This window comes from Engraulis encrasicolus, chromosome 19 (genome assembly GCF_034702125.1).
Source record: "Engraulis encrasicolus isolate BLACKSEA-1 chromosome 19, IST_EnEncr_1.0, whole genome shotgun sequence".
NCBI classification, from domain to species: domain Eukaryota; kingdom Metazoa; phylum Chordata; class Actinopteri; order Clupeiformes; family Engraulidae; genus Engraulis; species Engraulis encrasicolus.
In genome coordinates this window covers 47,165,616-47,307,269 of record NC_085875.1, presented here as the reverse complement: position 1 = coordinate 47,307,269, position 141,654 = coordinate 47,165,616, and the positions used below count along the sequence as shown (strand labels likewise).

At 42.5% G+C, this 141,654-nt stretch overlaps 6 protein-coding genes across 6 annotated transcripts in view; 1 reads left to right on the top strand and 5 right to left on the bottom strand.

Annotated features, from left to right (window-relative positions):
• The window catches only part of LOC134435551 (protein PALS1-like), a 29,693-nt gene extending 26,599 nt beyond the window's left edge, over nt 1–3,094 (bottom strand). The window contains exon 1 of the mRNA XM_063184604.1: nt 2,945–3,094. The gene's annotated coding sequence lies outside the window, so the exon portion shown is untranslated. The remainder of the gene's footprint in view (nt 1–2,944) is intronic.
• A 16,925-nt stretch (nt 3,095–20,019) lies between these two features.
• On the bottom strand, nt 20,020–55,664 carry ttbk2a (tau tubulin kinase 2a). The gene is made up of 19 exons (XM_063223932.1): nt 55,293–55,664; nt 47,925–48,058; nt 42,670–42,817; nt 39,123–39,196; nt 37,113–37,253; nt 36,471–36,575; nt 36,226–36,291; nt 35,891–35,983; nt 34,657–34,782; nt 31,259–31,416; nt 29,603–29,852; nt 28,889–29,097; nt 27,545–28,118; nt 25,351–25,842; nt 23,979–24,168; nt 23,660–23,946; nt 23,137–23,397; nt 22,520–22,758; nt 20,020–21,523 (listed from the first exon to the last, which is right to left on the bottom strand). Exons 2-19 carry the CDS (start codon nt 47,991–47,993, stop codon nt 20,965–20,967), a joined length of 4,041 nt encoding a protein of 1,346 aa, XP_063080002.1. The 5' UTR covers nt 47,994–48,058; nt 55,293–55,664; the 3' UTR covers nt 20,020–20,964.
• A 2,265-nt stretch (nt 55,665–57,929) lies between these two features.
• On the top strand, nt 57,930–75,461 carry tmem62 (transmembrane protein 62). The gene is made up of 14 exons (XM_063184603.1): nt 57,930–58,329; nt 58,823–58,934; nt 59,056–59,193; nt 59,394–59,439; nt 59,723–59,864; nt 60,740–60,864; nt 61,466–61,588; nt 61,854–62,009; nt 63,039–63,198; nt 63,622–63,735; nt 64,039–64,123; nt 64,738–64,833; nt 65,371–65,489; nt 71,645–75,461. The coding sequence occupies exons 1-14, from the start codon at nt 58,135–58,137 to the stop codon at nt 71,981–71,983; spliced, it is 1,950 nt and encodes a 649-aa protein (XP_063040673.1). The 5' UTR covers nt 57,930–58,134; the 3' UTR covers nt 71,984–75,461.
• Nucleotides 75,462–79,923: 4,462 nt separating this feature from the next.
• LOC134469905 (C-type lectin domain family 4 member E-like) lies at nt 79,924–82,793 on the bottom strand. The gene is made up of 3 exons (XM_063223931.1): nt 82,643–82,793; nt 80,892–81,141; nt 79,924–80,164 (listed from the first exon to the last, which is right to left on the bottom strand). Exons 1-3 carry the CDS (start codon nt 82,791–82,793, stop codon nt 80,020–80,022), a joined length of 546 nt encoding a protein of 181 aa, XP_063080001.1. The 3' UTR covers nt 79,924–80,019.
• A 6,916-nt stretch (nt 82,794–89,709) lies between these two features.
• On the bottom strand, nt 89,710–91,593 carry LOC134469904 (CD209 antigen-like protein C). Its single transcript, XM_063223929.1, has 5 exons — nt 91,458–91,593; nt 90,938–91,044; nt 90,742–90,904; nt 89,964–90,198; nt 89,710–89,845 (listed from the first exon to the last, which is right to left on the bottom strand). The coding sequence occupies exons 1-5, from the start codon at nt 91,591–91,593 to the stop codon at nt 89,710–89,712; spliced, it is 777 nt and encodes a 258-aa protein (XP_063079999.1).
• Nucleotides 91,594–97,189: 5,596 nt separating this feature from the next.
• LOC134469903 (CD209 antigen-like protein C) lies at nt 97,190–108,690 on the bottom strand. The gene is made up of 4 exons (XM_063223928.1): nt 108,555–108,690; nt 102,217–102,489; nt 97,431–97,683; nt 97,190–97,325 (listed from the first exon to the last, which is right to left on the bottom strand). Exons 1-4 carry the CDS (start codon nt 108,688–108,690, stop codon nt 97,190–97,192), a joined length of 798 nt encoding a protein of 265 aa, XP_063079998.1.
• Nucleotides 108,691–141,654: the final 32,964 nt, after the last annotated feature.

The window sequence follows — 141,654 nt, the reverse complement described above, 5'->3', positions numbered from 1 at the left end:
CATTGGCGCCTGAGCCAGTTTTTAGAAAAGGTCCCCAATGCCTGAGGGCTTTTTGAGGTAAGAAAAATTGGTTGAAAACTCCTATGAAAAATTCAATATCTCAGCCTCTGGAATGCATAGGGACATGGGACAAATTGCATTTAAAAGGTAAAATCCTCTGCTTTCACGGGATTATGCTCATTCAGCATTAACACTAACACATATTCCTTTAAAAAATCATATCTCATAATCAAATGATAGAAAAAAGTTTCATGTGCTTTCAGGATAGTGCTTGATGCTGCTATTTATTATAGGCTATTATTAGGCTGCTATTGCTACTGTTACAATCAATAACCGACTATAACTAAATCATAATAATCATTATTAGGCCTATTATAATTATTAGGCAGTCATTTCTGCCATAAATCGGGGGACATTTGTCTGATACAGCCACTTGCTCTCCCACCAGCGAGTATGGCCGTTTTATTCCTCCAAACGTTATGCAAAGACCGATGAGCAATTTCATATCCTATTTTGAGACGGGGCTCCACTTTGAGCTGGATGTGTGGCCGCACGTCTATAATTCGCATGTCTACCGTTGTCTGCCTCACCAATAGGTTATCACCATATCCGAAAGTTCCTCAGTGAAAATATTCTGAAATATATCTAAAGGACGTGCTTCCTCAGATATTAGCACCTTCGCAAATTGCCCCGAGTATCGGAGTGAAGTTTTGGTAACGTCGGAATCTAGCTGGATTTGGATTTGGAAGCCACTCGCCCACCTCTTCATGCGGCCGCGGCAAATCACACTCCTGCTCTCTATCTAAAGGGTCTTCAATCATATTTCATTTCCTCGATTAAAATCTCTTCATTACCTTTCAACTGAACATCACGTTCGCTGTAACAGCGTGTCTTGGTATTTTTTTTACCTGTGCGAAATGGCTAAACAACCCACGTCTGCAGAAGTAAGCATGGTTGATTGCGTTTGACATTTTTGTCGACGAATCAAACTTTTTTTTTGCTACATGATCTTTCAAAAAATCGAGAACACCCACCTCTTGTGTATTTGAACAAAACATTGTGCATTGCATCTCTCATGCGTCTTGAAAATATTGACAAATCAATAATGTTGCGTTTTGCAACAACCGGCGTCAGGGCCAATGTTGCGTAACGCAACAACCGGCGTCAATGGGTTAAAGAGAGAGCAAGAATTAGAGAGAGAGCATGCGAGAGAGAGAGAAAGAGAGAGATCAGTCCTAGCCAACATGCTCCACCAGCAGCAGCAGCAGCAGCATGGCTAGTCATTAACCTGGAGAGCAGTCGGCCTGCACAGCACAGCAAGTGTCCTGCTGGGAAGACGGTGAGGCGTTTAGCTCTGAACTCTGACACGCCGCGCCAGATCCCTGCCTGTGCCAATCCACGCACCTCTTGCACACGTGACACACGACACACATTCTGTCTCTCTCTTGCGAGCACGCGCGCACACACGCGCGCACACACACACAGTCAATTTGTGATCCCGAGCTAATCACGTCTGTCAATCACACACATACACACCCACACCCACCCACACCCACACAGTCAATTTGTGATCCCGAGCTAATCACGTCTGACTGGGGCATCCCCTGCCCCCTTTGACTGGTGCAGCGTGTAGGGCAGTGATTGGGGATCAAGTCCCTGGCCATCTGGCCCCTAAGGCTTACACACACCCACAGCCGACAGACACAGACACACACCCACACACAGAGCCGAAACACAGTCACACACACACAAACACACACAGACACACCCACACATCCAACACACAAAGACACACCCGCACACTCCTCCACACCACAAGGTGGGAATCTCAGCTCATCCAAGGTATGGGATGTAACTGTGTTATTGTCCAACACATCAGTACTGCAGGGTTTCCCCTAGCACCTAACAGTTAAGGTGGACACCTTGACAACCAACACCTACCACCTTGACTAAGTCCCATGAGAACATCAAAGACTTTAGAAGGTGGAATTTCTACATTTACAATGTTTTGGCCATTTATTTTGTGAGGGTTTCATACCACATTTCATGGGTAAGCAGTTAGGGCGTCAGACTTGTAGCCCAAAGTTTGCTGGTTCGACTCCTGACCTGCCAGGTTGGTGGGAGGAGTAATTAACCAGTGCTCTCCCCCATCCTCCTCCATGACTAAGGCACCCTGCGCATGGTACCGTCCCAGTGCACTGCTCCCTTGGGGTGCCATAGGGGGCCCACCTTGACTACCAAATGTCCTGCGAGAAACACGGTTGTTGTTCATGTGTTATATACGTACAACAAAGTGCATTGGTAAACACTAAAAGTGTAGTTGTTGACACAAGCACAGCATACAATGCCAACTGGGGACGAGTTTCCTGTCCTAACTTATGCTCCATTGATACCTGACCAGTAGACTAATGGCCAAAAACACTTGCTCGAGATATGCAGGCTAGGTGACGAAGGCTTGACAAAGGTTGACAACACAACGTTAACAATCTCCTCAAATCCACAGAGGTCTGTTAAAGCAGCCCTTAAAGACACAATTGGCCAGCTCATACATGGTGACCTATGGTGAATTCACATTATCGAGGCAAAGGAGATGACAATCAGTAGCGCCACTTCAGGACTCGGCTGACACAGTGGGCCTTTGTGAGCTATACACAACAGAAAACAAACCTGAGAAAATTAGCCCACGGAAGTTAAACAGAAGAATGATAAACAGTAGCAGTGTTAGACTCTGCTTTAAGACTTGAATTAAAACAGAAAATATATTATAAAAAAAAGACTTTTATATATTTTTTAGAGGGAATGTCTGACCTGTGTATGGATGTGTGCGAGTTGTGTCCTTTGACCTGTGTGTGTGTGTGTGTGTGTGTGTGTGTGTGTGTGTGTGTGTGTGTGTGTGTGTGTGTGTGTGTGTGTGTGTGTGTGTGTGTGTGTGTGTGGCTGTCACCGTGGAAGGGAAGCAGAGGAGTATTATCTGCATTCCAGCAGCCTCACTCTCAACAGGAGAGAACATTCCAAAGGCCTCGAGCTCACAGCGTCAACACACGTACCATCATGTACCAGGACAGTGAGAGCAGGACGGAGGGAGGGAAGGAGAGGAGAGGGAGAGAGAGAGAGAGAGAGAGAAGGAGACGGCAAGAGAGAGAGAGAGACAGACAGAGAAAGAGAGAGAGAAGAGCCAGAATGAACGAGACTGACGCACCCATAAGAATAAAAATGAAAGGCACGTAACGGACAAAATCCAAGAACGAGATACAAATTCCAGACATAGCGAGGCAGGAGAAGTGGTCAGACCAAGGGAAGACGATGTGGTTGGTATCTGGAATTCCATCCAAACACAACAAAAGAACGCCTCAGGTAGCTCAGTACAGAGAGAAACAACACAACATGAGGCATGTGGGGGACTTGCAGCCCGAGGTAATGAGTGAAGCTAGCCAGGCCAGCAGGCAGCACTGGGGCGCAGTTCTCAAAATTACAGTTGCTAACTGCGTCAGCTACTTTGTTTTTTGCAAAGCAATTTCCCATTGCCAGCTATCCAAGTTGCTACCTGGGTAACAACTACGCTTTCGAGAAACACAACCCTGGCTGCCTCCTCCTGGCATGCTCCCCTACCTTGCAGATCGGCCAGAGAAACACACTCAGCTCAACGTCACTTCACTCCTGTTGCCTACCTTACTGTTGTGGAGCCCTGCCAGAGTACACTCCCTGTGGGTCATGGTTAATGTATAACCCACTCAGAGGCAATGGCCCTGTCAGGGCCAGTGGGAAAGGTTGCAGACAGGGTTGCCAGATGAGACTGGTGATTTCTAGCCCCAAAAATTCTCAAAACCCGCATGGAGGCACTAAATCCCACACAATTTGAACTAAATTCTATTAATTTCTATGGTCATGAATCAAATCTGCAGAAGACCTGCCCAATTGCCTTTTTTTACCCTTTTTACCTGCTGACGGTCATTCTAAGCAGCCCAATTGGGCGACATCCCAATCTGGCAACACTGGTTGCAGAGTGCTCAGCAAGAGAGTACCTTGTAGATTTAGACTGTGTGAAGTGAGATGGAGAAGGATAAGTGTCCACTGAAAACTCATGGCGTCACTACCTTTGTTAAGTGAATAACTGAACTGTCCGGGTTAATTTCACATTCATTAATTAAGCCGTAGTACTAAACCTGAAAGCAAATGTCAATGAAAATGTCCATTACAAAAAAAACTACGTCTAAACCCAGTTTGAATTAATGTTCAGATAAACTGGCCCTCTTGGGTTAGCTTGAATATACCGTGTCCATCATGCATTTCCTTCAGTGGCTGGCTCATTGAAATCATGAGCCAAGAAACCGAGCTGTGTTGGCATGCTATGCAATGTGGGCATGAATATTTATTGGGTGTGTGGTGCAGGGCACTCGTCTGGCCTCACATGCACCCGTAGCATAACCTGAGCTAGCTAACCGTAGTTTCAACATGAGCCTCAGGTCTATTGGAGAGCATGCCTATCCCCAACCCCTTCCCTACTGACTTACCTTGGGCTCTTTCCAACATCCTACTTCCCGTCCTCGACCTGGACTTTCCCTCATTCAACATCACTATTGCAGATGAGAAAATGACCTTTCAATACTGCTTTTGCAAGATATTGAGTTTAAACCTCTGTCGTCAATGATGTTTTATGACATCATCAGGAGGCCACAAGCTCTTGGGAAGGACGGGAGTTAGGATATTGGATCTTCATGCATGCTGTTATGCTTCAAATGCATGACACTCTTATCCAGGCTTTTAAGTACGATACAGCCCTTCTATGAAAGTGTTAAATCCTTGGGCCACTCAACTCAAGCCAGTAACGTCAACTGTGTTGTCACCTGGCCCGTTTTACCAGTGCCAATTTTTAATGGCCTGTCCTGGGGGGAAAAATCCCTGCATACTCATGAGAGCCACAAGCGGTTGATTAGGCCTACTTTGGGAATGTCCCTGCTTTCTGTGAGGTGGCACCCTTTAACAACATCAACCATGGACGAGAGTGCAAGAATGTGAAATCACTCCTTGCTTTCCCTTTTGGTTGAGAAATTAAAAGTGAAACGGTTTGACCTTGAGAGACCAACCCTTTTAACAATGAGGCCACAGTTGCATATAACAACAAACCCACGCAGTGAGAATGAGATCACTGGATAGCCTATGTACTCAAGGCACTGGTAGAGTCTCCTAATACCTGCTGCCCTAAATGTGAGGTCAGATGACAGCTTATACACTTGATGAGGGGGTTTATCCGAGGATGACCGCGAGCACGTGGTGAAATCACTGCCACGTTTATTCTTAGGACAGGATTATTGCAAGGGTTGCATATCAAGTGACTATACTTAATTCTGAAGTTTATATAGTTTACTCACTGTGCAATAACGGGTTTATTGGTCGTAAAACACAAGGCTATGTTTATAGACTTCAAGGCAGACCCTACAGCATTTTGGCTACCACTACTGTTACAGTAATCTCTTTAACAGTAAATCATTTGGCTGATTGTCCTGGAGTTAACGGCAGTGTGACCCTAAAAAAAAACACAGGTAACAATGCACTTTAATCAATTACTGTACAGTTTAATTCAAACTTGATAGCAAATGCATTAACCAGCGTGCCTAATCTTTATCTAACCTTTAACAACCTCAGACCAGCCAGCTTCCTCCTTTGCAAAAACTGAGTTAGTAAGCAACACAAGCTACTAGGGATGCAAACGATTAATCGACTAATCGACTTTAATCGATCAATGTGTTAATCGATTAAAAAACATTAATCGCAATTAATCGACAAGGTGAAATGGGCATTTGAAGAGTGTGTGTGAAGAGGGATGTGAATAGTGGGAATATTTAAATCACCTTTGGATTAAAGAATTGAAATAGAATGAATTGAAATGTGGTATATCATCTCAATTTTTATTGACATTTTTTAGATTTAGTAGGTTTTTTTCGAGAAACATTGAGATTTCGGGGGGAAAACGCCGCTTATCAATTAATCGTAAGTCGATCGATAAGGCTATCAACTAATGATTAATGAATTAATCGATAATTTGCATCCCTACAAGCTACTCACTTACGCAATATCTGATAGCCATAACATCATGCTTAAAAACTGGTAATGCTGCAGAACTAGTTAAGCATGACTTCTGCTCTCACCTGCATGTCTTTCTCACTGCATGCATAGTTCAACACCTATGCAAATCCTCCCCATAAAGCCCTCAATGAGATATGTCCTGTGTGTGTCAAGTCATCTGATTATGTCGATTTAATAACAACGCAAAAGTGCTATTGTTGTTACTAGGGAGGCAATTATTTAGGTTAAATCAAAAAAATAAAATTAATATTGAGATAAAATGCTAAATTTAAAAGGGGCTCTAGGTAGGATTACAAGTTTAATTAATCACTGTCTCGAGTCAGCCGATGCTTATTTGAGTCATCTATAAGTGAATGCCATGACTCTCGACCACTTTCACGGTCCGCTGTCAGAGAACCCCAAAAGCAACTTTTGACAGAGCGGTCCGCTACGAGTGTCTTGGGAAACCCTTCTCATACGAAAAATCGCTTTACATACCGTATTCAGATTTGTATCAACTGCTGACCTTACGTGATGAAAAACATTCTCACAGCGAGTTTATTTAAACAGCATTTTTTCATGACTTTGTAGATTTTGAGAGAGGCATGCCATGGCCACCGCTCAAACGATGTCATCCTACATTGTGCCACTTCAAATAAATGCCTATTTATATTCTGTAATCCAAAGGTGAGTGAAATGTCCGTACTCTTTACACTCTTCTTCACACACACTTCGTCATGCCCATTTCACCTGGGTCTCTCGCCTATCGAGTTAGTAATTAAATGCAATTAATTTTTTTAAATCGATTAACCGATTAATTGTTGACACCCTTAGTTGTTACCCATCTGTGATGTTGTAAGCTTACTGTGTGTGGCCGGTCTGTCTGTCTGTCTGTCTGTCCATGCTCAAGTTCCCATCCAAGGTCATTGTCAGTGCTCTGAGGTGCCAAATGGTAAGGCAACTGGGCTTCTTACCGGCCTGCAAGAGGCTGCTTTTGTTCCGAGAGCCTCCACCTCCGGTTTTACTTTCTGTCTGTAAAGGGTTTAGTTCCTGAAACTGCCAGTGCCACATCAGTTCGGAGAAATAAAGGAGCATCTTGAATAACAGGTGAAACACCATCAATTTTTAATAAGAAGTCCAGTACCTTACATTTTAACACTTGTGTGCTTTGGGTCATTTGCCTACTGTGTAATAAATAACCAACAAGGCACACCAACACTTCTTAAATTTGGGTAATTTCACGTGAAATCAGACACTTTGGGACCTGACCAACACCGATTTCAATCATACTTGCTGTGCCTGTTTAGTAGCAAGGTAGCACCCCAGAACTGCATTTTTGTGAATCTGACACCATAATTGAGGGAGAAACATACTAGGAAATGTTTACATATGAGGGTAGGACACTATGCATTCAGCCTTGAGTATATCAGTCAGTGTAAGTCACAAAAAGATGTCTGTGGTGTTATTTGAAAGCTCTTTTCTGGCTCTACAAATTAAGCTTACACAAATAGCATGGAATACAACAAACCTCAGAATATGAATTATGATCAATTGAAAAATTAAAAATGTAATATAAAAAAACATATTTTAAAATGGCCAGTTCCTTGTATAAACGTAGCCTGCAATGTCAAGAACAACACCTGAAATGCTGATGTTTGGTCCTTTATTCATTTCAAAGATAATGGGACATCACACAGATCACTTAGTAATAATATGGTAATCCCATAGTAATATCACGTGAAAGCATGTCTATCGGAATATGTGAAGGATGGAGATGGTCCATGAGGATGCAGGAAGGTCAGTTTCACCTCTCCAGTGCTCGGCATACATTCCTCAACACATGCTAGCCACTAGTTGACATCATATACAGCTACAACATACCCTTTGATGCTTGAACATTAAAAAAGTGAGCCTATTATTTCAACCCTGCCTTCTCTGAATACTGAAAATGGTCTAGCTTCCACTGTGTCCATTGACAATGGGCAGAAGCTGTGTAGTTTTTGAGTACCTGGAACTGGGACCAACGAAGGTGCAGGGCCCACCGGGAAAATGCCCGTTATGCCAAATGGCCAGTCAAGTCCTGTCCCTGACACTACTCCATCACTCCTTCATAACAACCAATTTCAACCTTTATGTCCCATTATCTCTGAAATGAATAAAGAACCAAACACATCCCATTTTCAGGTGTTGTTTATGACCTTACAGGCTATGTTTAGGCACTGGTAGACCAACGACCAATTTCAACCTTTATGTCCCATTATCTCTGAAATGAATAAAGACCCAAACACATCCCATTTTCAGGTGTTGTTTATGACCTTACAGGCTATGTTTAGACAAGAAACCGGCCATTTAAGTGGCCAGTTTAAGTTTTTTTATATTCAAATTTTAATATTTCAATGTATCGTAATTCATATTCTGAATGTTGCTGTATTCCATGCTCTTTGTGTAATTTCTAGCCAGAAAAGAGCTTTCAAACAACACCTCAGACATCTCTTTGTATGATTGAAATCGGTGTCGGTCGGGTCCCAAAGTGTCTGATTTCACGTGAAATGACCCATTTTAGACACATTATGAAACATGCAGACCTTTAGTTTTGGGGGCCTTCAAATGGTCCATCACCTCCACCACCTTATATGAGTGAGTCTTTCACGGTAGAACTTCAACATGAAATGTGTGCGAGGACAGACAGACAGATTAGCGTTCAAGCCAAAACCAGACTCATCTTCTGTTCTTAAGTCTGCAAAATATTCCTGTTACAACATTACAGTACAAGTTTCCCTTTGCTGCCCATTCAATCGCTCTTCTCTGGCAGACTGTTTCAAATGGGTGAGTGACAAACCCCCTTCTTCCCTGAAAGTCTTCAAAATCTCAGATGACATTACAGCTTTCCACAAACATCCATGGAAAAGAACAACCACCTACATTCACCACAGAGTACCAAAAAACCTGAGCACACTGATGTGAGTGAGTGACTGAGTGCCCTTTCTACATTCCACAGCTGAGGAGGTCCCAACCAAGCCAGCCATGACCGAGTGGAGCTGCAAAAGAGCAGGATCTATGCCCTGCTGTGGCTAACCGGTAGGGCACTCGTCTGCATTGCGGCCGACCAGGGTTCGATTCCCGGCCCAGGTCATATGCCGACCCCTCTCTTTCCCCATTTGCTTCCTGTCCACCTCTAAAACTGTCCAGTCAAATACAGTCATAAAAGACCACCAAAAAAATCTTTAAAAAAAGGGAAAAAGGACAAAGCAAGATCTTAGCCATCCCCTGCACTGAGCCACTGCTCTCTGCTCTGCTCTTTCGTGGGTCTGAGCACCGAGCTCGTGCTCTGGGGTCAAAACAAGCTCAGAGTGTAGTGGACCTCCTGTGAGCTCACTGGAGCCAGTAATTAGAGTTTGCAGCCACTGAGTTCAGCCGGCATTAGCCATTTGATTGAGTCAGGCCCTGACAGTAATAAAGGCATGAGGGAGTCTTGGGTGCCCGGGGGACACAGAACAGAACGCTTTAATGTTCCCGACCACAAGGGACATGGAAAGGACAAGGCTGGAGAAAAAGCCGGTCTAGACATGAGAAGGCCCAAGGCGGTGCTCACATACAAGTACATAAAAATACTGGCAATATTTTGTACATGAGACAGGGATGATGTACTCAGCAGAGAAGGAAGTAAACTATGTATAGAAAGTAAATAAACTGCTCCTTGTCCGTTTATTGTAGTCGACTTACAAGGAAGCTCCAAAATAAATTAAAGAGTTTTGTTGCAAAAGGACGTGAATGCCATTTTTTGACTTTTGCATTTTATTATTGGAAATGACTGTTCAGATGTCCTTAACTTACATCTACTGTGAATTTTTGCCATTCAAATGCGTTGAAAAAAAATATTTTTAAACTTATATAGAATATGCTTTGCAATGCAACGCAATGTCAATACAAAAATATCAATATCCCAAAAATGCTCCAAACGTCATTTTGCAACGAAGCTCTTCAAATGACAAGCACAGTAACTGTGAGCACACATGCATACGAAAGGACTAGATAGAAGGATCCATGCTGTGCAGGCAGCTGCAGTGGACGTGAGTGTGTTCAGGTTGGACTGAGTGATATAAAACAGAAGAGGCTTGATGAGTGAACACACAGGTAAATGGGTGAGGAAGAGAGGCCAAGAGATAGCGATAAAGACATGAAAGATAAAAAAAGGAGTTCCTGAATGGTAAAGGAGTTTATGTGCACAGTGAAGATAACGCATGGCAGAAACTTTGTGGGACACAGACTACAGGACAGGTCTACAAAATCAGGTCAGCAAGACAAAACAAACAGAAGCAAAATTCAAGTTGAAATTCAAAGATACACAAAGGCAGTACGGTACCACATGGAGTGTGTTGCTAAAGAAAAAGTGTAATACGCAAATCTCCTATGTCAAAGGGCAGGGGGATCACTCAGAGGGGGGAAGTGCCTTGCCCTGTAATATTTTTATGGCCTTGGCTCTTCCTATTCCTTGGGGTCATCCTGATAGGCTGACCCAATCAGTCAGTGGCAGATACTGGCTGACAGCCAATCCAAAGCAAGCCTACAATCTCCGGTACACTACACTAGGGCTGCTCGATATTGGAAAAAATCAATATCACGATATTTTCTGCAAATATTGATATCACAATATTTTAAGCGATATATACGAAATTCCCAACCCCCGCCACTATTATCGTAGTGGAGTAGCACGCATAATGGCTTTCTAGTTTCTAGTGCTTTCTAGTAGCACAATGTCTAGTAAGTCTGCGTGAATGTAGACTTGGGGAGAGCGCGAGACTCGAGAGGCGTCTATTTTTCTCGACATTGAGCTAGTTCTGATGTACCACCCCTGCGTTTTGCTTAATCCCTTGGCTGCCATACTGCACCTTAGCGTTGCAAATGACAAATGACAAAATATCACGATATATGAATTTTGATATTGATATCACGATATATGATGAATATTGATATCGCGATATAAATACGATATATTGCACAGCCCTACACTACACTACTACAGATGTTTCCAGTTTGTGACGGCCTAGATTCGAGCTGCATTTTGAAAGACAGAGAGAGCGAGAGAGAGAGAGAGAGAGATTTGTTGTTGGAGAGTGTGTTTGTTGGTGTGTGTGTGTGTGTGGGGGGGGGTAGTTAATAGTTGATTTCTGTATGTTTTAGTTCAAATTGCACACTGGTGAATTTAGATCTTCTGTGAAACACCTGAAACTGCCAACAGGTATGTTGGAAATGATCCAGTGGGTCGCTGTCAGTCAGAAAATAAAACTATTATAACTGAACTGAAAGGTTCATGAAACGTCATAAACACATTGCTGCAAATTTGTGTGCGGTTCAATTTTTCATGGCAACTTAACAAAAGCTGACCGTGACTATTGACCAACACCAGCTAGCTACGTCCTCTCTTGGGCCAACTTAAACTGCTTACATGATAGCTTACAGTCTGACAGTATGGTTAAGTTATACACCACTACTACTGGTCTGCTGTTGTTCCATCAGGCTTTGGATTTAAGCGAGCGACTGCCTTGAGCTGACTGTGTGTGTGCTGAATGGGCATTAGCAGAGTTGACCTCTGCAATAGGCTTGCCGTTACCACAGGACTGGACTGGCTGATGTGATGCGGCACAGGAAGTGGCTCTCCTGGACGGCTCGTGGCCAAAACACTACAGGATTTGCATGTGGAAATTTACAAGACCTTTGCATTTACAAAACTTCCCTGACACTTAATGATCCATAAATCAAAAGGAAATTACTAAACACTTTTTTAATCCAAGGTGCCACTGCCAAGAAGGTACTTGGATTCATATTGTGTGCATTAAGTTATGTGCATAAATGATGCACAGCTGCACATTTTTCTGATTGTAATTGGCTCATCTCATCTACGACACAGACATATCTTCTGCCTCTCCCTCACTGTCTCTCTCACAAGGAAGTGGCCCTTCCCATATTTTTCCAAAGGGAGCCCGACTGTCCGAACAGGTCTGACAGGGATAGGACAGGACAAGAGCAAACATGACGGAGGAGGAGGAGGAGGACACATGATTCCATGGGCAGACCGAATTAGAATGTTCATGATGCAGTGAGTTCTGTCGCTGAAAGAGGAGACTAGGAAGGATGAGTCAGGGATGAGAGAGAGAGAGAGAGAGAGAGAGAGAGAGAGAGAGAGAGAGAGAGAGAGAGAGAGAGAGAGAGAGAGAGAGAGAGAGAGAGAGAAGCTGCATGCCAAATGAAATGACACAGGCAGCATCAGGGGCCCCAGTCTGACTCAGCACCGGTCGCAGCTCTCTCATGACAGAAAGCCTCTGCAATCATCACAATAAAAACCGCAGAGGCTTTACAGAACACAACACTATTACCACGACCTGTGTGGCCATGCTGAATCAACCACTCGCAACACACACAGTGCAAGCTTCCTTTGCAAACAATCCAAGTCATTGAGAGAGTCAGGTGTATTACAGTAAGTGCAACCTTCCAGAGGAGGACAGGAGATCTTTTAAGTGGTAGCCTGGGATACCAGCACAGCAGAACAGACACCTTATCTTGACAAAGCACAACAAGCTGACCAGGAACACGATATAAGCATGAGAACTGGACAGTATCAAGCCACTCTCTAAATAGGGATAACACCAGAATATGTAAACACTGATAACTACCAGTGTGCCATGTTTGAGGTTTTAGCTCACCCCTCAAACGAACCAGCCCATATTGTTCCGATATAAAACTGCAACTGAAACAGACCAGTTGCAGAAAAGACAAGATAATTCCCCGACAACTTTGTGGCATATTTTCAACGGTGATCGGGTCATCCCAACAAAACGCCCACAACATTAAAAGTCCTCGTTCGTCATCAGATTAATGCGTACCTGTCTCGACATGATAAAAACGAAACAAATAACTATGTGCAATGGGTGTGTATGTGTGGTTGAAATGTCACAACTTCCCATTCTCCATTTAGCGAGCTGCTGGTGGTGCAATTATTGCATCGGTTCTTCATTGTATTATTCTCACCACAGTGATAGTAAATCATAAACAAAAACAATGCATTCACGAGAACGTAATAATTAATGATCTTTCGAGTACAGGTTAACGGTGATGTTTACCTAACGACATTTGCTAAGGATCAATGTATCATTTGTTTGAGAAAACTGCATATCGTCCAATTGGGTTGAATTGACGATTGTAATTGTCCCATATCAAACAAAGTTTTGAAGTGAAGTGAATATTTTAAAACAGCCTCAAAACAACAATATATTTAGGATACATTACGCAAAGCGTTAAAACATCGACCATGCTAACGGAGTAGTGACTGATAATAACATGAGCTTTACAATGCCGTCCAATCCTAATCAGAGCAACAAGTTGCAGCTAACAAGCCAGGAGGCTAGCGTTGGCTAGCTGATTAGCCATTTTAAACAACAGAACTGGGAAAGCTACGCCCTGTTTCATTGCGGCTATTTCTATGGAATAAAGGACTGCGTACAGCACTTGTATCAATAACTGTAATGTCATGCCACCTAAAAAACTTTTGCTTATGTTGACCCTTTGACGGCGATAAATTTAAATCCCAGACTAGGCCCTTAGAGACTTCGTTGGCTAACTATGCTAGCACAGTTTTTCCTGCCTGGCAAGCTAGTTATTTCTGCGAACCCAACTCACAACCCAACTAACAACGTTTTTGCTGGTACAACATACCTGTTGCGCAGAACAAACATAGTACAAAACCAATAAGTCAACAGCAGAAGCTATAAAAACTTAAGTGTTATGGTACCTGTCCCTTGAAATTACTCGTGCGCTAGGAGTCCAAGACGCACCTGCGGTCAGTTGGAAAACACATTGGTACTTTGTTTCCTATGGGGAGCTGCATGCATACATTTCACAAGCTGTGGGCGCCAATGCTACAGCTAGACAACTAGAACTAGAACTACAACAGAGAAATACACAGCTCTACAGCGCCTCCACTGCCATGCATGCGAGTGGTGTAGCCCTGTGTTATTGAACTGTAATAGAGGCAAATCAGCAACTCTGGTAGACATAAGAGTAATGCATTGCATTTTACATGCACATGGAATGTGTGGCTTAAGATTGTTTTTGTCTTTGCCAATGTGCCTCAGTTACAATTGGTCCATGTAGTATGTGTGCACATTTTTAGGCTATATGCAGAATTGTCGTGGGGAGCGTTCATTTACACTCTTGTTCAACAGTTGAAACTGGTGTAAGGTGCAAAATGCACTCAGTCTGACTTTGCATCTCATTTACAGTGATTGCTTGTAGATGTTCTGATATTATACAGTAGGGTGGAGTTAGGTCAAAAGTCATCCTAAATGTTGATGTGTAACTTGTGAGAAGGACACATGGTAGACACACACCATGTCTGCATGCGGAATGAATATTTTATTTATAACCAGCTTATAAAAATAAAATACAAAATAATTTCAAAAGAAACCAAAACAGGAAACAAAACAAAACCAACAAAAAACACTGTACAGGATAGTCATATGATACAAATAAAACGAATAAGACAAATAAGTACAGTTATGTACAATGTAATCCGCTCCCTTTTTACACATCCTTCCTTTCACTGGCTGTACATAAGTTTTGCTGCATGACAGAGCATGGACATTACAACTGAGTATAGCACTCAATCATGTCTTTAAAAAGTTCATTCATCCATTCTTTTAGGTAAGCGGTGAACGTAACACCCATCAGCGAACAGCATTCATTTTCTTTTTTTTTATTATTATTTTATTTGACACTATAATTTATAATGACTTGGGTGGGGAAAGGCCCTTGAAAATTTGTTTAAACTTCTGGAACATTCTTCATACCAGAAAAGTGACAAAATGCATAGTATGCGTATGACAAACTGAATGAACACACGCACGCACGCACGCACACACACACACGCACACACACACACACACACACAGTTTCATTTGGAAGTAATGAAATGACATTCAGAGAAGAGATCAGATGGGTTCTAGTCTACTATATTGGTCCACACACTTTCCAGTACATGACAAGCACACTAGAGCAAGTCACCATCCTGTCATGTCACCTCACCATAGGAGATATGCAGCATCTTTATGACAAGTCTATAGGACCATGAGCTTTGTGCACTGTAGCCTTCAAAAATGCTTATATTTTACTGCGCAACGCAAGGTAAAGAAACTCAGAAGAAAATCCAAAATGCTTTTAATATTTTCAAGAATATCTTTTTAGTGAATTACTATGAGATGATAAGTCATTATGAAACCTCTCTTGGTAAAAACAGTTAGCATCTTTTGTGACAACAAATATATTTCAGTCATTAAGATATCAATTTGATAACAACATGAAGTTTGACACTAGCTTCTGTGGTTGGAAACAACCATTATTCAAATATCTGCAAGTTGTTGATCACAATATAAAACCATATGGCGAAATATGAACTTTTTTTTTGTTTTGGGCAAGTAGTTTGGCCTGATGCATTAAGGAAGCGCTTCATTATGTATTTAATCTCTCAAGCAATGTGCACTGAACGTCCACGTGAATACAATCATACAAACAAGTGATGCTTAGAAAGTCAATTCAGATCAATGAATGGGAAGGACGGTTGATTGACCACTGAATTTGTAATGGTAAAACATAGATGGAGCAGTTCACTTTTACAGCCATTCTTTGTCCAGTTATAGTACTTTTTTCCTCCTTCAACCAAAAACTAAAAATATTTCTGAATTGACATATTTCTTGTGATGATTCCCTATAAAGCCAGTGGTTCCCAAGCCTTTCATGCCAGCACTCATACTGTGCAGAAATGACCTATTCAAATACACTATAACCTTTGTATTAGAAATGCCCATCAGCTATTGTGTACATATTTGTATGACTTGCTGTATTTGAAAGCAATACATTTGAATTGACCTCCATCAACCTGCTGTTTGTTACAGTAAATGACCAATGCTCTCGTTTAGAAATTAAAAGTACAGTTTACTTGTCACTGAATAATTCACCTATACAGTGTTTAATGTTACAGTAGGCACGTATGTTATAGTGATAATTTGGATATTTACATACGTATATAGGCTATTTGGCAGGTCCTGATAGGTCATGTCAATACAAAGAGGGCTGTGAACAAATCACTGTTAGAATGGTGAGGTAATGAGGGCTCTTCCTCAAACTGCTGTGCTTGCTGTAAGTACGTACTGTACTTACGGGGAGGCTCACCATAGATTTTGGGAACCACTGCACTAAATCCAATTCACAGTCTATAAGCGTTAGAAGTCAACGATTAATAGTGTAGTTTTATGACTCAAGTGACACTGAGACAGGCACTTTTATATTACAAACTATGAACTGTAGCAAAATGCAGCTATGAAACATTGATAGATCCCTCTTTCAAATCCAAGGACCAAGTGCTTTTCTCATTTTCAAAAAGCAAATAAATGATTGTGGTGCACCCACACATTGTGTATTGGAGCATTCATTGGAGCATTTATTGGTGCACATTGTTCAGCAAAGTGCTGCTCGGTCGCCTACAACTTTCACCTGCCTCCATGTAACTCAGACTTCTTAGAATGATCACTTCAATTTAAAAGTACAGATTTCACTATTTGAGGAGATGGCTCTACCATTTCCTCCATAGAATATTATTTTTAGAGTTCCTTCAGGTATTATGATGAGAATCATAAAAACAAAGTTTTCTGTTATCTGAAGAATCCTGTTTCTGAGACTGCGTATAGGCGCAGGCACATATTAAGGCCACAGGCAGACTGGGGCTAGATCTGTTTCTAGAAGTTACTGTAGTATTTGAGGGATGGCAATCCCAATTGGTCCACTAAATAATCGCTGCATAAAACTGTATTCAAAATGCTACATGTGAGTGATCATCAGAGCACTTCCCCCATAAGTGCATGCACAGGAAATATAAATGTATGGATCATTTATTTTGGATATAAAAGAGGCCAAAGTAAAACTTGCCTCTTTCTTTGTATGTGTACTCAGTAAAACAAGTGCATAAGGCTATGCCAGATATGCTTACTTAGTAGGGGTCTAGTGGAGGCTCAATTCAGCAAATTCAACCAATGATCAATTTAATTGATTTCAAATAATGGCTGGAGGAAGTGATTTTTACACAGAGCGAAGTAAAGTTAGAGTACAGATACTGTTGATCCTGAAGGAAATTCAGGACCATATGAGTGGTTTGTGTTTATAAGTCTGAAAACTCTGGAACTGGTTCATACAAATTAGTGCCACAGTTCAGAGTTTGCACATACGTAGTTGGGACACTGCTTTGGCGGACGTTTTAACTTTCTTTGTCAAACCCCCCCACACACAGACACACATTTAAATTAAATAAATAAAATAGATAGCAATATATTAACAGAAATCTATGATTAAAAAAAAACACACATGGTGACAAGTCTATGATCTTGGCCCCTCAAAGAAAACAGACACATACAGATTTTAAAATGTCCATATTCACTCCTTTGTGCACTTCTTACTCTGGTATCTATACCTTCCCTTCATGTTGAATTAATTCATGTTAATTTACTTCAAATGCCACACATTTAGTTATAAACTCTTTGAAACATTTGCACATCACACTCACCCAACACTCTGAAAGCTATCAGGCAAATCCCACTGGATTTTGAGTTTTACAAAAAGTGGCAGCTGCCAACTGCTATTTAAATCTCAATACTGTTTAGCAGCAAAAAGTGCTTGCTGGATTCCCAGTAGCCCCCAAGCAACACTGTTTCATGATGTGTGTGTATCTGAACAGGACAGAACTTTCTCTCATCCCCTTATTTTACACCACAATGTTCCATCATCCTTATCTGGATGATAAAAAAGGAATTCCCTTTTGATGACTCAACGGTTATCCAAAGCATTCAGCCCTGCTGCCATAATCTTAAAGGGATATAGGAGACAATAAAGATCTACTCTTAGTCAGCTTCATCAGTCTGTCATTGTGTCAATTCTGGTGTGTTCAATATTGTAAACATCATATATTTTTAGGTTTAGTGTGTAATGTTTATGTTTTACTGATCTGGATGTGTAGTTCATGCTTGTCTTTTGTAGTTGCTTTTATCGCTGTATTGAGGTAAATTGAAAAAAATGCTTAAAAAACATTCAGCACCCTGGGTTTCAAATTCAGTACATATTGGTGTGTTGTCTTGTCTTATTTCATTGAGTCACCCAGAGAACTTACTGCATGTAACCAAACAGCACCGACACATTGTATATGTCGTCAGCGAAACGTGATTTACAAAGTAACTAACAGTACACAGAAATACTAACACACTAACGTGTTTTCTATGGCTCGATTCTTATAGGGTGTGGTGCGACGGCAATCTAAAGGGTCACAGGGTCTCGATTACTAGGGAGTGCAAATTAAAAACAAAAAAAGTGTACCTTCTCTATACCATGAGCTGCTTTGGGTTTAAAAAAAGCATCGACTGATTTAGCACATCAACACAAATGTAACTCTACAGTAAAGAAGCTTTAGTGAGAGAGCGTGACAAGGGTTGTGCAGAGAGCAGGAGACGAGTATAGACACTCTCAGGAGCAGCCTTATTCTATATGTGTTTTCAGTCTTCAGCAGTCTCCATTCTTCTTTTTTTATCTCACAAATGTTTTATATACACACAAAAAAATAGACTACAACTTGATTTTGCCTAGATTGAAGATGGGCTAAATCTGTTCTCTTTAGACTTAGGCCCCAGGCACAATTTCAACTCGTGTAAACACTCTTCTGATTGTTTTAGCGTCTGCTTTGCTTTTTTCTTCTTCTTGTCGTTGCTCCTAGTCTTATTTTAAGGAGAGCTGGATACCATATAAAGAGAATGCCCTTAACAAGAGCATACACATACACCCCACAGGTGTTTTGGTTAGGGGGGTGGGGCACGGTGAAAGAAATTATATACCGTAAGAAGTAGCAATAAATAAGAAAATAAAGGGAGAAACCAGTGGCTAGTGTCAGTCTGTCAGTGAACCTGCCACTGCTTCGACTAATGCTCGTTGGGTACAGGACTAGTGATAAATACTTCGGAATAAATACTATAAACAAAGAGATCAATAGATGACCAAATCCAATCAATCTGCACACACACACACCTGCACACGCACAGCGTACACACACGCTCATGTACACACACACACACACACACACACACACACACACACACACACACACACACACACACACACACACACACACACACACACACACACACACAATTGTGCATGCTCCTCATAATACACAGACCGAATACAAACAGAAATGCACAAATTCGCCTGAGCGTCACTTGAACACACTCATATAACATACTGTACTGACAGCCATGCTCCACTGTGCTTGGGGATGCCCAGGGCATTACTGCTTAACCCACATGCTTTTGTTTTCAACTGACCCTATGAAATGCGTGCTACGTAGTAGTGTTAATATTGGACAGCCTTTCAGAAGGAAAAAGAAAACCAATCTTTTTTTCATGAGGTAACCAAACAAAAAGGGGAATGCAGATCAGAATGCAGGTGAGCACGTTGAGCAGTCAAGGGAAGAAGGTAAGCGAGCCAAAAAAAAAAAAGTCATCAGACGGGATCATTGTGGGGGCATAGTTTTGTTGCTATTTGGGAATGGTTAAGGACACATGACTAGCCAAAAATATATTTATATTATATATATTTTCTATGTTAGATGCTGGAGAGGATTTTGTACAGGTGGTTGAACTTATCAGCTTGCTTGATAAGAGTCTCAGGCAACACTTTCTGTGAACGTTTGTTTTTTAGGCTACACTGTAAAGCATTGCAGGCCAGTTAAACGTAAAAAGTAAGTTGCCCTGCTGCCTTAAGTTTGTAAGTTTTCTCAACTTGACATTGAACTCAAGGCTTTCTGACATTGAGTTAACTTACAAACTTAAGGCAGCAGGGCAACTTACTATTTTTACATTTAACTGGCTGCGGTGTTGTACAGTGTAACGACCATGTACTGCACGCACGTATGCTTGCTTTTAGAGACTTCCACCTCTCGCCACTTGCTGACATGGGTCTTTATCATATAATACTGCATTTGTATAGCATGTGCTAATGGTAGGTATTTTGTACAGATGTTTTGAACACAGACATTGCTCCGTCCATGATGGTTTACTATAGCCTACAGCAAAATGATATGCAGCTCTCCGTGGGACTTAAACACTAACAGATAACGATAATGCCTGTTGTGCTGATGGGAGCACGGACTGGCCTCCTAGGTCTAAAGCATCACTGGAAAAGAGGCTATGGTTATTAGGGCGTGTGGAGTGGGGGGCGATAACCTCCCCTTCCCCCTAAAACTATCCTACATCTGAAGCTTCAAAGCAATTCTTCATAATTGTTTCATTCAGAGGAAGTGTTGCCTGTTGAGGTGCTTTAAGTTAAGATCCCTTTCTAGCAAGAGCTCTCCTCGAGGTGCAATATACTGCATGTAGGATGACCCTCTTCCCTCTTCCCAAACCCTACGAGCCCCTGAACCCCATTCCTCTGCTTGCCTAGTTGACAGTAGTGTTTTCCCCCTTTACACTGCGAATGCTTTGTTGGCCTCGTCCCGCGTGTACACGCACACGCTCTGGCACAGTCTTTTGATTCCATTTTTTTTAGAAACAGTTTTGTTTGTAACACTTACAGCACGTGTTTGAGTCCTTAAACTGGCACGGTCATCACACGGAAGGCATCAGTTCCCCATCGTGTCTCTTAGAGGCTCTCAGAAGGATTTGAAAGCACGTACACACACACACGCACTTGCATGCATACTGACTGTCTCAGACACAAACGTGCACACACACACACACACACACACACACACACACACACACACACACACACACACACACTCCAAATTGGGAGCTCATGCCTGCAGACTGAGCTCCATAACTATCTGCTCAGCTTGCTCGAGGAGCACTTCACCTCTCGGCTGTGGCTGTGCCCATGGCTGTGCCCGCCGCTGCTGCCGCCGCCACCGCCGCCGCCACCACCGCCACTCTGCTTGCCCCTCTGACTGTGGTGATGGTGCCCGTGCAGGTGGTGGTGGTGGTGGTGGCGCAGCTGGGAGTGCGCCCGGCGGGCAGTGTTGGAACCCCCAGCCGGCGGGGAGGAGCCGCTGGACTGGCTGGGCGGCGAACGGCTGCGCCCGGGGCCCGGGCGGGAGGGCGGGGAGGAGGAGGCCGAGCGCTGCAGAGAGGAGGCCGAGCGCGGGGAGGCACTGGAGCTGCGCGGGTGGGAGTGGTGGGAGTGCGGGTGGGCTACCGTCACCAGGCGCGGGGAGGAGCGGCCCAGCTGGGGGGAGCAGGAGCGCAGGCCCATGCCGCGGCCCCCCAGCGATGACGAGGACGGGGACATGGCGATGCTGCTCTGCATGAGCTGGGCCAGGCAGGTGAGGAGCTCCGAGTCGCCCGCGCCACTGCTGCCCGCACGGATACGGTACCGCCGCAGACTAGAGGAGGGGACAGGGATAGAGAGAGGGAGGAGACAGAGAAAAGGCAAAACAAATTTTGATTTTACAAATTTTGAGCACCCTGACAAAGACCGTGTGGTCGAAATGCGTTGGGCAGTCTATTTGCCTTTGAACTAGTAAAAAATAAGAAAACGGAGTGCCACAGTTTCCTGCTCTTCATTTTTTGATGTCAACTTTATCCACTCACTGTTAGAGCACCCGTGTCAAAAGATCTGGATCCACGCAGCGCTTCCGTTTTTTTCCTTTTTTCTGAGCAAATTTTGATTTTATTTGGATATTAATGAAATGTATTGACATGTTATCAGAGTGCGCTCTCAGCATTACAGGCAGAGAGAGAGAGAGAGAGAGACAGACAGAGAAAGAAAGAGAGATTAGAGCAGGCAAAGGAGAAGTGAAAGGCAGGACATCATTAAAGAGACGTGTGTTACCACAGTTAACCACAGAAGAGAAACAGACTGAGATAAGGAGAGATGCAGAAGAACAATGATTAAGTATTTGAGTCAACTGATCAAATTAAATTCAGCTAGCTACATGAGCACAGTACATTAGCATCACAAGCACGCTGGTCCCCAAGCAGCAAGCCGATAAGCACATTAGTCATTGTTATGATGATCACATTACATGGAGGAGGAAGAACTGAATCTTCCTGCAGCGCATCCTCATTGTATGCAGATGTGTGCAATATGTCGGATCTGTCTACAGTCTCTATGTAGGAAGATGTGCGCAATAGTCGATGATAGGCAGGCTATGGATGAGGTGTTCCTGAGCAAGGATCTTAACCTCATACTGCTCTAGGACTGTAACCAATACCTTGTAAATAACTGTTAGTCGCTTTGGGTAAAAGCATCAGCTAAGTGTCATGTAGTGTAATGTAATGCTGTGGGCAGGTGTAGACAGGATAGATGATGGAAAGAACTCTCTATCATTAATAATAATTTATTACTATTATTATTATTATTATTATTATTGTCTTACCGGCCGTCTATAATTGGTCTGCTGGGTGGTCTGCCCGGAGGGGGCCTGGGCATGAGTTGGGAGGAGGAGCGGCTGTCAGGGGCTGCAGAGGAGCCCTCCGAGTGCACCGGCCGCGGGATCCTGCTCTTGCGGGACAGAGGGCTGGAGGAGGAGGACAGGGACGGGGGCTCGTCCCCCTGACGCTCCGACACGGACATGCCCAGCAGGGACTCCTCATCCTGACAGGGATCAGCATGCACCTGGATACCGCATTAATAATATGGGGTTAACAATATGGGATTATGGATTTATGGAATACAGGGGGGATAAATATGGGAATATGAACAAGACAGGACAATGAGATAGGAAATAGGTGGGGAGAGAGATATGGGGAAGAATCGGGAAACGACCACGGCCCGGAATCAAACCCGGATCCCTGACATAATGGTACACTAGCCCAGGCATCACCCTCCAAACAGATTTTTTTTTTGTGTACCGGTACACACAATAATTCAGCATATTTCTCTGTTTAAAAAATAAGACATTATTATGAAGATGAATGGAGAAAGCTATGCAGATCAATTGATATGAACATCATAAGCATGAACCGCAAACTCCAGTGAACTCCACAGCCTTACCTGAGGGTAGTTGGTGGAAGCCGGCTGCTGCGGTTCGATGATGCATCGGCGGTTAGAGGAGAGCGAGGGGGAGCAAGAGGGGGACAGCAGGGGCGCCCCCTGCCCCTGCCCCTGCCCCTGGTGGTGGTGATGGGCCTTCTTTAGCAGCAGCTTCTGCTTGGCGGAGCCCGTGGGGGTGGTGGCAGTGGGGGAGGTGCAGGACAGTAGCAGGCTACTGGGCTCCAGGACGGGGATGCGGCTAAGCCTGAGCCTGGGGGTCACCTGTAGGGGTGCAAATCACAGCCTCCATGACGATACGATTACATAGCGATTCTTAAGGCAGCAATTCAATTATTTTCGATACTTCGATCCTACTGTGTCCAACGATATGATTCTTTTCCATTTCTATTATGTTATGGAGCTAGGGCATTGAGCAGGGGCCAGAGATTCAATTTGATGCCCCACGATACGATACGATTTGATTCAATCATCGGCTGTAGATTCGATACATATCGATTATTACTGTATGTACACCCTTAGTCACCTGACTGTGAAGGCTACTCTCTGGGTCTTCCGCAGGAGCCTCCTTCCGCTCCCCCCCCTCCTCCACCACCTGCTCCTCGCCGGTCAGAACGAGCGCACCGTCCCCGTTCTTATCTGCCGGTGCCCGTCTCCGGCATTCATGGGTGGAGGAGGGGGCGAGAAGTGGCCGTTGTGGGGGGGCACGGGGCTGCGTGGAGAGTGGGGCGAGGAGCGTGGAGACACCAGGCTGGGCATGGAGCCGGCAGCTCTGGGCGGAGAGGGGTCCGAGGCGCCTGGAGGGGCGTCTCCCTCAGGGCAGGAGAAGAAGGTGGGCAGGCAGCGTCTCTGAGGAGTGGGTGGGGTGCCTGGGGTGCCTGGACGCTCCTGCCCTACTTCCTGCTGCTGCTGTGTTGCTGCTGTGTGGTGGTGGTTGTTGTTGTTGTTCTCACTGTTGTCCACCAGGGGGCAGTGAGGGGAGCTGTCGGAGGCAGTAGGAGGCGAGCGCTGTGTGCCTAAACGCTGAGCATTGAGCTGCGGGCGAAGAGAGACGATGAGAGGCCGAGATGTGGAGACAGACAGAGAGAAAGGGACATCAGGATGACAAAACAAACTCATTCAACATAAAGACATGACTTGAGGAATAGAGGAGAGAAAAAATTGTGAACGTCAACTTGTGTGTGAACAGAGTGTGTGTGTATTATGAGCATTTTACAGCCATGAGTTTTGTTTTGCTTTCTAAACAAGCACTTTTGAGAGATAAAAATCAATATGCTTCATAGGTTAAGAAAATATATCAGGGAACTTGGTGGCAACGTAAGTCCCCCAGCAAGAAACCATATCATATTAGCTGCTAAGAGTTATTAAAGCCACACTTAATGTATTATGATGAATTAAAAAGAAACACCACCAAAAGATGAGAAACACAGGCTTGGAGTTCAAGTACATGCTTCACTGTTAGGAGATAACGGTAAAACTTTATTTTAATGGTTCACAATTACCATGTACAATGGTTCACCATACAAAGTAACAATTTTGTACTTACATCATGTATTGTGACACACAAATACATGATGTAAATACAAAATTGGTACATGGTGCTACACTGGTATTACATGGTATTAAATATAAAATATTAAATAAATACTGGCTATTACACTGCACCTAATGTGGTAGATCCACTGTAATAGTGAAACAGTAAAATAAAGTGTTACTGAGACAACATTCATTCAGCATTAGACAGAACTCAATTCTATTCAGATTAGAGAGAACTGTGATTCGAGTGGTTAATAAGTAAGTCACTGACACAAACTCATGAACAGCAATCACAAGATATACCATAGACACTGATTGTTCAAAGAGAAACACACACACACACACACACACACACACACACACACACACACACACACACACACACACACACACACACACACACACACACACACACACACAATAACAACAACAACAACAATACCAACAGCAAAACCAAAACCAAACCAAAAACCAAAATGAAATAATATTCTTGCAAGCTCAAAGCAAAACTGATTTTAAAACGCCATGTGCAAAAGGCAGGGTTTGCAACCGAGTAGCAAGCATTGGGGGTATGGTAGCAGCTAGGGAGTGGGACGGGCGGGGAGGAGATAGCGGAAGGTGGTAGCAGTGGGGAAGTGTGGAGCGGTGGGTGCGGAGGAGGGGGGGTGAAGGCAATATCACCTGCTGGAGCTGTGCGCGGGTGATGCGTATGACGGAGGGAATCTTGGTGCTGGAGGCCCCCGGCGGAATGCTGGGCAGCTTGCGGTGGCCCGGCGAGCCGCGCGTGCCCAAGGAGGAACCACCAGGGGACGGAGGGTGGTGGAGGGAGACAGAGGAGGCGGAGGAGGAACAGGAGGAAGGGTGCTGTTGGTGGTGGAGGTGGTGGGACTGTATCTGCTGCTGGTGCTGGTGGTGCGGTGGCTCCACCGAACGGCTACGACACAGCCCGGCCGAGGAGCTCCGGGTGGGGGAGGAGGGTTGGCGGTGTTGCCGGCGTTGGCACAGGGGGTCCGAGAGCGTGGGGTGGGGGCTACTAGCGTGGCAGCGGTGGTGGTGGTGGTGGTGGTGGGGGGTGGGGGAGCGCTGGGGTGGCGGGATGAGGAAACCGCACGGCTGCTGATGCTGATGGACACACACGGCCTCCTCCAGTGGAGATGGGGGACAGGCAGGGAACTACAAGCAGGATGAGGGGAGAGGAGAGGGATGGATGGGTGGAAGGAAGGATCGGTGGGGGAGAGGGAGATAGGAAAAGAGAGCGAGAGAGAGAGATGAGATGAAGTGTGGCAAACCGTAGAGAGAGAGAGAGAGAGAGAGAGAGAGAGAGAGAGAGAGAGAGAGAGAGAGAGAGAGAGAGAGAGAACATGGAGAGAAGAAATAGAATGAAGAGAGGGAGAAGAATTGAGATAGAGAAGTGCAGACGGAGAGTATGATAGCGTGAAAGACAAGAACACAGAGAGAAGAAATACAGGCATAGAGAAGAGAGAGATTGACGCAAACAGAAAGAGAAGAAGGAGAAAGAATAATAGTCCATAGAAAGAGATGGGCAGAATAAGAAGCACAAGAGAGAGCATGAGCAAAGAAGAAAGACAGGGAGGAAAGAGAGAAGAGTTGCAGAGAAGTAGGAACAGACATAGGGAATGGTAATAGAGAAATTCATGGATAGGGTAGACCATGCAGAGAGGGATCATTGGAAGGTGTAACAGGGAGACCAATGCGTAGCAGCAAAAACCACAACAAATATGGCGGTACAGCAGGGCGCAAATGAGAAGAGTAGTAGCAGAAACGACGAGCCAGCGGCAGGGTAGAGGAGCGAAGTGAAGTGAATCAGAGGGAGGATGGTGGATGGGAGAAGGGGGTCGGGTGGGAGTGAGGAGTGGAGGATAAAACATTTGTTCGTTCCATTAACAAAATAGCAAACCTTAGTGTCTTTCCTTATACAACTAACCATTTCTTGCCAAGCCTCTTCAGTATTATGAATTTGATATGAAAATAGCAAGAACTAAGTTTTAATATATGAATGAAGACTCTCTGTCATAAAAATGTTATTATTGTATGTACTTTTTTTTCAACAAACAGTGATTTGAATCGCCAGCAATCCCATCTGCAACAAAAGGCTACCCCCAATCCACCATTGTCCATACAACTCTGCTTCTGATTTAAAAAAACAGCCCTCCCCTGGCATCTAGCTAGCTGACACGGGGGAGACTGTGTCAAGGTTGACCAGCCTTCCTCTGGGTCCTCTAGGGTTATAGCCCCAAGAGACAAGGTCTCCGACAGAAGCAGACACTGAGGATCGGGTTGCCGCCGTGATGAGCTTTAGGTCATGTCTAGCTCACACTTGATACGTCCGTGCCACTACCACTTCCACTGACAGATATATGAGAAAGCTATTTGTCAGACATCAGGCAGGTCTTACAACCACTTACAATAGGAGCATCAAGCAGCCACAAAGATGATCGAAACAGCTACAGAAAATATTACAATTATTACAATACCAGTAATGCACAGCTACACAATTTCTGTTGAAAAGAAAATGTGCTGAAACACTGTCATTTCGTATAGGGTGTTGTAAGCCACTTGTGAAAATGAAGCATGACGAATCTAACAAGCATCATCATGATATATCTTTCAAAGCAAAATTCATTTTCTAAGCGAAAGCTTTGAAGCAGAAGCAACATAAGCCAGAGCAAAAACAAAAAAAGCAGAGCTCTATCATCAAATGATAACAATCACAACACCCAAAACGGCCTCTTTAAAACTTAAAGCACTTTCAAAAGATATAGTCTAAACTGTATTGGCTTAAACTGAGATACAGTACATGCTAGGGTGCACCAGCAGCAAAAAAACGTCCCCCCTTGACTCGCCCAGTGCTTACCGTTGTGAGCGCCTCATCCGGCAGGCCGTTGCCCGGGCTGGTGGGGGTGACTGGAGGCATGGTGCTGGCCGTCTCCACACTCAGCTCCTGGAGGTCTCCCCCTCTGGGCTCACCTCCTCCCTGGGACTGCCCAGCGGCCAGCCCTCCATCCCGGGACGCGTTCCTATGGCCGGACCCTTCCGGCTGGCCCTCCATCTCCTCTACGTCACCTTCCTCCGAGGGGCTGATGGTGACCTTGCTGCCGCCTCCGCCCCTCTCCTGGAGGTTGGAAGAGGGTGCCTCCACCATCACCCAGTCATGGGAGTTGGCGTCCCCTCCTCCTCCGCCACCGCTGCGTCCAAGGCTGAGGTTTAGGGCCACGAAGCTGCTGCTGGCAGCGCCATCGCCATGCCCCCCCGGGGAGTCCAGGGAGCCGCGCTTGGCGGAGCCGCTAATGCCTCCACCGCCAGAGAGGACCTCCTCGTTGTAGTGCCAGATGCGGTCGGTAGGGCCGCCGTTGCCCAACACGGCCAGGCCGAAGCCGGGGCTCATCGGCTTGTCTGGAGTGGTGGCGCCGCTCTGCTGCTTAGCCGAGCTAAGGAGGTGATAATAACACATTATGGATTGTCTGTTTTAGGAGTAAATTGTTACATAACAAAGAAAAACTGTGCGGAAGATATACTGTATTTGTTGAACAATGTGACAATTTCTCAAATTTCATTATTCCAAATTTAGTTTGAATTGTTATATTAAACATTTGTCACATAGTAAATTTAACTTCTTTGTACATCATACATTTGGGAAAATAGGGTTCATATAGCAGATACGTCATTGTCACTCCTGACTTAGTGAATCCCCCATATGGCTGCTCACCAGGCCTCCAGGAAACACTCGGTGCTGGGCTTGGACTCCATCTTTTAGTGATGATGTCAGAGCTATTGCTGATATATTACCTAGGGAGCATCTCATAGTAAAGTACTACAGTACTTAAAGTGATACTGTCCCATTTTTGGAAATACGCTTATTTTACACCTCCCCTTGAGTTAAATAGTAGGGTTTTACCATTCTCCTATACTTTCAACCGTTCTCTGGGTACGGCAGTGCAAATTTTACCTACAAGCTAACATTACTAGCCTACTAGCCGCCAGCAGGTCTCATAGGGCTCAATGTTAACTGCTAGCATAGTGGTAAAATTTGCACTGCCATACCCAGAGAACGGTTGAAACTACAGGAGAACGGTAAAACCCTACTATTTAACTCAAGGAGAGGTGTAAAATAAGCGTATTTCCAAAAATGGGACAGTATCACTTTAAGCTTGAGTACTACATAGTTTTTGGTAAGGCAGCCCAGATGGGTGGTGCTCACCAGGCCTCGAGGAAGCGCTCGGTGCTGGGCTTGGGCTCCAGGGTGAGCCTCTTCTCCAGGTCCAGGCTGTGCAGGTTCTTCAGCTTCCTCAGCAGCGGGGCGTCCGAGGGGCTAGCGTCCGAACGGAGCTTCACCGGTGAGGCCAGGCTGGGGCCCATCAGGGGACTCATGTTGCCCTGGTTCTGGTTTTGCTCGTCCTCTTTGCCCGTCTGAACAAAACGGGGGAAAAAACAACAACAACAAAACAATACAATTGAATTTGAGCTCTTAATTTAATTGAAGTAGACCTGCTTGGGATCAGCTAACATCACTGAAGCTCATATTGCAAAATCCTACGAATAACTGAACAAAGGCAACCAGGACCCCGATAATGGTAGCAATGCACTTGAAGTGGTGTTCAGAGTAAAATTTCATATGAAGCTGCATGCACCAAACTGTTGCAAATTAATTGTATTTTTATTAATTAAAAAAAAAAAAAAAATTAAATGAAAAAAACGTTCACTCTTAGATTATCAGACATATATGTTCCCAGAAAAGGCATTTATCAGATAGATATATTCATTAGATGTATTATTATCTATATATTATTAGCCATTTATTAGACATAGATAATTTTATTTATTAGATAAAGATATTTATAACACAGCTCCACTAAGTATCACAAGAAATGTCTGTCACTATCTCTTTAGTATGAGCAGGAGTGTCAGTAGCAACCTTAAGCAGCGTGGGCCGAGCGAGGTGGTTGCAGTTGCGGTCTAGCTCCTCCCACACGCCAGCCTCCTGCGGCTGCGGCTGATTGGGCGACTGCTGTTGGGTGGTGGGGCATCCCGGAAGCAGTCGGTCGGGGAGGGGCAGCGGCGGGGGGTTGTTCTCCCCGTCGCTCAGCTCCTGTAGCACCTCATCTGTGTTCTCCTTCAGCAGGTCTTTCAGGAGGTCCCCAGGCAGCTGAGACGCATTGGCCATACTGCAGAAGCAGGACAAATGACAGTGATAATATAACTCTTGAAAAATAATAATAATAATAATAATAATAATAATAATAATAATAATAATAATAATAATAATAATATACATCTAACCATTATTCCGTTTCAGATAATATTTGGTGTCACTCAAAAATAGTGTTGATTTTGCTCTTTGGTCAGCGTAACATTTAATTTAATTCTCAAGGTAATTCTACTCAATATTGTGTAAATATTAAGATGAGTTGAAATTAAATACTGGCCACTTGCTCACTGACTGACTGACTTTATTGACTTTTGACTGTAATTTCACTGTCCACTCAGTGTTATATGTAAATATATGTATGTAATACGGTATATAATATGTAAATAGTCGATCTCTATTCATATAAGTTTACTCTGAAAGATTTTTTTTTACTGTGAAGCAACAGAAGAAAAACAAGGGGGAGGAGGGTAAAGGAAGGGGCAGAGAACATTACGTCAGGCTAACTAGCGGATGGATGCAGAGCTAAGAAATGGATCCTGAAAAATAGATGAGGGGCCTACAGCACTAGCAGCTATCACTCCACTGACATGCATTTGCCTGACATTAATAATGCACTTGAGCCCTGGATAACCAGCACACTTGAGGCATGCTTCATAATGCAGTATGCATACTAGAACATACAGTATGAAGTACAATATCTTTAATTCAGTGTGGTAGATAGTCTTTTAACTTGAACTGCAAATATCCAAAACCAATGTGATACCCAAGCTATTACCATTTCTTGGAATCAATTCTAGGAATTCCATTTTTTCCCTACAACTGTCTGCTCAAAAGTCACATTCAGAAACCATGGAACATCATTTGTGATTTCTTTTATTTTTTTTCAGACCACCACCACTACGAGTACTCATACTTGTACTATATAGACAAACATCATAAGTCATGGGTGAGCGGTTAGGGCGTCAGACTTGCATCCCAGAGGTTGCCGGTTCGACTCCCGACCCGCCAGGTTGGTGGGGGGAGTAATCAACCAGTACTCTCCCCCATCCTCCTCCATGACTGAGGTACCCTGAGCATGGTACCGTCCCACCGCACTGCTCCCCATGGGGCGCCACTGAGGGCTGCCCCCTTGCACGGGTGAGGCATAAAATGCAATTTCGTAGTGTGCAGTGTTCACTTGTGTGCTGTGGAGTGCTGTGTCACAATGACAATGGGAGTTGGAATTTCCCAATGGGCTTTCACTTTTCACTTTATAAACAAAGCAACTGTGTTTTATTCATTCAGTTAAGAGGTCAGGTACCTCAAAATGTCATGAAGAGTAGTCAGTAACAATTCCTGTCTGCCATTAATCGTGATTAAATATACTGTGTATGCAGGGGGTTAGTGGTCCTGTGAGGTTGTGCAGTTGTGTGCCATACGTACCCCATGTGTGCTGGGGTGAGGCGCGTGTGGTGCTGCGGGGTGGCGTTGGTGGTGCTGGGGCTCTGGGCACACTCCGTGTTGATCCTCTCCCAGTCGTACGGATCGTTCTCCACCACCGCGTACGTCTTCATGCTATTCTCAAACACTGACATTAGCAGCTGTCAAAAAAAAAAAACATGCACAGAAAGGGAGGTGGTCTTAGAACGGGTTGCAGGTTTGAATCCCAGCCTTTCCTCTCCATACACCTCCATCCATAGCTGAGGTGCCCTTGAGTAAGGCACCGAACCTCAAATTGCTCCAAGGACTGTAACCAATACCAGTGGCGTAACAACTCGGTCACGGGCCCCGGTGCGAGCATCCAGCACGGGCCCTCGGAGGTTGTGCAAATTTTAGGATATTTTATCTAGCCTAATACATTACGGGTGAAAGGGTGGGCTATATTCTTTGCAATTGCAATAGCATCGTGAATGCTGCAAGGATGTGCACATTTACATCATAGAGTAGGCCTATTTAAGTTATCTGTCCCCCAAAAAAACAGGACAAACGCAAAGAAAGGCTTTCGGAATATGTGTCTAGAGACCGGTTGAGACAGGGACAGTTGGCTGGAGACAGTAGCAGTGTGTGCGTGTGTGCTTGCGAGCGCACGGTGCCTGCCCAGCTGACAGCAGGCTACACAGACGAGGGAGACAACCCTGCTGATCTTAAGCACCCCAGTTTAAACTTCATAGATAAAAAAAATAACACTAACGACTTAAAAGATAGTTAGCACAATCAACAGGATATGCCTTCATAATGATTTCAATCTTCCACTACCCCACATACACAAGGTGCCACTGCAAAGTAGTTTTGCGTCCTTTGGCATCATCAAATAACGGCACAATATGCAATGCTGGTTATGGAAGACGGTCCCGGCTACCATAAACATGGGAAAAGATGCATGGGAAAACGGTGCACTTTGAATGGAAACACAACATCCAAGACAACCATGACAACACATTGGTGACAGCCCACCAGTAAAACATACAGATAGAGCTCTACACACGCACACAGAATCGTCCACTTATTTAGATTTCTTTCTCCCCTCCCCTAGCTGACGACTCGAGAGTCCACGTCGTAACATAGCCAAGCTAACAGAAGAACTTAACTTATATTATGCTAACAGGAGAAACGCTAGATGATAAAATCATCATGGAGTTGAGATGCTGTTAGCACGTCAGCACAACTAGTTGTCAATTGGAGAACACAAAACTAAGTTATAACGCTGGGAATGACTACAGCAATACCGCTGTCACAGATTACAAACTAGAATGGACACCGTTAAAAATGTGCCTCGTCTCTTTCGTTTAACCAGACCCTGCCGAACCCAGACTACTGGACTAAATGTGACAACAACTGGAAAAAAATACCTGAAGGAGATGAGTGATATGAAATCAATATAATGCCGCGGCGGACATTATTATAGGGAAACCTGACCTTACCTTCTTCGTAGCGTCTTTGAAATCTTCTTAGATAATATCCAAGGAGGTCTAATATCCATAGGACGTTCTTGCTAGCCAGTAGCCATCTCTATTCTTGGCGAATGAAGTGACTAAACTCATTTTATATTCCGCCTTCAAGAAAGCCAACAACGCATACTACTGTACTACAACATAGATAAGATGAGAACAAAAGGCCACGTTTTGACTGACCAGCATGCATTTAATTTGAATTGGTAAGGGAATCAATCATGTGGTAATTCCAAGGAGGTCTAGGGTAATTCCAAACAGAACGTTACCACGTTACCACTGGCGACTCGCGCTCCCTGTTTACATACAGCCAATGATAGTGTATGAAAATATATATCCCACAATTCCTGGCCGCAATGTAAAAAATAAAATGCACAAATATAGCGTTCATGTGTTACCTTTATTGCTATTTGAAACATTTGTCTGAATAATTTGACTGCCCATGTAATGACCTATAGGAATATAGTAACTAAAAGTGCCAATTTGCAATTGATTTAATGCTCTAAATTCCCACCGTCTTGTGGGAGTCTGCCTCGGTAGACGTGGTCCGATTGCTCGGCTGCCGATCATGACCGGCCGATAATGGCCAAAAATAGCCTGATCGGTGATCGGAAAAACATGCCGATCAAAAAACCGATCGAGAGGTATTAAATTCCTCACGCAACCATTTGCCTTTACACCAGGCGCTGCATGTAGGCGCTGGCTCTGCACAGCTGCAACTGCACCAAAAGAAGGCATCTTTGCTTGTCTATAACTTTTCGCCATCCCCCCCTTCATTTCCACCATTCATAACCATATCTGCATCAACAATGATCTGATTTTCCGATCCATGCGCCGTTTATCTGACAATGTAATTTGCGATTGAGTACTCGCCAGTGCCTGTGTTGCCTCGGTCAGCACGCGACAACTTCACGTTGTCAGCACAAACATGTCAATTATTGTTTTCAAAGTTGTAATTGGCAGTCAGTCGATTAGTTTGATAGTCGCTGAAACACCAAACGGCGACAGATGTGGTTAAAACTTGAGAGAGAGATTCAGAACGGTAGTAGAGCACTGCAACTGTGGACGGTGACAGAGAGGGGAGGGGCTCTCCTCACGAGGCTGCTCATTTAAAGCGACAGGTTGTTTTTTTCTCGTATGTGGAAGACTATTTGATGTAATGTTTCAGTTTCAATTCAATCTTAAATAGTTTAGTTATTCTATGCAATAACGTATACATTGATTAATACTGTAGACTGTATTACCAACACTAGTCTGAAAGATAATAATAATAATAATAAAAATAAAAATAATAATAATAATAATAGCCTAATAATAGACATGTGCAAATTAAGATTGATTGGTTTATGGGCAGAAATGATATTCAATAAGGATAATTAATAGGCTATTAAAAAAATAGGAAATCATTTTTGTGATCGGCAATGATCGGTAATCGGCAGATAAAGATTTTTGGTGATCGGTATCGGTGATCGGGCCAAAAAATGGTGATCGGAGCACCTCTAGCTCTATAAGTAGTGTCTGGACAAGTTGTGAAAGCGCACTGGGTGCTTTGAGTATCCATTAACAACGTGAACACAGGGGGGCCGTGGCGTTCACGGGCCCCTCAGTGGTCGCGGGCCCCGGTGCGACTGCACCTGCTGCACCGCCTATAGTTACGCTACTGACCAATACCCTGTAATAACTGTAAGTTGCTTTGGGGGGACGGTGCCTCAATGAGCTCAGACACCGTACCATTACACCAGCAACCTGGGGTTCAATTCTGACCCAAGGTCCTTTGCCAATCTCTCCCCTCGCTCTCCCCCACTCATTTCCTGTCACACGATTTCACTGTCCTGCCCTAAATAAAGGTATGAAAGTCCAAAAACATTTAGAAAAACAATGTCAATGCGTTACCTCGTAGTCGGGTTTAGTGAAGTAGTCCAGGGTGCTGATGTGGTCCAGAAAGATGCTGAACTCCGCTGGCAGGTGCTTGAGCATGAGCCGGTTGTCATAAGTGTCCTTCAGCTTTCCAACCTGCTCCTGTACGGTGAACACACACAAATAAAACCACTCACAAAAAGGCACATGAATAAAACACAAATCACTGTCACAAACCACACGCTCTACTAAACATATGCCTCATTCCATTGTGCTTGTCGCTGATTCCTTTGTCTTTTGTCTTGAGTTTTGACTATTTGCAGGTCACGGTTTTTACTTCCGTCCTGTATCCCTGTCCGTATTTTTCCACTGGAAACTAAAACCTGGGCTGAATGTTACATCAATCTGAATGGACACCAAAATACGATTGGCTTTGTTGCACTGGACATCGGTTTCGCTTCCTATCATTAAAGGGGTATGCCACTATTTTGGGGCTTATTACAGTTAAAATCGTTGGCTGGGATTTATAAAGGTGGAAAAGTGTCTTATTTTTCATGTTAAGCGTTGTCTTGCTTTAAGACAAGTTAAAAGAGGGAATATGTTGCTAAGCTAGTGAAAGTCAATGTATCCATGTAGCATGCTACAATGCTACACGGATACATTGACTTTCACTAGCTTAGCAACATATTCCCTCTTTTAACTTGTCTTAAAGCAAGACAACGCTTAACATGAAAAATAAGACACTTTACCACCTTTATAAACCCCAGCCAACGATTTTAACTGTATTAAGCCCCAAAATAGTGGCATACCCTTTAAACCATGAAGTGTACAAAATCTTCAGAAGACTAAAAGCATGCACATCCCACCTCACTGAGGCCAGGAGCAGGTGAAGGCGAATCTAACAATGAAGAGAGTAGACGTCTGCACATTGCAGCTCGTCAAGGGTCTTCATCAGGCATGTGTCACCATCTTGCGTATGTCTTGAATAAACCTTACATGCGGAGCTGCAGTGTGCGGACTTCTACTCTCTCTAAAACCATGTAGTGCAACACAGTGTTGTGTGTAACCATTTCCAGCCCAAACGCTATTCAAAAACCACCTAGAGGCACTAAATCCTGCCCAACTTGAACCAAATTGTATTGATTTCTATGGCCATAAATCTACAGAAAAACCCGCCCAATGCCCGTTTTTGACCGATTTTACCCACAGAAATCCCAAGCCGGTAACTGCCCAATCTGGCAACAATGGTGCAACCACGGTGATGCTATACCTTATCCTTGATCTTCCTCCACGGCAGCTGACCCACAAGAAACTCCACCAGCATGTAGAACAGGGACCACAGGTCATCATGCCGGCCCATCTCCTATAGAGCACATAAGGGCAGCACATAAGGTATTGGAAGCACACACGTAATAATCATGCTTTGCAAACTATAAATTAATTCAATTAAGTAATATTGTAAAAGGTATAACAATGATATATAATAATCGATGTAATAGTCTTAGATTGGGTGATCCTGGGTAGGCTCTTGGGAAGCAGAAATTAAAAACGGCACAATCAGATACGTACTGTCTATAGTAGGATAGCAGTAAAAGAATACCTTACCTTGTTTTTATGTGCGTTGACTGAAGCATATCGTACAGTGCCTCGAAATCCTGCCATTGGTCTGGGCTAAAAAAAAAAAAAAAAAAGAATTTCATCATGTTGTGCCCGCATAGAGCATATGCTCCCCTTTAATTTAGCAGTGAACAACTAAAACATCCAGTTCCTTTAATATTCACTGGGCATCATGTGGTGATGGCACACGACCAACACCCACAGAAAACACATATTTTGGCCGAAGCACCTACCGGTCGGACCTCTTGGCAGGAGTTGGTGAACTGGCGCGCGAGGCCAAAGTCTAGCATGTAGCACGTGCGACATGTGCTAGGGAAGCGGCCCATGGCAAAGTTAGACTGGAAACGAGATGGGCAAAAATAAAGACAGTATTAGTTAGCCAATTCAAATAAGTGTAAACCAAAAAAATAGTCCAGGTGTTTGAACAAAGTGCTTATGCAAAAAAAAACAATCACATTCATAACCAAGAGCACAAACACAGACACAAATACACACACGCACACAATCACACTGCCGGTGACCCTCCGGTTTGATGTCATAGTGAAGGAAGTGTGCACAAAAGAAATCTTCCTAGCCAACTAACAAAGTGCTCATACAAAACAACCTCTTCCAACCTCAAAAGCACAAACACACACACGCACGCACGCACACTCAAACTCACACATTCACATTCACACTCACATATACACACACACACACACACACACACTCGCGCGCACACACACACACACACACTCGCGCACACACACACACACACACACACAGACACACACAGACACACACAGACAAACACACACAAACACACACACACACACACACACACACACACACACACACACACACACACACACACACACACAGCTGAAGTCTCTCACCGGTTTGATGTCTCGGTGCAGGAAGCCTACGGAGTGGATGCTCTCGATGGCCTCCAGGATCTGCCTGCCCAGCCGCAGCGTGGTGCTGACGCTGAACGTGCCCCTGCTCATGCTGCGACGCAGGTCGGCCAGGTTACGACCCTGACGCACGACACACAGGAAACACAAAGTCACAGTGAGGTGAAGTGAAGTGTCTGGTGTTGAGGTTCCATGTCATTGGTCAGTTAGCCCATCAGTGCGACTAATGGGCTGTCTGACCAATAGACTGACCCAGATGGTCACTACTATATAAAGCAAATAAAAACATTGAAGAGGTATGGAGGTACTTATACTGCATGTAACCTCTGTGAAGGTAATTTAATTATATCCCCGAAACGCGGAGCGTCGGGGATGTAATGGTTTTGCGTGCACCGCCTCCGCCGCCGCGTCCGCCGCCGCCGCGTAAGGTATTTCGTGTTAACGCGATAACTTTTGAACGGATGTTTGGATTTGTCCCAGATTTGGTGTGTGAATGCTCTAGGGCAGGTTCATGAACTGATTTGAGTTTGGAGGTCAATAATTTCAAGATGGCCGAATTCAAGATGGCCGAATTTTTGTTTGGCCCATTACTTCTGACCGGGTGGATGGATTTGTCCCAGATTTGGTGTGTGAATGCTCTAGGGTGGGTTCATGAACTGATTAGAGTTTGGAGGTTAACACTTTCAAGATGGCCGAATTCAAGATGGCCGAATTTTTGTTTGGTCCATAACTTCTGACCGGGTGGATGGATTTGTCCCAGATTTGGTGTGTGAATGTTCTAGGGTAGGTTCATGAACTGATTCGAGTTTGGAGGTCAACAATTTCAAGATGGCCGAATTTTTGTTTGGCCCATTACTTCTGACCGGGTGGATGGATTTGTCCCAGATTTGGTGTGTGAATGCTCTAGGGTGGGTTCATGAACTGATTACAGTTTGGAGGTTAACACTTTCAAGATGGCCGAATTCAAGATGGCCGAATTTTTGTTTGGTCCATAACTTCTGACCGGGTGGATGGATTTGTCCCAGATTTGGTGTGTGAATGTTCTAGGGTAGGTTCATGAACTGATTCGAGTTTGGAGGTCAACAATTTCAAGATGGCCGAATTCAAGATGGCCGAATTTTTGTTTGGCCCATTACTTCTGACCGGGTGGATGGATTTGTACCAGATTTGGTGTGTGAATGCTCTAGGGTAGGTTCATGAACTGATTCGAGTTTGGAGGTCAACACTTTCAAAATGGTGGAATTTTTATTTGGCCCATAACTTCTGACTGGGTGGATTGATTTGCCCGGTAACTCCTTAATTTAATGGTTCACCATTTCAGTGAATCTACCATATCAGGTAGGCCTACAGTGTAATAACCAGTGTAACAATATGTAATACCATGCAATACTAGTGTAATACCAGTGTAAAAATAGGCAATACCAGGTACAGTGTAATAACCAGTGTAACAATATGTAATACCATGCAATACTAGTGTAATACCAGTGTACAAATATGCAATACCATGTAATACCACTTACACACAAATAGCCTACATGATATAAGTACAAAATTGGTACATGGTGTCACACTGGTATGACGTGGTATTAAATATTGTTACACACTGTACCTAATGTGGTATATCCACTGTAATAGTGAACCATTAAAACAGTGTTACCATTTGCCCCATTTTTTCCTTCATTTTCACAATAGTCATTTGGTTTTAAGCCTCTGCACGTCATTGATCTATGTATAGATATTAGATATTAAATATATTTATTTTATATTTTATATTTATCATAAACGTTCATGAAAAGGTGGACGGGAGTGGTAGGAATGATTGGGGACTGGAAGCGTCGCGTTTCGGGGATATACCTTAAGCAGTCGAAGGCGACTGCACAGGCAGTCTAGTTCAGTTAAGGTTGCAGAGGTGAACGGTAGCACATAGATCGTTACTATATCTTTTACTGTAAAGCTGGGGAAACCAACACAGAGGGAGTTACTGGTTCATACCTGAAGCTCCATCACCACATAGTTGAAGCGATCGTTGCGACCACAGCCCACAAAGCGACACACATGGTTTTTACCTGTGGGGGGTATGACAGAATACAGACAAGCTGATGATCAGACGTATCAGAAGTATTTGATCCCACTTGCTCTAGTAGATCTGCATAAACTGACTCTGGCATGTACATGTATGTATGCATAGACATCGCTACTCATACTCATGTGTTCATTACACTTCTTGGCCTGTCTGACCTTCACTCTAGACTGACAAGCAAGGTAACCTTGCTCCCCATGTAGTTAACTTTAAAAAATCCCTGAGAGACTATACACAAAACTCTGTGTGCTTTGTGTGTGCAATAATTCAATTCATGAGATAGGATTTCAAGGCTAAACATTTTTTGGTTGGATGCACTGATCCAGGCTTGTGCTGATAAGAGACTAGTGGGAATGTGTTCCTGGGGTAAGTGATGGGGCACTGGGTCTCATGTTATTCCCCAGACCCTAACAGGAAGCAGCAGCTCTGTCCACCACACAGGCCCTCCGTCCCCCTGTAACATGAGCCGGGTACATTGATTTTCACTGTCTGACAACCAGGACAGAGCAGAAGAATAAAGGATAGATGATGAAGGGCCGAAGATGAAAAAAGAGGGAAGTCAGAGAGAGAGAGAGAGAGAGAGAGAGAGAGAGAGAGAGAGAGAGAGAGAGAGAGAGAGAGAGAGAGAGAGAGAGAGAGAGAGAGAGAGAGATGTCTCCCTGCGGATCTAGTTATGAGGGGAACGTTGATCCTCTTTCCAGACTGCGAAATCAGTGGGCCTGCACTGTATTAAATGTAGTGATACGAGTGATACACCGCCCACACAGCCCTGTGAGAAACATGGGATGTGTGTGTGTGGTTTGCAGAGGTTGAATGAAAGGTTTTCTCATGTTCTTCATATTGACTAAAAAACAAAACCATAACAACCAACACACCATAATCTAATACTCTGGTATTAGACACTGGTAGATACATTTAACAATTTAACAATTTCACATTCATGTAAAAGTGCTTAGAATTTTAGCACAAATTTGAGTTCTCCCTATGATGGCTGTGTGTCTATGGGAGCTGTAGAATGTTTGAGTATAATTCTAGAAGAAGTGGCAAAAAAGTCCTACTCCTCAAAGGGTATGGTAGGAGCACTGACTGTAATACACGTATATGATCAATGGGTAGGAGCTTTGAAGTAGTGTTCCCCAGTCCTTCTCAAGACAGAAGCAGACAGAGCAGCTAAGTCTCATTTGAAGACATAAGAGGTTTCCCTTTAGTTGGTACAATAGAAAATGGTAAACAAACCGCAGCTTTTTAAAAAGGAACAACTCACGCTCGGCTGCCCCGAGATCGTATGCATACAATGGATTCTATCAAGCATGCCATCAGCCATCTGAGGCACTTACTTTCAAGCCATTAGCCTCTAAAAGCCTGCGCTAGCAAAACTGTCAGATTATACTCTCTTCCCCCCTAAAGGTCTGCCCTTCTGGGAGGGCGCAAAACTTAGACCTTCAGTGACAATTCCATATAACACAGGAATTACTGTCTGCTGAGATCAGCAGGGGAGGTCATAAGAAGGGTTGTGGTGGTGGGGGGGGGTGTCCACTCTGAAAACCATAGACATCATGTACTGCATAACAGCAGTACAGGAGGGCTGGCCCTTCGCAACGAGGGCTGAGAACACTGTGCTGTCAAAAAGTCACACTCAATCATCACGGCCTTGCTGGCTGCGGATTGCACTGTTTTTCAACCAGTGGTCCGTGACCCACTGCACTGGTGGTCCATGACAATATTGCTGGTGGTCTGTGACTTGAATGCTGTGGACTACTGCTCAATCTGAATGGTGGTCCCTGGGCTGGAACCAGTTAAAAGCCCCCTGCTAAATGCTTCAGACTGTGAAAACTTTGGAGCGCCCCACACAGCGCAATAATCAGAGGTGGTTGTACACTGCAAGATGTACACTTTTGATGGTGGTACAGTATGTGTATTACATGATGGTGGTGTGTGTATATGAACTCGTCCCTCTGTTTTTCAAACTCAGCAGGTCTTGCCTCTTTGCATCCTGTTATTTCCCCATCTCTTCTCCATTTTCCATTTCCCTTTCCTGAACCAATTACGGTAGGCCTACCCACTATTGGGGGCAGTCATGGCCTAGTGGTGAAGGAGATGGGGTTTAGATCAGAGGGTTGCAGGTTCGAATCCCACCCTCCTCCACTCCCTTGAGTAAGGCACCTAACACCATACTGCTCCAGGGACTGTAACCAATACCCTGTAGAGTACTTAAAAATGAATAACTGTCGCTTTGGATGAAAGCGCCGGCTAAGTTTAAACTAAAGTAATGCAATGTAACCTGGTTGGAATGAGTCACATGACCACCCCTTCCTCTGATTGCTATTTTTTCAGCCTGTCCAAAAATGTTTTTTTCATGTTTCTTCATCGTAATGTATGCCTTTGCCAGCATTAGACCACTACCTCTTAAAGGAATATTCAGGCCATACACGCTCTGGGTCTTTCTCTCTCTCTCTGGCAGTAGGCCTTTAGCTACATTAGCTTAGCATAAATCTTTGAATCAGATTATACCAATATAACTCAATGATTTACGACAATAGCTGAAATGCTACTGCTGAGTCTGGACATGCACTGAATGGTTCCAAAAACCTCAAACGTCAAAACTGATCTATTTAATGAGTAAAATGAGTAAATCAGTGGTTCCCAAACTGGTACCCACTGAAAAGGTTTGGGGACGACTGTGTTAAATTAACCAATTTCCCCTAAAAAGGGGAGGGTCGTCCCTTTAAACGGGCAACATGAAATTATCTTTGCATGTCAAGATACAGCCAACACACTGCCAACCTGGTAACTTGATGACGGAAAAATCACATCTATATTATGCATGGCAGCCCTCCATTGTCTCAACCACCTTCTGTGGTTCCATAATGGCTGCATTACAACTGTACACGCCAGAGAGAACAGTGACAATGGGCACAGCACACAATATTGACAGCTGCTGTTATAATGCAGTGAGTAAGTAAGGGCATGGTGCTGGGATAGAAACCAGTTCCTAATTGAAGGAACCAGTTCCCCATTCAGTGACACAGTTGAGGGAGGGGACAGCAAACATCATAAATAAAAGACAAGTGCAATCAGAGATGGCACCCTGGCCTGGACCCCTGGCCAAGGCTGCCAGTCAACTATTTTATGTCACATGACACAAAGCTGATAGGAGACTTTAGATAGATTTGTTCTATTGTTCATTTAGTGTATGTGTAAATGTGTTAGTCCAACACCTTTCGTACAGAAAAATAAACAGTAAACGGTAAAGACGGCACCCTGGACCCCTGGCCAAGGTTGTCAGCAACTATTTTATGTCACATGACACAAAGCTGTGTGTGACTTGTGTTCGTGTTTGCCCAAGAGTCTGTGTATGACTCGATATGTGTTTGGAATGATTCTAGCGTACAGACAACAAACAGTAAACAGTAAACTGTAAATAGTAAACAGTAAACAGTAAATAGTAAAGAGCGTTACCCTGGAGTTTCTTGAGGACGGCCACCTCCATCTTGAGCACCTGTTTGGGCTGCTGTGCCGACTCCACCTTGAGGGCCACGCTGCTCTTGGTCAGCACGTCCAGGGCCTCGTAGATCTCCCCGAAGCCCCCGCCACCGATCTTCTTCAGCTGTGGAGCACAGGAAACAACATAAGATGAGATGAGAGAGCTGAAATACGGTACATGGATGAGGTGACAGTGAAACATTCTTCTTCAGCTCTGGAGCAATGAGCAGATCAGTATGTGACCTCACCAATGTGCTTTTGGAAGTATGTTCAAAAATGAATATAAACACACTCCTCAAACTTGTGGACAGCCTTCCACAGATGAGGGGAATTGAAGTTGCAATAGCTGCAAAAGGTGGACTGATGTCATATTGAACCCTATGTGTTAGGAATGACTTAGGCAGGTTAGTGAATACTTTGGGATCTTCTTTAGCTGTGGAGCAGATGAACGGGCAGAGGATGAGGAGAGAGCCGCAATACAGTACATCAGTGGTTCCCAAACTTTTTTGCCGGGACTTTTGGAAATAAGAATAATTTCACGACCACAGACCGCAGAGGTGTAAATCCAGAGTTCGGATGAGAACGTAAAAAAAGCCTGCCACAATTTTGATCCAACCATCTCTGAATCAACTGATCCTACTGAGAATGTATGGTTCTAAGAAGATCAGCTTTTACATACTGTATCTATTCATCTATGGGCCAGTGAAGAGGCCTGTGTTGGAGGGCTGTGGCAGGGATTTATCTATCTGGAGTTGGAATTGACACCTCTGGATGACAGCGTCAGCGATACAGAATGCACTAAAATAGTAGACCCAGCTGTGGCTCAAACGGCTGGGCACCGCACTGCTACACCGGCGCCCCGGGTTCCATTCCGGCCGAGGTAATTTGCCGATCCTTCCCCATCTCTCTCTCCTAACTCATTTCCTTTCTCTCTCGTATTGTCCTGTCTGAAAAATAATAAAAAGCCATAAAAAAGAAAGCACTAAAATAGAAGAATAAACGCCCTTAAACTGTTTATGGCACCCCTGACGTCCTAATACTACACAAACCCTGGGCTATTCCTACATACCACTATTACGACATCCAACTGTACCGACATGCCAAGGGAATATGCATGAAAACAGAGATGGCTTACTGGCACACAGCAATTTGAAAATCCGTGTAGCAATTTGAAAATCAAAAATACACGTAAATTGCTGCATCCCAGTAAGCCACCTTCAGCGCAGTTGCTGTCGGGAAACAGCCTTGTTGGTGTGGAGACTCGGAATAGCGGTATGTTGGAATAGCGTGTGGCCTCCCAAAACCCTGTACCCTGCTCCAGTTCTGGTAACAGTCATGACAGTCACTGTCTTTACAGGGATGTAGATGGTGGATCTTGCAAATAAAACCATCAGGTTTAAAGCTGTGTATTAGTAGGCCTAGCCCGTTTATCCAGCTCATCATTACACATACAACATTTGAGCAGGCCTGCTATCGGCGCACACAAACACATAAGGCTTGCTTATACGGATTTAAACGGTCAAGTTGCTGTATATTTTAAATTCTGTTACACAACCAGCATGAGCTAATCTGTGACGGAGCAGATTCTTCATCATCAGTGCTATGACCTGAATATGATTTGGTTGTGATGCTTTAAATCAAAGTGATTACGCAAGCTTTTCAGTAGCCATGTTCCTGAAACTCAAATGCAGGATTTCTTTTTTTTCAAGCGCTATTTTTTTGCAACCTCGGGGCAACCCTTGCGTTGTCGTCCTGTTCTATCTGCTTCTATTCCTCTTTTCTTCCCTCCAGCCCTATCTTTCTCCTACCTATGTTGTCTATCTCTGCATTTCCTTTTCTATCCTTACACTTAGGTTTACTTTTCTCTCCTTACACTCTCTCCAAGTCTCTCTCTCTGTCTGTCTCTCTCCAGGTCTCTCTCTCCAGGTCTCTCTCTCTCTCTCTCTCTCTCTCTCAGCACACCGAACACCTATTTTCTGCTCTCTCCTCCTCCTCCTCCTCCTCCTCTTCTTTCCCTCTCTCTGTGAGAGGTTGCATCAGGAGGATGAGTAGTAGCATTGCTTTGGGAGCGTGTAATGAGCCCCAAATGAGCAGCGGCGTGACATGGCATGGCATGGCATGGCCCCTGCTGCCAACACCTTGCCTGACCCGATCCCTCCACACAGTGGCGGAACAATTGTGCACAATGCCCCAGGGGAAGACAATTGCTCAAATGGTGCACTTGTGCACTACAGACACACTGTTTCAGTGCCCAATCAATATATGCCATACGCACTGAAACATAGTGTATAAAGTGCACCTGTGTACCATTTGAGACACAGCAGCTGCCCTCCTCCCTCCTACTACCTATACGGCCTGCCAAGATGACAATCAGGACCCCTACCATCCATACGGGAGGGCCCCCGGGCCCTGGGGCACATGCCCTGCTCGCCTCCACCTATGGCCTTGCCCCTGCCTCCTCCACCCTGCGGCAGCGGCAGCAGCGAGGGCAGAGGTCCCTGGGGAGAGGCGAGCAATGTGGGCAGTGCACAGCAGTACCCAAGAGGGGAGATGCAGGCTGGGAGCGGGCAGCCTCTGGTCTGCTCTACTCCATACAAAACGCAAACTAATAGGCCCCTAAATAGCTCAGACTCGGCCAGAAATAGCAGCGCGCTGACAATGACACAGTAAGTCTCTGACACTGAACACGTCGAGACAACTGGGGTGGGGGGGACAGACTCTGGAAATGTCCCCGATCCCTGGGGAAAGCTAGCAGGCCAGGGGAGAGTGTGTCAGCGCTAAGGCGTTTGGCATTTGTGCGTGGCAGGGGCTTGAGGAGACGAAGGCACAGGCAAGGATAGTCTCTATAATCCAACACGCCCACCACATAACTTTGATAAGCACTTCTTATGTGAAGGATTAGTGGCACAGCCAAGCGAGTGGGCAAGACTTTAAGACCCAGCAAAATGTGGAAACAAGACGTACATTCAGTTATTCTTGTGTAGGAGTTCAAGGATGTGTTGCTTTTTGCAGAAGATGTGCTGTGCTGCTTGATGATGGAAGTGTTACAAGCAGGGCTCTAAATGAACACCCGCAACCAACCAGCCAAATACTGGTGAAAATTCAGTTTGGCTGGTAGAAGACAACACTTACTAGTCACTTTGACTAATAGGGAGGCTAGTATGCTAGTAGACTATGCAAGGCTAGTAAAATTTAACATAGCGAAATTGGCTAGTAATGGAAAAGGTTGATTTATACCGTAGCTCTGGTTAGATGAACCTTGAGCATGAACCTAAGCCACTTACCTCACCTGACCTGACAACGGATTTGTGTCTGACTGAGAGCAGTGCATACTGTCTCTACAGTGTGCATGGGGTCGTTTGAAATTTGATCCGTCTGCAATGTGTACTAGGGCTCGGCAATATGACAATATATATTGTTATCGTGATATGAAAGTGTATATCGTGATTAGAGGTGCTCCGATTGCTCGGCTGCCGATCATGACCGGCCGATAATGGCCAAAAATAGCCTGATCGGTGATCGGAAAAACATGCCGATCAAAAAACCGATCGAGAGATATTAAATTCCTCACGCAACCATTTGCCTTTACACCTGGCGCTGCATGTAGGCGCTGGCTCTGCACAGCTGCAACTGCACCAAAAGAAGGCATCTTTGCTTGTCTATAACTTTTCGCCATCCCCCCCTTCATTTCCACCATTCATAACCATATCTGCATCAACAATGATCTGATTTTCCGATCCATGCGCCGTTTACCTGAGTGACAATGTAATTTGCGATTGAGTACTCGCCAGTGAGCCATGTTACGTTATAACCTGTGTAGTTGCCTTGGTCAGCACGCGACAACTTCACGTTGTCAGCACAAACATGTCAATTATTGTTTTCAAAGTTGTAATTGGCAGTCAGTCGATTAGTTTGATAGTCGCTGAAACACCAAACGGCGACAGATGTGGTTAAAACTTGAGAGAGAGATTCAGAACGGTAGTGGAGCACTGCAACTGTGGACGGTGACAGAGAGGGGAGGGGCTCTCCTCACGAGGCTGCTCATTTAAAGCGACAGGTTGTTTTTTTCTCGTATGTGGAAGACTATTTGATGTAATGTTTCAGTTTCAATTCAATCTTAAATAGTTTAGTTATTCTATGCAATAACTTATACATTGATTAATACTGTAGACTGTATTACCAACACTAGTCTGAAAGATAATAATAATAATAATAATAATAATAGCCTAATAATAGACATGTGCAAATTAAGATTGATTGGTTTATGGGCAGAAATGGTATTCAATAAGGATAATTAATAGGCTATTAAAAAAATAGGAAATCATTTTTGTGATCGGCAATGATCGGTAATCGGCAGATAAAGATTTTTGGTGATCGGTATCGGTGATCGGACCCAAAAAATGGTGATCGGAGCACCTCTAATCGTGATAGTAATGTTTTCAATTGTATACAATTGAATATCATATAATTACATTTCATGTTGTCACATACACACTATAAGCTGTAAAAATAAGAATAAAATGATCCATTAAAAAAAAAAAAAAGAGCAAACAAAGAGAATAACTGAAAGCGTATGTAATAGTGCTATATCGAGATATATATCGTTATCGTGATATAAAGTAATCCATATCGTGATATTGTTTTTTTTCCATATCGCCCAGCCCTAGTGTACTATCTGTATCTTTTATTATGTGTATGCTGCTTGACACCTTCATTTCCTTCACGATAAATAAAGTAGCTCTACTCCAATCTACTACTCTAATCTACCATCCATAGTAAGGAGATGATGATGATGAGGCGAAGGGAAAAGAAAGGAGATACAAGAGAGAGGAACAACTCAAGTAAGATTTAGTTAAAAAAATGAGTTGCGCTCTTCAAAAAAAGTCCTTTTGGTTCTGGTCCGGTAGTCAAGTAGACCATAACATAGACTGTAGGGGGGACTCGCACATAGAATGATACTTTTTGTTCAGATCATGCTTTTTTTTTACTTAACCCCTTAGCAAAGCACCTATACTATAACCTTACTGTCACCAAAATTGTAATGTCTATATCTTAATCTGTTACTTAAGGCTCTCTGCACTCTCATAGCAATGTTGCTATGATGTAGTTGAGTATTTTCAGAAAATAGTGAATAGGTCCGCCGGCGACCCCATCTGCAGTAAGAGGCTACAAGAGCGTACCCAGAGGGGTGCAAAGAAAGAGAAGTAAGCCTCTTGGAGAGAGCCACCCACCACTTTCCATCGCTCCTTGACCAAGACGGCGGCGGACAGGATGTCCGTCTGCTCCGAGCTGCCACTCATCCTGGCTGCTGTCCTCTAGCTCCGCCCACCTGCAGTCCAGCACAGCATCAGGGACCAATCAGCGCCTAGCACAGAGAAGGAGTGAAGCAGAGACATCATGAGGAAAAACTGTGAAACAACGGACAGACAGAGAGGCAGGCAGACAGACAGATATACTGTAGATAGATAGATAGATAGATAGATAGATAGATAGATAGATAGATAGATAGATAGATAAAATGAGAGGGAAATAGCAAGAAAGAAAGAATGACAGAATGAAAGAGAGAGAGAGAAAGAGAGAGGGGGGCAAGCAGGCAGATTTTATACAGCCTTATACCTGAGAAAAACAGCAGATGGATCATGTCAAAAAACCAACACACTTTCCGATAAAACTACCAAGACAAGTCATGGCCGCTTCTGTGGGCTAAGAGTAGACTACTGTATGTGCATGTGTGTGAGGGAGCCAACAGATGCACATGGCTAGCCTTGGCCTTGAGAGAGCCATCCGTCCCTTTTAAACCCTACAGGCGGATCACTATCAAGTGGGCTGCTGACTGCTGCAGCTGCCACACCCTTTCCCTGCATCTGTCTGACGCTGTCTGTCTCTCCATCTCCCACTTTTCTTTCTCTCTCTCTCTCTCTCTCTCTCTCTCTCTCTCTCTCTCTCTCTCTCCATCTCCCACTTCAGTCTTTCTCAGTCTCTCAGTCTCTCAGTCAGTCAAACACGCATGCGCGTGCACTCACACTGACACACACATACACACACTCGTCTGCATGGTAACTGGTAATAAAAACAATAGTAAGTATCATTCTGTGTTGATTAAAAGCACAATGTCCAGGATTCTAAGCTCCACACATCTGGGCTTACATGCTCATGAGGACCCAAATTGAGTTCGGCCTGGGTCATTTCCCAACCCTCCCGCAACACTCTCCCCCACTCCTCTCCTGTCATACTCTTCACTGTCACTGTCAAATAAAGACATCAAATCTCAAACCCCTCTGTATCACAAATTAAAAATCTACGTTCATGGCTTTAGTGGAACATACAGTACTTGTTCCAAGGTCATAAGTAACAGATTTTCAATGCATCCCATTAAAAAGATCAAATCTGCTACTTTTGACCTTGGGAAAAGTATAGGCCTATTCCACAAACTTGATGAGGGTAGATTTTACATAATATGTAATGCATAGGGGTTTGAGGTTCAATAAAATGTATGAACCATCACTATTGGAATTTGTTTTATGATTGGTCTCTGGCTACATTATGTTAATCACATATTCCTGTAGATATATGATCTCATTTGCATATTTCAAGGTTTTCCAGGACAAGTGGGAGCCCAGTGCAATATAGCTGCTGTTACTTATAATGTAGTTGAGATTTTTCAGCAAACATTAAGTCGTATCAAATCTTTAAGTTTCGTCGAAACATGTTAGGTGAAAGATAGAAAATGCTTAAATGTCTGAAACAAAAGAAATTTGAGATTTAATATAACCATGACATAAAGAATACATACATCTAGTAAATTGTATCGCCAGCGATCTCATCATCACATAAGGGCTACAGAGCATTTTCCAGCCAGAGTGTAAATACTCCATGATTTCTTGTATCATCACCATGTGCGACACTATTGGTTACATAACAATAACAGCACCACCACAGGTTTTGCCAAAGAAGCAATTTTATATAGCAATGCCCTTCTTCTTCAGCTGTCGGTCTCTACTCTGCAAGACATCATCCAAGATGTTTAACTCCATACAAAAACAGTGGAAGTGGGACAAATAGCCAATCTACTACTTATATCTACTACTTATAGCTCCATACATCTATCCTAATCCCTACGTCATAACAACACAGAAAGCGGGTCAAAAATTAATGTAACTGTTATATTGACATATTGACATTACAAAGCCATTGTATAGTACCAACACCCGAAAAATGTCAAGTACATAATTGGTGATGAAATTGGGTGAAATAATCAGTAAGTAAAATCATATTTGATAACCCCATATCCTGTGTCCACTGACCTACACTTGGTTCTATTTCAAGCAACTCAAGTCAACTCTGACCAAGACAAGTAAAACCAACATTACATTTAGAAGACGCTGTTTCCAAAGGTGGACTCAACACAGAGGACAAAAGCAGCACCATCCAATGTCCCAAATGGATATAATTTCTTATACCTTTCATGACACCAAGAGGAACACAATTCTGATGACACAATGGTCTGTACGACAGCTCAGCAAACTATTTAGTGCATTTACAGTCTCTACTGGACACCCCTGTTGTTCCCACAATAACTCACACTATCCCCTATTAGCCCGCTGCTCAGCCTCCTGAAAGGGAAGCTCTGTGTGGGTGTAAGTGTGTGTAAGTGCAAACTCGGGACAGACGGACCACACATAGTCCCCAACACACACAAATGCACGCACGCACACACACATACATGCTCTCTCTCTCTCTCTCTCTCTCTCTCTCTCTCTCTCTCTCTCTCTCTCTCTCTCTCTATGACACACAAGCACACAGACAGACAGACAGACAGACAGACAGACACACACACACACACACACACATACACACACACACACACACCTCCCCTGAGTCATGATGGGCAAAATGAAGATGCAATCTGTTCATCATCCATCCAGATTGGCAGGAGAGAACCAGCAGAAATCAATGGCCCAGAAAGCAATAGCACGCCAATAAGCTTACCGCTTCCCCTTGTTGTTAGAGCTGATACCCCAAACCCAAGTTACCGAATTCACAGCAGACATAATCAGATACATCATGCTAAAGAAGACCATGGGCCGCCTTTTAAGAATTCATCAAAATCATACAATCACATGTTGATGGAATAAGCTGAAGTAAGTTGGCTTGCATTAAAACAAGGTCCCCGTTGCTACCAGAATGACAGTGACCATGTCAGAACGTACTAATAAGGACTCTGTGTCATGCCAGTTGTGAAGTCCTATCTATGATAGTGTATGTTTTTTCAACCAATAGTGAAAACTTCCCCTGGAGGAACAGTGCACATGTCCACCACAGGCAACCACACTTGGTGGCAAGTTAATGGTTGTCTGTCCATTCCTCTTGTGTGTTTTGGGGCCTGAAGAAGGCTTGGCCAAAATCTTGGCAATTAAAAAAAAACAAAAAGGATAGAGTGTGCAGACATTTTTGCTTCATTTTTTCACAATGGTCGCCTGTTCTAAGAAAGAAATACTGTATTTCAGAAGTGGGACTTTTTTCACTCCAACCACCACTGTCGTTGTGAGAAAGACAGGCCAGGAGGACCATGAAACCATATCTCCCAGTTGCTACTAGCCCAAAAGGTTTATATAAATCACAGAGTGGACACTGGACAGCCACAGTGCCACATTAAGCATGATGAGGCATACATCCTCAGTGTAACAGAGATCTCCCATCTGACTATACTGAAATCAGCACCGCATTTGATTTGAATAGGGGACCATAACGATCTCCAGGTCTGGAATGGGATGAAGCAGACCAGGCATTTTCAGTCAAGACCAATGTGCCAGGCATTGAGAAAGACAATAAAGCCTGCTGTGACAACAGTTTTATTAATTTATTACGAGCTATTTTGACCAGAGCAGCCAAAATTAATAGTTCAAAGTTCAATGCACAGCTCCTAGATGCTGGTAGAATGTTCAATACTTCAAAAGAAAGAAGTCTACCGCACACTTTCTTGACTTTATGCTCGTTTTATTAGAGCGAACAATGCGTTTCGCCTCAGTGCGTCATCAGGCTCGCTCGGGTATTACCTGAGCTCTGTCATAACATCGTGTCACATGGTTTTCTCTTAAAGAAAGAAGAGAAATCCATGTGACACGATGTTATTTAAGCCACACCTGACAGAGCTCAGGTAATACCTGAGCGAGCCTGATGACGCACTGAGGCGAAACGCGTTGTTCGCTCTTAAAAAACGAGCATAAAGTCAAGAAAGTGTGCGGTAGACTTCTTTCTTTTGAAGCCAACATTAATATTTAAATCAAACTCTGGGAGGTCAGCTGTAGAGGCATGAGGACTGATACCCCTTGCATTGAAGGGAGGAACATGGCAAAATGCTCAAGAGTCAACCGGGTAAATGCCCTGTATGCCTTATAGCCAATCCAACCCTGATGATCTCAGTCAGCTGTTTTCCACCACTGCCAAGAATGGGAAGAGAAGACAGCAGGTGCTTCTAACAAACCAGGGCAGCTTTCACCGCTGTGCTGTGCTGTGACTGTGCTCTCCCTTTGGAAGGCTTAACGCCCACTTGATGAGCGGCGCCAGGTGTGAAAGAGAAAGGGAAAGCACAACTAACACCCGCCATGTGAAGTCCAGCATTCCGCATGGTGCAATATTCTGTGATGTCCTGCATTCCGCATGGTGCAATATTCTGTGATGTCCTGCATTCCGCATGGTGCAATATTCAGTGATGTCCAGCATTCCGCACGGTGTTATATTCTGTGATGTCCAGAATTATGTAAAAACTAGAAGCACTCAGAGTACAAACCTCCGCCAAGGCCATAGGGTCACTGATCCCATAACATCTATACGCTGTGGAATCCTATGCCTATAATATGACTTGTGAAAAATTCCTTGATCCAGATCGTGATTTGGATCACCATCAAAATTGCATCACTTGTTCATTTTGTCATTTCCAACAAGTCAAAAAATGCATCAAAATCCGTTCATAACTGTTTGAGTTATCCTGCTGACAGACACAAAAACAAACCAACGTGACCGAACAAATAACCTCCTTGGCAGAGGTAACAAGAGATCTGAAAATACCTTCATAAGACAGTCCTTGGTGTAAATTTGTTGCCACCCGAATGTTGTTACCAGTCTATTACAGGCCTTTCTACTCTTTGCTGAAAAACACTCAACTGCATCATAACAACAGTGCTGAGGGAATCAAAGAATGCCACTGGCAGAAATGTATGCAATAGGCCACTAAACATCTCAACTCAACTCCCCTTACACATTCTTTGCACTGCCTGATACACCAGTAGGCCTACATTTAGGGCAGCTCAAAATTGCAAGGCACTAACACAAGCACAACACATTGACTTCACACAAGAGTAGACCATTTCAGCTAACCCAGTGGTTCTCAACCTTTTTTGAATCAACGCCCCCTGGACATCATCATAAGCATCCCAACACCCCCTTGACATCATCATAGGCCTGCCAACGCCCCCCTTAGTATTAAAAGAGAACATGGATTAATCCCCCTCAATGGCAACTAAGCCCTGCCCCCTCTCAGCTGTAACCTTCCCAACGCCCCCCTGGACCTCCCCAACGCCCCATGGGGGGCTGTACAGCCCCTGTTAAGAAACACTAAGCTTATCCACTGTGTTGCAGTTAACAGCCTATGACAGCTAAGTAAGTATTTCAGTCCTTGTAAAGAATGAAGATGAGCATCCAAGGGAACAAATGGCGATTGCTACTATGGCACAGCACATGAGGCTACTGGGATGAGTAAGATGTGTTGCTCACTGCTCAGTGAGTGTCACCCCAGGCTGAGTCGTGTATGCACTGCCCAGCATAGATATAGAACCTTGGCAGCAGGAGCAAGATAATGGGAAGACTTGGACAGAGTGAAAAATTACGGTGATGATGAATGGAGAGTGATCACTCATATTCCAGAATCCAGCCAATCCAGGAACATGGAGAAAGCAGTGTCCAGCACTCTGACTTTGCTACTGCAGCAGTAACAGTGTATCTGGAAAATGTATCCACTCGTAATGACAATGCTTGATTATTATTTTTTTTATTAGGAGTTTGAAATAGAGGAGCTTTAAAAATCCATAGAACACCTCAAGTGATGTTCACTCATCCAGTTTGAAAGAGTGGCAAACCTCACACTGGAAAAATGTAGAATTTCATCACTTCAGCATGCAATACAGTTGGAATTAATCCATGTCAACATGCAGAATATGAACTAGTGAACTAAAACTAGTGAACTAAAAATTAGAGTGAACTAGCTTGTGGTTCTGCTTCTTTCCTGCAATGTTGTGACAAAAAAGAGAGGGGGGTGGTTATAGTGGGATTTGGATATCCCAAACTACAACACTGTGATGTTATTGCGCCTATAATAAAGCATTATTAATAACGACATAATAACACTCTGCTTCATCGGCTTGACAGTTGTCATTGATTTTGCTAGATGGGTCAGCAGAACTAGGCTACTTATTCTGGTTCTGGGTTTCCACATAAATCCATTCAAACACATTCAGTGAACACCGAAGCTGAGGCTGACAGAGAAATATTCCTGAAAGCTGGCCTGCCTCTCACTCCTCGACAATGTGTGTGGTCTCTGCGCTCACGAGAACTATGCGCTGTCGCTGAGGGAAATTCTGCCATCATTAAGTTTAATCTAATTTATTATCTGTGTCAACACAAACTAAGGTTGGGCTCGTGCCATCGCCGTCCCTGTTACACACGGGTTGCCTGTTTGTGAACTGTCATTCACATCCATTTAGTGTAGGTACTCTGCACGCGCCATGGAGACTGAAGTCAAACGAGTTTACCACCACAACATAGCAACATACAAATGAGGATGTGTTACGGACAAATTAGTTTGCAACCGGAACATGAGCATCATAACTTACTTGCTGCTGACCTATAAATAATGTTTTCCCGAACAGGAAAGGCCTACAGTTGAGGGCACCAATCGACACAAATTGTAATGTTGGGTAACGTAGCTGTTTCATCGTGACTTTGAAAGGAAAATGAGTAACTATGATAACTTCACTTAGATTGGCCTCTCCTGACTTGACTGTCAAAAATGGCAAATGGCCTCGCCAGAAATGGCTAGTAAATTTTCAGCCAACGGCATTGGCCTTGGGCTAATGTTAGCTTTAAAGCTAGCCAGAGATCATACTGCTTAGCTAACTTCTGCTTCAGATTAACGTTACGCAATTAAATCTGGCCTGTTTTATGCACTTTCTTATAATAACTAAACCTATTGAATAGTAAACGCTACTCGGTTTGGTCTGTCGTTGTGCGTATCATCACTGACTAGCCGCCGAGGGTGGTTTAATTCTAGTCGAGTGTGTCCGCTTGTTGAGCGGATCTGCTTTGGGTTGCTACCACAGACGTTTATGGTGGTTGCTACACAGCACATTTAGGAATGTGCATTGACATTCAGTCCAAACACACACGAGACAACGTTGTCTATGGCGCAAATGTCTTTGAAAGACAACCATTTTATGTACAAAGGCCTACAGGACTATCGGTTAACATTGCGGAGGATACTGTCCCCATGTATTCGCGTGCACAGAACACTCGGCATATCTTGCAAGCTATCCTCCTTTCCTTACCTTCGTTGCTTAATTCTTGATGCAGACACTGGATGTGGCTAGAAATCCCTTATGGTTGTATGACGCGGCCCTCAAATCGCGATTGCAACGCCATTGCGCATCATTTTCTACACGAATTGGAGTCTGTCTCTGTTTACCGCAGCGTGTTCTGGCATTTAAATTAATCGCCTATGCCTTGGTTTCAAATGCGACCCTATCTTCGTCTCGTTGTCCTCACAGCATCTTGCTGCGGACCCGTGACGTGAGCAGCACTGACTACAGAACTACCTGCCTGGTTGCGCGCTCGTCCACGATACAATCCACCCTCGCAACAGCAAGCCGCATGAACGCGCAGTCGCTGTCCGATTCCCGATTCAGACTCTCATCATCTTTCCTGCTCCTCCTCCATATGTGAGGATCTGCCCTGTGTGTTGTAATCATAGTTGTACTAACTAGCAAGATAATAAATAGCGTAAAATAGGCCTAGAGTAATGTGTAAACACAGAAGGAAAACATGTCTAAAGGATACCTAAATCTTATGTAAAAAATAATTTGGTAACATTTTTCTCTGCATTTTATTTCCACAATTCTGATTAGTTTTATGAAAGGCTCATTAGACAATACGCATCAACAGAAAATGTTACTGTTAAAATAAGTAAAATTCAGTAAACTAACAATGATTAAAATCTTAATGCAGAGACAAGTATGTACCTCTTATGTCTCATAGGCTAGGGCAGGGATGTCAAACTCAGCATCTGGCCTGCGGCGTCATTTAATTTGGCCCAGAAGATTATTTCAGCCCTCATACAATGTTAGTAGTAGCATGTGTCAACTCACAGGGGGTCAAGACCATTGTAACATCTCACACCCATATAATTACATTGCATTACATTACATTGCACTGCATTTGGCAGACACTTTTTAACCAAAGCAACTTACAATCGAGGACATAATCATAGCCTCCAACACTTGCAGATACAAAGTGCACAGGAAATATACAGAACAATAAGAGCATATGTCAAGTATGGTTATTCTATTTTTTATTCAGTTTTTTTTTTTTTTAAGTACATTAGCACATGGTTAATCCTTAGCATAAGCTTAGAACCTATGTTATAACCTTAGGCCTACTGTCGCCAAATTGTAATAGCTATGTCTTAAAGGTGCTCTGTGTAATATTTTTAGTTGTTTATTTTCAGAATTCATGCTACCCATTCACCCATTCACTAATGTTACCTTTTTCATGAATACTTACCAACACCATCAAATTCTAAATATTCATTATGACTGGGAAAATTGCACGTTTCATACATGAAAAGAGGGCTCTTCTCCATGGTCCGCCATTTTGAATTTCCAGAAATAGCCATTTTTAGCTGCCAAAATGACTGTAATTGGGCCATACTAGAAAATATTAGTTTATTACTGAATAAACTTTCATGAAAATATCAAATTTGGCAATAGGCAACCCAGTTTCAATGAGCACCATAGTTGCAGTACCTTTTTTTTTGTTTTTTACCATTTCCTGCACAGTGCACCTTTAATCTGTAGCAGCCAGAATGGGTACTGCAACTATACTGCTCATTGAAACTGTGCTGTCTACTACCATATTTGATCTTTTCATGAATATTTACTGAATAATAAACTAATACTTACTAGTGGGACCAGAAATAGCACATTCTGCAGCTAAAATCTATATTTCTGGAAATTCAAAATGGCGGACCATGGAGAAGATGCCCCCTTTTCATGTATATAGAGAGCCATTTTTCCAGTCATAACAAACACTTTTTTTGATGATGGTGGTAAGTATTCATGAAAAAGGTTTTGTGAATGGGAAGGATGACTTCTGGAAATAAACTATAAAAAAAATCTTACATAGTGATCTTTTAAGGCTCTCTGGAATGTGTCATAGCAATGTTGCCATGATGTATTTTTGGCAATAGGCCTATAACAGAACAGTGATATAGGCCTACTCTCTTTTGTGGTGGTTCGCCGTCAGAAATTGACACATGTACGCCTAACTTTTGGCTCACATCCCCGAACAAGTGTTGTGGGAGAGAAAAAAAAGCTTTCCATAAGAAAATCTGACTAAGGTAGTAAAAGAAAGGAAAGTGACCTGATTGACTGAAGCTTAAACCTATAGCATACAGAGACATTTCATGGACGTGGGTGAGGCCCACCTTCTGACAAATGGGTTTACAAGGCAAGTTGGCCAGACCACAGTGAATGATGCATGTCTATGAGACTAACGCTCTCAAAAAGTGATGAACAATAATCTCTGCAGTGACAGCAGAACATTTTTAAACTAATCACATTCTCTGGCCAGTGAACCACACACATACCTGACTCTCAGAAATGTCATGCAAGGCTGTTTTCAGTGGGACTTTTTTATTTCCTTTTTCAATGTTTAAAAACCTAAAAGTCAAGTAGGCTGCATCGGCTATGAACTTGACAAAGATGTCTATACCTACCCTTAGAATGAAACACGTTTGTTTTATTACAGAGTTGCTCCCTGTTTATTACAGCAGGCTAAATGAGTTTGGGTCACGAATGGGCATGTTGAACGCGCCCCTGCGCAGTGAGCGCTGAGGTCGATTCATATGCTGACGTAGCCTACGTCAACCAATCAAATCGCGTAGCTCACTTCCCTATTTCATTTAATGAATGTGACATTCGCCAAACAGGACTGGGATTGGAATTGTGATTTGCAATGAATCAGTCTGTCGATACAATGGGAATTACTGTAGCTAATGCCTTATCAGATCATTCCTGTTTATCGAGTCCGTGAGTGCGCGGGTTCCGGGTTTTACGCAGAACATTTCTGCCTTTGCAAAGTCACCAGAGCCCACTCGCTTCTTTTCGCTACAGGATGCTCAAGCTGTTTGTTCTGTTGGTTGTAGTTGGATTGGTGTTAGCGTCCCTTGCCACCTGGGTGATAGACAGCTATGACACGACTTCTCACCTAAAACGGAGCTTGGGTACGGCCAGCGGGCAAGATGTTGCGAAGACCACCGGCCCTCCATATCCTGGTGGTGAACTAAGTAACATATTTTGGTTTGTACAGGTGAGTTGCAAGCGTTTTGTCTGTCCAGTAATGTCATGACTAGCGCTGTGTTAGCTCGCGCTTGTGACTGATGACAGCCAACGCGAGGTGAATAATGCACATTAGGAGGTGTCCTGGAATTAGAAATGTGTGCATTACAAAAGGGATTAATAAAGCTTTACAGGTATGCTTTTTCGATGTGAGTGTCAGCTGGTTGTGTTTCCCCAGACTCGGTTAAAGTTTAAACCACTGACGTGTATTATTCAGTGTCAATTGTTAAACAGTTTCATTTCCATTTTTAAGAGGACTGTGTATTCAAATGTGTTATTTCTGTGTGTGGCTCTGCGCCAGTCAGGCTACTCGACACTTGTCAGTCAGTTGCTTGCAACATTGTTTCCCTGTGCCAATGCCACTGTTTCGTCGCCGATGTCAGTGCAGAGCCATCTGTGTCAGTGGAAGTGTATGCTCTCTTGGAGAGAGGGAGCCTGACAGACATTTGTTTATCCACCCACAGGTGTCCGACATTCATATCAGTCGCTTCCGTGACCCACGTCGCATTCCGGATTTTGAGAAATTTTGCACTGAAACAATCGATGTAATCAAACCTTCTCTTGTACTGGCAACAGGTATTGGGTCAGTCTCTCTCTCTCTCTCTCTCTCTCTCTCTCTCTCTCTCTTGATATTATAAGTGTAGCTGATTACGTTTAACTTCAATAAATCACCCAATGTTTATTTTTTTATTTCAAGGTGATCTCACAGATGCGAAGACTGAGAATAAAGTGGGTTCTCTGCAACATGAAGTGGAGTGGCAAGCTTACCACAATGTTCTGAAAAGGTCACGGGTGATGGAGCGTACTAAATGGATTGACATCCGTGGAAACCATGGTGATTAAATAATTTACTTAATGTACCACCAACTTCTGTTCATTGGTTTACTGGGAAGCGGTGATTTGGATATTTTGCATAGCATCCTAAATGTGTTTTCCATTGAGAAATGTGCATCAGTCACTGGTTCCTGAACACACTGAATGTTATATCTATATAATGTTAATCTTACTCTCCACTCTTATCTGTTTTTTTTGCAGATGCTTTCAACATCGCCTCACTGGAAAGTGTTAACAACTACTACAGGTCTGTGGATGGCTCACTCGGCATCACTCTGTGTTTAATCTTTACATCATCAGATATCCTCAGACAGACTTTACATTAAACAATTACCATAATGTAAGGCTATAAGAGCTGCATTAGCTGGAAATGGACCATAGCTTTAATATGGTTAATACAATTTCCGTTTTATTGGCAAATGGCTTCTTGATGCCTTGCAGTGATCATTGTGTAACTCCACACAAGTATTTTGTGGACTTTTTTTATCCTGCTTTGTTTTTCTCTGAATATTGTGCTGACTGTCTTTCAGGAAGTATTCCGCAGCGCAGAAAGTGGGCTCATTCCACTACGTCCACAGGGCTCCATTTGGCAACTATTCCTTCGTCTGTGCGGATGCAACCCTTACTCCAGGGCCCAAGAGGCCGTATAACTTCTTTGGCATTCTACGTGAGGTAAGAGGATGGCCTGGCAATCACGATTTTAAATCTATGGAAGCATTTGGTGTAGCCTTATCACATTGTCAATGTAACTAAGGTGTTCCTGCGCAGTCCGCCACTCATGTGTTCAAACCTGTCACCTCCTAGTCCTGGGAACACTGGTGCCGTGTGTGCTAACACTCAGCAGCGAGAGTGGTTAGCTTCTGTTGGAGGTAGCCTTCAGCTACAACTGGAGCAACTTCTACCTGCTCTGTGCAAAATGACTGTAGCCTTAAACTACAGCCAGAGCAACTTATCCCTGCTCAGAGCAAAACCACTTTGTGAGGTTTTCCTCCTCCCTTTATCCTCCCCTTATTTGCCCTGTGATTTTGTTTTCCGGTTTTGGGAGACCAGGGACGTCTTAACGTCAGTGCTCCCTCCACTGGGAGGGAGTGTATGTGTGTGTGCGGTAATGAGTGTATGTGTGTGCATTACTGTGTATATGTGTGTGCCTAAAAACGTCTTAAGGACAATTAGACGCTACAGCCAGTCAGGTCACACTTAGTTAAGATCAAATTTGGCAATAGGCAGCCGTTTACAGGAGAGACGTGTGGAGAGACTGCTGTTGAAAGTTCTGAAAACGTTAAAAGAGAAGAGATTGTCCGAGACTTGTCGGTTTGTTTTGCAGGTTTTTGAGGAAAGTCGAGGTAATGTTAGGAAGGACAGTTTCCCGTGTTTGCTCTCAGAGCGCGCTGTAGTCTGTATGCTTAGATGGCTATTGATTGAGTATTGAGGGGGGTGGGAGCGTTTTTGTTCAAGACCAGAAATTGCAGTTGACAAATGGAAAATTGTTTGCCAGCCAGCCCTTGAGGATACGATATATTCTATCTGTACCCATGTCTCTTTGTCAGGACCAAATGAATCAGCTGGCAACATTTCAAGCTGAGAGCCACAGCAGCAACCAGAGCATTTGGTTTGGCCACTACACCACCTCAACCATCATCTCGCCATCCCCAGGCGTCCGGAACTTGATGAGGTGACCACTCGACTGATTTTGTTGTATCAGTACTTCATGTACATCATACATTACTTTTACTTCCCGTAAAAGGATGATAGAATGGTCTCATGTACCACCACACAGTTGTGACGTGACGGGAGTCTTGGACAGGACAGTTCTAAAGAATGATGGACTCAATATTATGTAACATATTTTGTGCATTTTCCATAGTCCTCAAACACGTTTTTTATTGCAAAAATATTTAGTAAAATAGGCAGTTGGTTGATTCATGAAGACCAATTCACAGATGCATTATGAATAGTATTACACTTAACAATTTCGAATTGGATGGAATGAACAAGCTGGGTAAAATGTGGTCTCATAATACAGTATATTTTCGAAGTAATAGGTTAGCACATACTTGCACAAACCTTCATGTTTCTGTGGATCAATTGTTCATTTGTTAATGTACATCACAACCTGGGGTACATTTCTGGAAAGCGTAGTTGTTAACATTGCAACCCACAAAGTAGCTAACATAGTTAGCAACTACGCTTTCCAGAAATGCACCCCTGTTTTGGAAACTGGAAACTTCAGCTGGCTCTATGTACTAACCCCATTCCCCCGTCCCTCTGTGTAGCTCTGCGGTGGCGTACCTGTGTGGGCACCTGCATACTCTGGGTGGGCTGATGCCAGTGCTGCACACCAGGCACTCCTCTGGCACACTGGAGCTCGAGCTGGGTGACTGGATGGACAATCGCAGGTAGGAGGGTGTGTGTGTGTGTGTGTGTGTGTGTGTGAAGACTGTAGTGCTGTATAGGACTCCTTTTAAACCATATTTGGATTGTGCCATGATACATGTTTATCTGTTAATCCAAAATAAAGAAGTAAAATGTATGTGTCTGTGTGGTGTTGAAAACGAATTTCACAATAAAGGCATCAATCTATCTACAATCCTTTTTTAGTCCGGCTGTCTAAAATACTTAAATTCATTCATTTAAAAAAAAATATATATTTTGTTGTCTCAGGTACCGCGTGCTGGCTTTCGATCACGACCTGCTGAGCTTTGCGGACCTGAAGTTTGACGAGTGGCCGGCGGTGCTCATCACCAACCCCAAGGAGGCCATGTACATGAACCCCAGCGTGGAGCCTCTGGGACGCATCCGCAGCTCCACCCACATCAGGTGTCTCCTCTGTGTGTGTGTCTCTTTTACCCTTCACACTCTCATCTCTCGCTACCCCCAGCGCCAGGCCCAGCCTCGCCTCACTCACTGGCACTGACTTGGCATACATTTCAAGATGACGCTTTTGCACACCTCTTTAGTTGGACAGGTGCATAGCATGTTATCCCAGTGGGGAGTGGGGGTCATTCAAGTGTTAAAAAAAATTCTGCACAATGTGGAATGGACAGTGTGTGGGATTTCTTAACACTTGAAAGACTTGGCATACATGCAGTAGTACTTCACCCTTCAATGTTTTTCATAGCATCTTCTATAGCATAGTTGTCAAAATACTGGCTTTACAAGGTAAAGTCCTCCGCACACACCCGATTGACATGACATTGCAATGAGTACCGTACATCAGCTGATAAGTACATGTGTGTAAAGTGTGTGTAAAGAAACGGTGACAGAACCTGCATAGGCAAAAGAATCGTGTTTATTTTGTTAAACTTCAATCAGATCCATGCACAGCTTCTAGGTGCTGGTGAATGCATGAATGTTCAATACTTCAAAAGAAAGACGTTTACCTCACATTTGTTTGACTTTTTACTCGTTTATTCAGCATGAACAATGTGTTTCGCCTCTGTCCCTCATCAGCCTCTGTGCTTACATGTTGTTACTCTGACATTGAGCCTGTCACCTCTGCTGAAATGTTTAAATACTGCCAGGGCTCTAATTTAACTTTTTCATCACCAGGCAGCCAGTAGAATTTATCTTACTAGCCAAACACACACTGACTAATGGGTCAAAGTGGCTAGTAACTGGCTCTTTTCTACCTGCCAAACTGATTTTTCACCAGCATTTGGCTAGTTGGCTGTTGTTAATTTAGAGCCCTGAATACTACTAATAAATATGGGTTCCATGAACGTATTTCCCCCTCCATTGTCCTGCTTCGCCTGTCACCTGTGTGTGTGGTTTTGGGTTGTCATCATCTAGCAGCCTCCCACTCACATGTGCTCTCGTCTTGTGTCGTGTCCTTCCCCTGGCCTGCAGGATGCTGGTGTTCTCCGTGGCGCCCATTAGGGAGGTGCATGTGACCATCGACGGCTCTCCTCTGGGCATCGCCTACCCTGTGGAGGGCCCACTCTACGTGGTGCCCTGGGACCCCACTGTCTTCAGCAGCGGCCTGCACACAATCTCTGTCATGGTGGAGGTGAAAACTGCTAGCTCTCAGTTTGACTGTCATTGTTTAAAGATTATCTGGTTGCAAGGGTTGTTTTTTTTCGGCCTTGGCTGTGGCTCAAATGGCTGGAGTGCTGTGCTGTTCCACCGTGGACCTGGGTTTGGTTCCGGCCATTTCCTAGTCCTTCCACATCTCTCTCCCATTTGCCTCCTGTCTCCCCCACGAAAAATGTGTGGAATGCCTTGTCATCTATTAATCCATTGTATGGAATGCATTGTTTGTCATCTAGAAAAAGTGTGTTCTTGAGAAGAGAGAAAAAATATTGGCTAGGCTTTTCTGTTAACAGCACAGATTGTTTAGATGACAGATCTGGGGCGGCAATTGTTCGCCAACTGTTTCCATAAAGCATTTTGCTCCTCCTCCTCTTCCTCTTCCTCCTCTGCTCTGTGATAGGATGCAGCAGAGCGCGTGAAGGTTCGGGAGCAGCAGTTCACCTTGGAGGAGGACCTCACGCCCAGCTTTGGCTTCGTCCAGTCCTTCATTCTCCTCACTGACCACTACATCCTGGTAAGAACAATAATCATGTGTTGCATGAACTGTGTCTGCCATATTTATAACTTTTCTGTTCAGCTTACAACTCTGATGTAAATAAAATGGCAAAAAAAGTTCAGCTGTAAATGTGGTATTGTTCTCCATGCTGGCACGGGCAAGGCTGTTCTTTCTATCTATCTATCTATCTATCTATCTATCTATCTATCTATCTATCTATCTATCTATCTATCTATCTATCTATCTATCTATCTATCTCCACTGCTTTAATCTCTGTTTTGCATGCTTATTTGCATAATACTTGTGTGTACTTGTCTGTAGGGGCGTATTGGATTTCTGGCTCTGGTGCTGTTTAATGTTGGCCTGCTCATAGTGTTCCGATTCCAACGTGTTCCAGTGTACAGAGGTAAGGCCAGGGAAATATAGCAGTAATAATAGCAGTAGAAATTGTTTATACAATACAATGCAAAATGCATTTATATAGCGCAGTATCACAACTATTAAGTTGACTAAAAGCGCTTTCAAAATACACATGCACATAGTGTACACACACGCACACATTCCCACATTCCCACACCAGCTCTGAAGGCTGCCGCACGGCGCAAATTGTCCAGGCTTCACGTGAGATTTGTTTATTGTGTGTCTCAAAGATATCTGTGAAGTGATAATGTCATTTGGAGCAAGGTAGGTGAGGCATGATGCATTCGAATGTTAAACGGCCTAATATTTCTGCAATTTGCAAGTGGAAAAGCATGACGGCAGCATTGCCATTTTTCTCTTTAACCAGGAGGCTCATCTCAGCACGCTTATGGTACATTTGTTATGTATTAATAACCATAGTGATTAAAACACACGCACACACGCACACATGCACACTAAGCACTTCAGGCTACAATATCCTTTCATTTGTCTTACTGAACCATAAAGGCTTTAATTCTGTTACTCTAATGTGATGCCATGTAGCGATGACATACTAAATCTAGGATGTCTGGGATGTTTGTGCGTTTGGTTGCTTTCTAGGAGCACTGTCTCCTGTGTACACATCCCTCCACCTCGTCAGCAAAACAGACTCCTTCTTCTACTCCCTACTCCTCTTCAACCTGTGCACAGCACTAGGTGAGTAGATTAAGAGATGGGCTGTGTGTGTGCGGCATACTGTGTGACCATTGACATACTGTATCATCAGCAGAAAGTTGATTTCTGTTTGTACTGTCAAAAAATGAAAAATGCTGATCACAAAAAAGTTCTATTTCGAAGCAAAGCAGGTACAACCAACAATCGGTTTCCATAGACTTACATGCCACCAGATGCTGCTTATACCTGCTTTTGAATGCATTGAATCAAAGGCATTTGACAAAAAAGGACCATATGCAAGCTTTAGGCTACGCTACATACTACATGTTGGTTGCCGGTACTCGAGTATGATATTAGAAGACTGCGGGCTTCATAACAGAAAAATACATTTAGTGTTATCAGCAATTCTCTTGCATTACTCGTGGCTGTTTTAGTTTGGATGTTGTGAAAAATAGGATTGATCAGTGAAAGCTAAGTGTTCAACACCACTGCTGTAAGACAGTATTGCATTTTTTTAATTCGTTTCATGCTTTTCCCAAATTTGTGTCTAAGAAATGTTTCTTTCATCGTCTTTTGCAGGTCCGTGGTTCATTGGCGAGGTGATTGACGGGCACAGTGGTGCGTGTTTTGCCTTTGGAGTGTTTGTGGACGGCCATTTCCTCGAGGGTAGCCTCACCTACGTTGTAGGACTACTTCAGGTGAGGAGGTCGTTAGGAAAATATTATTTTGGAAATGACATTGAGTTTATAGAATTCATTCACAGAATTCATATAATTCATAGAGATCACGCGCAATACATTCATACAATTCATAGAATTGAAAAGGATAGCACAAAGAAACTTTTCCAATTTAGTAAATTTGGTAGGGTAGGCTAACAACAGAGGTGGACATTTGTCTTTATTGTGGATATGAGTAAGAACTCTCATCAAGAGTCACCAAAAATAATTGTCAACTCTGTTCAACTACTGTGTGTAAAAGAATTCAAGAAAGAGAGTTTGAGGCACTCTGAATAGAAGAAATGTTAAGAGTGCTTTATTCTCTCATGGACATCAAGCTAACTTGTTCTGACCTTCACGGCCTATTAAAAAAGTGTACCACACAGGTGTATGTTCCCAGAGTGATCCAAACACATGACTGGTGTCACACCATTTGACACAAAATACATCACGTTGACCGCTAATGTTAACAATAAGTACAGCAAGAGAAATGCATGCATGTGAATTCGAGACGATTCGTGTAATGAATTGTTGAGAGGGGACCATTCGAACAAAACGTTGGACCATTAGTAGAAGGCATGGGGCGTTTCGTGCAGTACCTGAGGATTTTTCGTCGAAGACCTAAGGACGTTACGTTCAACCCATGCAGACCTTTCGTGTAACTGGGCAGATGTTTAGTTTAGTCTGCCTATTTTATTAGCCTATTATTTTTTATATTTTATCAAACTTGTGTGCCTACCACCACAATGCAATGAAAACAAAAATCGAACCATGTAGAAAGTGTGTGCGTCTCTATTTTTTTAAATTAATTATTAATTTTAGTTCAGGCTGCTTTTTTATCATTAGGCCTATTTTATAGCCTATTTTATATATACTATATTGCCAGACATTGATGTGAGCTGTTCCAACGTAAGAAAAGATATTCGTTGTGTTGATATGAATTATTTCTAATGTGTTGGTCACTGATTTTTATTCATTTTTGAAAAGGTAACGGCAGTCTTGCTGCCTGGCTGGCGCCCATCTCATAACTACAGTCGTTTGCACCACTACAATATCAACGAAATGTTTTAAAATGTACGACATCAATTTAAAGGTAGGCCTAAGGGATAATGTATTGTCCACACATGACTATAAGAAAATGTTTCCCTACGGGGCGAATAACACCCCCGACGCCGAAGGCGGAGTGCTGTTATCTCTGAAGGGAAATGTATTTTCCGTAGTCACGTGTGGACAATACATTATCCCGCTTATCCCGCCTTTACCAACATTATAAAGCATACATAACCATAGTTTATAGCGTGCGCAAAGAAAGATAGTTCGTGGAACGCTCATAATTTAAACAGGTTAACAAGCAACATGGTTTGGCTACTTTCTAACTTGTTACAGCCACATTGCGCTTCAAACTGTTTGCAGGCTGCCTCGTTCACCGCGCGATATCTACTAAACTCGGGTTCATAACATGATCATTTCTATCTAATCGGCACAGTATTCCAGAAAAAAGCATAGACAACCCAAACACTGATGTGCGCCCTGACCATCATCATTAGCCTATCGACCCTGATACAGGCAGAGCCTATCAAAGGGCGTTGAACACAATGGCTATGGACCTTTTCAGTAGGCTATGGTTGGGGAAGTAGGGCCTGCGTCGTGATTCACCGTTGGTGTTTGTATCAGCACGCCAAAAGTTACCTCACTAACGTTAATGATGTTCTTTGCTGAGTAACCTAGCCAAATATATACAGATAATCGTGAATTATGCAAAATAAAGTCTGCCAACATGTATTGCCATTCTAGGAGCGATAAGGAGAATGCCGCACAGGCGCGGAGAAAGGGTTCCTTTGACACAGAGAATGCTCTGTGTGGCTGCGCGCATGCAGTGTTTAGTTTTCAGGTTTCAGGCAAATAATGGTGATCGATATGCCCTAGGTCCATAAGACTAACAGTAAAACAGGGACAATGACAAAAGGGATGAATTGCTTGAAGAAATCAAAAGGGACAGAGCGAAGTTATGACAACAAATTGACGTGCACCATTATGCAAGGCTACATGTAGTTATGATGGGTTAACCACTCAGTTACCGTTGCATTAATAATATGTATGATAAAGATGACTTCAGCGCAGGATATCAGAAATAAACAAGACAGCGCAGATGGCTTTTAATTTTAACATGGCCACATTATGCGTCAATACGCCAATGCGTATTAGGCTATTTATCATGAAACCTCAAATCGGAAGTAGCCTTATCTTGTACCCAGCACTTTTCAAACCTTACTCGGGTTTATGGTAATTGTCCGGGCCAGCACTTTTGAAATCAAACGGACGCCCTTGCCTGCATGACATGTCATTTGCATGATAAGATCATGGACATACGATGGTACACACATAGCCACACACACAGACGACACGGTTCAGTTCAACGTTTATTGACCAGCAAGCGAGCAGCGCAGTACCAGCTGATTTGCTCTGGAATCTCGAAATGAAAACTGACTTTTCTTGGGAAAAGTGTTGCAAGAACATTGAACTCATTTGTGCCAAGCGTGTGTCGCAATATTGTACTGGGGATATGTGTTGGGGAGGGCATTACCATTAGGCCTATGACAAAAACAGTATCGGGGAGGATTGAGGATAAATCTTACACGTTTCCTTATTAATGTAAAATTAATTCCATGCTAATTCCAAGTATTCAAGAACCTAAACAATATGTAATTGCTCCACAGTTCAAGGGTTAGGCTATGGATATTGACACCTTTCCTCCGCGATCGCGGATAGCCCCCACCTTTGCGCTTCTCATCTGGCTGTCACGATATGGAACGGGAAGAGACTGGACAGTTCAAGACAAGCGGCATGACTGCAATTGTCAATACAGTAGCCTAAAAAACTGTTAACTGTTCAGCGGTGTGTAGTCAAATTATCACAGCGGTGGTAGATGATTTTATGAAGACCTGGAGGACAAAAACCAACAGACACAATTGCTGAGTGTGTATGCAGTATTTGTAACGAATGATTCTCCTGCCAGGATAGCGTTGGACTACAGAATAACCCATTTACATGTTGAATGTTGAGAGGAGGCATTTTGAAAAGTCGAAGACCTATTCACGAGGATATCATAGCTACCTTTCCTTGTCAATGTCCCATGCACTACAAAATATTCCAGAACCTCATCTGCGAAAGCTTTTTTTTAATGCGGTAGGCTACACTTCAAGCTTCACAAAACCCACTGGTTAACAGCAGGTTTTACGCACACATTTCGAAGCGGTTAATCACAGATGCTGCTCTCTTCCTTGCTCTCCCTTGCACCCCAACGTACACTGGGTTTAATACACCCTGCAATACTGGCAAACTATTATTCAATTACCATTTCATTTGTTCATGCAAAGACGCGGCGGAGAGAGAACGCGCTCCTGTGCAGTGTTAACGTAGCGATTTAACGTCTCTCTCTCTCTCTCTCTCTCTCTCTCTCTCTCTCTCTCTCTCTCTCTCTCTCTACTGTAGCCATGGGCTTAACACAGGGGTTCTGTAATGTTTTCAACACTGTTAGGACCTATATTGTTTTCTGGCTCATGGAACTATTTGTTGTCATTCAGAATCAGAAACATCAAAGTGTCGGGAGACAGCTTTCTCTTGTTGCTGGTGCTTCGCATCTAAAAAGTTACCGGAAAGTCAGAAAACTCGCTGCATGACAATGTGCTCAATGGTCAATAGCCTACTTCTAGATGCACTATAGTCTATAGCCTAGACGCGCGATGCTCTGATTCAAAGCGAGCACAAGGGTCAATAGCCTACTTCTAGACACATTAAACCGCACTGCTTTGATTCAAAGCGAGCAGGAGGAATTTTGAAAAGTCGAAGACTTATTCACGAGGATATCATAGCTACCTTTCCTTGTCAATGTCCCATGCACTACAAAATATTCCAGAACCTCATCTGCGATAGGCTAAACACAATTTATCCAACAAGCTTGTGGATAATATTGCCACCTTTCCCCTCTCCTGCGGTAGCCAGTTGCCTTCTCAGAAGAAGCAATCTGAATCGGAAAGAGAGCGCACTGTTCAAGACCCGCGGCAAGACTGCAATTGTCATCTGGTTCGTGGTGTCAACCTTCAGCCAAAACGGTGACAGACCCTTTTTTTATAAGATAGACCTACCTTATTCGCAGCAGCCAAAATCAGTCAGACAATAAGTGCTTAACGAGTAGTGCAGGGTAGCGAATGCTCTTCTATCAGGGTAAAGTTTGCAATTGGAGAGGGGTGATTGAAGGGCTAAATTAAGTCCGAAATCAAAATGATAAAAAAATACGGTCGATTTATTTACAATACCCTACATGACAGAAAGAAAACGTGTAGGGGGTCAACTGAAAATACCCATAAACTGAGGACTATAGGCAACGTCAAAGTAAAATACAAACAAGAAATCAAACAAAGCTTTTTTTTTAATGCGGTACACTTCAAGCTTCACAAAATCCACTGGTTAACAGCAGGTTTTACGCACACATTTCGAAGCGGTTAATCACAGATGCTGCTCTCTTCCTTGCTCTCCCTTGCACCCCAACGTACACTGGGTTTAATACACCCTGCAATACTGGCAAACTATTATTCAATTACCATTTCATTTGTTCATGCAAAGACGCGGCGGAGAGAGAACGCCCTCCTGTGCGTGTTAACGTAGTGATTTAACCTCTCTCTCTCTCTCTCTCTCTCTCTCTCTCCTCTCTTGACTCTCTCTCTCTCTCTCTCTCTCTCTCTCTCTCTCTCTCTCTCTCTCTCTCTCTCTCTCTCTACTGTAGCCATGGGCTTAACACAGGTGCATGGGTTCTGTAATGTTTTCAACACTGTTAGGACCTATATTGTTTTCTGGCTCATGCGCGAACTGTCATTCAGAATCAGAAACATCAAAGTGTCGGGAGACAGCTTTCTCTTGTTGCTGGTGCTTCGCATCTAAAAAGTTACCGGAAAGTCAGAAAACTCGCTGCATGACAATGTGCTCAATGGTCAATAGCCTACTTCTAGATGCACTATAGTATAGCCTAGACGCGCGATGCTCTGATTCAAAGCGAGCACAAGGGTCAATAGCCTACTTCTAGACACATTAAACCGCACTGCTTTGATTCAAAGCGAGCAGGCTGTGCTTGGTCCCGCCTCTCTGCCCGCAGATGGGAGTAAAGTAACGGCGTAAAAGTGAAAAAAAAAGCTTCTCAAATATTGTCTAGATAATTGTCAAAAAATGTAAGGGCGTAAACGTAAATTGTCAAAAAATGTAACGACGTGAAAAAAAAAAGCTTCTCAAATATTGTCTAGATAATTGTCAAAAAATTTAAGGCCGTAAACGTAAATTGTCAAAAAAATGTAACGACGTAAACGTTAAAAAACCAACAACATAGCCCTACCAGTTAAAATGAGTAAGTACATTTTATTTATAGATTTACATGTTTAAATCAACAAAAAACAAAACTTAACAGCTGATTTACATATTTAAATAAACAAAACCCTTAAATGAGCATTAAAAAAGCTGATTTACATTTCTAATATAGGCAGGCTGAAGAAAACCCGTTAAAATGAGCATTAAAAAAGCTGATTTACATTTCTAATATAGGCAGGCTGAAGGGACCTTTAGTTGAAACCTAAGGATCTTTAGTTCAATTTTAAGGACCTTTCGTTGGCTTTTGCGGTAGACGGACCGTCCTCGACTAAAGATCCCCTGCCTTATACTAATGGTCCAACGTTTTGTTCGAATGGTCCCCTCTCAAGAATCCATTCGACGAAAAGACCTGTACCCCAAAGCACAACTAAGCAACACTAGCACAGTCATTTTTAGGACATAAAAACAGTCTGAAAACCCCTGCATTTCCTTATGGTTGACTCCTCACATACACCTCAGTGAAAAAGACCAAAAAGTCCCGTTAAGAAAGAAATATTTTGGATTTTGGCACTTCTGTGACGTAGGTGGCTAATGCGTGTGCAGCAAATGTGACCACCAGGTGTTTTTTTAGGCAGACTGTTTACTGACCTTTCCTCTGAACCCCTTTGGCCCAACTCGAGAATAAAAAAGTCAAAACTGTGTCAGTATATCCAGTGCGTAGGACTTCCCAGGGCACTTCTCTGTAAATACACCCTGCATATTTCACCTTCTTTCCACCTCAGCTGATTTTCTTCAACATCCCGCTAAACTGCTACCTGTGCTGGAGCCTGCACCTGCGCTGCCGGGGCGGCACGCTGGGCTCGCACCTGTGCCGGGGGGCCGGTAGCGGCGGGGGCTGCCCCCGGCGCTGGACACTGCTGGTGCACCTGGTGATGCTGCTGCTGCTGCTGTGGCAGGCCTACTCCTGCTACTTCCTTTTGGAGGCCTACGGCCCGCTAGCCTTCTTCCTGTCGCCCGTGCGCACCTGGGCGCTGCTGCTCAGCCTGCTGCTGGTGTACCGCGCCTGGAGGGGCCCCGTGCCACACCTCAGCAGCGACGTCAAGGCCAGCTTGGCATCGTGACCTTCGCCCCCCTCCACTCCCCCAACCCCTCACCTACACACACGCACCACCACAGACTACATTGACATGGACACACCTCCTACCACACTGACACACCACACCACAACTCCTAAACACACACACACGCATGCACATGCACATGCACGCACGCCACCACAGACTACCGCTGACACCGATGCAGCTCCCCACCACCATACACCTCAGTGGCGACGTCAAGACCAACCTGGCATCATGTCCTACGCCGCCTCCACTGCCCCATCCCCTAATGCCCTGTACAGACCAGGACCGAACGGAGCGAATGAAGCGACGGAAGTCATTATTTCTCTATGGAGGGCACGCGACCTGCGCTACCAAAGCGAATTCGCCAGGAGCGAAGCTTCTTGCGCGACCAGAGCGAATTTTGACGTTTAAACTAAATCTAATCGCAGGCGAATTCGCTCTGACGCTGCTCGGCGAAAACCAATCGGAACGTTCATATCTCCGAATGTCCCAGGCTGTCAAGCCAGAGCCGTTATGTGATTAGCTGAATCAAACATGTCAATGCTGCGTCTGCAGCGAATACAGCGAATTCAAGGCGAAACTTCTTCTGCTACCCACGCTACCAGGCAGCGTAGTTCGCTCTTGGTCTGGACACGGCATAATACAGACACACAACTACAGATTACCACTGACATACAGTCCTGTGCCCCACCTGCCTCAGCAGTGACATTAAAGCCAGCTTGGCATCATGACAATCCACCACCACAGGCTACCACTGACATTGACACACCTCCTACCACACACACACACACACACACACACACACACACACACACACACACACACACACACACACACACACACACACACACACACACACACAGACTACCGCTGATGCTGACACGTCACCCTCACCACCACATAGCCCCGTACTCCATCTCAACAGGGACACCAAGGCCTGCCTGTCACTCTCACACACACACACACACACACACACACACACACACACACACACACACACACACACACACACACACACACACACACACACACACACACACACACACACACACACACACACACACACACACACACACACTGCCTTCCACAGTTATGACAGTTATGTTTTTTAAATGGTTAAATATTATTACCGGTATGGTTGTATCACCATTATTTAAAATGTTCGGTGCCAATGAAATTATCTTTTTTTTTTCCTTGCATTTTTTTGTGTATTCTCCCTGCCACTGACTTTTTTTTTGTTTACCTGACTGATTTTGTGGAACTGAAGAACATGCTGATGGTAACACCTTTCCCCACCCTTACCCAACCAGTACAGTGCAGCTAATAGCTGTCACCAGAGTTCTATAAATTAGAAGTAGAAGTACTCTTATGAATCTAACTACAACACTAGTAGTATGCAGGGTTCTAAATTAACACCAGCCAACTTGCCAAATGCTGGTGAAATTTCATTTGGTAGAAAAGACCAACTCACTAGCCACTTTGACCCATGAGTGAGTATGTGTTTGGTTTGTAAGATTAACATCTACTAGCCATTTTGGCTGGTGATTAAAAATAGTGAAATTACAGCCCTGGCAGTACGATATATTACATAGTTACAATAATGTAATATCATACCACTAGTGTTGTAATTACATCGGTAAGGGTTCTAATACTTGTACTTAATACATCTCTGGCTGTCACTCATTGGTTCTGTGCAGCTCATCATCTCAGTCTATCCAGCTGAGGTCAATCTTTTCTAATGATTCCAAAGTTCTATCTACCTTATTATCCACAGTTATATGGCGACACCATTGCTATTTTGGTAGAAGTTGCTAGTGCTTACTCATTCACAAGGGCTATGGGCAGCCTGACTGGTTTTAGCAGACAGGAAATGATATAGTAACGCAACAAAAGTTTAAATGGGCGTGGTAATAAGGTGCATTTTGTTGTGCGTTTAGCTGCTGCCATGACAACAAATGATACCTCTCCAAAAACAAAATTAAACGTTAAGGTTGACTTCTGTCCAACATTGGGTTGGTGGGACTGCAGCTGGTGCCAACCCGTGGACAATACTGCCAATTGATGTCTTTGACAATCTCTCCCCAACACCCACTTTTCCGTTTGGTCTATCCTGATTTCTGACTTTAGGCGTCCAACTTGGCTGATATACTGACTGTCCAGTGGTTCTGCTGTAATCTTGTCATTACACAATGCTGTAAGACAAATTGGCGATCAGATCACACAATCTGAAGCATGTGTGGTATTTTGATACAATTGACAGTGATTATGTTGTTGATAAGAATCTATTATTTTTAAGAATAGGTTGACTATTCCAATACGATGTGGTTGGTCTGTAAAATGTAAGAATGTTTGGGAAGGGAAAATATTAATCTTTTGCTGTGTTTCTGTGATTACTGGGGCATTTGGTTATGACGTAACTGTTTTCTGCTGTTATTTACATACCTTTTAGCCCTTAGTAACTTATTGTGGTCATCCATTTGTGATTTATCAATTGGTTTCGATTGATGCCTACATTTGTAAGTTAAAGAAGTACAGAAATAAAGAGAGTTAAATGACCACAAATGAAATATAAGCAATTCCCAGACATATTTTGGCTTAACAATGACTTCACAAATTCAAATCTAGCATCACACTCAACTGACACATGTTTATTTGTATAAGCTGAGGAGGATGGTGTAGGGAGGCATGTCCCATGGTGATCTCTGAGAATGAAAGAAATCCTCTGACTTTTGCACAATTTAACAATCTTTAGTTCTTGTATTCTTTTCAAACTTTTGTTGCCAGTGCTTTCGAATGAAAGGGATGAATAATGTGGGGAATAATGCAGTAAATAATGCACTATTACGAGGCAAGCAGAATAGAATGGGCATTCAAACAAATCCTCTCCCTCCATTTTGAAAAGGACCTGCGTGTCCCTACAGTCACCTGGTGACACTTTGCCAGAGTAAGCACTGGGAGGTATTGTCTCACTATTCTGCCCTGAGGCTGGGTGAGCTGTCAGGTCTTTTCAGTAACAATTTTCTTTCCTGTCTTTTATTTGCTGGTTTTTTTCTTCTTTTTTTCTTCTCCATCAGTCATTTCAGTTTGCATTTCTGCTGTCTCAGGAATGCGGATGCAGTCATATCTACTGGCAGACAGTGCGGTTTACTTGAAAATAAATTTGACAGATGATTTTCCTCTATTTAATGTTTTTCTTGTTTGCAATTACAATCAATTGAGTATCATGGGCATGAAATGACATTCAGGTTTGATTTGTGTTCAATGTGACTTGTGGTGACTTCAATTATGAATGTTTTTATTATTGCTATAGATTTTAATTTTCATTGGAGATAAAGAAACTGATTGATCTTCCACACTATTTATTATTCCTGTGAGTTCATCTAGGTTGATACTTTTAGTGAATGTTTTGATGACTACTGTAAAATATATGAATTCATGTTTTTGTAACATTGTGATGCAAAATAAAATTGGATTTGACCACTAATGGGGTTTTCTATGGACCTGTGCGTTTGTTTTCTAATGGGCGACTTGCTTAAGTCATTCATTGTCAAAATGACCATCAGAAGATATGTGTTGCGTCATTAGGAAGACGCAGCCTGGCTAGGGAAGCACATCCAGTGGAAGTGACGCGCCACTTGCAGGTGCAGCATGTGTATGACCCTCCGTGTTTCAAAAGGATCGAATAAAACTGGCACAAGCACAAGCCAAATATGAATCACAAAATGGTTACATGTATGTTTGGAGGTTTCAAACATGGACACCAACAACATTGTCATGATACACTTTGGCTTTGTTTAAGTCACTATGACAACAAAAGGACTTAGAAACAACAAAAGGAACGCAACACCCTAGTAATTTCCACTTTTAAAGTGAAAAGCATCATCTTTCCCACGGCACGTGAATGCACCTTTAGTTCTCTACAATTGTAAGAGACCAGAGGCCTCAAAATGAGGACTCCAGGCTCTCCTATAAGATGATCTACCTCTTAACTTAAGCTGGTTTACTCCTGAACCACCTTTGAGGTATATGCCCCTGGCGTCATCTGCAGTGGATTCAAATTCAAAGGGATTCTCCATTACTGCTTAGGATTGCTGTAAATATCTATAAATTAATCAGTCAACCCTTAGTGAAACTTATGTTTAAACATTCTGATTAGGTATCAGTGCTTGATAAGAGGTAAACATTAAATCGATGCATTCAAGAAACAGATAACAGCCTGGAGAGTTACATGGTTAGAATGAGATTGTATTATTTATGATGAAAACATCAGTACATGGACACAAAAACCAGAGCGGCAATACACACATAGTCCAGCAGGGGTCAGGCATCCATAAATACTAAATCTGTCCAATTGGCCCCGTTTTTCATGGCGCATTGCTGCTTTTGCTGTGAAGCGTGCATGCACACTATTCCATTTCAATGCATTCTGGTTAGAAAATTCTAATTAGACTGCATTGAAATGGAAAAGTGTGCATGCACGCTGCACAGGAAAAGCAGCAATGCGCCATCAGATACGGGTCAGATAAGGTGATGCAGGCCTTGTGTTCACAATTGAAATACATTACAATTGGATGGTGTACATTGATTGGTTAATTGATTGATTGATTAATTGATTGTTCTTTCCTGACTCACATACATGTACTTACAGTAGACTATACCATTTGCCTTACAAAATAGAATTGTGACAATGCATGGAACGGTGATCAAAAATTACACACAAGTCCAGGTGATGGTGGAAAGAGGTCTCTGGCTTTGGTGCTTATACATGGTTTTAGCATTTATAAACAATCCCTGGCTGCGCGACCCTGGCTGTGCACTGTTCAACCTCTGATTTTTTATAAGCTCCATAAGCTCAAGTGGTTGTCTGCTTAGCATCTGGCCCCTCCTCACAACACAAATGTTTGTAAATGAAAAACCTATGTATATTAGTAGACTGAACATTAGCATGCATTTCAAATTCTTGGCCACCATGGCCAGAGCATGTTGACACATACAGTATGTATCCTATGACCCTCAAAATAGTATGGCTGCCCTGTGTTCCTCACTAGCTCTGGGAGGTGTGCCAAGGATTTTCAATGTGGTGAATCAAGATAAAGTGTAACACACATCATCAATGTAACGAAGTTGGATCATTTAGTAATTGATTAGGGATGCACCGATACACATTTTTTCACTTCCGATCCGATCCCGATATCTCAATTTGGATATCTGCAGATACCGATATTACTCCGATCCTATACCAAAACCACATATATGCATGGGTTTCAACTTACGATAGGCCCAAGTAGGCTATTTGGTCAGAAAAGGAAGTTAGAAGAACAGGACACCAATTAATAAGTAAAAAGTATCAAGTAAAAAAGTACCAATCCCATCCTGAAAACTAATATGCAAGTATTATGATTTCAAATTAACATTGGAAATGGCTCAATGTTAGTATCAGGAAAGTTCCGATACTTTAGGAAAATTCCGATCCGACCTCTGAATTATGTTGATATCTGAACCCGATACCGATACACCGATACAGATATCCCATCCCTACCTTTGATAATAAAAAACCCAAAATTAAATTATTAGTGCACTTAGTCAATTTGGCATCCTCTAGAGCAGTGGTTCTCAACCTTTCTTGAGAACTATAGTTCATGAACTAGTTCATAATTTGGGCGAACTTGAACTGAACGCTCACTGTGTACTGCATGATGAACGAACTATGAACTAGTTCATTCTGGTGCCTGCAAACGAACTGCATGTGCCTTTGTTTAATAGGGTGCCTCATTTCCTTAGTGCTCAGGTGAAACCTCAGCCAAACACATTTCAAAAGAGCCCCAATAATATAAAATAACATCTAACACATATATTTTCACTGTTCTGATAAAAAAAATGAATGCCTGTCAATGGTTTTATATGGGGTTTGTCAGTGATACTGAACAATATAGCTCGCAATCTCTTGTAAAAAAAGAACTATGTATAGTTCATTTTTGGAAACTATGAACAAACTATACACTATGAACAATAATGAACTACAGTATGAGCGAACTAGTTCATTCTGAGATGTGTGAACTGAACTTTGAACTAGTTCCTGTAGAAAATGAACATTCCCAACACTGCCCCTAGGACTCCCCAATGCCTCCTAGGGGTCTGTAGCATCCCGTTGTGAAACATTACTTTAGAGTGTACTTGGTCCCAGAGCACTCTCAGTGCTGCTCTAAAAGGTCCCAATATCGGCAAAAAGCAGCAGTACCTTTCCTTGCTGATGACATGTCCATGTAGGTCAGGTGTGTGGAACCTATCAGGCCGTCTTATCCAGCTAATGATATCATTTCAATGTAATACAGTTTCTCATGAAATTTGTCATGTTTTGTAAAGAAATCATAGAAATTACATTTACAATACAATGACGTCATATTTTCAGGGGAACTAGTGAAGATGGGCTCTGTTTAAAGGTGGCTGCCTTCAATATAGGCCTAATGTGCAGGGGGAAGTCCTGGTCTGTGCTCTTAACACAACCCTTGGAGGACTTTATACAATTTGAATTGGCCCCACGAATGAAAATGGTTCCCCATCCATTTCCTAATGTAAATATTAATGAAAGGCAACCATAGCATAAATGTGTTCTGGGTTGTTCATATGCCATGAACACAACTGTCTTGAATGTGAACTAAAATTTGTCCCCCCTTGGCCTATTCATTGTGAATGTACAAAAGAAGACACAATTTAACAAACACAGCACATATGATACAGTCTAATGGTCTAATACAGGGACGGGCAACTGGAGGCCCGGGGGCCACATGCGGCCCGCCTCACTCAGTGCGGCCCGTAGATATAACATAATGGGAAAAAAAGACCAGATTTCTCGATTTTTTTAAACCACTAATAAATGCAATATTGGCAGTGAGTAACCAGCAGCACCTGGAACTCTGCAAATTGCAGTCAGATCTGTCATGTGGCCCTTCGATGGTGGCAATGAAAAAGTGTGGGCCTCCTTATCATGAAAGTTGCCCATCTCTGGTCTAATGTCTCCCGGAGCGGGTTCGGTCAGGTTAACCCTGTCCGTCTGTCTGTCTGACTTCCTGACTTTCTGTCTGTCTGTTGGTCTGCCTGCCTGCCTACCCACAATGCGCCAAAGACACATCATGTGCATCTGCATTGGCACAGGGGCAGGTTTGCTTTCTCAGATGCTCTTGTTATAACTGGGCTTGTTGAAATGCCATGAAGGAGATTTTGTGAAGAATTTCTCTTGGTAGTTATTTAACCCTTGTGTACCAGGAAATCGCTGATTTCAAGTTTCAGGTCTTATAGATGCATGGCCATATTTGGACTACTCTAATCACCAGAGAGAATAGGGGGTCATCCCTATGTTCCCCAGGTCCTGTGTTCCTCAGGTCCTATGTTCCTTATGTAGCTACCCAGGAACTTGGAACCTTTTTTTCAAAAAAGGGTTCTCTGTTCCACTCTGCTTCCAAGTAGACTGCTGCCGCATGGCGAGCGTGGGTTGTTGTTAGGGTTATGGTTATGGTTAGGGTTGGGCTGCCACTGAGCGCAAACTTGACATGAATACTCCCCTTGTCAGATTCAATGCAGGGAACATACAAAGACCGGGGAACATAGGACCTGGGAAACATAGGTACGCTCCCAAAAATAGTTCATCATGCTAAAAGCAGCCACCTTTCTAACCAGGAAGTAGTTCCGTATTCTGTGCATGTTTTACACAACTGGTGATTTTCTTTAGCCACCACTCTTTAGGTTAAGTTAGTGAAAATAAAGAAGTACTGTATTGGTATCCAAATATATGTATCATCAACAACAACAAAGAGCACACAATTTATAGATAAGCTTAAAAAAAAGAAATCCACACAAAAACTTGGACATTAGAGGAGCCATTGGCCACATTTTGTTGTTTATTGACATTTTAATAATATTCATCTGCAGCATTCGACTACTAGGCTACTTTGTTACCCAAAGACACAAGCAATAGTCAGCTCAGGATGCAAGACTATACAACCATTGTGAAAAAGCAAAACAAAATAAACAGAAAACTTTCATGTGAGATTAATTTCACAGATGCAATGCTTGTCCATCGAGCAGATAGCATCATTCCAAGTTTTGAGTGGATTATATTGGTATAGTGTTTCCACGCAGTCTTCAGCACCTTTGTCGTCATTTGGTTCATCCTGCATCCAGAATCTGAAATGAAATAAATAATCAATAGCCTACTTATCATTCTGAAAATGGTAGCTCAAAATATACAATAGTACTACGGTAAGTAAAACAGCATTGTTTTTTTGTTTTTTTTACGATTTCTGTTTTCTTTTAAACGATTTGAAAAACGATTTCCTTTCCTTTCGCATTTTCCTCCTGGAGTAAATACATCCTATAGGGAAAACCATGAGTGCTTGAAAGACAGGGATCAAAAGCCTAGTCAAGTTGTTGTGGTTAACTCTGGTTTGGGAGCAATAAAAAACCTTGAGAGAAGGGACAGTTGGGATGAGTTTACTGACACTCCCCAGGCTTTGTTTTACAGTTGTATGATAATGAGTTAGGCAACAGGCCTTCATTGACACAGCAGAGGAGACATCGGGCTGCATATGGAAATTAATGTGTAACGAATGTGTATAGACATAAATGTGTAATATGTTGTTCAGCCCTTTTACCCTTTTATGGGAGGAATTTTGCCTGTGACCAGCACCCCTCATGTAGAATGTGTACACCTATGTGTGTTGGGGAAAAGGTGTAGCCTACTCTCTTAGACCATTTTTGTCTGTGCGTTAACAATTTCACAGTGCTCCTAAATTCTTATCTGTGCTCCTATTTCTTTTTTTTACGCCGCGTGACACACCCCCTCCCCCCACAACAAAATCCTGCTGCCCCCATAGTTTCCAAAGATTCTGTGGGAAACACTGAATGTCCTTACCCAAATTTACTCAGAGGTTTGCCATCTACCCATTTCCAGACACCCTCAGTCTCCAAGTCACTGAGACCAATCCAGGCTCTTGTCTCGGCATAGATAGACTTTATTTGTGTGTTGATAAATTCTTGTTCCTCCTGACTGTCAATGATCACCAGATCACCCCCTAGATCCATGCAGTGCTGTTTACTGTCAGCCCAATTTCTCTCATCACTGGATATGTAGTATCGGCTGGAACCAAAGCTCTTCCAGTCACCTGTAATAATAAAGACATTGTTAAACATACAGTATTGGTTATGTTAATGCCAGTCACAACAAAGAGAACATGAACATTTCAGTCATGGGTGGGTGTCAGACTTATAGCTCAAGGGGTTGCCAGATTGATTCCCAACCCGCCAAGTTGGATTGAGTAATTAAGCAGTGCTCTACTCCTTCCGGACTGACATATCCTGGGCATGTTTTGTAGTGTTCTGTGTAGGACTTTCACTGCTCATCATATCAATCCATTTTCAATTGTTAAATATTTCTATTGGCGCTGTATTCCGTTTACAGTTGGAACATACAGAATATAAAATACATTATCAGAAAATATAGTATTGTACAATTCTCCACACATCTCTTTGTTTAGATAAAGTAAACATAGTCAAGACAGCATTTATTTTATTACTCACCCAGCATGTTTAGACGGCTGACCGTTGTCTGCAGTTGCTCTATGTACTGAGTCAGGTTGCTGTTCACTGTCCGCAATTGGTCTTTCTCTTGAGTCAGGATGGTGATAGGATTGTGATTGTTAAGTCTTTATTCTCCTGGGCCACTGTATTAAGAAAGCATGGAACATATAAAGAAAATATGGAACTTAAAAGTAACATTGAATTGATTTTTGAATGATACTCTTAATAATAATATTATCAATAATTTTTATAATAGGCCTAATAACAATAACAATACTAATACTACTATTACTACTACTTCTAATAATAATAACAATAATAATAATAATAATAATAATAAGTTACAAGGAACTAATGGCTCATTCTTTTGAAACTCGATTGTCGGTGACCCAAGTTCTTTCTCCAAACGTTTCTTTTAAATGCGTTCTATGTCAACAGCTGGACATAGAAAAACTAAATTTTAGAAAACTCCTGGTACACCAAATTGCTCGAAGTTTGTGTTTCAGAACCCCGAGTTGAGTACCCATTATTTTGCACTTTCCAGAGGCGGAGGTCAGGGTTTTCGACAACCGAGTTTCAAAAGAATTCACCGTAATCATGTGGATAGTAACAGTATTGTAATAATAACAATACTGTTATTATCCACATGACCTAGTTCCTTAATACTGTTGAAATACTTACAAACACACTTCATCATGTTGTCTTTCTCTTGGGTCAAGTTTGTAATGTTTGCCTGTAACTGAGTCAGATCATCATTATTTAGCTTCAGTTGTTTTATCTCACTCTCCAGTCTTTGTGTGTCTGTAATGTGTTTGGTTGCCAGCCTTATGATAATCACCAGCAGCAGAACACACAGCGGCCCCAAACTCACTACAGCCACTCTGTAGCATTTGACCTCTCTGGAATCTCCTCCTGCACATATGAAAACACACCATAAACTATAACTAGTTCTATAGGCTATGTATCTATCTATTACCTTTACATCACACACAGCGGCTAGTACTTTCTTATGGCAAAGAACTACCCCCTGAAGTAGTAAAACAGCGAAACATAGCATTTTTCAGGAGGATGAAAATGAATGCTTACTTGTGAACTTGTCCTTGCCATTTTGTGTTGTGAATCCTCCTTGGAGATCAGGATCAACCTGTTCTTCATCCAAATCATCCCGTCTTTGAGATTCATCACCATTGTTTGCATAAATGTCTTCATTAAGTTCTACTTGCTCGATTGTACTCATATTTGATTTGATTCAGACCAACTCTCTGAGGATGTCACAGAGATTTACTTCTTCAAATGCTGCAAGTGTTGCTTATCTCTGGTAAGGCCTAATATGGTGTTTGATATACTGTAGTGTGCGCTTCTGCTAATGTACAAGGTTTGTTGGAAACTCTCTGAACCAGCTTCAACATAGAACAGATATATTGGTCAAACATTGTTTCTACATTTGGTGGTGGCTCAAACCCATGCTGATATAGATAGCCTACGTGTAAGTATCCATGCAAATCGTGACACACATGACCACACTGGAGCAGAGAGCAGAGCTAGCAACAGTGGTTAAGGGTCAGGGGACAACTTGATCAAAGAAGGATTCAGTGTTATTTTGTTCTGTACTGACAGTTGATTAGAGATGTAGTACTCATTTTGAAGATGATATGAAACACATACCATATCTGGAGATGAAACTGGTTAACTGTGTGTGCCTTTAATTGTGCATGTGACTGTATTCAACCATACTACTACAGGTCCTTCTCAAATAATTAGCATATTGTGTTAAAGTTCATTTTTTCCCATAATGTAATGATAAAAAATAAACTTTCATATGTTTTACATTCATTGCACACCAACTGAAATATTTCAGGTCTTGTTTTGTTTTAATATTGATGATTTTGGCATACAGCTCATGAAAACCCAATATTCATATCTCACAAAATTAGCATATCATGCAAAAAGGTTGTCTAAACAAGCTATTAACCTAATTATCTGAATTAACCAATTAACTCTAAACACTGGTAAAAGCTTCCCCGGTAATTCGGAATAATTACGGAGAATGTCTGAGTTCTTAGTCCTGTGCGAATGTGCCATGTCCGTGATTTGTGAGGTAATAATTCAGCCGTGAATTACCTACTGTATTTCGGCGAAACACCTACGTCCTGGGGTAATTTCACATAGGCTGAACCCCCTCATAATGTCTGTGAATTGAGTAAATAACAGACATTTATTTATTCCGTCCGAATGCGCCCCGAAAACTCACGGAGGTCCGGGGGTAACTGCGAATTGCCAGGGGTCCATAGGTAATATTTATCCCGTGCGAATCGGGCTTTACTACTAAATATTAGTTTATTATTTCGTAAACATACATGAAAAGATGACATTTGTCAATAGGCAGCACAGCTTTAATGAGCAGCATAGTAGCAATCCTATTTTTGAACACCATCCCACACAGTACACCTTTAAGGCTCTTGGTAATTTCATAGCCATGCTGTCATGAGGTAGTTGAGCCTTTTCAGCCAAGCGCCATCAGGCCTGCCAGTGGGCCCATCTGCACAAAGAGGCTACGAAAAAAAAACTTGTCCCCAGCTTGTCCCCCAGATGGGGAAGAAATCAAACGCTTACACATATTGCATTATGGGGTTTCTGAGGCCTAAAATGGTGCTTAGTGTATATGCTTCCGCAGCCAACATACAGCAATCAGCAAGCTCTGATCTCTCTAAAAGGGCTGTCCAAACTCCATGTTGTCACTAGAGGTGGAACGTAACTAAGTATTTTTACTTCGTTACTGTACTTAAGTAGTTTTTTTCTGGAATTTGTACTTACTTGAGTAAAAATAAAAATGCAGACTTTTACTTTTACTCAGTTACATTTTTTGAAAATTACTTGTACTTTCTACTCCTTACATTTCTAGAAGAAGACTTAGTTACTAGTTACATTTATCCTAGGTTTTCCTGTTGTGTTTCGTGGATATTTGAGTAGCCTCAGCTGAGGGCAGGGAGGCGTCTTCCAAACTGACAGCGAGTCAGAAAAGATACTTTTAAAACATTAACAGTACTCCATAGTCATGTTCAAATAGAACCGAATACCGTTGCAGAAACGTTTTCCCATTGGATCAAGTTGGCAGACATGGAGAAAGACAGCCATTGCGCGAGTAGGCCTACTTGTACTTTTATACTCAAAAAGTACATTTAAAAGTCAGTACTTAGGAATTTTACTTAAGTACATTTTTGGTGTACAACTTTTACTTTCACTTGAGTATTTTTTTCGCAGGATACTTCTACTTTTACCTAAGTACACAACTTCAGTACTTCTTCCACCTCTGGTTATCACTAGGGGTGATGTTTGTGTTGACATTTGGTGGCTCACCATATTGGTGTATGCTGATAGATAGAATAGCTCTAGATAGATAGGAACGGCCAGAAATCAAATTCTAATATGTTACCACACAGCAGACAGCAGAAGTGGTTATGGTTGCTTTAGATAGACATGTTACATTAGTCCTCTATGAACTCAGAGTGCAGGTTCCAGGAAGTTAGTGTTGATAGGCTTGGAGATTAGTCTTTACTGTGTAAGTGTTGCTGCAGATATGACAAATGGTACTCACACACTTTTTAACAAACTGCATGGAATGGTGATTTGCAGTTTTCTCAATTGGTTTTGTGTTTCTCACAACAGAATAATAATTCTCAAAACTTTTTGTTCTATTGTAACTTCCTGGTGTTAGCTGTGCACACGATAAAATCAGTTTCTCATAGTTTTCAGCATATACTAAATGCTTTCGTCCAATGGTTGTGTACAATTCTCAGCTTTTCTGTATGTTCTCAATTGCTTTTGTCATATCTCTCAAAAAGCTTTGTCACTGAATACATGAAACTATCTCACCCCCCAAAACATTTAGGTCCTAGGTCATAGTTTGCATATCTTGCCATGCAAAATGATTTACCAAACTGTCATAATGCGTTGAGCACTGTACTGAATTGGTAAATTGCTCACAGGTAAAAATATATTTATTTTGCTTTACAGTTCTATAGGCCTATTCTTATTCACATGGGCCTGCAAAACAAGTAAAAAGTGGTGGTAGAGGGTGCATTTTGACACCTCAACCAGAGTTGGCTTTTTTCTATTTTGGAATGAGATGTCTGTCAATAAATAGGTCATACTCTAAATGTTTATCTAGTCGAATGTACCATATTTCCCATCCAATCTAAACAACATTTCGCTTCAGAAAAGATCCTCAAGAGTGAACTAGTCAATTGAAAACATGACAGATCAATTTGACTAGCTCGTCCATACACTATGACATAATCACTAACCATTCTGCTGGCACTGACAGGTTCATTGACACAAAAACTTGGTTTCGATAGACAAACTAGGGATTTTGAGCAAGAGACGTGGTTTTGCAGGTCATCCACAGTGTTTTCCCATTTGTTTAAGTTGTTTCGAGAATGGATAATATGTTTTGCAAATTGCGAGAGAGATTCGAGAAATGTACAAAACCAATTGAGAAATACTGTAATACCACATACACATGCTCATAGCACTTTGCAGTGGCCTTTAGTGGCCCACACGCCTTTGAAGTAAGCATTTCAATGTCTGTAACCAAAAGACGGTAAAATGCAGAAAAGATTGATCACCCTCTGACCTTTTGGTAGTCAGTGAGTCTGCAATCATTAATAAATTGGCCAGGAAGAAGGTATGCAAAAACAATTCCACACACTATGGAATTCCCCGATGTTTGTGTTTTCCTCTTTTGAAAGTGGCTTTGGTTGTAAAGCACCTGCCAAATATAATGTAATTGTAACCAAGTGGTAAGGACAGGAGAGTTTTAAACTCTAAATTTCACAGTTTTTCTTACTAAATAGACTACGCCACCCTGGGATAAGAATGGGAACTACAGCCCAGGGACTGTATGAAAACCTTAGATTTGACCCCCACACAAGTTCTGTTGCATTAACGAGGAAACGTGGATTCCGTAACAAAATAATCTCTTTATTAACAATTGCACATATAAATATAAAAATCCGGACAGTTAAAATATTTCTCACCACAATGCACACACACACTCACACTCACATACACACTCACACAAATCGGTACAAAAGGGAGGGTTCTCAAATACAGGGCAGGTGCACCCAAGAGGGGGGAATTATACTAAGCCCCCTGTATAGGCCTTGGATAAGTACACACAAACACTCGTGCCCATGCACACACTAAGTGAAGGTGAATTATTGCACTCACACACAGGTAACACTGCACTGCACTGCAATTCACTGCACACCACGTGACCGGACCCACCACCAGGGGGGGGAAGAGGACCTCCCTCTGGGATTACCTGCACCTGTTAACAGAAAAGACAAGGGTAAATAAAGGGGTAATCAAGGGCCTGCCACTTGCCCAGCAAATAAAGACAAACAAAATGAAATAAACTGAATTGCAGGGCCCACCAGCAAAATCTAACTCGCCACAGAAAGAGGTTGCTACAGGCGAGAGCAGGACTGATGAGAATTAGTAACAACAATCAGGCCAGGGGCATTGGTTTAGGCTACAAGCCATGCACACTCAGTAGTTACAGAAACAAAAACAAAATAATTCAAATTGAAGTTTCAACTCAAGTCAAAAGAAAATAATCAAACAGAAGAAAGAAACATCCCTCAAAGAAAATGTACAAAATAAACAAATGACTCGTGCTCTCACCACGACATAACAGGACACTCATTCACACAGACTACATTCACGCACACACTGAACTCGGCCACATGCGCCACCTGCGCAAGTTAACTTATGCTGGGCTGCTGAATGCTTTCGGAGTGCTTGCGAAAAGCCGGCGTCTCAGCTGGAATGAAATCAGCTGTGAGATCAGCTGATAGGTCGGTGTGACGTGATGACGCACGCACCGCAAATGAAAAAGGAACGTCAAAGCCCACTTTGCTACATAATGTAATGTAATGGACTGAAAAACAGTTTCTATGCAGCGGCCATCACAGAACTGAATTTTGCATCAAAAGCATAGTTTTTATATACATACCATTCTTTTTATTCCATTTTTTTATTTTATTTTTATTTTGATTTATTTTTGCTTCAACCAGGAATGCACAATTTCGTTGTGCTTGTCACAATGACAAATAAAAGATATTGTATTGTATATTGTGTTGTATTTGGTGACAAACCTTCCCAATGACCCACGAGAAGAAACAAACAACAAAAGGTCTCACTCCATTTCCATGTAGGGAGAGAAAACCTGTATTTAGGGAGAGTTGTTCTGTGACATGTCAAAGATGTGTTCTTGAGACTTCTGTATGTTCTTGGCATCAATCTCTCTGGTTGCCGTTATTAAAATCTGCAGTGCTTACCGTACCAATTGAGTTGCTTGTCGCTTGTATTATTTTTCTATCTTCCATAGATAGAATTTACATGCATTTGGACAAGCTCATATAACTACTGGTACGTGTGACAAACATGCAGTAAGTAAAAAATAAGATTAATGTGATGATGCACAGTGCGTGATGATGCAGGCACAGAGTTAGGGCCAGTCATGGGTAAGCGGTTAGGGCGTCAGACTTGTAGCCCAAATGTTGTCGGTTCGACTCCCGACCCGCCAGGTTGGTGGGGGGAGTAATCAATCGGTGCTCTCCCCATCCTCCTCCATGCCTGAGGTACCCTGTGCATGGTATCGTCCCACTGCACTGCTCCCTTGCATGGGTGAGGGATAAATGCAATTTCGTTGTGTGCAGTGAACACTTGTGTGCTGTGGAGTGCTGTGTCACAATGACAATGGAAGTTGGAGTTTCCCAGTTGGGCTTTCATTTCATTTTCAGTTGTCACACCGTGTGTATGCACTGAGTGTGAGGGAAGAAGGGAACTTCAAAACTCTAGATCTCAGTTATTAAATACACACATTGGTGCAAGTTGCACTAGTTACAGCATGGCATCGTGAGTATTAGGGTATTTTCACACCTAGTCCTCTTAAGTTAACCAAACTCAGTCCTCTTTAAGTGGACCAAAAAGTGAACCGACAGCAAAAGGACTCCGTTCTGTTTTTGTTTATATAGTGAGTGTATTACAAAAAGAACTGGCTGCTCTTTCTGGTCTTGCTAGACTTTTATGGTGTGTCAGTCCTCTTTTTGATCATACCCGGTCCTCTAGAGCTCTTTTTAAGTGATTACACCTAGTCACAAGTGTAACTTGTCAAACTGCATTGAGACCACCTCAATAAGGGTGTTTTCACTCCTGGTCCCTTTCAGCGATCTCAAATCTGTAACTCAGCATTTTCTGCATATGTGAACACTCCAAAGTGTACCCAGACCCCTCGGAAGTGAACCATACATAAACATGGCCAGCATCACTAGCAGATAAATTGTGTTGAGAATTGCACAAGTAGACTGGCAGCAGGGGCCAGGCATCCATAAATAAATGACAAGAAGGCCTATGTTTACAATTGTACTACATCATTTATTTAAAACATCATGAAAAATGTACTGTCACTGTGTTTGTAATAACACATTTGAATATAGTTTATTAATTGAACATCAAAAGGCATGTGATATTGATGCCATTTTCAGTAATATGAAATCAACATCCCTGCTAATAATAATAATAATACATTTTATTTTTGAGCGCCTTTCAAGATACCCAAGGACACTTTACAATCAAAACAAATACATAACAGTAGGGAAAGTAAAACAAAGCTTCAGTGAATTAACAATAGGAGAGTAATTAAAATGCAAAAATAAAATAGAAATAAAAGTACAATAAAGATAAATGTTTTCAAGTAAGAAAAAGAAGTAGAATGCATTTGAAAATAAAATAAAATGAGGGGGAAAAAATAAAAATATGTAAAATTAAAAATAAACTGATGATTAAAATAAAGTGGAAGTGCCTGTCAATGAAGTGGAAAAGCAGAAATGAAAAGGTGTTTAATACCAACAGGCACAAGTATGTACAGTAGGAGGCTAGGAGCCACTTATTTCCCCCCTTCCATGCGCATACCATGACATTTATGAGATATCCAAGGTGTGAATGTGGTAATCAATGGAGATATATAAACCTTGTAAGGTGCAGTCAAGTGGCTATGGTAATGAAGGATTAACAGCTAAGGAAATGTTGATAATTAGAGGCCATGCGAGACCAGGAAAACAGCAAAAAAGAGAACTTTAATGTCAACATTATATCTCACAGATGTAGTTCTTGGTGATCCCACAGACATGATCCTTCCAGCTGGCTAACGGTTTCTGTGAAGCTATTATCTCTACACAGTCTTCACCACCATCCTGGTCGTTTGGTTCACCCTGCATCCAGAATCTGAAGTTATATCAACAAATAAGGCATTTCTCTCCTGTTAAAACTGCAGCAATTCATTTGGACATACTATACAATTAAACAGTTTCTACTTTAAATGGATAATTTCAAATAATCTTACCTGGGTTTGCCAAGATTGTTGCCATCTACCCATTTCCAGACACCCTCAGTCTCCAAATCACTGAGACCAATCCAGGCTCTTGTCTTTATTCGTTCGAGGATAAATTCTTGTTCCTCCTGACTGTCAATGATCACCAGATGAGCTCCTAGATCCATGCAGTGCTGTTTGCTGTCAGCCCAACTTTTCTTATCGCTGTAAATGTAGTAAAGACTGGAACCAAAACTCTTCCACCCCCCTGTAATAATTCAGACATATTGGTTATGTTAGCGCCAAGGGGTTGCCAGATTGATACCCAAACCCAGCAGGTTGATGGATGGAGTAATTAAACAGTGCTCTCCTCTATCTATGGCCTTGTTAGTATTTAAGGCGTAAATTGCATGTTACTTTTTATTGCTAAGGCATTGGGCAAACTTCCCTATTATATCTGCATTTTATTGACTTTTTATTGCAATTTATATTATGGTAGATGTTCCTCAAACAAATTATTACTACAGTCTTGCACTCCTTACACTGAATTAGGGAAAACAGGCTTTTCATTTTATGCCCCTTACCTATGGAATGAGTTGCAGAAGATATTATGTATGGACTCTCTGCCCCCATTGGAGATTTTTAAGAGGGCAATTGATACAGTATACACAGAGGAGTGTCATTGTTTCTGACCATGCAGCACATAAGCTGCCTTGTATCACATAATAGGTTTTATGTAAGCCCCACGCATCTAGTTTTTTGTAGATAAAGTACAGTACTTTTTGTCAACACAGCCCATTTAATTACTCACACAGCTTGTTTAGATGGCTGATTGTTGCCTGCAGTTGGTCTTTTTCCTGGGTCAGGTTGTTATTCTCTGTCTGTAACTGTTCTTTCTCTTGGGTCAGGATGGTGATTGCTGTCTTCAGTTGGTCTTTTTCCTGGGTCAGGTTGTTGTTCATGAATTGCTGTAGCTGTATTTCATTCTGTAGCTGCTGTCTGTCCACAGTTCCTTTGATGGCCACTGATATAATGATGGCCAGCAGCAGAAGACACAGCAGCACCAGACTCACTACAGACACTCTGTAGCATTTTACCTCTCTGAAATCACCTCCTGCACAGGTGAGAAGACCATCATTACACACTACAAGTTGCTTTTAGTCATATTCATTTCCAAATGTTTATTGGATGTCCTCACAATGTGCTCGATTGGTTAAGTAAGTACTATTAATAGTGTGTAACTGCTAACTACACTAAAAAGGGGCTCAGACTAGTATACAATGGGCTGCAAATGTTTTGGAATAGCACTAAAAATAATAATTTGAAGACTCTTAAAGGGTTCATTGCAGAATGCAAGAGGTTTGATAAGTCCTCTGCTCTACTGACTGAATTATCAAACTCATCACAGCCTTAAAATGGAGAGAAAAAAATGCAGATTTTTACAAAAGCATTTAAGCAAACATGAAACATAAATACCAAGTATGACCCCTTATTTAATTTGATTTGAATGGGACAGTTATCACTTACCAGTAGACTCTTCCTCCTTGTTTTCCATTTCATCTCTTCTTTCACTTGCTGTTGTTTCTTCATTGGCGTATACATCATCTTCATCAAAATCAAAACGCTGTATATGATCAACATTTCCATTAATTTGGTCAGCCATCTCTGCCATACAATTTCAAAGAAAAAAATGAAGCTAGAAAGCTTCCTCTGACAGGGCTGCAGCGCTGAAGGAACTTGTTGCAAGTTTATAGCAGTAGTTTATCACAGTCTTACTGGTCTATGATATACTGTAGCCTACATACATTTGTGCATAGAACATTCTTGTTCCTCTTCACACTCTCACCAGATGAACCCTAGGCTACTATATATGGGTGGGAGACGTGACACCTTGTTTTTTTGTAACATTGGTTAAAAACCTACAAAACTGTTATTTTCCTTTAAAAAACAAATGTCTATGAAAGAAGATGTGGTACATTATGTTTCATATTAGTCTTAGATGAGAAGAAACATTTTTGTTAAGATTTATGTAAAGGTTTATATGTCAAATTTCCTGCGGTGTGACTGTAACATTAATGAAACAATATATAATAATATATATATAAATTAACCAACAACATTTTGAATAATGTATGAAGCATTTGGCATGATTGCATAAATCTTAACTTTAGATTAAGATATGTGAATGTGGAAAAAACTCAAGACAGTAATATTAACTTCAAGTTCAATTTCGTAACACAAATTGCGTCCTGTGGGGTGACATGTATGTCAATGTTTGTGAATGGGCAGCTGCAAGGCCAACTACAAGGGTCTTAAAGACTGGCTCCTAACCAGTCAGTACCTCAGTTATTGGAGAGTGCTGTGGAAGTTTAAGGTGACTCTTAACCTCTTACTATGTCTTCATATTGCAATCTTTCTGTCACGCAATGCTTAGGTTCATTTTATGGTGTCCTGTGGTGTGACTGCTCTTATAGGAGGAAAAAAAAGTTTTTTTATTAATGAAAACACATATTAAGATTAAACACAATATCATTATCAAGTTAGCATGAGCTCAGATGTCAGTCATGTATACAAAAGGATTAAAATGGCCATAATACAGTGAATTCCCTGTGGTGTGACTCCATTTTCCTGCGGTGTGACATGCCTATGCTATGTGTTGATGCAGGACACATTTTCCCAAAAATGGCAAAAAATAAGGTGAAATTCCACAGACCACTGAGTGCTTTATTTTTTTCTATTTTTTTCCAATTTTTATCCATCATTTTTTTCAGGAATTTGAAAAACTTTTTTTTTTTTTTGCGTTACGCCCTTAAACGTCAACCACCCATATACCATGCTGTACTGTTTGACACCAGTCCAGTTTCTCCCCACTGTGTAGCACTTGACCTCTTTATCGCCTGGTATTGCCTTCTGCATATATAAAAAGTGCACTATGCATGCACCCTGCGTCATATTTACCCAACCGAACCACTCTACCAGTACTGTTGCGGATGATCTTCACAATGTTGTGCATTGTGTCAATCCACAAGTACAATACCTAGGCTATTTGTAATGCTATGGTGGTGGCTTAAAATATGCTTGATGATGTATCACATAATACACAAACTATGTGCTTCTTGAGCCAGTGCATGACGTTAGTTTAGACTCTACAAAGAAGAGTAGATAACCCATGTGATCACACTGAAGCTGAGACCAGCTTCCTTCAGTGGTTAAAGCAATGATCGTGGTGAGCCTAGAGAATCTTTGGTTAAATGTTACAGTAGATGGTAACTTGATCTTACCTGATTCTTACCATCTGATATGCTTGTCTTCTTGTACTAAAAGGGGCAAAAGGGCAAAAGGGTCAGTTGTCCTGGGCCAAGGGAGAAGGGTCTCAGATTGGATCCTTAATACAAATCCCAACTCTGATGAAGTTTGGTAAATTGTCTAACAAATAAAAATGTGTATCATTTCCAAAACATTCAATGCGTTCATTATAGACAATAGTGAGAAGACAACATATTGCCTGTTAACTTGTTTTGGGAGACATATTTGCTCATTTTAGAAAAGGAGTTTTTTTCCGAGAGCATAGTGCAGACATTTCAGGGTTCTGCAGATGTTTCAGGGTTCTGCCTTCATCAGTGCTCTCACTGGTAGTTCTGTAACTAAGTTCTGTAACTGAAGTCATTCTATAGGTTTATGAGATCATGAAATATACATTATAGTTAGTCTTACTCTGGCACTACAACAATTAGAGCTAGTGAAAACTTTTTTGAAAGTATTTTTTGTGGCTTTTTGGCCTTTATTATTACAGGACAGTATGAGAGTAGACAGGAAATGATTGGGAGAGAGAGATGGGGCAGGACAGGGAAATTTGGGCTTGCATGCCCACGGGGACCCCGGTTAGACTGGACTGTAACCGGGGTCCCCATGGTCATGCAAGCCCAAATGTGGGGGGCTTAGTGCCCTGCGCCACAGCGCCCCTGAAAACTTTTTAAAAAGATATTTTTTTGGCATTTTGAGCCTTTATTTCAGATAGGACAGTGGAGAGAGACAGGAAGTGAGTGTGGAGAGAGAGATGAGGTCGGGATGGGAAATGACCCAGGCCGAATTCGAACCCGGGTGCCCCTGGACATGCAAGCGCATATGTGGGGCTTTGCGCACTGCACCAAAGCGCCCCCAAGAATACTTGACCATATTCAGTACTTCTGTGCCCATGCTCACTTGAAAGGGACCCAGAAGACACGCAAAAACTCCTGTGATTACAGAAGTGAAAAACAAATATGTTTGCACTATTGTCCATATTATATAAGAATCGGATGTCTTGAAAATGATAGTGTTTTGTTGTTATTTACAATAGTCTCCCAACAACAATGGATTTCGAATTTGCACATTGCATATATATTGGTTGGGGCCTTTTCATGTGATTTTTGTCCTGGGCCCAGCCAAAGCTGTCAGAAGCCCTGATTGGTACTGCTGCAACAGGAGTTGCTTTTTGGTAACTATTTCTCACACTACATCACAGAATAGTCGGTTTAACAATTCCATCTGCCCATTGAAGTAATAACATCTCAGTAAAACAGGATTAGTATACTGCAGGCGTCAGCTTTATTTAGTAAAGCAGTGAATACAAATATAGAGAAACACATGTACAGTAAATTCAATGAAAGTATTCTTAAATATTTTTTCGAACTGCGGCATATGGCAAGTGTGCTGAACAGGCAAACATCAGAATTATTGCTGAGTATTAGAAACTAACACTCAGAAGTCTCAAGGACACACAGTCCAATCATCAAAACAGAGTCTCAAAAAGTCCTGCAAACAAAATCCCTTAGATGTCTCAAGGTTAACCCAAAAGCCGCACTTATGTACTCTGGTGCAAAGTAGACAGAGCATGATGGGCACAATTTGACATGGACTACAAACGGAACGAAGCTTTTAGCCTGGCCCTCGACAGACCTACTGTAGTTCTGCACAACTCCACCGTGTTGAAGGAATTTGTTGGTGACAGGGATGGACAAATGGTAGTCATGCCTTCAGAAAATGAATCCAAACCCCCCTCTACCAGTCCTAGTGGAGTTCATGAAGCTGTGCGGAACTACAGGTCTGCCGAGAGTCAGGCTACAAGACAACAGCTTATTAGGCCAGACAAAAAATGTAGGAATTAATGGAGACCATAAGTAGAACTGAAGCGATGGCATACATGTATACCTATAAACCAGGGGCGAGTTTAGGGTATTTTTAGTGGGGCCACCGTGACTTAGCTGGGGCCCCACTAGCTCAGCACCTTTAAAAAATATTGTTATTTGTGAATTGTATCGGAAATGAATGCAATTGCGCAGTCGCTTTGCCCTTGCGCAATATTCTGCTGTGACTGCCCTGTCTGGCAACCCTGTGTATGAGCTTCAACAAAGGCAGAGATTGTATGGGTACGAGGAAAGAACTTTGACAAAGGTCCACTACGAGTCCACTACACCTATTCTGATTGGTTGGCATAGTCATGCAACTGCTTGCCGCCAGAGTTGTGTACAGTTATGATTTTTGCTAATGGTCTCTGGTAGTTCAATAATTTCTGGATTTATCATGCAGCCGAGGCAAAAGTCAAATCCGCGCATATTCATGTGATGAGAAGGTATGGAGCACACTAGACACAACTAAAGTGGTATACTAGTCTGTAGCCTTGCTTGTGTGGACAATGATAAAATTGATTGTCATCATAACTGACATAATTTTGTAAGCTGGTAAACGTTGGTAAAAGTTTATAAAAGACGATTAGAATCGTCAAATATTAGGTTGTGGATATCTGTGAAATATAGGCCCACAGGTTAAGTGGTTAAGATTTTGTGAGGTGGTGCGACGCACATACTTTCACTTTTGGCGGTGTTATGGGGCTCTCTGTTGACCATGCAAGCTGTGTCAGTCAGAATTACAAAAGCTTAACATCATCATCAGATAGCAAAATAACAGAAAAGGGAGTCAAAATACATACGGAATACAACTCGTAATCAGCCTACTGTGGACACTTAGAGTTTTGCCTGAAACCTGTAGACGTATATAAACTGCTTCTCTTCAAAACAGAATTGGTCCGACATCATAGTGGAAAAGGCTTCATTATCCAGGATGAAGTGGTACTGTAGGGTAGCCTACATGGTACTGGAGGGGTGGTGGGGTTAGCATCATGGACCTGGCTCGTGGATACCAAGATAACAAAGCCAAATAATCATGCACATGCAAACGTGTAAAGCAGGCGCAGGATACAAAACAAGTCACAGTAGACCTAGGCGGTGTTTATACATACCCGGGTATTTTGATATACGCAGACCTTACCCTTCGGATGTGCCTTTCGTTCACAAACAAACGAAGGTTTTCCCTCTATAAACGAAGCTCCAAAAAAACTCCGGCAAAAGTGGAGATTTTTTTAAATCTCCGGTTAGCGTTTGTATATAAACAGAGATAAACGGATAGCCTACTTGAATGGCACTACTTACGGCCCACAGGCTTAACGTATTTATGACAGCTCTCAACAGCACATGTATGCGTATTTGCCTTTGATGTGAACGAAAATATTTCGCTAAGCAAAATGTTCGTTTATCAAAATACCCAGGTATGTATAAACAGCACCCTAAACTGTGCAGACAAAGCCGATCTGCACACCACACATCCACTCCTGTTATTATCTTTTATTACAGTGAGGAAGGGTTGTAAGGGCTCGAAATGTAATGTAGCTGTAAAAAATAATAATGGGAAGCTTTTTAGTCTGCCCATCACTGTTGTCTTTATAGCCTAAACAAAATATTGCACACATAGACCAGCAGAGGTCAGGCATACACAAACAAATATCCATGGCTATGTCACTGACAAGGTAGGCCTATTATGAAATACAACATTATCTATTGACAATACAATAGATACACAATAGATACAACAATACAAAATGAACATCTATATTTGTAATATGGCAAAAACACTGTACTTCTACTGAGTTGACATACCAAGCATAACACTTTAATGTATATATTTAAGATGCGCTAAAGCCTTCAAAAATTCATAGAGATGTTTTAACTGGTGTGCTTTTCACATATAGTGCATATTTTTGGATGACGGAAGTAGCTCATGTAACTTTGAAACTTTTTCCGCTGTTAAATGAGAAGGGTTTACTCTACTTTGTTGCGTTTCTTAACGGCAACAATATAACATGCACACTAGGCTACTGAACAAAGTAGGAGCAGAGGTTTCCAACGGTGCCAAAAGCCTTAAAAAAATGTGAGCATAGAGATGTTTTAACTGGTTTGCCTTTCACAGATATAATACATTTTCATCTTATAGGGTCTATCATTCCATCCTCCCCATCCGCCAAATATCTCTGCACAGTCCTCATACCCTCCGCTGTCATTTGGCTCCCCTTTCACCCAGTACCTGAAATCAGGAAAAGAGACTCAAACTGTGCTCTCACACTTTCTTATTGTAATATCTATTAATATGGCACAATTTGATAATATTGCATTTTCAGTTCTGTCTTACCTGCCATTGTTGTCCAGATGTTTGCCATCTACCCATTTCCAGACACCCTCAGTCTCCAAATCACTGAGACCAATCCAGGCTCTTGTCTCGGCATAGATAGACTTTATTTGTTCGAGGATAAATTCTTGTTCCTCCTGACTGTCAATGATCACCAGATCACCCCCTAGATCCATGCAATGCTGTTGGCTGTCTGCCCAATTTCTCTTGTCGCTGGATATGTAGTAACGACTTGAACCAAAACACTTCCACTCACCTGTAATAATTAAGAAATGGTTGTTTATTATGTTTGGTCTGGACAAATGCACTGTCACAGTGAAAAAGTGTCATTTTAAGGTGCCAGTGTATATAAAGTTGAATAGAAACAGCAAAGTCGTGGGCAAACACTCAAAAAAATCTAAACGGTTTCCAAAGGAGAGACCTTCCAGAGTGGTCTTAAATAGTTGCTTGCATGTGAATAAAAGAAACCAGAGCAACAATGTTAGTGCCATCAATGGAAGAACCTAGAACTACAGGAACTGGATTTTATTGCCAACCAAAACACTTCTAGTCCAGCGGATGGGTGATTTGATCGTGCACTTTTGAGTAAAAGCATGAAAATCGATACACATATCCTTCTTGATATGCTGATTAATGTTAGCGTTGGAGGCGTCGCGAAAAATGCATCGTTTTCAAGATGGCCGCCAAATCCAATATGGCCGACCCATATTAATGAATCTACCTGACACTTTGTAGTAAAAGCATGAAAATCGGTACACATAACCTTCTTGATATGCTGATTAACATTAGCATTGGAGGGGTCATGAAAAATGTATTAATTTTCAAGATGGCCGCCAAATCCAATATGGCCAATTCATATTTATGAATCTACCTATCTACCTAACACTTGGTGGTAAAGGCATGAAAATCGGTACACATATCCTTCTTAATATGCTGATTAAGTTTAGCGTTGGAGGCGTTGCGCAAAATTCATCGTTTTCAAGATGGCCGCCAAATCCAATAAGACAGACCGATATTAATGAATCTACCTGAGACTTGGTAGTAAAAGCATGAAAATCGGTCCACATATCCTTCTTGATATGCTGTTTAACATTAGCATTGGAGGAGTCACAAAAAAGTCATCGTTTTCAAGATGGCCGCCAAATCCAATATGACCAACCCATATTAATGAATCTACCTGACACTTGGTGGTAAAAGCATGAAAATCGGTACACATGTCCTTGATATGCTGATTAATATTAGCATTGGAGGCGTCGCGGGAAAAAAAACCCATTGTTTTCAAGATGGCCGCCAAATAAAATATGGCCAGCCCATATTAACTACCTGGTAATTTTTGGTAAAAGCATGACAATTGGTACACATAGTTACTTCTTTACATTAGATGCTTATTCATATTAGGGGCCATGAACGAAAATCAAATATGACTGACCCATATTACAATACAATACATTGCAGTATGTATTTATGTAGCACAGTATCACAACTATGAAGTTTACTCAAAGCGCTTTAAAAAAAAGACATACACGCATACATACACATTCACACACCAGCTGTGCACAGTGTGCAGACTGCCGTACGGCACCGGTTGTCACGCGTGACACAGACACAGACACAGACACAGACACAGAGACAGACAGACAGACACATACACACACACGCCAAATCTTCACATCATTATCCTGGTTTAGAAATGAATCCTAATACTGTACATGTAAACTTTTCACTCAAGTTATATTTTACATACCCTGAGTTGACTTTTTGATGGCCATCATGTTCCAACTGTGCCATTCACCATTTATTCAAAGTTTATGTCAATCTTTTAATTAGGCATTATTGGCAGTTTGATTGATGTTGGCCATAGTATATACCATAACCTGTGAAATCCTACTACTTTACACAATTGTTCTGATCTGAAATGTATCATGGATTCCATCCCTCAGTGAGGGTACCAGATCTTGGGGTGCAATCAGGAGAAAGAGTAGGGGGTTAAAGGCGATGGCTGCAGTTTGTTTGAATAGATACAACTGACATGATTGGATATGGGCTACACATATGCCAAATACCACATTCTTAACGACCTATAAACTGCCATGGGCAATCGTAAATCACAACTTTACTATGAGAAATTGCATAACCACCAGATTATATCACTTGTGAGATCAACTTGTGTTAACCAGGCAAGATATAAGCTTACCATACAACTTGCATTGGGTGCAAGATTGCAGTTTGTTTGAAAACCTTGTGCAGCTAGAAGTAGTCATCAACAATTAGTTTCTTTGAAGTAAGCAATCATAAAATGTCCATGAATTAACAAATCAAGTTAACTTTCTGTCTAGCAATCTTGAAATCCTGGCCCTTTTGGAATTTGTACAAGGCCTATGCAGTTATCACTAAGCGCTAGAGGTGCTGTACATCCCACAAGCCCCTCAAAAGTCTTGGATTTGTACATAACGCTACTGCCGTATTACCTATTTGAGGCCTCAAGAATGCAATCAGTGTACCGATTGAAGAGTATTAGCAGAGAACATTTCATACATATCTGTCCATCTGTACAAAACCTATAATGCAAACAAAGTCAACAATCTTCAAAGTGTAAGGCTTTAACACTTCAATTCATGTACCTATTATAGAGTGGTAGAACACAAGAGGTGGTGCAAACTCTTGCACCTATTCTTAAGTTATCACATTGCAGAAAATAATCTATTGTGGTGGTGGCAGACACAGTTTGGGCAAAACCATAACATATGCATCACTTCATCTGATAACATGCCAATAATGTTTAATCATTTTCAATGGTATTTTGTGAGTGTTAATTATATGCAATGCCAAAATATTTTTGTAGAAAAATATGTATTTTCTTATAAACACTATCTTAGTTGGCCATTTTTAAAATGTGTTTTTTCCCCACAATGCCTCAATTTCTAATATTAATGAACACATCAAGAAGTAAATGTGCACCAGTTTCCATGGTTTTACTAAAAGTGCCTGAAGGATTTATTAAAATGCGTTTGCCATATCTGATTTGGCAGCCATCTTGAAATGTAAACTTTTTTGCAAAGTATCGAGTTCTTTTATCAATCAAAATATAAAAAAGTAACTGTGCACAAATTTCCATGCCTTTACTACAAACTGTCAGGTAGTTTCATTAATATGGGTTGGCCATAATGGATGTGGCGGCCATCTTTAAAATACAGCATTTTTAGCAATGCCTCCAATGGTAATATTTATCAGCATATCAAGAATGATATGTGTACCGATTTTCATGCTTTTAATACCAAGTGTCAAGAAGATTCATTAATATGGGTAGGCCATATTGGATTTGGCGGCCATCTTTAAAATGCTAAATTTTTCGCAACGCCTCCAATGCTAATATTAATCAGCATATCAAGAATGATATATGTACCAATTTTCATGCTTTTAATACCAAGTGTCAGGTAGATTCATTAATATGGGTCGGCCATACTGGATTTGGCGGCCATCTTGAAAACAATGCATTTTTCGCTACATCTCCAATGCTAATATTAATCAGCATATCAAGAAGGATATGTGTACCGATTTTCATGCTTTTACTACCAAATATCAGGTAGATTCATTAATATGGGTCGGCCATATTGAATTTGGCGGCCATCTTGAAAACGATGCATTTTTCGCGACGCCTCCAACGCTAACATTAATCAGCATATCAAGAAGGATATGTGTACCGATTTTCATGCTTTTACTCAAAAGTGCACGATAAGGCCCTTTTGTGTGTCCCATCCGCTGGACTATTCAAGAGATATGAGCCAAAATTAGTTTTTGGTCATTATTGGGCATTTCATGCTGAAATGCACCTTTAACCTTGGGAAGTTCCATAGCGTAATGCTGCCACGTTTTGTTGCGATCTGATGAAATATGAGCTGAGTTCCTGCTTGGCGTCTTTGATTAGCAGTCACAGATTAAGCATATTGAAGAAAAAAAAATCTGAAATATAAGAAAATATATCTAGGAGTAAAACATATGTCTAGGGTACATTGAACTGGGCTTGACACAAGGATTCCAGGGATACCACATTTTTGAAAATTGGATGTGGGTTAAGTTTTTATTATATTGCATTTGGCAGACGCTTTATAACCAAAGCGACTTTCAAAACAGGACATATTCAAGCCAACATCACAAGCAAATACAATGTGCACAGGAGATATACAGAACAACAAGTGCAGTTGCAGAGGGGTTAGTTTTTTTTTTTTTTAATTAAAGAGTAAATAACGAGTACACACACGCAAACTAAACTAAACTAAACATCATGTCAGGAGTCTGCCCTGGGGCAAGGCCAGTTCAAGCATTAGTCTAGTAGATTCTCTTGAAAGAGGAAGGTCTTCAGTTGTTTCTTGAAGGCTGCAAGAGATGTGCTTAGTCTTGCTGCCTCTGGGAGACCGTTCCACCACTTGGGTACCACAACGGAGAACAATCTTGACTGGGAGTATCTAGAGCGACTTGATGGCATGTTATGTGCAGAAATGTACCTCCCACTCTGATCAGTTGGTGGGACTACAGGGTTTGTGACAAACCTGCTGATAAGAGCCAAGGGACCAGGATCAGTGTGCCAGATTTCACATCTCTCATATACTGTAGTTCTATTGCTCAGCATAGAAAAGCAAAAGAGTGTCCGACCGACTGATACAGCGGCTTATACAGTCAACAAAAAAAATCTAAAAATCTCTCTGAAATGTTCCACTACACCGCTGTGTTTACAAAACGCTAGTAGTAACCAAAGCTGTATACACATAGCATGCCAAAATAGCCTACTTACAGATGCTTTTAAACAGCTTGGTGATTTGTTGGGCCAGAGCGCTGTTTCGTTCTTCTAACTGGTCTTTCTCTTGGGTCAGGATGGTGATTGTTGCCTGCAGTTGGTCTTTTTCCTGGGTCAGGTTGTTGTAACTGAATTGTATTTCATCTTGTAGCTGCTTTCTCTCCGCAGTTCCTTTGATGGCCACTGATATAATGGTGGCCGTCAGCAGAACACACAGCAGCCCCAGACTCACTACAGCCACTCTGTAGCATCTGACTGTAGAATCACCTCCTGCACATGTTAAAACAAAACCATACATAAACTATTATTTCAATAAACAGACTTACCTACCACTAAAGTCTGTTTTTCCACTGACCAGAACCTACCAAAATCATTTACATACGTAGATGAGTTTGACTGAGAATAAGTTCAATCACGTGTAATGGATGATTTCCACTGTTTTCTACGTCTATTCTGATTGTATTTCTAGTGTGGATGTACTATGGGCATAATTGTTTGAGGAAGTGTCAGGGTCCATGAGTCTACCACAGGTGCTAATGTAGTCGTTTATTCTACTGTACATATGCTAGTGGTGTGGATCGGCACTGCCCTCACGATCCGATTCGATCACGATTCGGGAGGTAGCGATTCGTTTCGATCCGATTCAATTCTCAAATGCATTGCATTGCATTACATTTCTACTGAAAGCAAAGCAAATGTTTAATCAGTCATGATGAGGCAAGTAGTCAGATACTGAGCAACAATTTATTGGCTGTTTTCTGTATCAGTCTGTATCAGTCTTGCAATGTTTTGAAGTGCTTTTATTGAATTTAACATTCATTTGCTCCTGAAATATCCAAGGAAGTAATTGAAACTTAAAAATGCCGGATCGATTCTGGAACTTGCCGGATCGATTCTGGATTGTCCATGCCCCGCATCGATTTGGATCGCCAAAACGATCATTGTTGACACCACTAACATATGCCTACAGCACCAGGGTGACATGGAGGCTAGAGATTGTATCTAGTAAATATAGGGGATGTAGAAGAATATTTTGAGTCTATTTTAGAATCGAGACCAGTGTTAGACTATATGGCGTGGCATGGCGTGGCGTGGCGTGTCTACACTCTAAAAAATACTGGGTCAACAACAACCCAACTTTGACCCAAACCCTGGATCACTATTGGTCGCACCCAACACTAGGTCATTGTGCTATCAACATGATGCGTGGCGTGGCGTGGCTAAAACATGACGTGTCAATCTCTGTATTTTCTACAATAGAAAATACTGTTAACCCTTTGGCGACGGCACGCTTAAATATGGTTCGATTTCGAACCACGGCTTCTTCGCCGTTTTTTAACTTATATATTTAACCTCACCGATGAGATAAACATTAACACATGTTGGCAACAATTGGCCAATCACTCCTGAGTGCTTTACATCGATTTGATAGCCTATTGGCTGGAGTGTATAAACATCAAATGTCGTAAAGCACCGCCTATCTCCCGCCTTCATTTGACAGCCGGCTACTGTCAGCTGTAAGCAACGCGAGTAGCTAAACATGACTTCTCGTCAAGGTTTCTCTGCCTCTGAAGTGGCCGAAATATGTTCTCTACATCACACACCGGATAGTGGCAGTGAAGATAGCCAAACTGGTGGGATATCGAGTGGGGAAGAATATGACTTGGATCGTCAACTTATGCCGGACTCCGACGAAGAGGAGACAGAGTGAGTAGAGCTAAAAACTTTTTCGATGTTCTGCTTGTGTTTTCGAGTCAAGCTGCAGCTTCATAAAAACATGATTACATGGGATAGACAGACTCTAGACAGACTGTTGTATGTGTAGTGTCTTTACGGACTATTTTACAACTAAAACAAACTGAGATGTTGTGTCTTTTTACACCACTGTTTATCTGGCTTTATCTCGTTCGTAACGTAACAGACGAGGCAAATGGTAGTCAGTCAGCTGCTAGTCAGTCAGCTGGTTTGTAATGGCTAGCTTGCCGGCGGCAGGCTCGCAAAAATGTTTGATTACATGGTATAACAGTCTGGAAAGACTGTGTTTTGCATGCAGGGTGTTAACGGATAGCAGTACAAGTAAAATAAATCGAGATTTTGTCTTTTTATGCCGCTATTTCCCTCAGTTTATCTCACTCGCTCGTGAAAGACTTGGCCGAGTAAATGGTTCAGTCAGCTGTGTTGTGTACCTGCTGCAGCCTCACTAAAATATTTGATTAGGTATAGGATAACAGTCTGGACAGACTGTGTTTTGCATGTAGTGTCTTTACGGATTGCATTACAACTAAACTAAACAGAGAGTTTGTCGTTTTATACCACTGTTTACCTCAGCTTATGCCACTCGCTCGTGAAAGACTCTGTCGAGTAAATGGTTAGTCAGCTGTTTTGTTTGGCTAGCTTACGTGCAGCCTCACAACAATGTTTGATTACATGGGATAACAGTCTGGACAGACTGCGTTTTACATGTAGTGTCTTAACGGATTGAATTACAACTACAATAACCGGAAATTTGTTTGTTTTTTAGATGGTTATCTTGCTTTGTCTCTTGTGAGTGAGACAGCCCAATAAACAAGGCTCGCCTGTCAGTCAGCTGTTGTATGGTGGCTAGCTTTACTTGCAGCTTCACAAAACAGCATTATTTACATGGAAACAGTCTGAGCAGACGACTTTGTATGTACTGTGCACACGGACTGTATTACAACTAAAAAAATCAATCGAAGTTTCGCGACACTTAGTACCACTGTTTACCTCGCTTCATCTCGCGAGCGAAAGCTGAGTAAGTTGTCACGAGTGAAAGCTGTGTACGTTCTTCAGGGTTCAGCCTGTGTTTTAGGCACTCATGTTAGCCTTGTACCCACAGACATGTATTGCTTGTAACATTGTGGCTGACTTTGTGTAGCGTATCTGCTCTGCTTTCTTTAATTTACAACTAAAACTATTTATAGCCTATGGGGATTAAAAAAAAACATCCCTGGGAGTGAATTTAGATTAGGCCTTAGTCAGCACATTGCAGAATTGTTTGTGTCAATTTGGGAAAGTCTAGATAAAATAATAAACAATCAAGGAATAACTGTTATGTTTTGTATCAACATCAATGTCTCATTTTTGCTCTTTGAGAGTGCCATAACATGTGGGCTCAGTTGCAACTCTGACAGAATTTGCCCTTTGAATAACCAATGTGTGTGTGTGTGTGTGTTTATCTCAACATCTAGAATTCAACATCTTCCCTTGAACCTGACTCGGCCTCAGCCCCTCTCCGATTCCTCTGATTCTGAGGAAGATGGGCCAGAACCTGACAGGATGCCCGAGCGTCCAGGTGCAGCGAGGGGACGAGGGAGAGGGAGAGGGAGAGGGAGAGGGAGAGCTGCCCATCAACCAGCTGTTCATCCATACAGGAGCTACCATGACGCTGACCCCGCTCCCCAACTGCCACCTTTCCACCCAGTCCGCCAACCTGGTGTTTACATTGATGTGCCATTAACAAGAGGGAAAATGACCAGGGCAGTAGATTTTTTCAAGCTTTTCTTTACTGACGCCCTGCTCATGCAAATATGTGCCTTCACCAACACATATGCATGGGAGGCAGTCCTCAGTAAGCCTTACTATGCTCGTAGCGATGGCACATGGAAAGAAACAAGTGTGGTAGAATTAGAAAGGCTCATGGCCCTGATTATGTTTTTCGGACTGGTCACAGTGAGCTCTTTCCACCGCTACTGGAGCACCAAAACCCTGTACCATGGGCTGTGGGCACGCAGCATAATGTCCAGGGATCGATTCAAGGCGCTGATGGCGATGCTTCATGTTGTGGATCATACCACAGAGGATGAGCGTGACAAATTAAGAAAAGTAGCGGGACTCTTACAGACTTTCAAAGTGGCATGCAAAAGCCTGTATCAGCCATTCCAACAGGTGGCTGTGGACGAAAGAATGGTGAAGTCCAAACATAGATCTGGCATAAGACAATTCATCCCGAACAAACCCACAAAGTGGGGAATAAAGCTCTGGGTCTTAGCCGACAGTTTAAATGGCTACACCTGTGATTTCGATGTTTATGCCGGCAGAAATGTTAATGATCCACCTAGTGAGAATGGATTGGCATATGATGTAGTAATGCGACTCACTCGTACCCTTGCACACCAGGGGTATCATGTGTATTTTGACAACTTTTATTCATCTCCTAAGTTAGTTAAAGATCTGTATCAGCTACAGATGCCTTCTTGTGGGACAACAGCAGAAAACAGAAGAGGTTTCCCACAGGCAGTTAAAAAAGGGAAGGACTGGGTGAAGGGGAAAGATAGGGGTGCCATGCGGTGGGACCGTGATGACTGCTGCCTTGCCTTACAGTGGAAAGACAATAGGCCTGTGACCATTCTATCATCAATTCATTCAGCCAATGACTTTTTAAGCATAAAAAGAAAAGAAAAGGTTGAAGAAAGGTGGCACTGTACTCGCGTGATACAACCAAAAGCAATTCACGATTACAACATGTATATGAATGGTGTTGACCGGTCTGACCAACTGCTCGGAAAGAGCTCAGCCTTACGCAAGTGCATGAGATGGTGGAAGACTCTCTTCTTCCGCATGGTAGATATTGCAGTGGTAAATAGTTTCATTTTATTTCAAATTCACCGAGCTGCAAACCCTGAAATAGCTGCACTGAAGCGTCCAAAAAAGTATTCAGTAACAGAGTATAGAGAGGAGCTTGTCAGGCAGCTGGCCGACCTTGAGGAATATGGGCAGCCTCCAGTTTACAATAGGCCTACTTGCACACAACATCCTGGAGAGTTTGTAACAGAGCACATTCCTCAGGTCTCTGAGACAAAAAGAAACTGTCGTGTCTGCTATGACACCAGCAAGCAAGCTCTGAAGGTGGTGACAAAATGTGGGGCCCCTCAGTGCCAGGTTTATTTACATATAACGCAAGATAGAAATTGTTTTCAAGTGTGGCATTCAAAGCAGTATGATGGAAAGAGGAGACAGAAGCCCACTAATGAAATGTGAACACATAGTATTTATCCTTGCATGTTTGATTGTTATAACTCTTGTATACCGGTATCCACTTACATGATTGTTCATTTTAGATCATAAAAAAGGGAAAAAAAGAAATCTGAGCTAAGTAAAATACGACATTTTCTGGTTTTGATGTTCTGATCAACATAACATTTCATTGTAAATTATTGTTTATTTTTATTTATTGTAATGTTTGCTCAATACAAATGAACAAAAAGGGCTGAATCAATAGGCCTATGTTTTGTAAAAGTTCATGATTGCAAATAAATCAACAATATTCTGCACAATAATAGTGTCGGGTGTTTTCATGATGAAAAGGAAAAAAATGTAAGAGTTTGACTATGTCTGGTTTAGCTGTAGCTTCACCCTAGGGTGAACACTTTCTTTTCCATATATGTTATTTCATGTGTCCAAAAGTATAATCAAACATTGTAGCTGTGTCTAAAAAAAAAACATTTTGATAGTTGTGCCTAGAGACTGGGGTCAAATGTCAAAGTGATCCGTTAGGACATTCTGCTCTGAAGCAATTCTATAATTTGCGGTGCAATATGCAAGGCACAATGAATTGATCATAACTTTTGAGCAGAAAATGAGAAATGGATTTGGGTTTTTTTATTGAGTAGGGGACAACTTAATTAGTCTTTCATACACTCTAAATATTTCTCTATCTTCAAAAGAAATTAGGGGAAAAGTAAGATTAGTGATGACAAATAGTTTTTTTCCCCATTTTTTCTGATTATTTTTGAGGATACATATTAAAGTAATATATAATGAAACACTCATGACTATTCATGTTATATATCATTTTAAAGTGCATCTAATTCTGAATACAATGGTGTGGGTATTGTATCTCTACCATGTAGTATGGCCACGCAATGAGCTTTTGTTTGCCATAAGGTCATCAAGTGTGAAAAAAATGGAATGTTCGGCTCAGTCACCAAAGTGTTCATTCTCATATTCTTGTTCTGACTGTGATCTTCAGGAAAACAGTTGTGTGAATGGCACATGTTGTACTGTAGACTTGTAACACCTAACTAGAAAAGAAGGGCTTTAGAGTACAGTGAGCTCTAAATCTTGTGGGCTAACACAACAGACCAATGGCTCTTTGAAGACTGTTGCAGCATTTATTACCAGACCATGAAGATTTCGTAAGCCCTCTGTTCTACAGATCAAACCACCAAACTGATCTGAGCCTTACAATACAAAAGGGATGCTATTGCGGAAAATTGTAATCACAAGAAATGAATAACATACATACTGTATGTGCATATGAAGTTAATCAAATTAATATTTGCTTTATCTTGAAAAAAGTGAGAGCCATCACTTACCAGTAGACTTCTCACCCTCCTCTTTATTTTCATCGTGTGTGGTGGTTGTAATTGGTTCTGGATTAGCGTACACACCATCGGTATCCAAATCAAAACCTTGTCTTTGATCAACATTCCCATAAATTTGATCATCCATCTCTACTATTGTACAGTCATTTGAAGATGACTTGAAGTTAAACTTTCTTCTATAGGGTAAGGTAGGACTCAACTGTGCAGGTCTGAAAAATCTTTTAAAGCCTTGCTACTAGACTCTTGCAAGTTTAGGGAAGTTCACAATCTGATGAATCTCAACTAACGTCACATATTATCATTGATCTGTGGGCGCACAAGTGTGATCTATAGGTGCGCAATGATGTTTGCTCACATTTCCTACTGTCACACAACATGGTCACAAACATGAGAGAGCATTCTAAAAACCAAGTGTCTGTTCAAGAGAACACTTAAAAGGTCTTGATTTAAAAAAAAGTCCATAATATCACTACAGTAACAGTGTCAAGAAATACCAAATATTGGACTTTGATAGCTACCAGTTGTTTTTAGATATGAAAGGCTTGTTTTTTTCTGATAGCATCGATGAGACTTTGAACCCAATCATCCTGGAGGAACTTGTGAAAATGGCAACTCAAAGTGTGAATTCTGTGAAATTTGGTTTGACTAATGAGCTGGGCTGTGACGTCATAGAGGAAAGTCCCTGGTTTGCTAGTATGGCGATCTGAGAAAACAACACACATTTGATGGACCCACATCTTATAGAGCTCGAAAGTGACGTCACTTCCCCCAATCTCATGGGACCTCAACAGCGTTTTTAGCCGAAAATCATAGCATGTAATCCAATGGCGGTATTAAAATGATATTTCGATCCCATTCGAGTTGTGCCACGAGCTCCATATATGTTGTTTCTGGTATTTTTGCTTAATTTTTCGTACGAACCCCCAAACTTTTTAGAAAGCTGTGTTTCTTCACATTTTTCATGCCGACGGCCTCGGAACAAAACATTGATACTTCTGCATGAATAATCTTTATCTAGCCTCTTAAACAGCATATTTGTAGCCCAGCGCATATCATGACTGAGATCAGATGATATTTACTAGCTACCATGTTGTTAGATGGTCAGCTTAAGTCCCGTGAAACGCGGAACTAAGGGGCGGGACTTTCAAGCTCTATAAAGGAACCAAAATTCTGATACAAACATCAGCGTGTCGAAAAACCACACATCCAACCTCATGAGAAAAAACAAACGGCAGCACAAATCTATTTCAGAGGCACTGATACATCTGCAGAAAGTGACATGTCTGACAGGCGAAGTGACGATTGTTGACATAGCCTGACAGTTCGTTTTGTTTATGGTTACGGACAGTTGCTAAGGGCGCTTTGCCATGACCCAAAGATGACGCGGCGTGTGTATTTGTTGACAAATGGGGGGCATTTTGATTCAATTGCGCGATATATTGTGATTGAAATGCATGTACATGCAAAACTATCATTAACTAGAGAAAAAACGGAGGTATTAGGCTGTTGGAAAAACACTCTAGATAGCCTGAGTCCTCAACATATTTTTAGCGTTTATCATTATTATTATTTTTTGTGCTCAAAGTCACAGGCGTCGCGTGTCCCTCAGCCTGACTCTGAGGACGAGTGTCCAAATGTCAGCCACACGTGCACCACAATACTAAAAACAAACAATCAAACGCTTCAAAGTAAGCCTACGCTATATGCATCTCCGTTTATTCGCTAAGCAGTAGCCCAGTCTGTGAGTTGGCTGTCCTCGACCGAGAACACCACGGAGGCTGAAGCGCGGATATCCTCCCAAAACCAATGTATTGACCAGTTGAATGGCAATCGACAAAAAGTGCATATCCCGAGAGCATTCGCATCGGTTTGGCATGTAATGTGCATTACCCTTTCCTGAAAACAACATACAAAGCAGATGGACAAGGTAAAACGAGTAGCAGCCTAAAGCAAAGCAGTGCACTCACCTGTCTTCGTGCCCGAGCAGTTAGGCTACAGGGGCAGTTTCAGTCTGCACGCCGGCGATGTCAATTGTTGGAACTGCTTGAGGCAATAGCATTCTCTTCAGTCCAACCATGCCCGCAATCTCCACATTTGTGGTGAAGCACGAGGGGTGGAAATGTGCCGAGCACAACACGAGCTTGCTTCAAAACCACGGCGGTGCCTGCGTACGAATTGGATCCACAGAGCCCTTGTTTTAGCCTTCTCCTTGTCGGCCACAGTTCCATCATTCTTCACAGATGGGAACTTGTGCAAAGATATTCCTTCTGTCAAGTAGCCATTTTTGCAGCTGGCACCGTTCGGCCCTCCAGCAACACACTGCTTGACACTGCGCTTTGTTTTGGTACTAGCCGCCATTGATCTGGGGTGGATTTCTCGAATCCGACCAAAATTAGCCTTCGGACCAAGTAAGTCCGAACGAAGTCCGACACAACAACTAACCAACAACTATGATTTCTCGAAACCCTTAGACCAACTAGGTCCGATGTAGGTACGAAGTAAGTCCGATGAAATTCCAACAAAGTAAGTTCAGATGCATGATGAAGTTGTCGGAAATGCTCGGAGTGTCTCGCCTCTGCTCGGGGGCATTTATCGCAAAGCAGTGACGCTACCACAGTGCCTGTCAAATACAGTAATACATCCCTATCAAAAGTCCACAAATCTTTGTCAACACAATCATGTCCCCGAATTCACCCCTTCAACTGCAGTTATGAAATGTGACATTATACAATCCATCATGCATTAGGCTATTTTTACTTTTGTTTTGTATAGGCCTAATGTTTGGATTAATAGCCTATTGTATAAAATATCACTAATTTGGAAGCACAGTTGGGTGAGTGGTTAAAATGTCGTACACGTTTGCCGTTTCCTTAATAGTGGTGTGAGTTCAATCCACGGTGAATGAAGTAGGCCTAAAGCCAAGCCTATAATAACCACCCATCACATATTTTTTTTCCAGAACGGCAAGCGAAGTCATTCTCACGCTCATAGGCAACGCAACACTTTCAACAGGTCATGGCCACGCATATTGGACAGTAGGCTACATGCTGCTTGAAATGATAACTGAAATTACGCTCGAGAAACATATCAGGATGTTTATGTCATTTCCCAGTCAGGGGTGGATTTCTCAAATCCGACCAAAATTAGCCTTCGGACCAAGTAGCCTAAGTCCGAACGAAGTCCGACACAACAACTAACCACCCACACAGCAGAGGACTCCGACGCGGATCCGCGTTCAAGTCACCACATCCGTGTCACTGTCACATTCGTTTGGGTTCCCCTTGGTGGATCAGGGTCGCCACCGTGCGCCGCCCCAAATTCTACTGTCAAAACGCGGACCATTACCGGATCCATATCTGATTCACAAACGCGGACGCGCCGTAAAATCTAACGGACGTTGGTACAGTTTTTGTTGGGGCAGACACGACCGAACAGCGCTCTCCAGTAAGTATTGATTTATTTATATTAGGTGATACACAAAAGTACAAAAAGTATATCTGAAGCTTCTATACTGTCAATACTTATTGATATTTAGTAGGAATTTGTTTTATGACTTTAAAAAGTGTATGTATTTTTCATGTTAACCCTAGTTGTTTTCAAAACGAGACAGCTAATTCATTCATTCAAAGACATTGAGAACTACATCGGCTATTGTAGTACTTCCTAAATACTGTTAAAACATGATGCCATCCGATACATGGAGGAAGTGCAGTTAAATAAAAATGATCTACGTTGTGCCCATTTTAACAGCTTTGTTTACGTTAGCTTGCTAGCCAGGCAGATACTAGCAAACCGGTTGCCTGAAGCAAACTTGTGTAGGGCACAAAAACTTAGGGCATAAGTGTTGAAATACTCTTTGGAAACGGCTTTATTGGTCTGAATATGGCTCGTAGTACACTTTTACACCGATTGGTGATGGTCGCAACAGGTTTGGCACCAACTGTGTTTTTAACGGTAACTACAAATCCACAAGCGGTGACATCATGTTCTCCTCACATTAACGAATTCCAGGCTAATTATTTATGCCCATGAACTGCGCCCTCGTCCCTATGTTGTCCATCATTGGTGAATGAATGAAGTAGCTGAAGTAGCTCATAGTTTAATACAGGTGTCCGTGGTTGGGCTACAAATAGCTGAATTTGTTCTTAACCTTGTGCAACAGTAAACCGGTGGAATTACCTCTGGGTCGGACAGGGCTAGCCAGCTACCCACCCTGCTACGGTGATGCACGTCTGCTGCCTCCAGTCCCGGCTGTTACGGACTAAGAGTAAGGACACTGTACATCTTATAATATTCAACATCATAGAGTTCTTCAGTAACGCGGAAGCATGTAGTAGATTGTAGTCTTTCATGTTAGCATTTAAGGACTTCCTGGTTCGTATCGGCTTCCGGCCTCCATTGGGAATGAATAGGGGCCAGTTTCAAATAAGCTCCGAGTGCAAGCATGCGCTTAGCGAACCCCCGCAAACTGTCGAGGGTGTTAAAAATAGGCTGTAGGTATGACATGGTTGATCATTTTGTGTCAAACTTCGACATAAATACGATGTTGCGTCCATATGCTAAACCCGGAAACTTTTGGCGACTACAGAAGCGGCGCCTGTATCTAACGTCATTTACGTGCGGAGGGTTGTACCCATGGCAACCAAAGGAAAGCATGTAGTTCGGAAGTTTTAATGATCAGAAAGGGGTTAGCAATATTGAATTATAATCGTCATGATTTAACATGTGAATACACCAACATGATGATACGATCCGTTCCACTAATGTGAAAGGGATGCGGGGACACGCTAATGTTCGTTGTTGGCGTGCAACTTATATTTTTGCCAAACCTGAATCTCTATGGCGTGTTGCAATGTAAAAAAATCGCCATAGAACCGGAAGTCCAAACGCTGCATACAAGTTGACGTCAACGCTGAAGAACTCTAGGGCAGTTCAGTTTAACCTTGCGCTGACAGATGGCCAATACATGCAACCAGAGTCAAAACCAACACAAAAACAGAGGGACGAGTCCAGTTTTTGTTGTTTCTCTCTCTCTCTCTCTCTCTCTCTCTGGCGCTGTCAGCCAGCATATTTTTGATGGCTGATGGATAGACCTCCGGATCGTCATTCACAATGTAACGAGGACGGAATTAATGGATTGGCTCAAGAGTTATTGAGCTTGTGAAGGATGGTTTACTGCTGGTCTTGTTAACTTATTATTTATAAAAATGCGACGTCGCCGACAGCACTGAGTTCTATCAGCTGTCAATCAATGCCGTGCGGAGAGAGAGAGAGAAAGCGAGATAGAGAGAAGTTTCCAACTTGCAGCATTCCAACGCGACTCCACGTGCTTTATTCGCGCTCTGCTTGCCTTCATTGCCCGTTTGACAGCGCCAGGTTAAACTGAAAATGAACAGCGATTTGGTACTTTGGGAGGTGGTCACCAAGCAATCTGCGCGAGAGAGTTACACCAGGCGCGAAAATGAACAGCGATTTGCGATGTGGTCACCAACAATGCAATCTGCGCGAGAGAGTTACACCAGGCGCGTGCACGCATCATTCACAATGTATGATGGAATTAGCCTACTCGTTTGATGTGGACAAGATAATTTATTGGTCTCCGCCATTGAGTGTCGTGGCGTTGTTGTGAAGGACGTTTGCCGAATTAGGTTAAGTTTCGGCGCTCTTTTCTCTGAAAAACGACCCCCAGCCATTTAGAATGTAAAGCCGTCTATTTTTAAAATAATGCAAAACTAAGCCACCAATGAAAATGTGAACAAACGTCCAAAAAAGGCCAATGCATTTTCAAATACGATCTGTGATTGATTTTCGCGGCTCACTTCGGAGGGGAAATGTGGCTTGCTGCGCGCGCCCGAGTCAAATGTGTCTGTAAATAGTCTAAACAACGACGCATGGGGTGCCGGGTCAGCCAGGTGGAAAAAAGAGATCTTGATGTAGACGTGCCCATAGCCTTGCCTACTTGGCGTGGTGCAGATGACTGTGATGCGTGTTCATTGTATATGTATGTAGGCATGGCAGATTTTAAATGCAGGTCTGTTGATTGTGTTGGGCTATAATATTTTTTCTATAATCTTGCGAGCCGCCAAGTCAGGCGTCGCGAGCCACCTGAGGCTCGCGAGCCGCGCAATGAGTAACAGGGATCTAGTGAGACACAATACCATGACTGCAAATAGCCTAAATGACAACATTTGGGTGGCAAATACATACGTTAGGCTACTGCTTCAGATTAAATGAGCCTAGTATCGACTTCATTCAATACTACTCTTTGCAGCAGTCTGTGTTGCATGACACTTCAGCATCATCTCATCCAGTCAACTGTTAAACGAAATGCAGGTTGCGCCAGGCAGGGCAAAAGTTAGCGGAGGTGGCTGGTTAACTCGGACATTAGCCTATTAATTTCGCAAATAGGCTATTGTATTAGTAGGCTAGTTCAGATACACCGCGCTCTTCCCTGTGGTGCGTCTCCAGTTGAATAAAGGTGAGAAAGTGGATCACACTCGGGTTCTTCTTTTCTTCTTATTTTTTTTTACATAGCAGCAAGAGTGTAGACAAACGTTTTGGCTGCTGCCTTCGTCAGTGTCTCCACTTCTGCTGCTATGTAAAAAATAAAAAGATGAAAAGATGAACCAGAAGTGCTTTCTCACCTTCTAAGTTATTCAACTGGAGACGCACCACACGGAACAACACGATGTATCTGAACTAGGCTACTACTTCTGCAACTGAGCCACACCAGCAGCCTCCAAGATGTCCTTCGAGTCTATTAGTAGCATAAGTTAACAGACGCAAGAGCCAAAACTTCCACCATAAGCGCAGCAGAAAGAACAAAAATCCTGTAGGTATCCAGCAAATATTGGATTAAAAACCGTGAATCTTGACATGAGAAAATGGAGGATATGGCTCAACGATGCACTAACGGGATGAACAGGATACGAGTTTGATAGGCCTAGCTAGGTTCTCTCCAAATGTTCGAGTTTGGCACTGCATAGCCTGCACTCTCTGGATAGGGCCTATTCTCGGTTTTTTTTTTTTTATCAGGCTATTGAGCGATTTTTTTAGTCATGCAGTGCAGCGCAATGTTTTAGTCGAAATTCGGTACAGTTTCGTGAACTTGGATCCTCTGAAGTAGAGGTGCTTAACTCGAATCTTTGAGGCGTCCGGGTTGATTGGATCATTCAAAGGAGGGCATCCGGATTAGACGGATCACTCGGATCATACGGATCACTTATTCAAAATAGGCCTAAATAAAAATAAATAATAATAATGTATTTTTTAAAACGTTTCTGCCGTTGAATAGCTATGCCTTTGTTGTTCCATTTATCAATTAATGTTGATAAATCAAAGAGTAAGACAGTTTGATCAACAAAACTCACTTTATGAATGTCACAGTTCCTAAACTCATGCTGCGATCCGACCCACCTCTCTCCTCACTAAACATGCAACCACAACTCGAACAGCCTTTGGCAGCAGTGAAACGGCATGTTCCTGATTTTGCAATAAATAATGTGTGTGTTTGTATTTAAGAAGACTAAAAGTCAAATATTTGGGAGCAGAAGTCTAGTTGAGCAGGGATAGTCAGGAGGCGAGCAGCAGATGACCACTCGCTTCCGCTGCCGAGTTGCCTTGCGACTCGCACACTCGTGGCAAAAACGAAACTTAAGCGTTGATCCGATCCGTAGGGGATTCGCTGCTACCAACAACTCAGTCAGGATTCGTCTCACCGAGTCGCCGAGGGCGCCGCTGCTGAGTGACTCGGACGAGTGACAGCAGTGGCTTTAAAGACTGTAGCCTACGCTGTAACGCAGTGAGTGACGTCTGTAGACTATAATTTCCCTAAGAGTAGCCTACAGAGTGAGATGTTAAAGCGTTGGCAGAGCACTGTTAACATTTAGAAATGTAGAGCTCAACAGAGTCAGAAGCACACACATAGGGAGCGGGGATCCGCGACTCAATTGGCCACAACAGGCTGGACGGATCAAACAGGCTCGATGAATGACGAGGCGGGAGTTGGTTCAGTTTTACTCGGTGAGTGTTCGTGACTGAACAGCATACTAGGGAGATTAGAGAATGGCTGTTGTAGTCAACTAAAGAGGATATATTCCGGTTTCACAATTTCTCGCGCTGTAACTGCCATTTTGTTGACATATTAATGAAATGCCGTCTGACCCGCCTTTGGCGGATCAATGCACGACAGCCATCCGGTCTGTTCGGATGAGGTCTTTACCCGGCTCTCCAACCGGATCCTCCGGGTTTTGTATCATCTCTACTCTGAAGGCACGATATGAACGCACAAATGTGTCTAGAACAACATGCCATAGACGGGAATAATGACAGCTGAGGATTGTAGTTGAATATGGTTACATTACGCGCTGCTAGACGTCATGGATTTAAATAGCCTACTTGTCTGTAGGCTATCTGAAGCACATCATGCTTCTGCATCAGCCTACATGTAGGCTCTGTCTCCAGTGCAGACTTCAGTATAGTCCCGTTAAGATCCTCTCCTTTCTAAGCACGATATGAACACAAAAAACTTCCGTGTAGTTGTGTAGCACAATAGGCTATATTTCATATACGAAGTCATGGCCACAATTGCATGAACTTGATTAAATAAAATTTAAAATTATACACGAGGTCATGTCTAAACTCAAGTAGCACGTCTTTCATAGTGAATTTAAATAATTTGGTTGTACATTAAAAAAAAAACCCTAAGCCAGCCACACAAGTTTTAATCATTGTGTCGTCGTGTCATGTCGCTCAACCTTCTTGCATGACTCAGGCACTTGATTTTTTGACAGTGTCAGTATTTCCCACGTCTATGCCATCTAAAATATCAAAAGCATATTGATTTAGTGCGGAGTCATGGCAACATCAAGTTATCATATTAAGTTGCCCAGTTTTGTAAAATTGTGCGTGATGCTGCTGTTAAACGTTGCCTGGCTGTTTCTCTGACCGGAGTTCTCCCAGCGCCAGTGGAGCAAATTATTTTAGGAAACGTGATTGAATGATTCTGCGCTGGTGTTCGATGACAGTTTGGCCACGCCTTTTTAGGAGACCAGAAGTACTTGGTTGGTGAAACATTCCATCCTATTGTTGACGTCACCAGCTGGCTATCTTTCTTAGAATAGAGAATCTTTGACTTAACACAATGCTACTGCTGTAGACGATTAATACAGTCAAATCAAAGACATATTTCCAAAGATAATAGCTCAAAGTGTTTGGTAGAGCAAAAAGAGTGACGTAGGTCAACAAATCTGCCAACACTGCAAGCATGCACATGCAGTGATAAGGTGCACTGCTTGCATGCTGCACCTTTGCTGTGAGTGCGACATCATCATCCACGACAGCAGGCCTCTGCATAATAGGGAAGCCACATTCAAGGGATTTTACCACCCAATTCCCCCAACAACAAAGGTTGTGGCCACTGGCGATGGGGAATACACCTTCAGCCAAATAGGTAATGTATTGAAGGTCATTAACCTTTGAAAGCTGGCCTTCACCTGTACAGTGTATGAAATGTTAGTTGTTTTAATTACTTTACATTCATTAAAGGTACACTGTGCAGGAAATGGTCAAAAAAGTTACTGCAACTATGCCGCTCATTGAAACTGGATTGCCTATTGCCAACTTAGATATTTTCATAAAAGTTTACTAAGTAATAAACTAATATTTTCTAGTATGGCCAAAGTACAGTCATTTTTGCTGCTAGAAATGGCTACTTCTGGAAATTCAAAATGGCGGACCATGGAGAAGATCCCCCTTTTCAATTTCATGTGTGAAAAGTGCAGTTTTTCCAGTCAAAACAAATACTTAGAATTTGATGGTGGTGGTAAGCATTCATGAAAAAGCTAACATTACAGAATGGGTAGCATGAATTCGGGAAATAAACAACTAAAAATCTTGCACAGTGTACCTTTAAGATGAAATAACTGACATTTGTTTCAACGTGATATAAAACTCTTTAAAATTCTATTCATTTTGGTCAGTGCGGGATATACCAGTTTGGCCACCTACTGCTTGTGACTGTGGAGAAGAGAATAGAAGACCCATTAAAGAGGTCATTTTGGCGGGGATGGATGGTAAGATATAATATGGTTCTTTCTTTGTTATATTTCATATACTTTTACCATTACAATGACTTGTCTACAGCAGTGGTGGGGAACCTCTGTCTCGAGGTTTGCGTTTGCGTCCCTTGAGGTTGTTTTATCCGGCCCCCGATATGATTTTAATGATGTGCAGCTTCACATGAAATATGACATATTTTGTAAAGGAATATTAGAAATTATATTTGCTAGTTATATTCAAGGGTCCTAGAAAAGGTGGGGTTTCAAAGGTAGCTGCCTTCAATATAGGCCTAAAGTGCAGGGGGAAATCCTGGTTTGTGTTCATTATACGGCCCTCGGAGGACTTTTACGGTTTCCCACCCCTGGTCTATAGTAACGTCTTATTATATATCCGTTGTACTGTATTATATATTCATATGTAATTGTTTTCAGGGAGGTACAATCTCTCCATCCCGGAGGTGAGCTGTGGCCACCGTGTGTGGTCACCCTCCCTTGAAGACCTGGTTCGGTGTGGATACTGGCCTGCCACAGCACAGGCCAGAACCGTTTACCAGGTCAAGGTCTGAAACTTTTGGCACCGGGAATGTCCCGCAAGACCTTCCTTGGCATGTTGGAGGAGAGGGGCAAGACCTTTGGCAGAGTAAGTGGCTTTTCTGAGCAACAAGCAATGTTATAACCTCACAAATGGTAGTGTTAGTATCTGATATTAAAATTCACAATGTCCTTTTTAATACTTAGCCAGGCACAATTAGTGGTGATGCATTTCAGAGGGCCTAACTGGAGTATATCCACGCCACCTCCCAGCTCCAGCGCATGGTTGGCATTGACCCGCTGCAATGCTACGCCTGTGTGCCCACTATGCAAGCCATTGCAGTAGATGGGAACCGCAAACACTACCGTTTCAGGAGTGCTGCAGGGTATTACTTTACATTTCAGGTTGCCAGCTGTAACAGATGGCACATCTCTCACGTCTCTCATTCTTTCTGAAGTTTGTGAAGACTAACAAAACTAACTGTATTCAACAGAACTTTCTAGCCTTGTATACTTCCTTCTGATCTTATAACTTCATACTTGACTTTGTAACACACTTTCAATAACTCCTGCTTCAATGGTTGAACTACCGACCAGCTGCTAGACTCTTTAAAAAGGTTACATTTGTGAATGGGCAGTATGGATTCTGGAAATTAACTTCTAACAATATGACACGGTGCACCTTTACGTTACTTTGCTTTTAATGACAGGTGTATGCCTTGAAAATTGATATGCATTTGTATTTTCCAGTCCCACGGAGGGCATCTTTGATGACGACAGTCTTTTTGCCAAAGACAAAGATGTGGCTGACTTTGTGGAGGCTATCCACAAGACCACAAAGCCAGTAAGAATATGCTTCCGCTTAATTCAGTATTGTGCTTTCTTGCTGACATGGCACAGAGCAGTCTTTTAATACTTCTATGCAGCTGTCAGTGACAGTTATGCACCGATTGTAATGTGATTACTTATATATATTTTATTATTTTCATTTGAATAGGTATCAGGGAAAGGCATGTGTGGCTCCTCACAATGGACTGCAGCCAGGGAGACTGCACCTGTCTCCTCATCAAAAATAGATGAGGAGGGACTGCAGGTATTCCACAGCATTACATAATCTACACTACTTTCCTGCTCAATACAGGTTCAATTTCCAAATTCTAACACATTCAAGGCAGTCCATGAACGTGCTCTTCCATATCGGTCTGGACCAATCTCCACATTCCTACGCTTCCTCCACCATCCTCAACATTGGCGTGCACAAATATGTTGGGAAGCAGGTGCTGAAGAGGCATGTTGAAGGCATGTGGAACTTCTGCCTGCCTTACTATCTGTGCACACCTGCTCCTCAATGTCCCTTCTACCTGCCTCAGTATGACGGGGAGTAGACTTTTGAGTTGCTCTCCTCCCGACATATTATTGTACTATTGTATTGTCCTCCTAGTGTTGTAACCCTTTGTAAGTACAGCCTGTATGCATGCAGTCAATAACACATCTTACAATTTCATGTTTTGTGTTTCTATGTTGTACATTTGTTGTTTTCTGTTCTCTGTCTTGTTTTCACTGTTGCTTATGTTGTTTTCCTGGCTGTTTGCAGACTATTTCAATACCGATTCTAAATAACATCCAGTGTTATTGCTTTTATTTTCAGGTGGCAGTATGTCGCCATGGCATTCTGCTGAAAATGCTGAATATGTTCCGTGGAGAGATATATGCATACCCTTTGTACCTGCAGAAAGAACTGTGTGCATTACAGCCACAGTTCTTCTGCCTGGACATTGCGTGTAAATATTTTCCCTACGTGGACAGGGTGATTCAAAAACACCCAGAGCTTCAGGTTAGAAAATTGCTCAGTTACCTCAAAAGTATGTAATGTCTTTTCTCTGCTAAATTAGGAACTCCTTTAAAAATTATGTCCGCTTGTTGTGAAATTCACGGTTGTTCACGTGTTTCCCACAATGTAGCCACTGCAGAGCATGCGTCCCCTGTTGTCCGTGATGCACGCCAAAGGCCACAAGTGGACATGTCAGGTTTGTTTATAACAATTACACACTATACACTTATTACTATTTCATTGTTTTCATTGTGCTTGATATAGTTTAGATACACCCTTCTTGCAAGTTCCTGAGCTAATTGCTGCTAAAGGAATCTTGCTGAAATTGCTCTCTATATCTTCCCATCTTTCCATCTTTCCAAATATGATGGGTTGCTCCATGTGCTTTTGCTTGTGGAACTTCTGCCTGCCTTACTATCTGTGCACACCTGCTCCTCACTGTCCCTTCTACCTGCCTCAGTATGACGGGGAGTAGACTTTTGAGTTGCTCTCCTCCCGACATATTATTGTACTATTGTATTGTCCTCCTAGTGTTGTAACCCTTTGTAAGTACAGCCAGTATGCATGCAGTCAATATAACACATCTTACAATTTCATGTTTTGTGTTTCTATGTTGTACATTTGTTGTTTTCTGTTCTCTGTCTTGTTTTCACTGTTGCTTATGTTGTTTTCCTGGCTGTTTGCTGACTATTTCAATACCGATTCTAAATAACATCCAGTGTTATTGCTTTTATTTGCAGGTGGCAGTATGTCGCCATGGCATTCTCCTGAAAATACTGAACATGTTCCGGGGAGAAATATATGCTTACCCTCTGTACCTGCAAAAAGAGCTGTGTGCATTACAGCCACAGTTCTTCTGCCTGGACGTGGCATGCAAGTATTTTCCCTACGTGGACAGGGTAATAAAAAAAACACCCAGAGCTTCAGGTTAGAAAATTGCTCAGTTACCTCAAAAGTATGTAATGACTTTTCTCTGCTAAATTAGGAACTCATTTAAAAATGATCTCCGCTTGTTGTGAAATTCATGGTTGTTCACGTGTTTCCCACAATGTAGCCACTGCAAAGCATGCGTCCCCTGTCATCTAGTCTGCCTATTTTAGCCACCAGATATAATTTGGCACATAGGCCTAGGCCTTGTGTTCCTTATATGTTCATTATATATATTAATGTGCAATGTCCTGAAAAATAAAAGTTAAGCAATGTATATATATAGTGACCAGCGTTAGTTTTACCGTAATATTTTCATGGTTATTAATGACTACGCCACTCTCATTTGTTAGGGTGAGAGAACCCAACCAAACATTTGACTCAACTTCCCCGCAACAGGTTACGCGAATAACTGGAAATACAACTGCCATACAATTCAGAGTTCTTTTTATTTTCTTTCAGTGATAATTATCTTTTCTGCACTTCAAGTGTTTGCCTTAAGGGCTCAGTCATGGATTCCATATGAATTCTCAACAAGTGCAATACATAAGGCATTGAGGGCAATTACCAATAGTTACAATAATTTGCAAAATGTGCAGTCGCACGAGAAGGGGACCAAATACAGACAATGCACTGCAAACATTATTGGTAAAAATGAAACACACAAAAAAGGAATAAAAGAAAACCACAACACCTCAAACTGAAACTGAAACAAAGCTAAACTGCCATAGGCAAAATCTGGATCGGTCACACACTTAGGTTATTCTACATTTGGTCCCCCACTACAGCAACCGAAAACCATTCCAAAGGTCATTGGCAATAGGCCTACTGCCCATGGGTTGCACTATAATAATTGCACTAGCCCAAGAAATACACTGAGTTTTCATAAATGAATCACTTACACGAGCCCCTTTGTCTCGGATGTCACAAGTCACAACGGGAGATGGAGAGGTTTCATACATGAATCACTTACACAAGCCCCATATTGTAGCAGAGTGGATAGTTTTATGTTTACCTTAAAGATAATTAATTACCAAAGCACGACTACACCACATACTGGGGGTTGGACTGTAGGAATTGACCCATTTTTAACAGCACTATGATCAAGGAAACACAGGTTCGTGAAAGACACCAGAGACCGAGTTTGGGGCAACAGACACTCTTCTTTTATTTGCACACAATATGATGGTATAAAGAAAATACAAAATATGTTTAAAATGTTTCCTTAAAACACTAGAACTAAAGACAGTGACATAGGCTAACCCACCGTCCTTCACTTGAATCAGCCAAGATGGCCTAATGATCTCCCCGAGCCAGAAAGCTTAAATTACTGTACAAGTCAGGAACAGCAACACACTCAGCACGGCAAATATAGGTTATATATAATAGGCATGCAGAAAAAGGCACACATGGTTAGTCACAATTAGCACTGCAAACACTAGGCTAAGCAATTTGGCTGGGGTGATATAGGTGGGGGCTGGCCTGATTACAAGAGCAGGGGTGCTACAAACAAAAAACAAAATCACAGAAAACAACAAAAAGAAAAGGAAACGAAATCCACACGTTCGTGCGATCGCTTGCCCAGCTCACACGAGCACAGGCAGACACATTGCGCACTCACATTCAGACCACAGACACACCACATTCGCCACCAGTTGGACAAGTCAGTCTTTTTGCGCACACACACTCGGCGCCTGTCACCAGGAACTCCACAGAAACAAAGCAGCGGCTTGTCTCAGCCAAAGCCTCACGTAGGCATATGAATCCACAGGCTGCCAGGATCAATGAGGCAAAGACAAGTAGAAGGAGGGCGGGCACGCCAGAGACGCAGACCAGGCTACCGAAAACAAGAGTCCTAAAACCATGTCAGCTGGACAACTCAGCTCTGCCAGTGAATGACAACCTTTACCGCAGGTGGCCAATTTAATTCATACCGATGTGCTCCCAAATGCAACAGTCTTAACAATGCCAATGCACAAATCTGCCGCCATGCCCTGTACTTCCTGGTTCATGGGGCAGAGGGAGTCAAAAAATCATTACTGGGCTTGAAATGAGTGGTTTTTCGACACCAATCCAAACTTTGGACCTCCACTTATGCACCACAAATCCACCACGAGTCGCCTTGTGACTAAAGCTGGGCTTACACTGTGCGACTTTTGCCCTGATTTGGCACTCGCGCGACTTTTTGAGAGTCGGGCCGATTTCTTGCTCAATCGCAGGTCAATCGTGAGTCTCGCCTCGTGCAGTGTACATGGGGTAACGACAAGCGATTTCGCCTCACGATAGTGCAATCGCGGGGTCGCAAGAAAATCAAAACGGTTTGATATCCAGGTCGTGGCTCGTACGTAAATCGCACGGTTAAAGCAGTGCTACGACCCGATTTGACACTTCACATGCACAAATGAATAGGGCCGTGCGATTTGCTGTTGAGCGCGACCTCATCTCCACCTCAGGTGCGCATGTTCCCTCCTCTGCATACCGGGGAAACATGCCTGTCGCGTTGCGCAGTGGAAGCATTTGGCTCGCATCCGACTGTCGGCTCGTATAGTGTGAGGGCGTGAGTCGTGAGATGTGAACTTTTAAATAGTGAAATTCCATCGTGCAGTGTGAGCAGGAGCTTAATACCCACGAGCGAAAATATCGCACAGTGTATGCCCGGCTTTAGGTGCCCCATTGATGCAGTCTCTGCAAACAACCACAGTAGGCCTAAAGGGCCGTACACACACGTCACTGCTAGTTATGCACTCAATAGAATGTCTGGGCTTGAAATGAGTGGTTTTTCGACACCAATCCAAACCTTGGACCTCCACTTATGCACAGTGTTGCCAAAAGAATCAGCCGAAGTCGCTATGGGCTTGCTGAAAAGTCGCTAGATGACGTCATGACGTTACGTATGATGTCACGCAGGGCGCGCTGATCTATAGAAAACATGCCCATATGCCTTCGTCCACAGTACAAATAGGCGGTGCTAACTACTTTTTGGAGATCAGAGCTAATCTGCAGCCCTGCTTAACCGTGGGAAACGCTTCTGACGGCGGCGCAGAATTATGTGGAAAAACGATGAATTTGTCACTGAAAATGCACGTTTTAAAAAGTCGCCAGATGCACCAAAAAGTCGCTAAAGGCGCTAGATGAGATTTTGTCGCCAGTGCCCGGGATTCACTGCGGTCGGTGCGGCCAGCCTGCTTGTGCTCATTTAAATTTGTCATACAAGGAGCCGTTGTGGTAGCTGTTGTGATACACACCGGATTCTCATGCCCCCTGTATCTTCTTGTAGGGTAGACTGAGTTAAGTTAAGTGCAGGGTACAGTTGAGGTAAATGAAATATACCCGTGTAATAACAAGACTCTGATTTAATTCCAAAGTGTAGGCATAACATGATAAATGACAGCCCCAACACATTTGGTGACCATAACGAAGATTGTGTGATCTCGGTTTATGTTGACATTCGGTTCCTGCCATATCTTTGTCCCATATCGCTTGCCGTAGCCCCATACAAGCAGATGCACATGTGCATGAGAACTCCTGTGCGTATCACAAAAGCTGCCACACCGTAGTGCATCATGTGTCACGTCTGTCTCTACCCGCCACTGAAAATGCGTTGTGTGGTGTCGTGGGGAGGGAGACTGATTTGCCTCTCACAAGACAAGCGAAATAGTCGCTAGATTCGGCCAGATTGAGCCTGAAAAGTCGCTAAATTGGCAACACTGCTTATGCACCACAAATCCATCACGAGTCGCCTTGTGACTTAGGTGCCCCATTGATGCAGTCTCTGCGACAGGCGCGTCGAGAGACCTGGGCATTCGGGGCTACAGCCCCGGATCTCCGGGGATTAGCCCCGAATCTCTCTGGACTGGACTGACATAAATAAAATATGTATAATAATAATAATATGATTAAGAAGAGGAAATAGTAGAGAAGAGCTCCGTGGACCACACTTTGAGCAGTGATACCGCTCCTGTCATTAGGCTATGCAACTTTGTAACCAGCACAGACCGCACGATTCTGACACGATGATATGTAAATATGGAACTGTACAAATAACAACTTTCCAACCGAAGCCGCTATCCACCTTGTTAGTAGATCTAGCCTCGTTGTAGTGACGTCATGCTGCTGTCAACCAATCAGGTGTCAGTTCTATGCTGGCTTGAACAGAGCCAGGCGGGCTCGTGGTTTATGAAAAAAAAAATCTGGAATGTTTAATATCTCGATAACTCAATGACTTCTGGAATAGGCTATAGGGATCCCACTTCATTTCATTTTTAGATCATTCAGGGATTTTTTTTAGCAGCCATAGGTCACAATGTTGACATTTTCCTCTCATTTTAGCATCCACTATTCAATCACACTATATCTAGCTGTATCTATCAAAATGGATATTTGGCGAATCTAAATGGATATTTGGGCTCTATCTTCAAGTAACAGGACAGCGTAAGGTAGGACATCTGTTTTTTTCCTGATGTGCTCGCCGAAGCACTGGTGTCAATGTTGTTGTCATGTTTTCTACTTGTCTTCAGTCAAGTTGCAACTAGCCTTCACTTCAAACAAGCACCCGTTCTATCATGTCACCAAGCTAACACCCCCTTTCAAACAGACACACCTTTCCTGAATTCATAGTGGGCTGGCAGCGTGATTTAGTTATACCGTGTGTATTGTGATGTGTGCAGATTCGCATGTGTTTGTTGGCTATCTGCATGTTTGTGTAGTTTTGGGCAAGCTCCAAAGACTGCTAGAACTACTCGTAATTTGCTAACCTAGTGAGCTAACATTTAGCTCCACCACGCAGACAAGCTACCTCCAGACAAAATCTCTGCTACGCTACAACCATGTGGAAAATGTAGCGAACTACATTACAAGCTACTTCAACTAGAAATTCAAAATTACGGCATATTTGAATTATTTGGGCTGCAAAAATGACATCTGAAGACATTATTGTCTGTTGGATTATGATAGCCCCCATGATATTTTTGGACTGGGTATGGTCAGAGAATCTCTAACAGGGTATGGTCAATCAGCTGGCTTTCTTGCTCCTGTCTAGGTAGAAAGGCTATGCTCCTGTCTCCCTGTGTGCGCGCGCGCTTGTGTGTGTGTGTTTGCCTGGTCATGAGCGATGTGCGAGTTTGATTGCACCTTGTGTTTTGATATCGGCCTGATGGAGGCAGTGAGCTCGCGCATGAAATGTCAATAGAACCAAAGGTGTGGACAGTCGGGTGTATGATTTGCTTGCGCAAGAAATGTTTGGGAGATTATGGTCCATGGTCTGTCAACTAGCGCTCCTCCTCTCCTGTGTGTGTGTGCGTGTGCGTGTCTGTCGCTTGTTTTGAGAGTTTGACGAACGAGTATGCAGACCCGTATGGATGTTGCGCATGGAGATGTTCAGTTTTTAATCATCATTTTTGTGATATCATATACTGTCATGCAGAGAGCAAAAACCGTGGTTAGTGCCTCGCATTGCGACTGACTGTGCAAGAGCAGCGCACTGTTTTGAGACAGCATAGCCGAGCTTACATGTCATGTGTGTTACTATGCCTATAGGCTAATAACGTAAGGCATGGTTTTTTCACTAGCTATTACCACTATGAGCTAATTCTCTCACAATATCCACTAGGCTACTCGGCACTGTCGCACTATTAAATGCGGTCTCTTTTTATTTGCACTAAAGTAATCATGACGCCAACACTACATTTATCCAAAAAAGTAGTTAGCCTGCATTACTGTAACCCAATGAGGGTGACTAAGCTGGCGACATTGGGCCAAATCAAGAAAAGAACGGCAAGGTCCTTAATGAAAGTAGCCTACACTGTCAAATGTAAAGATGGGAAAACTGCCAATTAAGACTATGGTGTCAAAAGTACATTTTCCCCTTTGTGTACGCCTAGAATGGCCCAATTTGACCTTAATTTTCCAAAAACTCCGCAACACGGAAGGGGGGAACCCCCCTTCCGCACCAACCCCCCTCTCGGTCGCTTCGCTCCCTCGACTGGGCTGCCGCTCCACACTACATTTCTTTTCTTTTTTTTTTGCTGGGCTACAGCCCCGGATCTTTGCGCAACCTAATGACGCCCCTGCTCTGCAAACAGTCACAGTAGGCCTAAAGGGCCGTACACACACGTCACTGGTAGTTACTCGCTCAGCGAATGAACTCAATAGAATGTCAATGTGTTTCAGCGAGTACTGTACAAGCGATGCAATGTGTGCGGATATTTTATCTTTGAGCAAGGCGAGTAAGCGAGTATTAACCAATTGGAATGCAGAGTTTGGTACTTCTCGGCTGTTCATTGGCAGTTAAAGCCGCGGGAACTTTCAGCGAACGTTCCATGAAAGAGTGGCGAGTAGGCGAGCAAGCAAGAAGCTAGCAATGTGTGTGTACGCTGCTTAACACACAGAATTGATCAATCCTGGAGAAATTTGAGATGCCTTGAGATGCTTCTGGTCCCAAAACAACTTCTGGCTTCAGGGTCTGTGCCCTCTCACTGTATCTGCCATTGCTAAGCTCTCTCCCACTTAGAATTCCCTTTCCCCTTCAGTCAATCAGCGTCCTTCCTGACATCGTAGAAACTTGTATTTGGCTCTGGTCAATATCATTAAAAAGTATAATCTTGTTTATTTGAATCCCTTTTTATTTAACACAGGGCAATTTCTCTGGTTCTCTCTCTGTCGTAATCTGGTTCTCACGCAGATGGATGTTTCTCACAAAGTTGAGCGAAAATGCACGAAGGGTCTGCGTGAGAACCACGCTATCTTTGCAGTTCATTGAGGTATCAAGTTTAGAAATAGGAACAGCAACACTGTTGGTTACAGTTACAGCGGCATTGCATCACACTCACACTCAGTAGGCCTACTCTTGAATTAGAGAAGGCAAAAATAGAGCACCACTTAGACATTTTAGTTATTGGTCTTGTGTGTTTGCATTTACTTGCTTATCATGTTTTTGTTTCCTTAGTAGGCCTACCATCATAGCATATTTTGTTAGTATAGGTATATTATATAGTTTAGGCTACTGTTATATTCATAGATATAGGCTACACATACACTAAGCCCTATTCAGACGGGACTAGTTTTATGTATGGACATGGGGAAATGTGATTTTATCTCAGGATGTCAGTAACAGAAATGGCCAATTCGGACTAAAATAGGCCTATCTCAGTAAACGAACAGCAGGGGGGGGGGTGGTGTAACTCACCACGCACCATTGTGACTGCACTTGTTGTCACGTGCGTGCCAACTCCACAATATACTATTGTTTTTTGAGCACATTATTGCGAATCCATGGAGGCATGGTCCCGTGGAACAATTTTAATAATTGCCTGTTGGTTTACTTACCCATCAGAATCCATTCTAACTAGGGCTCTAACAATATTGTATCGAACCGAGAGAGTCACAATACTGTATTGTGATGTAAGGAGGCAGTAGGCCTATCGTGATATGCCCTCTCAAAGTCTTGTTATCCAAAAGGATGTCCAGGAAACAATCATATGATAGGATGTGATAGTGTTTCCACACTTCAACAGAGATACATTTCAGAAATCGTGGGGTGTATGGAACCGTTGGTCAAAAATGTGATACGAACCCAAATGTGAGTTGAGTGTATCGTTACAGCCCTAATTCTAGCGCTGCAATCATGTCCTTTCATCTGGAGAGTGCGTTCCATACTGCCTGATTTTGACAACGAACACAGCTTGCTTAGAACTCCCTAAAACAAAACTAACTGCTTACTGCAAGCAGTGTTGCCAGATTTTCTATGACAAATAAGCGACTGACGTCCTAAAAACAAGCCCAAAAGAAGCGACTGACGGGTGTCGTGAAAACAAGCCCAAAAGAAGCGACCGAAGGGGTGGGTTGTCAGTCGCGTGCCTGGTCAGGGAAGGCCTTGCTCTTTGCGGGGGTCTACGTGGCAGCGAAAATCCCCACAAGTGACCACAGAAAGTGGGAGTTAACAAGCTTGTAGTAGGGTCACCTGTAAGGATGAGTGAGAAAAAAACGAGTTGCCATTGAGAAACACATCCAAACACATTCAAATCACCGGCAGAGCAGGAGAAAACAGCAAGCCCAACCCTGAGAAGAACAAGCCCAAAAAACCGCAACCCGCGACTTTACAAATAGTCGAGTACATCTATGGCCAAAATGCACCAAACCCCAAAAAAATTGATACAAAAGGTTTTTCAACTGATTTCAATACATCCAGCTGTCCTTACTAACATACTAAAAATCTAGGAAAATCTAACTTCAGGAAAGGTGTCATTTTCAAGATCAAAGTTTTTTAAAATAAAGGTTACTACATGATAATTACATTGGCATGAACTAACATGTGTTCAGGATCTGTTTGTTTGGAGTGCTGTTTGGGTGGATAAAGACACTACTTCTATGGTAATATCCATGTGTTGTTTGTCAGGGCACATCATCAGTGATGAATCATGGTGTCACTAGGTATTTTGGGTCTTTCAGCAGCTGAACTGAATAGACAGGAGCCACTACATGTGTAAGTAGAGGGCAAGGTGAAACGGTTGGTACTGGAGACAGACAATGTCCTAAAAGGACATATCTTTAGCATAGCTTTCGGGTAAGCCAGAGTAGGGCCTGTTGTAGCTTCATAGGCAAGGGTCAGGGCCTTGTATTCAATTAGGGCATGAAAAAGAGGACATGACTGGGAAACTGAGGCTATGTGGTCAGAGAAGGATAGATGGTCATCAACAATGACACTTAGATTTATTGTGGCCTTATTTGAGGCAACAGTAGCAGAATCCATATTGAGTTCGATATCATGGCAACCTAAATCTTTGGCTGGGATCACCAGCAGTGCATTTGGGCGAGGCTCAAATGAAGGTTGCATTCCTTCATACTTCTGGATAGTTCAGAGAGGCAAGCGGAAATGTGTGTGACCGTGGTGTCATCTGGCACAAAGTAACTGTGCTTCATCGGTAGTATGAGAAGCTATGAGAACAGATAACATGGCCCAGTGATGAGGTGTACATGGCAAATAGGAGTCCCAGCACCAGCCCCTAGGACACCTCTGTGGAGAGGCTATGATTTGAGGACAGCTGACCTTGCCCTTGATACATGCTAAGAATGATACCACCAGACTCAAAGAATGTCTGGAAGAACTTGAGAAACATAAAACACAATTATTTATCTAAGAGAGATGTTAAATAATCATGTTTTGAAAAAAAAAAAATGCTAGCTGGTGAGTCTGCACAAAGATTTTTAGATTTACTACAAAACAAAAACAGATGTCCATAATCTCTTCTGAAGATATCTTCTGGCTTACTAGAAACAAAATAAAAGAGTAATTTTGAGCTTGGCTTTTTCAGATTTTGAGTTTTTGCATTTTGAAATTGAATGCATATTTAATTAGATATAGTCCAATTACCATATTAAAACATAACATTTCAGAAAACTTGCAATACATTTTTTTCTCACAAATATGTGAGTAATCACCGGATTAAGTTTCATGGTCATATCGGCAAGCTAATTTTTTTGGCCTATTCACCTGGAGTGTCTCTTGACCCTTATAATAAGCCTATGGCAGCTATGTTGAAAAAACTCATTTCCCAAAATCAGATTTTACTAGATTTTTAGTATGTCATTTAGCAGGTCCAAAAGTAACAGAATCCATAAAAAAACCTTTTGTATCAATTTTTTTGGGGTTAAACCCTAAATGTACTCGCCTAAAAATTAAAAGCGACTGCTCAAAAAAAGAAGCCCAAGGTCGCTTATAATAAGCGGACTTGGCAACACTGACTGCAAGGCTGTAATGTTTACAAGCCGGGGGAGATGAGATATATTGTGCGTTTCGCGCACTTAACCAGACATCTTTACATCTTTACATAGCATCGTCTTCTTAAAATAATCGCCTAAGTCATTTTTTTCCAGGTTTGTCAGGGAACACAAAACTCCCTCAGAATGGCGAAGGACATGAGTTAGGCGAAAACGTGAACTTGACTAAAAAATTACTTAGGCAATTATTTTAAGAAAGTGACGATAGGGTCGCATTCGGACGGGATTAGTATTACAGAGGGTGATTTCTCCAGACTGTTTCACAGGAGGTAAAACTCGCGGCCAAGTTTACTGACACACTCCGTTATCTTTAGTGGCATGGCGCGTTCAGACGGTACTACATTTCCCGGTTATTATTCCTTTACCCCAGGTCCCGCCATTTAAACTGGTCCCGTCTGAATAGCACTGTTAATTTCGTGACGAAATATTTCCGTCATAATTATCGTTAACGATTCCCCCCCGTTGACGACGACAATAAAGCTATGAGGAAAAAAACAAGCATGCGTTAGAACATTAATATTTTCGTCAAAAAATAGACTATTTTGGAGATCAGAGCTATTCCGCAGCCCTGCTTCACCGTGGGAAACGCTTCTGATGGTGGCGCAGAGTCACCATTATGTTGAAAACAATGAATTTGTCACTGAAAATACATGTTTTAAAAAGTCGCCAGATACACTAAAAAGTTGCTAAAGGCGCTAGATTTGGTTTTTTTGTCCCCAGGGACGTCAAAAAGTCGCTAATTTGGTAACACTGTATACATACATAGCATAATAATAATGCATATTATTTTAAAGTGTTTCAAAACACTCAAGCACACTGTACAAAGACAAACAATAATAAAAAACAAGACACATTAAAAGCTCAGAGCTTGTAAAAACAGAATAAAACAAAACAGATCAGGTCCCTGGCTACCCTATTCACTTGCTGAACCTGCTTAACAACACCATAACAACATTCATATGACATTACAGAGAGCCATAGTGCTGCACTAAGGGGTTAAAAAGTCATAAATAATAGAGTTTTGAGTCTTGATTTTAACAGGGGTAGAGGTTAAAGGAATTAGCCGTCATATTAGGCCATATATATTCAATATAATCATATTAGGCCTACCCCATTGAAATAAACACATATCATTAATGTTTTTCACTAGCGCATCAATGTTTCCAGGTTTTTTACCACTGAAATGTGGCAACCCTAGAGGGAGGGGGAGAGAGAGTGACACAGGGTTTGCCAGATTCAGTGTTGCCAAAAGCAAATCAGCCAAAGTCGCTAAGGGCTTACTAAAGAAGCTAGATGACGTCATGACGTTACGTATGACGTCACAATGTCACACACGGCGCGCTGATCTTCAGAAAACGTGCTCACATGCCTTCGTCCACAGTAGAAATGGGTGGTGCTAGCTACTTTTTGGAGATCAGAGCTAAGCTGCAGCGCTCCCCTGCTTAACCGTGGGAAACGCTTCTGACGGTGGCGCAGAGTCAGAATTATGTGGGAAAAGGATTAATTTGTCACTGAAAATGCACGTTTTAAAAAGTCGCCAGATGCACCAAAAAGTCGCTAAAAGCGCTAGATGAGTTTTTTTGTCGCCAGTGCCCGGAATTCACTGCGGTAGGTGCGGCCATCCTGCTAGTGCTCATTTAAATTTGTCATACTGGTATGCATATCCCAAGGAGCCGTTATGGTAGCTTTTGTGATACGCACCGGATTCTCATGCCCCCTGTACCTGCTTGTAGGGTAGACAGAGTTAAGTTAAGTGCAGGGTACAGTTGAGGTCAATCAAACCTGTGTAACAACAAGACTCTGATCTAATTCCAAAGTGTAGGCATAACATAAATGACAGTCCCAAAACATTTGGTGACCATATCGAAGATTGTGTAATCTCGGTTTATGTTGACATTCGGTTCCTGCCATATCTTTGTCCCATATCGCTTGCCGTAGTGTCATACAAGCAGATGTACATGTGCATGAGAATTCCTGTGCATATCACAAAAGCTTCCACACCGGAGTGCATCATGTGTCACGTCTGTCTCTACCCGTCACTGAAAATGCATTGTGTGGTGTCGTGGGGAGGGAGACTGATTTGCCTCTCACAAGACAAACGAAATAGTCGCTAGAGTTGGAAAGAGTACTAAAATATTGTACTCAAGTACAAGTACTGTTACTCTGTTGAAAATTTACTCAAGTACGAGTAAATTTACCAGTCAAAAAATCTACTCAAGTAAAAAGTAAATAATTTAAAATGTACTTTGAGTAAAAGTATAAAATTACTTTTTTAACAATCAGCGTTTTCTGCCTCTACGTAGATGTGCAAGGGGTGCGCTGACTTAAGCCCATTACCGACTGGGGAAACTGCCAGGCGGGATCCGCGGCGCGCAATATCGCGCTGGGGGTGTGGTCACGCATACTCCCATTAGATTCTCCCCGGGGCTAACTGCGCTGCTCAGCCGACTTTCGAGCCTCGCGGCGCGGCCTGTCTCGCAGCTGACACCGGGTAGACCGAGCGAGATAACAAACGGCGAACGGTCGTTTGCACACATACTCACTCAGTATCACAACACGGTGTGTACATGGCTGAAATATGATTGTGTTTTGGTCCTAGATAACATCTAAGCCCCGTGATATCATTATAGAAGTACAGAAGTAGTCTAATATAAGCTTGTAGCTGCCTGGTTCTGGTAAAATGCTAACGTTAGCTTACCCGGTTAGCTCAAAACATCGAGTGATCAAATGGCAATGTGGGGTAACCTATTTGTGTTACATAAGTTCGTGGTGCATTTTTACATCAATCCGTGGTAGTCGTGACATTTATAAGCATTTAGGGTCTTTATATTAAGCAAAAACGTGATGTTGGTAATCACAGAAATCGCCGCCATGTTTTTCAAAATTTTTTTGTAACTCCCGCCCTTGCTACCCATACGCCCATCTGATTGGTTATTGGACCATCAAATTTGCATGATATAGAGATCTTGTCTATATCAAACCGCGTCCCGCTGCGATATCGCTCCCCCTCCGCGCTGTCAAGCGGGATATCGCCCCCATTCAAAGTCAATGAGAGCGGAGCGGAATTACTCTGTGTGGGTACGGGCCGTCAAGCCGGGCATACACTGTGCGATATATTCACTCACGGGTCTTAAGCTTCTGCTCACATTGCACGATGGAATTTCACTGTTTAAAAGTTTACTACTCACGACTCATGTCCTCACACTACACGAGCCGACAGTCGGATGCGAGCGAAATGCTTCCACCGTACGACGCGACAGGCATGTTTCCCAGGTCTGCAGAGGAGGGAACATGCGCACCTGAGGTGGAGATGAGGTCGCGCTCAACAGCGAATCGCACGGCCCTATTTATTTGTGCATGTGAAGTGGCAAATCGGGTCGTAGCGCTGCTTTAACTGTGCGCTTTACGCACGAGCCACGACCAGAATTTCAAACCGTTTTGATTTTCTTGCGACCCTGCGATTGCACGATCGTGAGGCGAAATCGCTTGCCGTTACCCCATGTACACTGCACGATGCGAGACTCACGATTGACCTGCGATTGAGCAAGAAATCGGCCCGACTCTCAAAAAGTCGTGTGAGTGCCAAATCGGAGTAAAATCGGGGCAAAAGTCGCACAGTGTAAGCCCAGCTTTAGAGGAATAAGGGGTCTTACCGGTGAAAATACATTGAAACCTATCTGTCCTTACACACCAACCGGCGGTAGTCGGGCGTCAGCGGCGCGGGAGCCGGCTCCGCGCCGCGCTGCATTTGGAAAATAGAACTCGAGCGTATTTTTCACGCCGGCGACCGGCGGTGTCTCATTCAAATGAATGGCAAAGTAGCATGCTAGCTTTGGCTGTGGCTAGGGTTTTGAATAGGACTGGCAGCGCACGCCGACACTGTCAGTGTGCAAGGCAGAGAAAAGCACGCCGGCCAAAACGAAGCAGAAAGACCGCGTCCGTCCTGCGACCGTTCCGTTCCGCCTTGGTATGTTTTGGCCCTAACAGCTAATGTTGATCTCCTCTGAGTTAAGTGAATCTCCATCGTCAGCCTCCATGTCAGCCATCATCGAGAGTGAGAGACAGGTCGCACGTGCCAACTCTTTATAAACTAGGCTAGAATTCTTTTTTTTTTTTTTTTTAACTCAGTAACGCTTGTGCTATAAAATGAACCGAAGTACATTACTCGAAAGAAAATGTACTTAAGTAAAAGTAAAATTACAAATTTAAAAAAAGTAGTTTAAAAAGTACAAGCACAAAAAAAGCTTCTCAATTACAGTAACGCGAGTAAAGTAATTAGTTACTTTCCACCTCTGGAAACTAGTGAGTCCCGTTTCTAGTTACCCTTCTCTCACACTTGATTGTTGACATGCGTCCCCATTATTCTTCCCCCCCAGAACCAAACTACCCCAATTGTCAATTCCCCCTTTCGTCACCCAACCACGACAAACAAGGCTATATTGTGACGGCACCACAAAGCTTATAGTTGATTTGTTCCGTTTTTTTTTCCCCGTAAGGATTTCACGAATGGCACGAGATACGGTTGCACACAGACAAACAGACAGGGTTACTGCATGATATACCTGCCCCAAAGAGACTGAGGGATGTAATAGAAGCCAAAGGTGCAACAAATATGTTGGTCTAGGGGTTTGCATATTTATGCAGCCTTGATATCAGTTTTAGCGTTGTAGCGTTCCCCTTTAAAGGTTTCAGTTTGTTTTTCAGTTGCATTGTACAAATCAAAGATAAGATTAAAGGTGGAACATTTTTTAATTATTTGTCTCACTGTCAAATTCTTACATCATGAAAACCATATATTTGATCAGGGGTGTGTAGGCTTTTTATAGGCCCTGTAGAATAGGCCAACTTTGTGCTGACAACGTGGATATTGTGAAAGGCTGAAAAGAAGCTGTGCAAACAGTTTAAGATTCTGTCAAACACAAGGACTTTTGGCCACCTCTGGCAGTTAGCCTACCTGGCGCTATTCCGACGTTAATGTCTATTGTCGGTATACCGACACGTTTTCCACCGTCCGCCGCTATTCCTACATGCCCCTATTCTGACATCCCTAACCTTAACCCTAACCCTAACCCTTGAAAAGTGTCGGAATAGCGCAATGTCGGCATAGTGATTGCCCCCCCCCTCTGGCGACAACAAAAATCATCTAGCGACTTAGCAACTTTTCAGGCTCAATCTGGCCGAATCTGCTAGTTTCATACGGTAATCAAACATTTAGGTTTAGGGTTAGAAGTAACGCACAGTGTTCCGTACAGCGCCACCTCGCAGAATGGCGTTTCCGCAATCAAAACAATGCCATTCGGTGTGATGGCAACCATCACACGTATTGAATGGCTCATGTGAAAGAGGACGTTGTCGTCTTCAAAATAAGACCACATCGACTTACAGTGGAACATTGTGGTTAATGTATGGGTTGATTATTTGTGCTAAGTGCCGGTTAGCCATGAGCGGCTAGCTTCCGTCGGCCTGAACAAATAAGTAACATTATTCCGTACATCTGATTTACCTTAAAATGTTGCAATAGCAATGGTTTTCATGCAATTATAATGTTGGTGTGTTTGTTTGTTGTCAAACTATCCCTACAAAACAGAGTTTGAATGACTACAACACGGTAAAGATAACTTTGAAAGCAACATGCATGCTAGCCGGAAGTAGCTTGCAACAAGCTACATTGCAGCCAAGAACGGCACTTCCGTACGCGGTTGCTATGTTATTTTTACCATGTTATATTCACTTAAACTCTTTATGGAAGGAATAACAATTAGTTTAGCACTTCACAAACACATACACATTAGATCGGGCATGAAAACCGTTGGTAGTGCACCGTTTTAATGTAATGAAGTTGTACGGAGTACTGTTACTTATTTGGTCAGATGTGTTCGGAATACTGTTAACTATTTGATTTAATCAATCAACCCATACATTAACCACCGCAAGTCTAGTTGGTCTTATTTTGAAGACGACAACCTCCTCTTTCAAATGAGCTATACAATAGGTGTGATGGTTGTCATCACACTGAAAAGTTTGTTTTATCGCGAAAACTGCATTCTGTGAGGAGGCGGCGTACAGAACACCGTGCGTTGCTTCTAAGGTTAGGGTTAGGTTTAGGGACAACGTTGGAGGAAGGGAGAGATGACATGAAGCTGACACGACGACAGGGCTCCCCTCCCAGAATGCACGCTGCTCGGGTGCTTTCTCTCTCTCACTCGCGCTCTCTCTCTCTCTCGCCCTCTCTCTCACTCTCGTAGCCTACGGACGACAGCGAGCATTGCCCAACCACGAATAACGAGGCTATATCGTGACGGCACCACGAAGCATATAGTTGATTTTTTTCGTGAGACTGGGCTCCTGTGTACGTAGCTGTCTATGTATCTGCCTGTCTGTTTTAGATGTCCTGTGAGTGGCGCCAAAGACACATCAAGCTGTCCTTCTAGCATGGGTAGGGGGGCAGGTTGCCATGTCAATTGTATTTGCAATTACTAGGCTTATTAAAATGCCATGAAGGAGATTTTGTGGAGAATTTCTCTTGATACTTGTGTCCATAGTTGGACAACTCTAATCACCACAACAGCTGAGAATAGTTTGTCATGCTGAAAGCTGCCACATTTCTTGCCAGGAAGTAGTTACATAGGCCTACGTATTCCCTGCATGTGTTACACAACTTGTGATTTTTTAGAACAACCAGAAAATAAATAAGTATTGGTATCCAAACTTTTGAATAATGCATCAACAACAACAAAGGGCACATTATTTATAGCTATGCATAGGCTATATTGAAAAATAATAATAATAAAAAAAACCTCTCACGTTAAAAAACTTGGATAGTATTTTAGATGAATACAAGCAATTTTTTATGTATTGCCATTTTTAATAATATTCATCTGCTGCATTCAACTGCTTGGCTAATTCGTTACCAAAATACACAAGCAGCCCTACAAAGCAAAAAGGCAGTAACTGTGTATAGCTCCAAGCTGAGTAAAACGACAAATATTATTTTGTGGTACAGCCTATGCAGTTTTAGGGTAGATTATTGATGTGGTTGTTTTGTTAATGTAGCCTATATTACCTCATTCTTTGCACAGCAATCATTTTTATTTAACTTAACATTTTTCATACATATATCTCATTAAAACCATATCATTTTCAACAACAATGGTACTGTCGTTTTGCTTTGTAAGTCAGAAGAATAATAGTCAACTAAAGACTGATTACAACGTTGTGAAAGAAGTACAGCAAAAATTAACAGAGAACTTTCAGGGGAGATTCTATGCGTTTACATGAGACACTTAAGTCCGATTTAAATCTGATTAAAACTTAATTCCACTCTAAAAATATCATGTAAACACTTACCGAACAGGATTTAAGTTTATTCCGATTTAAACTTAAGTCTGATTAAAGTGGGTGGTTTATTCCTCTTTTAAATCCGATTAAACACGTTCCTCTGTCATGTAACCTTTTATTCGGAATTACAATAAATCCAGTCGTTCCACGCATGCTCGTTGACCACATGATGGCGCCAAGAGACTGTGCTCTTTGCCAGTGAGAAAAACATGGCGGCACTTCCTGTTGATTTTCACATGAAAGTTTTGCTTAATTTAAAGTCCCTAAGCGACTAAATGTTGTGAAGTAATGAAGCACAACAAAGTTACTCCACATTACCATTTGACCACTCGTTTTTCTATGCTAACAGGGTAGCTAATGTAGCGTTGTAAATGATCCAGGGAGAAAGGGGGAAATGTTGTGATTTCAGTCCGCCTGAGGCAACGATTTTCGTGGGGAAGATGACCTGCATCTCGGTGGCATTGGACCACGCCCCCGTGCCTTATTTGGCTCGCTCAGCACGTGCGTCCTCAGTCCAATCGCAATGCTTTATTTTCCCCAGACATTTAATCGCATTTAAGTGAAAGTGCCATGTATACACATCGCAAAATAACTCTTAATCCGATCTATTTAAATCGCATTTATTAAATCGGACTTAAAAACATCATGTACACGTAGCCACTATATTTCACATATAAAATGCTTGGCCTACTTGCAGACCTCATCATTCCAGGATTTTAGTGGGTTGGCTTGGTACACACAGTCACAGTCCTCAGAACCATTTTTGTCATTTGGTTCACCCTGCAACCAGAATCTGAAATTAAATACACAAACAAGGTGGCCTGTCGCTCAAAATATACAGTAGCACTGAGTAAAATTGCATTTCATTGTACAAGATAAACTTTAACACATTCACTCCCAAGTCACGTAGAAATACGTTTTTGCCTCCCATGCGTTGGCTCCCAAAACGTAAAATACTGGATTTAAAATGAATGGATTCTGAATGTACACATTCTAATGCACATTCTGTGTGATTTTCGTAATAATGTAATGAACAGAACTGACATAAATCATGAAAACACCTACAGTCAAAACTCCTACAAAGTCAGGATCTGGATATTTCATCATCTGTGCATTTTATTACACGTAGTATTTGAGTTTTATTATAGAGAATCAAACCACTTCCTGATCACGTCACGTCACGTCACGTCACGTCTGAAGTTACTTCCTAGAGAATCAACACATGTCTTGTCAGTGACTTGCTAGCTAGCCTATTCCTAAACATATGATGGAAGGATAAGGGGAGTTTTGCTGCCATCAAGAAAGGTTTAAAATGGAAGGTTGTAATGAAAAACAGCATGCAACACAGCAGGAAGTAACCTAATTTTGGGTGAGTACTTTGGCACGTCTACTTTTATCTACAGAACGAAAACTGCCAGTCAAGTGACATTAGCTAGCTAGCATTTCAGATGATGTGGCTCTGAAAAATAGCCTGACGAGGTGATTTTTGCATTGAAATAGTTTTCTTGGAAGCTACTGGAGTTGTTCTTCGGGCGTGAAAATGCATTTAGACCCGCAAATTCAGAGAGTCAAAGAGCGCACCCGAGACAAAAAAGGCTTTATCTCAGTTTGAATGGTGAAAAACGCTATTTCTACCTAAACCTGTGCTCATTTAGAGTGGAATAACTTCGGAATGGAATACGCCAGAAACAAACCGTAAAAATATACAGACAGCTGAGGTTTTGGGCTTTCGATCTGAACATGTGTCTGTAGGTTTAAGACAAAATATTCGGTGGCTGTTCAAAAAAAGACAAAAAATGATGAAATTGGCTGGGAGTCTACAGCTAACATTCCAAAAAACGGCTGGTATTGAATGTGTTAATAATATGGCTGCAAGCAGCAATTTGGGGCCAAGCAGTAAACTTACCTATGTCGCCACATCAACAGAAAGAACTGTCCAGGCAGATGGTCAGAGGCACTCACAGTACGTTTTTACAAGCAGAAATGTGGTACCAACATTGGCTTCAAGCTGACATGGGAAACCTGAGGACGTGTCCTGTGATTACAGAAGTGAAAAAAAATCTCCCATCTAATGCAGAGGTGTCAAACTCATTTTGGTTCTGGGGCCGCATACAACCCATGTGCACCTCAAGCGGGCCGCACTCAAACATCATTGCAAAAAAAACTGAAACCAGAGGATTAGTTTTCAGTAGGCCTACTATCACCTTTAGAAGTGATAGTCCTATGCTGAAATAATTTAATTGATATCATAATTTCAATGTCCTACACAACTGAAATATTTTTTTTTTAAATGATCACCACTTGGTAGGCTTTATTAAATGCTTGTCATGGTACAAATACACCATTTATAATCAAAATTATGATTAAAACATTTACATGCACAACTTCCCTACGGGTCTGCATGCTCGTGCGCCAGTGGAATTCTCAAACAACTCACACACACACACACACGTGTGTGCGCACACTGGAGACAGGAGCGGAAGAGCTAGTCGACTGCACCATTATCTCCCAAAAATGTATTGAGCAGGGGGATCATACACCGATGGTCCACACCTTTGTTTCTATTAACATTTCATGCTGTATGAGTTCACTCTGCCTCCATCAAAACACAAGGAGCATTCAAACTCGCAAA

Coding starts and splice junctions, on each gene's coding strand:
- ttbk2a (XM_063223932.1), bottom strand. CDS start 47,993: ATGAGTGGCAGCTCGGAGCAGACGGACATCCTGTCCGCCGCCGTCTTG. Junction 22,759..23,136: donor CTTCCACCAACTACCCTCAG/GTAAGGCTGTGG, acceptor TGCGGTATCCAG/GTGCATGCTGATCCCTGTCA. Junction 21,524..22,519: donor AGACCAATTATAGACGGCCG/GTAAGACAATAA, acceptor CCCCTCCTCTAG/TCTGCGGCGGTACCGTATCC.
- tmem62 (XM_063184603.1), top strand. CDS start 58,135: ATGCTCAAGCTGTTTGTTCTGTTGGTTGTAGTTGGATTGGTGTTAGCG. Junction 59,194..59,393: donor TGACATCCGTGGAAACCATG/GTGATTAAATAA, acceptor TTTTTTTTGCAG/ATGCTTTCAACATCGCCTCA. Junction 64,834..65,370: donor CAACCTGTGCACAGCACTAG/GTGAGTAGATTA, acceptor CGTCTTTTGCAG/GTCCGTGGTTCATTGGCGAG.
- LOC134469905 (XM_063223931.1), bottom strand. CDS start 82,793: ATGAGTACAATCGAGCAAGTAGAACTTAATGAAGACATTTATGCAAAC. Junction 81,142..82,642: donor TGGCAAGGACAAGTTCACAA/GTAAGCATTCAT, acceptor TTATTATTACAG/GTGACTGGAAGAGCTTTGGT. Junction 80,165..80,891: donor AAACCTCTGAGTAAATTTGG/GTAAGGACATTC, acceptor ATTTCATTTCAG/ATTCTGGATGCAGGATGAAC.
- LOC134469904 (XM_063223929.1), bottom strand. CDS start 91,593: ATGGCTGACCAAATTAATGGAAATGTTGATCATATACAGCGTTTTGAT. Junction 91,045..91,457: donor CAAGGAGGAAGAGTCTACTG/GTAAGTGATAAC, acceptor TCACCTGTGCAG/GAGGTGATTTCAGAGAGGTA. Junction 89,846..89,963: donor AACAATCTTGGCAAACCCAG/GTAAGATTATTT, acceptor ATATAACTTCAG/ATTCTGGATGCAGGGTGAAC.
- LOC134469903 (XM_063223928.1), bottom strand. CDS start 108,690: ATGGATGATCAAATTTATGGGAATGTTGATCAAAGACAAGGTTTTGAT. Junction 102,490..108,554: donor GGAGGGTGAGAAGTCTACTG/GTAAGTGATGGC, acceptor TAACATGTGCAG/GAGGTGATTCTACAGTCAGA. Junction 97,684..102,216: donor CAAGCTGTTTAAAAGCATCT/GTAAGTAGGCTA, acceptor TAATTATTACAG/GTGAGTGGAAGTGTTTTGGT.